General features: G+C 35.3%; 1 protein-coding gene across 2 annotated transcripts in view; it reads left to right on the top strand.

The window, feature by feature from the left end:
* CADM2 (cell adhesion molecule 2) overlaps positions 1 to 2,324 on the top strand; it is a 1,050,900-nt gene extending 1,048,576 nt beyond the window's left edge. The window contains exon 9 of one of the 2 annotated variants that reach the window (XM_029215414.1): positions 190 to 2,324. In XM_029215414.1, the coding sequence (XP_029071247.1) occupies positions 190 to 308 (119 nt within the window). In that variant the 3' untranslated portion in view covers positions 309 to 2,324. The remainder of the gene's footprint in view (positions 1 to 189) is intronic. The other variant, XM_029215413.1, reaches the window with a different exon arrangement.
* Positions 2,325 to 144,179: the final 141,855 nt, after the last annotated feature.

The following is a 144,179-nucleotide window of genomic DNA, read 5'->3' on the forward strand; positions in this document are numbered from 1 at the left end:
ACATATACTAGAATACCGAAAGAAAGTGTGCAACTTTAGAAGGGTGAGTTGTGTGGTTTCTTACGACTCAGAATATGTTTCAACATATAAGAAATCTGGCATAAGTTTCTTCCTAAATGAATGTAGCTTTAATACTGGCTATTTTACCAGTCTGACAGAACTAACGTATTTTTCTCCCAATACCCACAGGAACATATTTAACAAATGAAGCTAAAGGAGCTGAAGATGCACCAGATGCTGACACAGCCATTATCAATGCTGAGGGCAGCCAAGTCAATGCTGAAGAGAAAAAAGAATATTTCATTTAAGATGCAGGCCAAGATTCTGAATTTTACTTACCACACTGGCTGCTGGAGAAAACTGGCTATCATCTTTCAGAATTCATTTCTATCATCTTCTGCTACCTTTATTAACTTCCATGCCGTACTGCTATCAGTAGCCAGTGTATACCAACAATCAGCTGTTGAAAGCATCATTCTTTAATTACTGTACCATCCATAATGCAGGACATTTCTTACTGCCTAAATTCCACACCATTGCTCTTTTAACATACAGTGCTTGAATATACAGCCTTAACAATGTTAATCATCTCCTTGGATCATGATATTGAATTGTTTTTATACATTGAAAAAAATGTATGCAGAGGTTTTTTTCCCCTCATTTTTTGTCCCCTTTAAATCAAAGACCTTGTCAGTTTACCATTGGACAGCTTTCACATGTAACAAGATTAGGTAAAGACCTAACGTGCTTAAGTTCAATCAGATGTTAGAGGTTTACGATGTTTTCTACATGTCTATATTCAAAGACATGTTTTGGAACCATATGCCCTAAAAGACAAAAACTGAAAAAGACTACTGTAGTATAGATTCTGGAATGTTTGAGATTATACTGATAAAGCTGTATCAATTCACATTTAAAAATTTAGTATTTGATACAGGAGCCATGTATATGGATTGCAATCAGGACATGCTATCTTATATAATTATATAGATCTTACCATTAGGTTATTTTAGCTTCATATACCAATAAATTGTTACAAACATTTTACTGTTTTGGGAATCACAAAAATTTCATTCATTTCTCTAATTTGATTCTGTAATTTATTTGTTCCACAAAGACTCACCTGCCTAAACAAAATTGAAATATCCATAGGGCACAATTTTGAGACATTTTAGTATCTGTATATAGTGCATATAATAAATCCAATTAAACATTATTTGATACATATTTAACTTTTTTGGCTGTAGGTAATTCAGTCATGAGTAAGCATTTTCTAATGTCCATTATATCTCTTTAGATATTACTTAAACCAATATTATAAGTAGGTAACATGTATTAGTATTTTTGTCTGTATGTCCTAGCACTGTTCAACAACAAATTTTTCTAGTTCTTGTTAATTTTTATTTGTTATACAATGGAAGCACAATGTTATAAGGAAAGGTAATTTTAAGCTAACAACCAGTGCACAGCCTCAGGTTTTAAATTACAACCACAGTTGAATAATAATCTAAAAATAAACTCTTAGTTTGCTAAAAATTTTCAAATTTTAATTTGGCAGTTCCAGAGCTGCTTACCTATGTTGGTTTGACAAAAAGAAGTGTTTAAGATATGTTTTCTGTATAAATGAACTAATTCTTTATATTAAATTCCTGTCTATGCATTTTGTGAGGTACAAACTTACGAAACAGTGAGTGATAGAGAATTTCTGCCATGCTTTTAACTCCAAGGTGAAAGTCTCTTTCTCTGGATTATTTCTGAAATTTTGGTGTATTTAACCATTAAGAAATGCTGTATTCTTAAATATGACACAGAGTCAATCTAAAGTCATATTATTTCTCCTAGTAAAATACGATACTACTAGATTAGTGCTCATTAGATTTACTATATGCTAAAGATTAAAAATCCAGTTAGATAAAAATTATTTTCCCATTGACAAGCACTGCACCTTTAAGAAGAACACACATATGACGATATGGTAGCTATACTTGCGACGTCTGAAAGCATGATGGCCTCTGGTTTTAAAAATATTATTTTGGAATTTATTTTTGGGAAATGAGAATGGTTGAGTATGACATCATGTATTAATATCAAATGAAAGACAAGGGTGCTGTATCTTAGATTATTTATCAGAAAAGTATAAATCTTTTAAGTACAACGTTAGAATTTTTAATTTTGTTTTGATCATTGAAGCATATATCTTGTTGATTTCTTACAAGAGAAAAAGGACGATGTCAGTCAAGCAGCACTTTTTCAGAATATACAGAACATAAATAATATGATGTGGTTGAGTGTTAACATAATAAATCATATACAGTATGACATTTTAAGGAAATAAGTCTGCATTGATGTGATTGCATGCTTGTTTTTACAGTTCATTCCATACCATCTGTGGAAAAATGCAATAATATGTTAATATAGTATGGTAGTTTGAGAGAATCAGGTAGGTGCTACTAGACACATTGAAACTAGAATAGGTTTATAAACTGTTCATACCTTTCAATGCATAATCTTTAGAAAGATTCCACAAAGCAAAATTCATCCTGTTATTACAAAAGGGAAAGGTTCTTATTACAGAAGTAAGTTGTATAAACTGCATCATCAATTACTATTTAGAGCCTAATTTCAGGATGCATTTACAAAATTGCTACTCTTCATCGATGTTGTATTTACATCCCTCTTCATTTCATCTGTATTCTACTTGGCTCCAACTGCTAAACTGTTGCCTAAATAACTCAATCATTATTTATAGCACTGCAAAATTAGAAATCCAAAATTGGTTGCACTTCAAGACTTTTGACTCTTTTAACCCTTTACAGTAGTATAAAAACTCACTGGAACTCTGTAAATGAAACTAACTGGTATATTATGATTTGTGAGCTCTAATCAAATATTTTGACAGTTAAAATAGATTTGAATTAGGTATCATTTCCGTTACTGAAAGAAAACAGCAGTGGTATTATATTTTCCTATCTTAAATTTTTTTTTTGATTTTCACCAAACGAGATAAATTGTAAAAATTCTTTTCATTTCTATAAAAATCAGAAAAAATATGAAATAAATTTCTAAAAGGACCATGCGAATTGCCATGACTGAAACATACACACTTATATGCCCAGAGAGCCATAGCCACAGAATACAATGGAAGGCGTGTGCACACACATACACCCCACTAGTAGAATATGGAACATTATTCTTTACCAAAAGTAGCTATTCTCTGCCAGTGTACTGTTTACAGTGTAAATTGTCCTCCATCAAAAAAGTGTAAACAGCATTCTTTTTTTCTTGCTTCCATTTTTGAGTGTCCTAGATAGAACGATTATAAAAATTAGGAAGAAAAAGGAAAGTTTGTGAGTGCAAGGGCAAAGATAGCATGAGCACAGTAGTGTGTGTGTGTGTGTGTGTGTGTGTGAGAGAGAGAGAGAGAGAGAGAGAGAGAGAGAGATTCCAACTTGTTTTCTTTTACCAGAGAATCCAAGAAGCAGTTTAAGGAACCTGATATTGGAGTTTAATCTAGAAACTGGATGACCTCATATTGATTCAAGATACTTAATCTTGCATTGAAACCCCACAATTAAAATAACAAATAGAGAAAGAAAACTAACTTTCCTAAATATGGCAAAAGAAGCTAACACCTCATTTATTTTTATTTCTTTGTAAAAGTATAAATATCTCAATTAAAGGGACAGGCTCACTTGTAATTATGTACTCATGATTGTAACAGCACTGAGATTCCATATAGGCCCATGTACAGCAGCTGTTTGACGGTGATGGTTCTTCCATGTAACATAGCAGTTATCGTGTAATTTAGTGCCACTTATTGCAAAGTGTTACGAAGGGGAACATTTAAAATACTTTTTCTTTGGATATAAGGATAATTGAATGAATGATAAATATGAAATTTCATGTTACATTTTTTAATTGTGGAGAAAATGCAAAACCTCATGTCTTACTGCAAATTCCCCATCACATTGCTAATTACGTAGAGCCCTCTAAAAATGCCCACTATAATCCCCCTTTGCAAATGGTAATCTGTGAAGAATATACAATACAAAACAAAAAAAAATTAAAAAAAACAACTGGCAACCACAGCAGAAATAAATGAAAAACATAATGAGAATTACTGAGTAATGCTTTTTATTAAGTGGCACAAAGTACACACTAAAAACTATGCAAAATATAGGTAACTACAGTGTACGTACATGTAAGTATCCTGTACTTGCTGTGTATGGATGTTGGAAACCCATGTAATTATAATATGCATTTTGAATATTGGGAAAGAGGAAATCTTAGTGTAGATAGTAGTACTTGTTTTGAAATATACACTGGCAATATTGAAATACACTCAGTGCAATATCTGCTATTCTATTGCTGGATACTTAATGCAAAGGGATTTTTAAAAATTCTCCAACAAGATCTAAAATGTTGCTAATCTCCACCTCCTGCATATTAAAGCATTAATTAAAAATACAAGTGACATAACACGTTAAGTTTTTCTTAATCATTAACATGACACAATAAAAGTATCTGACCTTGTTTTTAGAGTTACTGGAGAGAAAGAGACAACCTGAGTTTTCAACTTTGATGCATACCTAATTGAATTTGGGATTCTTAAACTTTCTTTGAAATGTGTGTATGTTTTAATGGATTGTGGTACTTTTATTACAAGTACAAATTTATTCAATCAAAGAACATAGGTTACCTTTAATAGTTAGAGTCACTATATCTTAATGGAAATTTTTTATATATTTTCTTTTTCTACTCATTCTTCCCTTTCTCTCTCTATTTCACCCCAAACATGCCCTTTGCACTTATACCCTTCCAAAGGCAATGGATTGAAAGTAGCAAGATTATAAAGAGAGCTAAAGGGGACAACATGTAAAAATGGGTTCTAAACTCATCAGCATTTTTATGTATTCAGATATTAATATTGAATGCAATAGTTATTGGATAGAGCTGGTAAATTTTCTGCCATGCATACTTACAATAATCCTTCTACCTCTCACTTTTAACATGGGCTATGATACTTTGAAATAAATAGAAGAAATAATTATTTACAAGGTATCCCAGGAAGCACTCTTTTGCAACTATCATAACAGTCCTCTCCCCACCCCCTGGGAAATCTCAAAAGCCAACTTTACTTTCAGTGTACTCAATGGTGTATGGATCTGCATTTGTTTTTCCTCTTCTGTCATTAACTTTTCCTATAAGCAAAATACAGTAACTTTATAAGGATAGTTCCTCACGTGACTATTTACTATTTCAATGTGATATAATTGTGTTGATTTTAAAAATAATTTAAATGGCAACACTTTGCAGTCCAAGCTGACATTTCATTTAATATTTAAAATAAACAATTTCTTATAAATTAATGCTATGCTTTTAAGTAAATATATGTGATTTATTTTTCCAAGAAGTGTTATCTATGTAAGACAAATATTTAAGCATTGAAAAATGCCTCCTCATTAACAAATAATCCCTGAATAATGAATGCAAAGTATTGCCACAAACACTCACTTTATTTTGGCTACATAGACATAATATGAATTCTTCAAATGATGTAATTTAATTATTCTAAAAGGAAATGACATTTTGAAAGCAGATTTTCCTTTAGGAAAAAAGGATACAAAAATTATCTCAAATTATGATGCTGAATCTATAAAATATGCTTAAAGTAAAATATATCTATGTTATGTGGTTATGTTACAAATAATATTTGGTGTAATCTTTACCATCTTTTCCATATATATATATAAATGTATGGTTATTTTGGAGAGAATGGGCCCAAATGTGAAAAAGATGTAAAGAAAAAACACTATTTTCCCCTATGAAATGTACTGTATATTTCAAAAGAAGAAACTTAAAAGATATTTGTAGATTGCAGGGGCAAAAGAGAAACCTACCAGGGCTCAGCACTTAAGCACTTTTCCCACATCCAGGGTCAGAAGAGCGGTGATTCCTACACGGACTTTTAAGTGCAGTATGAAATGCCACATTACACTTACACACAGTACTGTCAAACCTCAAATGTTTTCTTTCTTCAGATGATTTTCCTTTTACATGATACTAGTAGACACTTTTCTCTTTATACTTGCTGATAGTGAAAGTTATATGCAATAAAATATGTGATGGTTGAAAGCAGTGGTCACCAGTTGGTTAAAAAAAAAAAGAAACTGTGAAATGTAAACTGAATTGTTATCTCTTTATCCTTTTTGCTTTTCTTTGTGTTTCTAACGTATTGATTGAGTCTCATAAATAGAAAGGAAAATAATTTAGAAAAATTTCAAAACTAGTACTCTTTCTCCTTACAAATGTATGAAATTAATCTCTTTAAATATTTATTTAACTGTACCTGCTGTACTTATTGTAGATTCAATGATGCAGTTAAGTAGTAACCCAAGGATTTATGAGTTTGGATTACTGACCTATTTTCTTCATATTCATTTCACATCAATATTTGCAAATTGGTTGTTTAGCTTTTTATTCAGCCAAAAAATATTCCCTCAAGAAAGCTCCATTTTTATCAAAAATATTTCAACATAACCAACATCGGAACAAGTCTGCCATGTTAAAAAGAATTTAAAGACTTATCTCTGAAAATGGTACCCACAAATGCAGGTGTTCCCAGTAATGTAGCTTCAAAAATAAAATGTTCTATTCATATGACATGAAATTCATAACTTTTGGAAGGGTATATTTATGACAGCATAACAATAAATTCTGTGCTGAAAAGAAGATGCACCAAAATCACACATACTGCACAGAAGATAAACACAATTATTGAATCTACTGTTATCATTAACATTTTCAAAAACCAAAATGCATATTGTAATAGGTACATGACACTTGCATGTTGATTTGCCTATATACTTACAAAGTATTCAATGTGTACTTAGTGGCGCTTAAAATATGTCATGTACAACTCATAAACATTCTTACAGGGTTCCCATTTGCACTTCATCTTTCAGTAAAGTCTTGTCAGAAAAAAATTGTCTGATACATATGGGAAAATAAAATTTGAATTTTAGTTATCTGTTGGACATTACTGAATTGTCTATTCATTTAGTTCATTTTCTTAGGGTTGTTAACAGACATTGAAAGGTGGAATTTCTTTTATCCCACTGACAGATTATGAAAGATGTTACAAAACATATTCCTTTATGCCAAACATTATTTTGCATATCTTTTTTCAACTGCATACATTATCCATTCATTTTAGATTTCCTCAGTGATGCCCATTTTCTTTGTAAGTTTCTAAATGGAAGTTTTAAAAATTAATCAGTAATAAAATGTTATTTTATTTGTAGAACATTTAATCATTGCTCCTTGGAATATATGAACCTTGTAATACGCTGAATAAGGGTTAAAAACAAATGTTGCTGACTTAAGGAAATTTGCTTGAGATTGCCAAAATCCTGTAAAGATAATTTTACAATCACTTCTGTGTGTTTATTAATGTTGACTAGGAACAGAAGCAAAAATACCTAAACCTTTTTTTTTTTTAATTTTCACACTCTAACCAGTATTATATATTTCAACTACCTAAGATAATGCAATTAATAATATATCCATCCTAAGCTTATGCCAATAAGAATTTGAGATAAGCTTTTAAATTTATGGAGGATTTTCTTTGTGTCTTTGGAAGTTCACTTACCATAAGGTATTTTATAGTCTACTTTAAATAACAGATTTTGTTATACAGGGTAAGCCAAAGGCTGTACAAGAATTAGTGTTTGGGTCTGATATTTGTGTTAGACCATGAAATATTCCATTAAAATTTACCTGTAAATACAAGGCGAGATTTTGTATCTGTTTTATTTTATGAAATAACATTTATTTATTTTAATTCATTTTTCCTAGCAGAAGAAGCCCTGCGATACATGTTAGCAAATTTGATATTGTGTGGAAAAGCAATTTCAGCACTGAAAGAACATGACATCTGAAGTAACACATTCATAGACACGATTCTTTATTTCTTTTAAAGTTACACAAAATGCCCACTCTTACTCAGCCTACCACTATATACATATATGACACCCATGTTTCCTAGATAAATCAATTCCATGTTTTCATAACGGCAAGTGTTATTTCTGTCAAAATATTCTTTGATATTTTTTTAAATCAAGGAAGCATGCTGATAAACTTTAATTAATAATTGCATAGCAGCTTTAGCGTATGAGAGGGATCTTCATAATATGACAATCCTGGAATAATGCTAAAATTAACTGTACACTCCTTTAAAACAAGAAGTTCCAAGAAGTAGTTTGAAGTTTTTCAAACTATACTTTATTTTGTGAAATTTAAAGATAGTTTTTTTTCTGTTTTGAAACCTAGCAAATAAAAAAAAAATGTATAGAAAAGAGATGAAAGAGGAAAATGCAGTTTCCTAGTTGCATTTTAAATGCCTCTTAGTGTTATGCTACATTGCATATTATTTAATCAAAACATAACTATTGAATACCTACTATATATTAAATCCCTTACTTGATGAACTCCACCAAGAACTTGAATCTAGCATTTTATGCCTACCCCTTCAAAACCTGTTAATAATTAAATTATCCTTCCAAGTAATGACCATTTTCTGTATTTTTGGCATTGCTATGCTGGAAGAAGAAGTGGAGAAATACTAATTTTTTAAAACGTGTAATTATGAAAGGTCTTATGACTTAAACTGAAAAGAAAATAGCCTATTTTTCAACCATTGTTCATAGTCTGAAATTCAATGGATATTTCTATGAAGATTTTCTATTCTGATTTTTTAAAAATAGGTCTGTTTAATAAGTTAATACTTTATTATGCTAGAAAATTTAGGAAATTAACTCATCTTCTGAAGAGTGGCTGTAACAATGACCAGAGTCAGTACATAAAAGTCCTAAAAACATGTGTCCCACACATACTTATGGAAACTTTAATTCATTTTGTTTTTACTAAACTGCATCCTTACACAGATGGAGGGTGCATATAATATGAACACATAGCAGATTTAAGGAATACATATTCAGGTAGACTGGAGTTGGTATACAACAATAATGTAGTGTAGACCTTTTAAACTAATACAATGTTTCTGGCAAAAGCAACATAATATTCCTGGATGTGGTAATCATTTGCTCTAAGATTTGAAAACATACTTAACTAGTAAAATTGGTATATCATGAATATATGAGAGAATATCAGGAAATGAATTTTTTTCAGTGTGTTGGGAGAAAAAATAATTAGAAGAGAACTGGAAAATTCCTAACGGTAAGGTTTGTCTGTTTGGCAATTTTACCAAATGGGAACTTGTCTTAATACCCTTCTGCCAGAGATCAGAGAAGCTTTGTGAAATGGGATCACAGAGGGTCAACAGTCTCACAAACTCCTCGGCTCCACAGTAGGGGGATTTGGGGATCTAAGGACTCCTATTTTAACCACATAATCTACCAATGACATGTTCATTTGCTTCAAAAAATAACTTTAAAACTAGATTTGTTTTCATGAAAACATAAACCTATCAAAGTTGCACCTCTTGCTATAAATTATTCCCTGTGCTTCAGGCTATTTCCTGCTCTTAAGCACCAAATAACACATATATTGTCTCATGTGACACTGAAGTCCTTTCTATGGCCTGTAAGTAGCATAGAAGGCACTAGTACTTTTAATCATATTTTGCTTACAGATTTTCCTTCTAATCTTATGGAATCATGTAAAACTGAGCACACACACAATATTTTTCATAGAGACTGAGGCACATTTTAAATCTAACCATGAACTCCAGACTAAGATTCTCTGCTATAATCTTGTACCAAAAGTCATGTCCACAGCTGTAGAAACATTTCTCATTCATTTTTGTCTTTCTTGCACCCAGCCACTACCTGTGATCTTGGTGCTAAGGCATTGGAGTGTTCTCCTGTAACAGAATAAGAAATATATATTTTTGTTCCTCTGCCGATACTCCCACCCCCTACCCACACACACACCTGTTTCTGGCAAAAAAAAACGCTTGGAATCTCCAGGAGAAATGACTGGTGGTTGAGGGCTCCCCGATAGCCTCAGCATGGAAGCTGGCTACCAGGGGAACCAACCAGGGATTAGAGTGTTGGAACTTTTAGTCCCAACCCCTGAACTCCAGAGATGGGAGAGGGGCTGGAGGTTGAGTCAATCACCAATGACCAATTATCTAATCTACTATGCCTGTGTAATGAGGCCTCCATAAAATGTTCCCTGAAGTATGGAGTTCAGAGAGTTTTCAGGTTGGCAAACACATGGAGGGGCTGGGAGGGTGGAGAGCTTGGAGAAGTCATGCAAACTCCGTGCGCCTTTCCCCATACCTTCCCCTGTGCATCTCTTCCATCTGGCTGTTCCTGAAGTATATCCTTTTGTAATAAACTGGTAATCTGGTAAGTAAACTGTTTTCCTGAGTTCTGTGAGTCATTCTAGCACATGATCCGAACTGAGGAGGAGCTTGTGGGGACCTCTGATTTATAGCCAAGTCATTCAGAAGCTGTAAGGAAGCTGCCATTTGCAATTGGCGTCTGAAGTCAGGGGCAGCCTTGTGAGACTGAGCTTTTAACCTGCGGGGTCTTGCACTAACTCCAGGCAGTTAGTGGCAGAACTGAGTTAAACTGTAGGATATGCAGCTGGTGTCAGAGAATTGATTGGTGTAGGAATCGCCGCCCCCAGCCCCACCCCAGATTTGGATTACAGAAGTATTTAGTGAGAGTAGCGTTGCTTTTCCCTTCACCCACATGTGATTCTCTAAATCCAAATACCTTATGCTTCCCCAGAGACATAGAAGGAATATCATTTTCCCACGAGAAGATAATTTTGAAAAAAATCTCCAAACTAGCACCACATTTTACAAAAGAGGAGACGCAGGCATAAGAAATCACATACATACCCATTTAATGCAAAAGCCAGATTTAGAGCACAAATGTAACTACTGAACTCCATTGCCCCTCTATTAGGTAAGTTTTTTTGCCGCTGGGAATATAGATTCTCCTTCCCCCAGCATTGTTTGTAGAACATTACTAGCAGTGTTCATCTGTCAGAGGCATCATCTATATTGCAGGGATCTAAGAGGCACCATTGTTAAACTTGTAAGATTCTGAGCTTCTCTTAGTGTCCTCACAAATGAATGATTAAAATACAATGTGATGTAAATTGTATTTAATGAGGTTGCTGACAGTTAGTAGGAACCAAACCAGAGCTTTTTTTCTTTGTAAATGGTGGTGTATAGAGGAGAAAGGGACAGCCTGGGAACATGGTAATTCATGGAGCTAAGAACCCAACGACTTTCTATTAAGGGAGGCTTTGGATACTCCAGGAAGCACAAAGGTGTTGGGAAGTGCATGGTGAAGATAAGTACATCTTCCCAGTTTATTGTACTAATTGGTTTGGAGCTCTGGAGGCAAAGCTACTAAAATACCACTGGAAATGGTCATATCACAAGCAATCAAAGCCCAACATTAGAAAAGCAGCAAACTCCATTTATTGAAAAAATAGTCACAGTTCGTCAAATATATAAATATGAATCTATTTAAATACAGATTTATATACTTAGGGGTCTGCTTACATTGATAATCTCAGGCAATACCAGTTCTCATGTGGAAGGACTTGTTCGTTGAAGCTATAATCCAATGCTTACCTTCAGGGCTGGTTTCATGGGTGGGTGACCAGTGGAGTTGCCCAGGACTTCACACTCTGAATGGGGCTCCATGCTTGAGATTTAATGCCCTGCAGTGGCCACCTTGAAGTGCTTAACAATTTTATCTGAGAATTTGTGTTTTCTAAGTGAGGTCCAATGGGGTAATTAATGGAGCACATGCTGGGGCCTGGAGCTTCGACTCATGTGTGACTCTGCTTCTCACCATCTCTTTGGCTCCCCGGACAATTTCTCAGCTGCCCACTCCCCCAGTCATGCTCAGTGACCACTACAGCCCACACCAGGCAGGGGCCCAGGCACAGGCATGGGGAGATTTGGGTCAGGATGTCCTTGCCCCATGTGTGGAGTTGCAGGACTGGCTGTGAGGGTCTGCACTCGCCCTGTGAATCTCCCTGTGCCCAAGGGAGTACAATATTAAATGGCAAATAAAGACCAGTATTACAGGTTAAGAGAAAGACAGTGCAAGACAGGAAAAACTTTTTTTTTCTGATTTTTGAACAAAGCATGTCATATTTTCATTTGGCAGAGGGTCCTGCAAATTATGTACCTGCTTACCATTTCAATAATATAGAATAATACATCATTTTCAAAAGTATCTTTAGGATGACCCTTGACTATTTTCAGATGCCGTGATAATGGGCGTGTGGTAGGATATGGAATTATGATTTCTTCTCTTTCTTGGTTAAACATGCTACAAATTTTTTCATGTTTCTATTTCAGGAGAGACACACAGTTAATGTTACTGGTTCGAAATCCTATGGCAAAAGTTACTCAGGAAATTAATGTTTTCTTTTTTTCTTTATATGTTCTTAACCACTATGTGGACAATAAAACAACAACAAAAATGAAAGATGGAATACTCTTGAAAATAAATAATCCAAACCACACACATAAAATATATGGCCCAGTGCTATGGATATAACCCTGGGAAGGGACTTGGCTGATTATTTCCGATTATTTTCCAAGACATCACCTTATGTGGCAGTTGCAGTGGCAAAAAAAAAAAAAAGTCAACAAGGTAGCATAATACTAGATTAAATAATAAATAGCAAATAAAGTAATAATTTATTTCTCCTTTATGATTAAAGTTGAGAACCAGATGGAGCTTTGACTCCAAATTGTCATCCCTGTGTTCTAATGAGATTCCCAATAATGAGTAATGCAAACCATTATCATTGATCTTGTTGAAATGCAAATTGGATTTCACTTATTCCCCCTGATTGCAACACTTCAATAATTCCTACTATTTTCAGATAAAATTATGTACGCGAATCTTTCTAATTTAATCCTGCCATTAGAGCCAATTTAGACTCCTTCCATTCCCTCTAATTCTACCCCATTATTCAGTTTTCTTAAAAATCTTGCATTCCATGAATACCTCATGTCCTTCAGTTTTTCCCTCATTCATTCAAAAAGACTTTTTTTTTTTTTTTTTTTTTGCGGTACGCTGGCCTCTCACTGTTGTGTCCTCTCCGTGCTCCGGACGCGCAGGCTCAGCGGCCATGGCTCACGGCCGAGCCGCTCTGCAGCATGTGGGGGATCTTCCTGGACCAGGGCACGAACCTGTGTCCCCTAGCATCGGCAGGCGGACTCTCAACCACTGCGCCACCAGGGAAGCCCCAAAAAGAATTTTTTTTTTTTTTTTTTGCGGTACGTGGGCCTCTCACTGTTGTGGCCTCTCCCGTTCCGGAGCACAGGCTCCGGACGCGCAGGCTCAGCGCCCATGGCTCACGGGCCCAGCCGCTCCGCTGCATGTGGGATCTTCCCAGACCGGGGCACGAATCTGTGTCCCCTGCATCGGCAGGCGGACTCTCAACCACTGCGCCACCAGGGAAGCCCCGACAAAAGAATTTTTAATCACTAGAAGATATCAGGCCATTTCTCTGAGTTGGAGGTACAATGCTGAGTAAACCAGACACTCACCCTTCCTTTATAGAATATATACTCTAGGAAGGAAAACAGATATTATCCATATATTCACACAAATTAATATATAATTGCTAACGCTGATAAATGTTATATGTAAAATGCTATAGAGGATAAAAATAGAATGCTTCACCCGGTGGGGTGTCACGATCTGAGGAAGAAATGCTTGAGATGATATTTGGATGAATTGGGAGGTGTTAACCAGGTGAGCATAACATGAAGCCATAATCGAGGCAAAGAAAGAAACAAATGTTAGGAGCTGAGACAGGCTTTTTTTGGGAAAACATTTTTTAAAATGCCAGAATAGAATTACTTGACTTTTTATCTATATTTGTATCTATCGCATGACATGATTTCTCGCACAATCAGCATTACATGTTTAATCACCACCAACTATATGCAATATGCATTGTATTGTATAATGTGTGCAAAATATATAAAAAGATATGTAACAGACAGGGTCCATCCATAGACACAGAAATCACTCTATATTTTTAAAGTGTGTTAGTTACACAGGTGAGAAGGCAAACAAGGGTGGAAGAGAGCCCAGGATTAGCAGTATTAGGAAGCTGCTACCATGCTGTGGCTGGAGAGAGACTGAAAAGCCCAAAGCCAGGACCTTCCACCAGGAGCTCTACAGCCATTGTGAGGCTCTCGCACAGGATCTGGTATCTATGAGTAGGAGAGGAGCTTGTCTAGCGGGTTCTCGATTCAAGGAGGAAATGCAGGTGTCCCAGAAAAGGAGTGGGAGTAGCATATTTTCTCCCGTTCTCTGTCTTCTAGACTTTCATTTGACCCTTCCAGGTGAAATCTGCAAGCCAGAGGGCAAGGAGGCTTGGAAATTAGAATTTGGGGGGCTACATAGCAGAGGTTTTCTAAGAACAAAGAGTAAGTTTACCAACACCAAATGCTTTCTATATTTATAAATTTTGCCACCTAGTCAAGGAAGGTCATTCCTTGATAGTGATGATTGGATATACCAAAGACACAAATAATTTTTAGTCCTACAACACTTGTGTTAGTGCACAGGAGATTTGAATCAACAACCACATTATAGGGAAACATTATCTCATAAATTATAAACTGTCAGATGCTTGAGGTTCAATATTATAAATACTCGATTAATGTGGTTTTTAACTTATTTCATTCTTTTGAGTACTCCAACTATTCATATATGTTAAACCATTTTTATATATTCGAAGATTTCCCCAATCACTTTATTTAAGCAACAAATTTTACTGAGCACCTACTATGTGCTGTGGATTTTTCCATGTACTACACATATAAAGATGACAAAATCTAATCTATGTTCTTGAGAAGGAGAAGTAGTGGAAGAGGCACCCTTAAAGATATTCACAGTATACTATTATTGAACACTACAATGAAAATACTGCAGTGTAATAATAAAAAGAATCCTTATGCTTGGGTGATGTTGTAGAGGAGGAGGTAAAATACTAGCTGGCCCTTACAGAAACAGTAAAAGTTCACAAGGACGAGAGGATGGTAAAATCCTTCCCAAGCTCAGGGAGTAGTACTGGCAAACAGAGAGGCCAGTGAGACCTTGACATGTTTTAGCAACAGATCAATTTGAGTGTGGTGTTTATGGGATTTTTCTGCAGTAGTTGTAAAAAAATGAAACTTATGAGGGAGGTTTAGTTTTATTTGCCTGTGAAGGAGGGTGCATTTAATTCTGTAGGACATATTGTAAGCCTTTATTTTTGTCTTCATATTTTTAAATTGCAGAAATTTTTATTTTTCTTAGCAAAGTCAAATGTTGAAATCTAATGTGCAGAATAATGAAATTGTAACTACTTTTGTGAATGGATTTGGAGAAGTCTATCCTCCTTTTTCACTAATCTTTTCTTTGCCAACCAGAACTAACTAAACCCTTCAATCATGGGATCTTTTAAAAATTATTGCTAGATATTAGAGAGTTAACAAATGTATTTAAGTAGATAAATGACTTTTTTTTTTTTTAAACAAAGAAAACTCTTATGGCAGCAAAGAGGAAAAAAGAGAAGAGGAAGAGATCCATTCATTAACTTGTACAATAATGCTTACTGAGCCCCAGCCTTTTGCTAAGTGCTGGGGAGAGGGAACACCAAGTGACCAAGATCCAGTTTCTCCTTTCAATATATTAGTGAAGGAGACAAATGTAAACAGACAGTCACAGGTTATGGTACTAGAGTCTGTGTTTGAACTAAGTTCAGTGTGAAGTAGGAATCTTACTGCTTCTTGAGAAATCAGGGAGACCTCTGGGGAAAGTGACATCTAGATGGAGATCAAGAGGGTGAGTAGGAATTCCCCTGGTACAGAGAGAGGGGTCAAAGGAGGGATAACATTTCAGGTTGATGGAGCAGCATATCCGTGGCATTGAAAACCCACGGAGATTTGGGGGAACTGCTGTTCAGTTAGAGTATACAGATTACAAGAAGGTTGGAGAGATGAATTCAGAAAAGTAAGCAAAAGTCAGATCAAGAATTTTTGTACGTCTCATTAAAGATTATGTACTTTACTCTTGGATAAATCCTTTGTCATCAGAGTATTTCAAGTGTTCGGAGATAGCAAGAGTAGTTAGTCTACTAACAACAGGGCCTTCCACATCTGCTGAGGGATTCCAACATTTTACAAGTCATAATATTTGAGTTCCCTAAAATTTCATTTTTACACATCACCAAGTCATAGGAGACAATCTAAGCTGAAACTAGCTCTACCCAAAGTACAGATGGAGAAATGTAGTTACACACTCCCATTCTTCCTCTCTCCAATTCTATTTGCCTAACCATTCATGGAGATAGCTTTACGTTCATACTATTAGTCCATTTACTTTGATCACTTGTACTTATTTAGGCCCTCTCTTCTTTCTTTGTCAAAAACCGTCTTTAAGGGAACTTTTGTTATCTTTGCACAAAGCTGATAATATTCTTATTAATCCTTAATGCACTTCTGTGTTCTTTGTTGACGCAACTGAAAATTTCAGAAAGTGCTAAAGCATTTACATGCAATGGGGTGTGTTAAAGTCTAGGAGTGTAGCATATACTGAGGTTCCTATTGAATAGCAGAGATGCTGGATATCTAAAAATCCAGTATGTACTCAAGAAATATTTGTTGAATGAATGAATGGTCCATCCAAATTATTTTCTGTATTTCTGAAGGATGGTACCTTCATTCACTCATTTAACAAGAGTTTATTAAGTGCTTCCTGTATGCCAGACACTCTTCTAGGCACTGATCATATACTTATATATAGGGTTATATTTAAATCCGATTTTTGTTTATTTTGTGTGTGTTAATTATGTAATTTGCAAACCAATTTATAGAGAAGAATTGTGGGACCAACAAAATAATGACATTAGAGGCATGAGGGTCCGAGCTGGAGACGCTGAGACAGGGTGGCTTGACCGGGGGCCGGGAGCCCTGCCTGGAGGACAGGGCATCTGTCGGGTCTCTTTAGGGGTCCAGAGCATAGCTAGGGGCCAGATGCAGATTTGGATGTTCTCAGGTGGTGAGGAGTCATAGAGAGGCTTGGTGAGTTCAGGGAGGGTGCTCTGGAGTAGACGGGCGCGGAGGACCTGGTATAGTTGGGACCCGGTATAGTTGGGACCCGGGTGAGGAGGGGTCAGGCAAGGGATGCAATGACTTCGGGCACCACAGACCAGCACACCGACTTCCGCTCCCGCCCCCGGAACGCGGAGGGAGAGCACAGCCCCGCGGGACTCAGAGCCGCACCTCCCTCCCTCGCCCCGCCCCCTCCGCTCCAGCAACGCGCGGCTGGTCCACGCTTCACGCGCGCCTGGAGGAGTGGGTGACCCTTGGCTTCCCGGGGCGCAGGCGCCCCTTCTCCCGGGATCCCCACGGACCGAGCGTCCCAGCCCGCGCCTGCTCTCTGCGCTCCGCGTTGACCGAGATTAGTGTTTTGACTAGTGAGTACGAAGAAACGAGAAAGAGGCTAGGAAATTGACAGATACAGGCTTTAAAGTGAGTGTAATCTGGAACTATGGTATACAAATTGTACAAAGAAGAACGGGAACACGAGAGGAGGAGACGTTAAAATGTGGTGATATCTATGGGTTACAGTTGCTGGGTTAGGAAGTAGAGGGAGTGAGACAGAAAATAAAGTTGGGTGTTTGTTTGAATTTCTGAATTATGGGAGCTTGCAGCTGTTGGTAATGATAAAATCTACAGTAGGTTCCTGAGAGTGGGTGCTTGAGGTTAGGTGGAGGGTAAAATCACTAAAGATGGGGTACAGGACATGCTGGGCTTTATCATCTGGTAAATATCGAAATCACCTGGGATTGTGACACAACTGTTGTAATGAGTGGTGGTAAACTAGGAGCCGGCGTACTGAAGAATGCTTGTTTTGAGGGTTAGTATATGAGAGAAATAAGAAGAGGTGCTGTAATCTGATGAAATAAAATACAAAATAGGATTAGAGAAAATGATGTGATAATGATCTAGAAACAGCAGTGAGAAAGATGGGGATTACCTACTTCATCCCCCCCGCCCCCCCCAGGCTGGTTCTGTGAAGGCAGTGAGAGACAGCATCCATCAGTTGTGCATGGTAATTCTGAAGATGAAGACCTGGGGTTCTTTGAATTTTTGTGGTGCCAGACATAAACCGGATAAAAACAAAAGTACATTGATCCTGGTGGAGTCAATGTAGACTGACTGTTAAGAGGTAAGGAGAGTGGGCGTTTTCCCAGGAGAGGGCAAAGTTCTGGAATTCTCTTGACTTCTTCTTTTGAAAGTGGGGAGAATAGAGAAGGAACATTTATATTCCAAGAGTGCCCCAACCCCCTTTTGGCCCATGCTAATGGGGGTATACTGTATAAATTTCAAATTTTCTGTATCTTATATTTTGACATCTTCTTTCCGTGTCTTGGCTATTGTAAATAATGCTGCAATGAATATGAGGGTACATACATCTTTTCAAGTTAGTGTTTTTAGTTTCTTTGGGTAAATAGCCAGAAGTGGAATTGCTGGATCATATGGTAGTTCTCTTTTCATTTTTTGAGAAACTTTCACACTGTTTTCCACAGCGGCTGTGTTAATTTGCATTCCCACCAACAGGGCATAATGGTTACCTTTACTCCACATCCTACCCAATACTTGTCATTTCTCGTCTTTTTGATGATAGCCATTTTGGCAGGTGTTGAAGTGTTAGCTCACTGTAGTTTTGATTTGCATTTCCCTGATGATTAGTGATGTTGAACATTTTTTCATATACCTGTTGGCCATCTGTCTGCCTTCTTTGGAAAAATGTGTACTCAGCTCTTCAGCCCATTTTTTAATCATATTGTTTGCTTTTTTGTTACTAAGTTGTATGAATTCATTATATATTTTGCATATTAGTCCCTTATCATATACATGATTTGCAAATATTTTCTTCCATTTTGTAGGTTGCCTTCTTATTTTGTTGATGGTTTCTTTTGCTGTGTAGAAGCTTTATAATTTGATGTAGTTCCACTTGTTTATTTTTGCTTTTGCTGCTTTTGGTGTCAAATCCAGAAATTATCACTAAGTCCTATATCAAGGAGGTTGCCACCTGTGTTTCCTTCTAGGAGTTTTGTGGTTTAAGGTCTTATGGTCAAGACTTTAATCTCTTTTGAGTTAACTTTTGTGTATGGATAATGGTCCATTTTTGTCATTTTGGATGTGGCTGTACAGTTTCCCAGCACCACTTATTGAAGAGACTGTAACTTTCCCCATTGTATATTCATAACTCCTTTGTCATAAATTAATTGGTCATATATTTGTGGGCTCATTTCTGGGCTCTATACTATAACATTGGTTTATGTTTCTGTTTCTATGCTAATACTATACTGTTTTGATTACTACAGCTTTATAATATATTTTTAAAACAAGTTGTGATTCCTCTAGCTTTTTTTTTTTTTCTTTCTTGAGATTGTTTTGACTATTTGGGGTCTTTTGTAGTTTCGTACAATTTTTTTAATTGTTTGTTCTATTTCTTTGGAAAATGCCAGTGGGATTTTGATAGACATTGCATTGAATCTATAGATTGCTTTGGGTACTATGAACATTTTAATGATATTAACTCTTCTAATCCATAAACATAGAATATCTTTTTTTTTTTTAATTTATGTCTTTTTCAGTTTCTTTCATTAGTGTCTTATAATTTTCCATGTATAGGTTTTTCACTTCCTTGGTTAAAATATTTTTAGGTATTTTATTCTTTTTGATAAAATTGTAAATGAGATTGTTTTCTTAATTTATTTTTCAGACTTTTTTGTTATTAGTGTATAGAAATACAACATATTTCTCTGTAATGATTATATCCTACAACTTTAATGAATTTGATTATTCTAACAGTTTTTTAATGGAGTCTTTAGGGTTTATTATATATAATATCATGCCATCTGCAAATAGTGACAGTTTTACTTTTTCCTTGTTTATTTGGTTGTCTTTTATTTCTTTCTTTACCAAATTGCTCTGGCTAGGAATCCCAATACTATGTTGCATAAAAATGGTGAGAGTAGGCTTCCTTGTCGTCTTCCTGATTTTAGAGGGCTTCAGCTTTTCACTGTCGAGTATGATGTTAGCTGTGGGCTTGTCATATATGGTCTTTATTATGCTGAGGTACATTCCTTCTATACCCACTTTGTTGAGAGTTTTTATCATAAATGGACGTTGAATTTTCTCCATTGCTTTTTCTGCATCTATTGAGATGTTCATATGATTTTTGCCCTCCATTTTGTTAATGTGAGTTTCTCGAATAATCCCACTTGATCATGTTGTATCAGCCTTTTAATTTATTGTTGAATTTGGTTTGCTAATATTTTGTTGAGAAATTCTGCATCTATATTCAACAGAGATGGCCTGTAATTTTCTTTTTTGTAGTCGGTCTTGTCTGGTTTTGGTATCACAGAAATGGTGGCCTTTTTGAACAAATTTGGGAGTGTTCCATCCTCTTCAATTTTTTGGAATAGTTTGAGAAGGATAGGTATTAGCTCTTCTTTATATGTTTGGTAGAATTCCCCTGTCATGCTGTCCTGTCCTGGTCCTCATTAGTTTTGGTATGTTGTATTTTTATTTTAATTTGTCTCAAGGTATATTTTGATACCTCTTTTGATTTCTTCTTTGACCCATTGATTGTTCACTACCATGTTATTTAATCTCCACATATTTGTCAATTCTTCAGTTTTCTTGTAATTAATTTCTAGTTAAATATCATTGAGGTCAGAAAAAATAACTTGATATGATTTTGGCCTTCTTAAATTTATTAAAACTTGTTTTCTGGCCTAAAATATATGAAATGACCTGGAGAATGTTCCATGTGCACTTGAAAAGAATGTGTATTCTATTGCTTTTAGATGAATGTTCTGTGTGTCTGTTAAGTCTGTCTGACCTAATGTGTCCTGTAAGGCCAATGTTTCTTTATTGGTTTCTGTCTGGATAATTTATCCATTGATGAAAGTTGAGTATTAAAGTCCTCTTCTATTATAGTATTGCTTTCTCTTTAGTATTTCTGTCTTTAGGTCTGTTTATATTTGCTTTATATATATAGGTGCTCCTGTGTTGAAATCATAAATATTTACAAATTTTATAATCTCTTGTTGGACTGACCCATTTATCGTTACATAATGACCTTCTTTGTCTCTTATCATAGTCTTTGGGTGAAAGTCTCTTTTGTCTGATATATGTATAGCTACCCCAGCTGTTTTTTGGTTTCCATTTGCATGGAATATCTTTTTCCATTCCTTCACTTTCAGTCCGTCTGTGTCCTTACTTCTGAAGTGAGTATCTTGTAGACAGCATATAGATGGGTCTTTTTAAAAAGAATTCATTCAGCTACTTTATAACCTTTCATTGGAGAAATAGTCCATTTACATTTAAGGTAATTAGTCACAGTTATCGATATGTAGTCATTGCCATTTTGTTGTTTTCTTTCATAGTTCCTTTATTTCTTTCTTCTCTTACTCCCTTCCTTTTTGATTTGATGATTTTCTGTCATGGTATTCTTAGATTCCTTTCTCTTTATTTTTTGTGTATATACTATAGATTTTTGCTTTGTGATTACCATGAGTCTTACATGAAAAAACTTATATTTATAACAAGCTATTTTAAGTTGATAACAACTTTATTCTGAGCACATTCTATAGGTCTATATTTTCACTCTCCTCCTGTAATTTTGTAATTTTATGTTTTTGATGACAATTTACATACTTTTATCTTATATATCCATTAAAAATTATCATAGTTATAGTTATTTTTACTACATTTTTCTTTTAATCTTCATACTAACTTTATTACTGATTAACCCAGCACCTTTACAGCATTAGATTATTCTGAATTTTACTATATATTTACCTTTTCCACTGAGAATTATACCTTTATATGTTTTCTTGTTACTAATTAATACTCTTGTTTTAGTTTTAAAATATCCCCTTTAACATTTCTTCTAAGGCTGGTCTAGTGGTGATAAACTCCTTTAAGTTTTGCTTCTGTTGAAAACTCTCTCTCTCCTTCAATTCTGAATGGCAACTTTGCTGGGTAGAGTATCCTTGGTTGGCAGTTTGTTTGGTAGAGTATCCTTGGTTGGCAGTTTGTTTGTTTTTCTTTTCTGTCAGCACTTTGAATATGTTGTGCCCCTCCCTTCTGACCTGCAAAGTTTATGCTGAAAATTCTGCTAATTGTCTTATAGAGGTTCCCTTGTACAGAGTACATAACAAGCTGTTTCTTTTGCTGCTTTTAAGATTCTTTCTTTGTCTTTAACTTTTGGCACTCTAATTATAATGTGTCTTGGTGTAAGTCTCTTCTATATTTTTAAACAAAATGTTTATAATGTGATTTTTAAACAAAATGTTTATAATGTGATTTTTTGATCTATCATTTTTGATATGATCTATTGACTTCTAAAAATTTTTCTGCAAACCTTTATTTAACGTGGGACAAGTAAAGCCTGACTGCTTCAAATTTCATATTTTTACATAAAAACTGCACCAAAATTAAAACCTTTTGCTCTTTTAAAGACACTGTCAATAAAACGAAAATGAATGCTACAATATGGGAAAATGATTGCACAACTACTGACAAAGACTTTTCTTTTCCTTGCAATTAAGACAAATCACCTGATTAAAAATAGACAAAAGATGAATAGACTGTTCACTAGGAAAGATATACAAATAGTAAAGGAGCACATGAAAAGATGCTCAAAATCATCAATCATGAGAAAAATGTACAATAAAATCATAATGAGATACTACTGCATATCCACTAGAATGGCTATATTAAAAATAACGGACACTACACATGTTGGTAAGGCTACAGATAAACTGCAGCCCCATCTGTTTCTGGTGGACCACTTTAAAAAATGGTTTGATAATTTCTTATAAATTTGAGCATGCATTTATATGAATCTGGAAACCCAAGAGAAATGCATCTACTCAAACAGAAAATATATATCTATATAAACATGTGTGAATATTCATAATAGCAGCTTGATTCATTATAGTTAAACACTGAAAAAGACCCAAACATCCATCAACTGGAAAATACTTAAAAAAAAAATGATATATCCATATAGTCTATAGTACTCAATAATTAGAGGAATGAACTATTGATCTAGAACAACAACATGGATGTATGAATATCAAAAGCATTACATTTAAGTTTACGAAGCCAGACATACATGGTATATACTTTATGATTCCATTTATATGAATTTGTAAAAGGGATAAAACCATAGTGACAGAGAGCTAATCAGCTAATGCTTTCTCAGGGATGAGGTTGGGGAGGTAAATTTTTGGGTTATAGAAGTGTTCTATATTATAGCTATTGTTATAATTACATGACTGCATGCATCTGTCAATACTTTCAAATCATACACATAAAATTGGTGAACTTTATTATGTATAAGTTATAATCTCAAGCTAATTAAAAATATTAGTGACAGGATAGAATATATGATAAGTCATGATGGGATGATTTTTATCCATGTGGAAAAGTACAATTTTCCTATATCATACCATATTCAAAAATGAATTTTAGGTAAATTAAAGAGGAAGGGATAAATGCATTGGGGAAAATAATCCAGAAAACTTTTATTTCATGCCTAAAGTTTTAATGAAAGAATTGGAGAGCAAAGTGAAAGTGAGAGTGAAAGAAATGTGATGATAAACGATATGAAGAAAATATGAAGGGCTTCCCTGGTGGTGAAGTGGTTAAGAATCTGCCTGCCAATGCAGGGGACACGGGTTCGAGCCCTGGTCCAGGAAGATCCCACGTGCCGTGGAGCAACTAAGCCCGTGCGCCACAACTACTGAGCCTGCACTCTAGAGCCCGCGAGCCACAACTACTGAAGCCCGTGCGCCTAGAGCCTGTGCTCTGCAAGAGAAGCCACTACAATGAGAAGCTCGTGCACCGCAACTAGAGAAAGCCCACATATGGCAACAAAGACCCAATGCAGCTAAAAATAAATAAAATAAATAAATTTATTAAAAAAAGAAAATATGAAAAATATATCAGTCATTATTAGTGTTGATTAAATAGATGCATATTATATCTTACACATTAGTTATTTTAAAATAAATAATAAATCTACATAGTAAGAATTTTAAAAAGAAAAAGAGGCAAAAGTGCAAACAGGTAGAAATTTTGAAAACAACAGTAATAATTGTTAAGCATAGGAACATCCGCAGCCAAAAATAATTATTAGTAATTTATTCTAGAAGATTAATCCTTCTTGAATGATAATAAATATTTATGGAGTCCTATCCTACTACAAGTAACTACAGTTTTCAGCAGATATCTGAGAGCAAAATAAATTTGCTAGGACAAATTGTATTTTTTATCAGTGGCCAGAACAATATTTGCAGTAAGACATCACACTTTCTTTCATGGACAAATGGAATCTATGGTCCCTCCTTTTGAATCTGAGAAGGGGCTTGAGACTGTGCCAAACCAAAGAGTATCATGGAAATCCAACTATGTAAATTCGAAGGCAAAGTCATATCAAGGACACAGCTTTCCCTTGGCCATTCTTGGAACACATGCTTTGAAGGCTGAGTGTCCATGTGACCAGTCCAACTACCTTGAAAATACTATGTTGGAAAATCACATAGAAATAAATAGAGATTCTCAAGGACTCCTGGCCATTCTGGTGCTAGGCCAAGACTTCCTATCAGAAGCGTCCCAACCAAGGCACTGGCATACAGGCTTCAAGCTTTCCCAGCTCATACAAAGTGGACTAGAAACAAGTTGCTCCTGCTGAAGCACCAGCCCAGACACCAGATCTGTGAACAAAATAATTGTCATTTTACACCACTAAGTTTAAGGGTTTTGTATGCAGCATTAGATATGCAGAACATTTGTCTAAACTATAAGGTGGATAGAAAATGTAAAAGGAAACACAGTTATCAAGTGGGGAAAGATAGTAAGTTTGTTTTTAATATGACTTTAATGGAGTGGACATTTCATGTCTGTGTCTTCAGACAGTATCTAGAAGGCAGAATAGGAGCTTAGAAAAAAGATCTGAAGGGGTTGTAGATTTAGACGACATTAGCACAAAAGTGATGTCTCTGATGAAGGTATATATGCAGCACCTTCGTGTTTCCAAGAGTCTGATCACTCCTGATTCAGGGTATCTGGGGTAGGAAATCAAACAGAATCCTCATGGTGTTTTGTGTTTTTTATTGTTGTTGTTTTAACATCCCATCAACATATACCTACTTATTCAAGTTCATGCTATCAACGTCAATTCCTATTTTTTCTGTCAATTTTATTTAGTCTCTGTAACTTCAGGGTGATTATAAGTTAAAGGTTAAGTTGGAACTTGGAATGACTAAACTGATTCTTTTTTTTACTTGTACAGAAACGGAAGTTGTTTAATACAACTCTTTTTAAAAATTTAATTTAAAATATGTAGTCCAATGAGTAATTGCTGAAGACCTAAATTAAGCGTCACCATGAAAGTTCAAATATTCATGAAGACTAGAAAGATGCTGCCCTAAAGGATGTAAATATCTACTAGGGAAGGTAAGACATTTCAACATTGAAAAACACACATATTTAAATAAATAAAATGTGGAACAGAGTATGCTAAGTGTCACAGTAACATAGAAATTCAAAGTGATCATATCTGGTTGTAGAGTCAATGCAGGAGGCTTTTCCATGGTATTGGCTTATCAATATTGACACACTGTTGATTAACCAAGAGAACATTTTGAACAGAGTAAACCTTTTAGATAGATATAGCTTGTGTGCACTCATAAACTTGAAGAAGCACAAAGCAGAACTGGAGTTACTGCGTAGTTGAATTTGCTTTTCGTAAGTACATACATTCCAAGGTAAGACTATTGGATTTTATCTTCTGATAAAATTGCTTTTGATGGTCTGAGGATAGAATTTGCATGATAAAAACTGTATTTCAGCAACTTATACCTTTATATTAAGAATAAATCAATATGAAATCTAGAACATAAATTCAGGTGTAAGATATGTATTTTTTGTGGATGTAAATAGTATATGGTATATTTCTGGTTTAAGATGGTAAAGATTTCTTGTCATCTCCTAATTAGAACCAGTAACAATAAGAACAATAGCATAAATAACATTTTTAAAAAAAACCAAACCAAACAAAAAAACAAGTGAACAAACTCCATTTTAACCAAAATTGAGAAGTGCCAAAGCTTGCAACCTCAATACATAAATGAAAGTGCCAGATTTTGGCCAGATTCATCAGGGAACTAGATTTTTAAAACGACGATGCATAAACTGAGGAGTAAAACCAAATATTTTGAAAAAATCGATCACAGTGTAGGAGCTGGTTGTAGAAACCTCCTGAACTTTGACAATACTTAGGTTAGAGTAGAAGCTGGAAATTATGCAAGCGTTCCATCTATACAAAAGCTTGCCTTTAGTGAGACAAGTTAGATGAGAAACTATGGATTGCAACTTGCTGCTGCCAATATTTGTCAGCTGAAGTTAAACAAAATTTAATTATCTTACATACATACACACACACCCTTATCCTGGGGAGTGTTTTTACCTCTCTAGCATATATTCACTGTTCTCATCATAGTGATGCCCTGGTGTGTGTGTGTGTGTGTGTGTGTGTGTGTGTGTGTGTTTCATTTGTAGTCTCCTTGGTCCAGGTAAAGCTAATTCCATCCTTGACTTTATAGTTGAGAATGAAAGTCTAGCCTCCCCCCACCATCCCTATCTCCCAGATATTGTTATTTGTTTAGGAATGAGCCTATCAACCAACAGAATGAATTAGACTGAACTTCAAACTTCCAGAAGTGAAAGCTTTCTTTTTTAAATTTTGTGTGAGTTTCCCATGTCATTTAGGATTTTGTGATTTCTCTGTACCAGGTATTCAACTTTAGTCTCTTAAGAAAATAAAGTCTCTTTTTCTCTTATAATTTCTAGAGCATAAGACAAGGCAAGTTCAGTGCTAGCACCGTCATTAAAAACCATCATAAAATATCTGATAAATGATTAATATCAAAATATATAAAGAACTCATACAACTCAACAGCAAAAAGCCAAACAATATGATTAAACAATGGGCAGAAGATCTGAAAAGAAGTTTTTCCAGCAAAGACATACAGATGATCAACAGACACATGAAAAGATGTTCAATCTCATTAATCATAAGAGAAATTCAAATCAAAATCCCAATGAGATATCACCTCACACTTGTTAGAATGGCTATTATCAAAAAGACAAGAAATAAGTGTTGGTGAGGGTGTGGAGAAAAGGGAACACTTTTGCACTGTTGATGGGAATGCAAATTGGTACAGCCACTATGGAAAACAGTATGGAGGTTCCAGAAAAAAATGAAAACAGAACTACCATATGATCCAGCAATCCCACTTCTGGGTATTTATCTGAAGAAAACGAAAACACTAACTCAAAAAGATTTATGCACCCCCATGTTCATTGCATCATTGTTTACAGTAGCCAAGACATGGAAACATCTTAAGTATCCATTGATGGATGAGTGGATAAAGAAAATGTGTAAATATGTATGTATGGAGAAAGAGAGAGAATGGTTCAACCATAAAAAAGAATGAAATCTTGCCATTTGTGACAACATGGATGGACCTTGATGGCATTATGTCTACGTGAAATAAGTCAGACAGACAAATACTGTATGATCTCACTTATATGTGAAATCTAATACGAAAAAGCTCATAGATACAGAGAATATACTGATGGTTGCCAGAGGTAGGGAGGGATGGGGTGGAGGGGAGGGGCAGAATGGATGAAGGGGGTCAACAAATAAAAACCTCCTGTTGTAAAATAAATAAGTCATGGGGATATAAGGCACAGTACTGTGACTATATTAATACTGTAGTGCATATTTGAAAGTTGCTAAGAGAGTAAATCTTAAAAGTTCTCATTACAGGAAAAAAATGCGATTACATATGGTGATGGATTTATTGCAGTGATTATTTCACCATATATACAAATATCAAATCATTATGTTGTACACCTGAAACTAATATAATATTATAAGTCCATTATACCTCAGTTTAAAAAAACGACATCAGAGACTCGGGCTGTGTCCAGGCCCATTCTCTGTTCTCGCCATTATGTGACTCTTATGTTCACAGAATGGCTGTTCCATCTGGAGGCAGAATAAAATGGAAAGGGCAAGGAACCAAGACTTGGGTCAGCTCAATCTATTTAATTGTTTCAGGAAAATAGTATCATTCCTGGATTACATGCAATAGAGATCTTTCATTTCAAGGACAGGCTGATGGTCACCCCTCACTGTTACACAGCCTGGGAACATGGATATCATGTAACTGGACACACTGCAGTTCTAAACCAAACTATGCTTCTATTAGTAAAGGAGAAAGAGAAAATAGATATTGAATAGTTACTGCATTGTCTGCCAAATTTGGTGAGAGGAGTATTAAAGTCTAGAACTCCTGGAAATGGATGAAGCCCAGAAGAAAACAGGGTAGTCAAGAGTCTTCCAACTCCAACCAAATTTTGATGCCTCTGTTTGAAATTCTGACTCCTGTGTGCTGGCCAGCTCTACCTTGGAATTTTCAGACTCTAGATAAGAGGAATTCAGATAATCCCTTAACACAGTTTGAACTTATGTGTGCATCTGTTTCCTTGAAATTGAAAAGGTCCAAACACACCAAGCAGACCCACTGTGAGCCTTCTAGCTATCCCAGAGTTGCATCCTGCCACAGTGGAGATGCTCATGAGAAAATGACAAGAGTTAAAAGTTTAAGGTGCCTAATTCTTAATCTGTCCATCACCCTAACTCAATACTCCACTTCCTTCTTTACACTAAACATTAAACTTTTGCAAAGAACTTGTCTAGGTAGAAGGTTTTGGATTCATAAAAAGAAATATAATGGGCCTTGGCAAAGATAACTGAAAATAAAATGTGAAAATGGACTTAGTATACAAAAGGTATTTGTGAACATATAGAAACATGATAAAAAGATTATAGCCTGAAGCAGGTGAGATTTGGAGTGCACGTTTTACTGTTATATCAAGTAAATTGAAGTGAATACCAATGAAACATCTCGAAACAAGATAGCATAGTGAAAGACAAGAATTAGAGGAAAAGGGAGACAATGCAAAGAAATGAAAAGTTATGTGGCAGAATTAATATATTTATATATTTACCTGTAAAGGAGAAAAATGTCATTACAGAAATAAAAGTTACATTGGAAGCAAATAAAAATATATCCTCTTAAAATAGGGAGACAGAGGAGAGAATTAAGAAAATTAAGCCAAGTGAAATGTAAAAATGTGTAAAAATGTTTTGAAAGAAAATAATAACTGCATGATAGAAAAAAATGGTCTAATGTACACATTATTGCTGATCCTTATAAAGAAAGCCAAACAAGTGGAATACGATACACAAAAGCAGAAACTAATGGAAAAGTTTTGCAAAGAGACAATTTAAGAAAACTTGCATAAAATAACTGAAAACTTGACGCTACAAGCTAAAACCAGGTCAGTTAACACAAGTGTACTTCAAGAAAACAATAAATAATCCTAAGGCATTCAGGGGGAAAATTCAATTTGTCTATAAGCCGTAATAAATAACGCTGGTTTCAGGACCCGGTTGTAACAACATAAAAATCAGAAAAGGAAGTAGCATTGTTTCAAAATCATCAGGAAAGTGAAGTGTAATTCAAGAATTTCAGATCAAGTACAATCTTAAGCATGGAGGCAACAGAGAAATTTGTAAATTCAGGAAACACGATGCTAATAAGCCAATTTAGACATAAGCTTTAGCAAGGAGATGAGTGGGGCACTTGATAAAATTAGTGAATTTTAAAATCTTTGTAGAATCCAAGTTAGCTACACAACTCTGGAAATTAAGGTGACAATGTGGAAGGAGAAAATTGTGAAACATAGTGGTGATATGTAAATACTAATACAAACCAAAGCAATCCAGAAGTTTTAAGGATAATGGAATGAGGCCCTAGAGGCTGTGGAGGAGGTAGAGGGAACACAGAGAATATGGAGGCATCTTAACACAGTGGTTAAGCAAAGATCTGGTGTCAGACTTTTTCATGCTGGAAGCCTTGGCTCTGCTTCTTATCAGCTGTGTGACGGCGGTTTGACCCCCATGCTGCTGCTTCACATCTGCATGAAGTTGTGTCACGGGGTTTCAACCACATATGGTCATAGCAGCATTAGACTAAAATGAGTCAGTATTTGCAGAGTACTTAGATCAGTGCTTGGCACATTTTATCCCCTGGAAAAGTAGCCTTTAACTAAAAATACAGCATGATGCTTAAGAGTTCAATCTTTAAGACTGTCCGGGTTCAAATCTGAGGTCGAAGTCCAGTTCTTTAGAAAGAGGGTCTAAAGTTTCAATTTGACCTCTTACCCTCTTGGAGTCTTTGAAAGGGAAATAAAGTCCCCCACCAGTATGAATATACTATTCCTCTCCAATTTGGAATAAGGGAAGTGCCTACAGTAATTCTTTCTTAAACTACATGTATGTATAAAGGCATTCTGGTTTAATGATACAGAGATCTTTGCCCTGTGTTACCTTGAAAGCCCACCTTCCAACCCATTTACAATGTTCAGTGTATCATTCAAGGTCATATAACATTCTCCTGGATGTACTTTAATTTATTTTACCAAGACCCTGTTTTAAGACCTTCAGTCTTTATTTATTTGTCGTTTTAAAGAAAAAGAACCTTGTAATGAAATCTTAAGTCCATTCATTCTTATTTCTTTTGAATAAATTCTTAGAAGTAGAATTGTCTCAAAGGGATTATTTGACTGTTGATAATTATTTTTAAAATATTATTCATAAAAGTTATAGTAACTTTTGTTTACCTTAACACTGAGAGTTTCTGTTTATACCTCTGCCAACAACCAATATCAGCATTAGTGTTTAAGTTGAATCATTACTCAATTTTGCATATCATATATTAACTGTGAGACCATATAGAATGTGTGTTAAGGCATAGGAGTTGAGAACCGGAATCTTTTACATTCAAATCCCACACTTGCCAATTTCTGGCAATGTGCCTATATGCAAGTTAATGTTACTGAGACTCAGTTTCTCCATCAGTGAAAATAGGAAAATTACAGTGCCTTGCTGTATTTTTAGAGTCTCATTGATATATTGCATGTAAGGTTGCTTGTACATGGTATATGATTCATAATTTGTACCTAATGTAAATATATACTAATGTATATGTATTAGTGATATATATTTGTAGGTAAAGAGCATCTTCATGTTCTTTGCACTTTTTATTAAGGTGTGTGTCATAATCCTCTTCTCTCTCTCTCTCTTTTTTTTTTTTTTTTTTAGTGAAGGACTGTTAAATGCAAATTGACATCCAGGAGATTGGCCGGCTACCTGCCAGCTTTCAGTTTGCTGTGACTATTCTTGCCTGGTGCCTCCCAGAAAGGCTGCTTTGCAAAACACTGATTCTCAAATAATGGCTGTCATCTCTACATCTGTGCCTAGTCTGACCTTTTCTCCCTTTTTCACAGGCCGCAATCCCTGCTTCCTTCCTATAATTCTGCTTTCTCCATGAGGGCAACTATGAATGTGGCCTTGCTGTCTTCCTTCTATCTGGTCCCACCTGTACTGTATCTAATGGAAATTAATCCACATTCCTAGCAGGTGTATGTTATTATTTCCGAGTTTACACTTCAGATGCAGGTGTCTCTCTTCCAAGATTGGTTCATGATGAACTTATATTCATGTTCATAGCTTACCCAAAGTTAATCCAGGAAAGGTGTTCAGACAATCAATGTTTATAAATACTGGTTTTGTCAACTTACTTATGTCTTTTCCTCCCCAGGGAAACAATTAATTTGGCATAAATTCTTCAGATGTTTTTGGCTAGCTTCCAGATGTTTAAAAATAGACAAAATTTGCAAAAGCATGTTTAATTGTTTAATTTCATGTCATGTTTGAACCCAATTACATGTCCTCTGTTTAACTGAACACTATTGAATGTAAATATTTTATTACTTTTGTTTTTCTTTACTAGAACTAGGAAAGAATGTTGCCTTATTAGAGATTTAGTTCTCCATCCAGAACTACCTCCAACTGAGGCAACAGTACACTATGAAACATGCCGTGGTTTCTAACAAATTGCCAATTAAGATCTGTTACTCTGTATTTGTGTGATGAGTGGCAGGCAAATGTACTAAAACCTTATTCAAATATCACAATTATTATATAAGAAATATAAATTACATCTACTTACGTCTGTTTATATCTTCTACTGTTTTAGCAACTAGATATGCTTTATATAAAAGGGAAAACATCTTAAAATGTAAGAAAAATATAAAATCTAAGCTTTAGAGAAATAGTTATATAGAAACAAATTTCCTTTGCATCTCTAAAAGCATAAATTGGTCTCAGAGTCCTTCTTTTCAGATCAAGTGTTTGTCAAAGCTAATTCTTTATCATAATCCATCTATATCAGGATGGAACAAGCAAAACCTATGGTCTACCTGTACAAAACTGTTACCCAATATTTTTGGTTATTTTTTATTCCAACCTGGGCCTGTAAAAACACTAAAAAGGAAGGTTTACTAAAATATAGTCTGGCATTATTTTTAGTTCCTGTTAGCTTGACCTTTGTGAGCTCAAAGAATCCCACCCTCCCTCCATCCTCCAAATCCCTTGAATTATAAGCAAATGCTCCTCTTTTGGTTGGTTGTTACTAAATCAATTGAAAACCTTTACAGTATTGCTGCATATAATTTGGTCTATGGACCAATTGCAGTGGTATTACCTAGGAGTTTAAATTTTTCTAAAGATTTTTTTGATGTGGACCATTTTTAAAGTCTTTATTGAATTTGTCACAATATTGCTTCTGTTTTATGTTCTGTGTTTTTGGCCGCAAGGCATGTGGGATCTTAGCTCCCCAACCAGGGATCAAACCCACAACCCCTGCATTGGAAGGCGAAGTCTTAACCACTGGACCAACTAAACATGCAGAATTTAAGTCTACATATCAGACTTAACTGAGTCAAAATACACATGTATTTATTTATTTTTGGCCATCCTAAGAAGTGTGTGGTGGTATCTCATTGTTTTTCCTTGACTATTTTTTATTTATAAATATTTGCCGATTGAGTATTAAATTGCATTTTAGATTACATATAAACTTGAATAATTTTCCAAACGTTTAACGGCCCTTTGTATTTTCCTGCTTTATATTTTTACTTCTGTCTCGTTTTTTTAAAAACACACATTGTTACATTTATGCAATACTGCCATGGGTATCCTTTTTTTTCCTTTTAAAACCCACCACCTGCCCTGGGTGCCAGCGCAACAGCGAGGGTTAAATCCCAGCATAACCTGAATGGGGACGTGCTGGGCCTGATTATGGGAAAGACACTCCACCAGAAGAGCTACTTGCATTGGAGCATATACTGATAGGTGTCAAGAGAGTACCCCTGGTGTTGGATTATTATTATTTTTTTTTATTTCTCCCATCCCCACCCTCTGTCTCTGAAGTCTACCAATCTGTTCTCTGTATCTATGAGCTTGTTTTGTTTTTTTAGATTCCACATGTAAAAGAAATGATATGGTATTTGTCTTTATCTGACTTATTTCACTTAGTAAAATGCCCATGAGGTCCATCCATGTTGTCACAAATAGCAGGATTTGATTTTTTTATGGCTGAATAATACTACATTGTCTATATATGTATACCACAATTTCTTTATCCATTCATCTATTGATGGACACTTAGGTTGTTTCCATATCTTAGCTATTGTAAATAATGCTACAATGAACATGGGGAAGCATATATCTTTTTGAGTTAGTGTTTTTCTTTTCCTCAGATAAATACCCAGGAGTGGAATTGCTGAATCATATGGTATAATAGTTTTAATTTTAGTTGTTTGAGGAACCTCCATACTTTTTTCATAGCGGCTGCACCAATTTATATTCTCACCAACAGTGCACCAGGGTTTCCTTTTCTCCACATCCTTGCCAATACATACTTCTTGACTTTTTGATAATAGCTATTTTAACTGGTGTGAATTGATATTGTAGTTTTGATTTGCATTTCCCTGATGATTAATGATGTTGAACATCTTTTCATAACTTATTGACCATCTGTTTGTCTTCTTTGGAAAAATGTCTATTCAGATATTATGCCCATTTTTTAATTGAATTGTTTGTTTTTTTGCTATTGAGTTGTAAGAGTTCCTTTTACAGACAAACCTTGTTTATTGCATGTCGCTTTACTGTGCTTTGCAGATATTGTATTTTTTACAAATTGAAGGTTTGTGGCAACCTTGCTTTGTCAGGTGATGGTTAGAATTTTTTACCAATAAAGTATTTTTTAATTAAGATATTTGCATTGCTTTTTTATACATAATGCTATTGCACACTTAATAGACTACAGTATAGTACACACATACGTTTTATATGCATTAGGAAAGGAAACCATCGAATGAAATAGCAACCTACTGAATGGGAGAAAATATTTGCAAATCATATGTCTGATAAGGGACTAATATCCAAAATATACAGGCCTCCCTCAGAGATATTGCAGGTTCATTTCCAGGCCACCACAATAAGTAAATATTGCAATAAAGTGAGCCACATGAATCTAATTGAACACATATGCATGGGTTTATTTCTGGGCTGTGTATTCTGTCCTATTGATCTGTGTGTCTGTTTTTATGCCAGTGCCATACTGTTTTAATTACTATAGTGTTGTAATATAGTTTGAAATCAGGGCATGTGATCCTTCTAGCTTTTGTTCTTTCTCAAGATTGCTTTGACTTTTCAGGGTTTTGGTGGTTCCATACAAATTTGATGGAGATTACACTGAATCTGTAGTTTACTTTGGGTAGTATGGACATTTTAACAATGTTAATTCATCCAATCCATGAGCATGAAATATCTTTCCATTAATTTGTGTCTTCTTCAGTTTCTTTAATTAATATCTTATAGTTTTCAATATACAGGTATTTTACCTCCTGGTTAAGTTTATTACTAGGTTTTTTTTTTTTTTTGGATGTAATTTTAAATGGGATTGTTTTCTTTGTTTCTCTTTCTGATATTGTGTTATTGGTGTATAGAAACTCAATGTATTTTTGTATATTGACTTTATATTCTATAACTACAGAATTCACTTATTCTAATGTTTTGTTTTTTGTTTTTTGTTTTTTTTTTTAGTGGAGTCTTTAAGGTTCTCTCTATATAATGTCATGCCATCTGCAAATAGTGACAGTTGTACTTTTTCCTTTCCAATTTGGGTTTCTTTTATTGTTTTTTTTGTTGCCTAATTCCTTTGGATAGGATTTCTAATACTATGTTGAATAAAAATGGTACTCTAATCTGTATTTCCTCTCTTCTAATTTGCATTTTAGAGTCATGATCATATGTACATTAAAGTTCAAAAAGCATTACCAATATCTAATCATCATCAGCTATTTTCTTTTTATAACTTCTTGCTTGATTTATATCTCACCCAATATTGAGGTTGCTTTGAGGAAGGTAACCAAAAATTCCCTAATAATAAAACAGCTTTTCCACAGGTCACCTCTTTTTCCAGCCTTTTTTCAATGTGCTTCAATGTTGGCCAACATTTCTTTCTAAAGTTTTCTTTCCTGAGTCTTTTATAGTAGTTGTGGGACTTCTCTACCTTTTCTTGAAACTATGCTTCTTTGTCCGCATCTCCTCATTCTCTTCTTTCCAATGCCAATGGTAGGAACACTACAGTATTCTGGATTTGCCATCATTTTTGTTCTATTCCTTGATAAAATTACATTCATTCTTAAAACTTGAATAATTACTTTGAAGGGCCTGACTTCCAAATTTTTATTTCTGCCCTACATTTATCTCTTTTTTTAAAAAAGAAAATTATTCTTTTCTCTTTGTTTTCTTTTAAATTAATTAATTAATTTAATTTTGGCTGTGCTGGGTCTTTGTTGTTGCCCACAGGCTTTCTCTAGTTGCAGAGAGCGGGGGCTACTGTTTGTTGGTGGTGCGTGGGCTTCTCATTGCGGTGGCTTCTCTTGTTGGGGAGCATGGACTCTAGGTGCATGGGCTTCAGTAGTTTTGGGTCACAGACTCTAGAGCACAGGCTCAGTAGTTGTGGCGTGTGGGCTTAGTTGCTCCATAACATGTGGGAATCTTGCCAGAGCAGGACTCAAACCTGTGTCTCCTGCATTGGCAGGCGGATTCTTAACCACTGTGCCACCAGGGAAACCCTACATTTATCTCCTGATATCTCTTTTATCTTAAACAGTTTGATGAGCATCCCATCCTGGACACCCTCAAGGTCAATGGGTTCAAACTGAACTCAGAGCATTCCTTCCCAAACTAGGATTTTTTCTTCTCCTTTGGCTTTTAGGCAAAATGTCATGTTTTATTTCTCAGTAATTATAAATTCCTTACAGTTGTTAATCAATTTAATCTTTTTAGCACCTTACAATGTGAAGGCAGGATAGAAGACAATTACCATATAGCTTCCATGATTACCCAAATCCTAGCAGTCAAATGCCAATTTAGTTCTGTTCTACCAAAGTGGTTCTTAGGAATATCTGATGAGGTTCTGAACATTTGGCTTATGATAATAACATAGGAAAGAGTTAGCTGAACTAAAATCACTCTACAGAATGAACTACATAGGGAATGCCAAATAGCTGCCTCAAGTGCATGTGAATTACACATACCTGAATTTCTATGGCTATTTATCTGTCTCTTTCAAACTACCTATCTCTACATCTATTAAAAGCTACTGGAATATGCCAATATTATTATAATATCCTTTTTGAGGAGTTGGTGGAAGCATTTGCCAAAAATTATAGATGTAATCTCTATACACTATTTGTGGTACAGGTCCTTTAATTATTGTACTGTTGTTTCCATGTTCACTCATCTTGCTAAATGCTACCTTTACATCATCTATGTTGATATAGTTGGACTTATCATATCTTTTTTCGGGTTGACATGCAATCCATAGAGAAAGTTTGGTTTCTTTAATGGATCCAAACTAGAAGTAAATTCAGAGTCCAGTAACTGTATTTCTGTACATTTCTCTATTTTTTAAAGTATATGCTTTTAAGTGCATGTACAGTGCCTGTCTTACACATCAAAGGGCCTAAAATGCCATGGAGGCTGAGGTCAGTGGAAAAAGAGAGCATGTTTTGGACTTGACTTAAAAATCTGTGTGCTGCTAATTGTCTTTGTAGCCTAGTTAAGTACTTTAAACTTTCTGAGATTACATTTCTTTACCCATAAAATGTTGTAATTATACATACTTTGTGGGTATGTTAAAGAACAACTGATGCTATTTTACATTGGTTAGTAGCACAGGCTTTGAGGATTAGTCAGACCTCAGTAGAAAACCTGGTTCTAATAGCTACCATCTATATAATCTTGTGTAGGTTATACAACTTCTGAACACTTCAGTTTCCACAGTGTGAAATAGTGATAATAATCTTTATCTCATATGGTTATTGAAACTATTAAACAAGGTAATGTATGTTAAACACCCACAATTTTTCTCTTATGTTCTTAAATAGTATCTATAATTAACTTCTAAAGAAGGTCAGTTTATATTAATTTTTTTCTTCCATCATTTTCTAATCATTTCCTTACACGTGTTGTGCTGTACAGACTGGGTTCAGGAGCTCTGGTTTCAAGTATTATTCTGATGACTTTTGGCTGTGTGTCAGTACTATTTCTGAACTTTATTTTTTATTTGTGGAATTGGAATCATAATGCTTAGATGATATAAAGCATGTAAAAGGGCTGTGACAACTCTAAAATAATATAAATAATGTCAGTTATTATTAAAGTAAATTGAGATGATAATTGGTCATTTACTAATTCATTCAACAAATATATATTGAATGTATAAGAAATTCTAGGCTTTGTGTTGGATACTCAAGGATGATACAAACAGGCTGTGCTTTAAGGGACTCACAAAGCAGTGGATGGTATAATCATATACACAGGAGCTGCAATAGCATGCCGTATTCATGATAGAGTGGGCACAAGATAAGTAAAGGATGACCCTCCATTGAGTACAACTGGAATTCATTTGCTTGAATTCAAATGAAAATATTGCAGTTGATAGTTGATTATTCTCCTTTCAATGATCGACTCCTGTTTTGCCTATGTGGTAGTTAATTTTATGTGGCAATTTGACTGGGCTACAGGCTGCCCAGATATTTGGCAAAACATCATTCTGGATGTGTCTGTGGGGGAGTCTCTGGATGAGACTAACATTTGAATTGACTGAGTAAAACAGATTGCCACCCTGATGTAGGGGGGTTCTCAGACTATCAGTTGAATATCTGAATAAAACAAAAAGGCTAAGTAGAAGGAACTCCTCTTGCCTGACTGAATAAGCTGGGATATTGGTCTCTTCCAGCCTTTGGATTCGGACTGCAACACTGGTTCTTCTTGGGTCTTGACCCTGTTGACTTTTGGACTAGAACATACACCATCGGCTCTCCTGCTTGTCCATTTTGCCGACTGCAGATCTTGGGCCTTCCTAGGCTCCATAGCACATGAGGCAATTCTTTATAATAACTATGTGTATACACACACATATGTACACATACACACACACACACACACACACATATACACTATTGGTTCTGTTTCTCTGGAGAACCTAGCCTAATACATCCTATTTTTAACCCAATCTCCTATTGTGTCTTTCATCTAATTCCCCTACCCTTCTACCATAGGGTCAGATCTATTAAATAGCTGAATCAAAATAAAATGGTTTCATAGCTAAATCAGAACTATTTTCCTTGGCAGGTGTGGGACTGTAGAAGAATGTGAAAAAAAATGATGTGTGTACCAGTTATTATGTTTGTCCAACTTTTTTCCAACAAAATGCCCGGAGGTGCTATGCCATTCTCAGCTCTAGTGGTATCTCATAATTTTTCCTTTCATCTATACCTGTCCAGGAAATGATGACCTTTTATCTTTAACTTCAAAAGACTTATTCTTAACTTAGCTCTACACCCAAGTAAAAATTACACAGAATCTGCTGAACTACCACTGATGTGAGAAACACAGATGCAAAACCTGTTAGCTTTTTAGTCATATCCTTTTATTATTATGTTTGTCTTCATGGTTCAAAATATGCCAAATGCAAAGTTTACAGCAGTGGCTGATGGAGAAATTCTTTGCCAGCAGCAAAATAGTTCAAGTGAGGTGTAAAATCTGCATGGTCAAATTGAATTCAGAGCAAGTTTGATTTAACTCCTAGAGGCAATGATTAATTTCATTAAGGGAGAAAATCCACCAAGTTAGTCTGTCAGTCACAATGTCTAATTTCATTGAAATGCTTAAAACGTTATGAGATGTAAAGCTTAGTTCTATTTGAATTTTCAGTCAGTGGCAATAGAACACAAACTGTACTAGCAGTTAACTATATATGTGGTAGGTAAAGATATACAGTTGTATCTAAGAATATATTGTCTAGACTTAACCATTAAGCTGTATTTTCAATGAGGCCTCCGTGGGGGCTAATATCTACAGGAATGGATTTAACACACTTCTTTCCTTAAATAATGCATGATATTTTTGAGCATTAACTGTGCTTAAAGTTTAGAATCACTATCAAAAAATAAGATGAGAAAAATTATATAAAACTGAAATTGGGAGAAAAGATGTAAGAGAGAGAGAAGGTAAGCTTTGTGAAAAGGTGTACTTCATTTGTTCTTTAGTCCCACAATGTTAATCACTAATTGTGTGTGTGTGTTCATTTCACAGAGAAAAGGACACTGAGTTGAAAATGTCTGAGTGACCTATGTCACTAGAAATGAGAGCTTTGGAAAGACGATATCAATATCTCTGGTAGCTCCAGAATTTTAATTGTCTTTCAGTATGTAAGACTTAATACAGAAATGTCGGTCTTTGAATTTCCTTACTTAGACTGCTGAATTTCAAATTATTATATGGCCAACAAAGTTTATTCTTGAAAGAAAACAAGTATACTGTCTATAAAATATAGAACAATTATATGTTGACTTAATATATGTTAATAGGTCATCATTTCATTAAACACATTTTTACATGAGCTGACATAATGTTATTTGCAAATACTAAAATCCTGTTTGGTTATAAGGCATTATTACCTTTAAAAATTCAGAGGAATGTTTTAAAGATTTATAGCATTAAATAATATGTATCTCTCTTCCAGGGTCTCATATTAAATTTGGGTTGCAATTTTTAGTAATTCTGTTTAGCTAACATGGAAGAAAGAGTGAGAGATAAGTGGCCAGTTCCTTTTCCATTCGAATTTTAACATAAAATAAGTATTTCATAGAATCATTTTAATGTAATTCTAAAAACATATGTTAATGTATGCCTGGCAAATATGTATATACATTTGCATTAAAATAGAAAGTGTGATGGATTAGGGATGAAAAAGAGCAGGAATTTTGGATTTTGGAAATAAATGTGTTGTTTTTGCTTGATGATGCAAAAAATGGGAAGTGTGTGTCTTCCAAATTTATTCTTCTTTTTAAAGATTGTTTTGGTTATTTAGGTTTTCTTGCATTTTTGTAGGGTTTTTAGGATTATCTTGTTAATGTATGCAAAAAGTGTTAGCTAGTATTTTGAAAGGGAATGTACTGAATCTGTAGATCAGCTTGGGGAGTATTGCTATCTTAATAATATTGTCTTCTAACTTTGACAGGTATGAGGTGCTACCTCATTGTGGTTTTGATTTGCACTTCTCTGATAATTAACAATATTGAGCATTTTTTCATGTGACAGTAAGCCATCTGTATATCTTCTTTGGAAAAATGTCTATTCATGTCTTCTACCCAGTTTTTAATCAGGTTCTTTTTTTTTTTTTTGATATTGAATTGTATGAGCTCTCTATTTATTTCGGATATTAATCTCTTATTGGTCATATCACTTGCAAATATTTTCTCCCATTCAGTAGATTGTCTTTTCATTCTGTCAGTGGTTTCCTTTGCTCTGCAAAAGCTTTGAAATTTAAATAGATCCAATTTGTTTATTTTTGCTTTATTTCTTTTGCCTTGGGAGACTGATTCAAGAAAATATCGCTATGATTATGTCAAAGAGTTTCTGCTATGTTGTCTCCCAGGAGTTTTATGATACATGATTAGGTCTTTAATCCATTTTGAGTTTATTTTTGTACATGGTGTGAGGAAATGTTCTAATCTCATTATTTTATATGTGTCTGTCCAGTTTTCCCAGCACCACTTATTGAAGACTGTCTTTTGTTCATTGTATATTCTTGCCTCCTTTGCCATAGATTAATTGACTGTAGGTATGTGGATTTATTTCTGGGCTCTTTATGCTATTCCTTTTATCTATGTGTCTGTTTTTGTGCCAGTGCCATGCTGTTTTGATTACTGTAGCATTGTAGTAGGTTCTGAAGTCAGGGAGCATGATACATCCAGCTTCATTCTTTTATTTCAAGATTACTTTGGAAATTCGGAGTCTTCTGTGGTTACATATAAATTTTAGCATCATTTGTTCTAGTTCTGTGAAAACTGTCATAGGTATTTTGAAAGGGATTGCATTAAATCTGTAGATTGCGTTGGGTAGTATGGATATTTTAACAATATTAATTTTTCCAATCCAAAAACATGGGATAGCTTTCCATTTCTTTGTATCATTTTCAGATTCCTTCATCAATATTTTATAGATTTCAGAGTATAGGTCTTTAACTTCCATGGTTAAGTATCCTACATATTTTAATTTTTGATGAAATCATAAATGAGATTGTCTTCCTATGTTCTCTTTCTGGTAGTTCATTATTAGAATATAGAGAAGTAACAGATTTCTGTATATTAATCTTGTGTCCTGCAACTTTACTGAATTCATTTTATAGTTCTATTAGTTTTTTGGTGGAGACGTTATAGAGTTTTCTATATATAGTATCATGTCATCTACAGATAGTAACAATTATACTTCTTCCCTTCCAATTTGGATGTCTTTTTATTACTTTTTCTTATCTGATTGCTGTGGCTGGAACTTCCAATACTATGTGAGATGGAAGTGGTGAGAGTGGACATCATTGTCTTGTTTCTAATTTTAAAGGAAAAGCCTTTCAGTTTTTCACTGTGAAGTATGATGTTAGCTGTGGGTTTGTCATAAATAGCCTTTATTATGTTGAGACATGGTCCCTCTATACCAAATTTGATGAGGGCTTTTTATCACAAATGGATGTTGAATTTTATCAAATACCTTTTCTGCACCTATTGAGATAATCACGTGGTTTTTAATCTTTCCTTTTGTTAATGTGGTATATCACATTGATTGATTTGCAACTAGTGAACCACCCTTGCATCCGTGGAATAAATCCCACTTGATCATGGTGTATGATACATTTTACATATTGTTTAATTTGGTTTGCTAATATTTTGTTGAAGATTTTTATGTCTATATTCATCAGAGATATTGAGCTGTAATTTTCTTTTTCTTGTAGTGTTTTTGTGTGATGTTGGTATCAGGGTAATGGTAACCTCATAGAATGAATTTGGGAGTGTTCCATCGTCTTCAAGTTTTGGGACTATTTTGAGAAGAATAGGTATTAGCTCTTCTTTATATGTTTGATAGAATTCCCCTGTGAAGCCACCTGTTCCTGAATTTTTGTTTGCTGGGAGTCTTCTTAATTACAAACTCAATTTTACTTCTAGTGATCAGTCTGTTCAGATTGTATATTCCTTCCTGATTCAATTTTGGAAGGTTTTATTGTTTCTAGAGATTTGTCCATTTCTTCTCTGTTGTCCCATATGTTGGCACAGACTGTAGTATTCTCTTGTGATTTTTTTGTATCTCTATGGTGTTGGTTGTTATTTCTCCTCTTCAATTTCTTATTTTGTCCATTTGTGTTCTTTTTCTTTTCTTCTTGATGTACGTGGCTAAAGGTTTATCAATTTGGTTTATCTTTTCAGAAAACCAGCTGTTGGTTTTATTGATCTTTTCTATTGTGTTTTTGGTGTCTATTTTATTTATTTCCTCTCTGATCTTCATTATTCCCTTCCTTCTGCTCACTTTGGGCTTTATTTGTTCTTCTTTTCCTAATTCCTTTAGATGGAAGGTTAGGTTGTTTATTTGAGAATTTTCTTGTTTCTGAAAGTAGGCCTGTATCACTATAAACTTCCCTCTTAGAACTGCATTTGCTGCCTCATGTAGATTTTAGAAAGCTGTGTTTATATTTTCATTTATCTCAAGGTATTCTGATTTCCTCTTTGATTTCTTCATTGGCCAATTGGGTTTTTTACTAGCATGTTATTTAGTCTCCATGTGTTTGAGGGTTTTTTTTCATTTTTCTTCCAGTAATTGGTTTGCAGTTTCATACTGTTGTGGCTAGAAAAAAATTTGATGTAATTTCTGTCATCTTAAACTTGTTAAGATTTGTTTTGTGGCCTAGCATGTGATCTTTCCTGGAGAAAATTCCATGTGCACTTGAAAAGAATATATATTCTGCTGTGATTGGATGGAATATCCTATAGATTACTATTAAGTCCAAATAGTCTACTGTGTCATTTAGGACCACTCTTTCCTTATTGATTTTCTGTCCCTAGGGACAGACAATACATAGGGTATTAAAGTCCCTACTATTATTATACAATATTATTATCAATTTCTTCCTTTACGTCTGTTAATATTTGCTTTATATGTTTTAGTGCTCTTGTTTTGGGTGCATATATGTTAACTAGTATAACATTCACTTCATGTGTTGATCCCTTTATAATTATATATATAATTCCCTTCTTTGTATTTTGTTATTGATTTTGTTTTAAAGTCTATTTTGTCTGATATGAGTATTGCCACTCCCACTCTTATCTTTTCCATTTGTGTGAAATACCCTTTTCCACCCTCTCACTCAGTCTGTGTGTACCTTTAGCTCTGAAGTGAGTCTCTTGTAAGCAGCATATAGTTGGGTCTTTTTTTTTTTTTCCTATCCAGTCATCCACCCTATGTCTTTTAATTGGAGCATTTAGTCCATTGACATTTAAAATGATTATTGATAGGTATGTACTTATTGCCATTTTGTTACTTGTTTTCTGGTTGACTTTTTCTTCTTTTAGTTTTTTCCCTTGTGGTTTGATGATTTTCTTTAGTGTTATGCTTGTGCTTCTTTCTCGCTTGTTTTTGTGGATCTGTCGTTGGTCTTTGAATTGTTGTTACCATGGGGTTCATATTGTTGATCTATAACTATATCTACTTGTTTTAAACTGATACTTCTTGTTATAGCCTTTTCTTTTCCTCTTAGAGAAGACCCTATAATACTTATTTTATGGTGGCTTTAGTACTGATGCACTCTTCTAGTTTTTGCTCATCTAAGAAGTTTCTTATCTCTCCTTCAATTATAAAAGATAACCTTGCTGGGTAGAGTATCTGAGGTTGCAGGTTTTCTCTTTCAGCCCTTCTGAAAGAGAATACATCATGTCACTCTCTTCTGGCCTGCAAAAGGAAGCAAAGAGGATCCCAAACCAGATGAACCCAAACAGACCCACACCAAGACATATAATAATTAAAATGGAACAGTTAAAGACAGAGAAAATTCTAAAGGCAGCAAGAGAAGAAAGAAGTGTCATATACAAAGGAACCCTCATAAAACTATCAGTTGATTTTTCTGTCTTGCCTTTTATTGAGGCCTTCTTTACTTTTTTCATTGATATTTTTAAAAAACTTTAATGTATAAGTCTTGCACTTCTTTTGTTAATTTATTCCTAATATTTAAATCTTTCTTGGCAATCTTATTGTAAAATTTTTTTTTCTAAATTTTGTTTTTGGATTCTTCATTGCTAATGTATAAAAATACAAATGATGTTTGAACATTGATTTTTTTATCCTGAAACCTTGTTGAACTTTCTTAATCCTAATGGAATTTTTGGATTTCTGTAATTTTCTATTACAAGGTTATGTTACCTGTGAATAGAGATAGTTTTGTGTCTCTCTTTCCAATCTGAATGTTTTTATTTATTTTACTTGTTTAATAGCTCTGGCAAAATTTTTCAGTACAGTGTTGCATACAAGTGTTGGATATCTTTTTTGTTCCTTATCTTAAGGGGAAAACATTCAGACTTTCACTATTGATGAGAGTTGTGTGTTTTGATGCCCTTTATCAGAGTGAGAACATTTTGTGTTTTTACAATGAAAGGGCATTGGATTTTGCCGAGTGCTCTTTCTGTGTTTACTGAGATGATCATGTGGGTTTTGTTTTGTCATTTATTCTATTAATATGGTGTATCACAATTATTAGTTTTCTTATTTTAAGCCAAACTTGCATTCTTGAAATACATCCCATTTGGTTATAGTGTTATTATTCTTTTAAGTGCTACTGTATTTGGATTGCCAGTATTTTTGGGGGGTCTATTTCATAAGGGTTATTGACCTCTAATTGTTCCCTCCCGCCTTGGGATGTATTTTTCTATTTTTTGTATCAAAAAACTACTGGCCTCATAGGGTGAATTGAGAAGTGCTCCCTCCTCTTCTGTTGTTTAAATGTTTGTGGAGGACTGTTGCTAACCCCTCTATAAACATTTGGTATTTGGAATTGATCAGTGAAGTCATATGGATTGAATTTTTCTTTGTAGGAAGTTTGTGTAAATATTAATTCAATCCATTTATTTATTATAAGTCCACTTAGATTTTCTATTTCTTCTTGGGTCAGTGTCAGTAATTTGTGTCTTTAGAAACTTGTTTATGCCATCTAGTTATCTAATTTGTTACCATATAATTTTATCATCCTTTTCATTTTTGCAAGAGTAGTAATTATGTCCCGTCTTTAATTTTTATTTTAAACATGTGATTCTTTTTGTTTTTTCATGGTCAGTATAGCTAAAGATATGCCAGTTTTGTTGCTCTTTTCAAATAACCAACTTTTGGTTTCATTAATTTTTTCCTATTGTTTTTCTCTTTATTTCATTTTTTTCCACTCTAGTTTTTATAATTGATTTTCTTCTGCTTGAGTTAGTTTAGATTATTTTTTTAATTATATTTTAATTTTTTTGATGTCTTTTATCTTTTTAGAGCAGTTTTTGGGGTTTATGACAAAATTGAAAGGAAGGTACAGAGATTTTTCATATTCTCCCTATCCATACAACATGCATAGCCTCCCCATAATCAATATCACTTACCAAAATTATACAATTTTTTTTTTTAACCAAGGATGAGCTTACATTGACATATCAATATCACCCAAAGTCTATATTTTACCTTAGGGTTCACTCTTGGTGTTGTATAGTCTATGAGTTTGGACAAACATATAATGACATATAACCATACTTATAATATTGTACAGAGTATTTAACTGCTCTAAGAATCCTGTGTTCTGCCTGTTCATTTCTCTCCCTCTTCACCTCTGGCAGCCACTGATTTTTATTGACTCCTTATTTTGCCTTTTCCAGAATATCATATATTTGGAATCATACAGTATATACAGATTGGCTTCTTTTACTTAGTACTATGCACTTAAGGATCATCAAGGTCTTTTCATGGCTTGATGGCTCTTTTTTTTCCTTCTTTTTTTTTAGTGCTGAATAATATTCCATTGTCTAGATGTGCTTTAGTTTCTCCACTCACATTTTGGTTGCTCCCAAGTTTTGGCAATTATGAATAAAGCGGATATAAATATCTTTGTGCAAGGTTTTGTGTGGAGATAAGTTTTCAACACCTTTGGGTAAATACCGAAGAGCATGATTGCTGGATTGTATAAGAGTATGGTTAGCTTTGGAAGAAACCACCAAACTGTCTTCTAGAGTGGCTGTACCATTTTGCATTATCGCCTGCAATGTATGGGAGCTCCTATTCCTTCACATTCATACCAGTATTTGGTGTTGTCAGTGTTCTGGATTTTGGCCATTCTAATAGGTGTGTAGGGGTATCTCACTGTTGTTTTAATTTTCATTTCCCTGATGACATATGATGTGGAGCATCTTTTCATATGCTTATTTTCCATCTGTATATCTTTTTGGTGAGGTTTCTGTTAAGGTCTTTACCCATTTTTTAATCAGGCTGTTTATTTTCTTATTGTCAAGTTTTAAGTGTTCTTTGTGTATTTCGGACAACAGTCCTTTATCAAATGTATATTTTGCAAATATTTTCTTCCACTGTGTGGCTTATTTTCTAATTCTCTTGATATTATCTTTCACAGAGCAGCAATTTTTAATTTTAATGAGGTCCAGCTTATTTCTTTCATGATTGTGTGTTTGGTGTTGCATCTAAAAAGTCATCCTCATACCCAAAGTCATCCAGGTTTTCTCTTATGTTATCTTTTAAGAGTTTAATAGTTTTGTGTTTTACACTTAGGTCTATGATACCTTCTGAGTTAATTTTTGTGACAGATGTAAGGTCTGTATCTAGATTTTTTTTTTTTTTGCATGTGGATGTTTAGTTGTTCCAGCATCATTTGTTCAAGAGACTACCTTTGCTCCAATGTATGTATTGCTTTTGCTCCTTTATCATTGGTTCGTTGAGTATAGTTTTATGAGTCTATTTCTGAGCTTTTTATTCTGTTCCATTGACCTATTTGTTTATTTTTTCACCAATACCACACTGCCTTGATTACTGTAGCTTTATAGTAAGACTTGAAGTCAAATAGTATCAGTCCTCCAACTTTGTTCTTCAATATTGAGTTGGCTATTCTGGGTCTTTTGTCTCTCCATATAAACTTTAGAATAAGTTTGTTGACATCCATAAAATGACTTGCAGAGATTTTGATTGATAATGCTCTGAATCTATAGATCAAGTTGGAAAGAATTGCCATCTTGAAAATATTGAGTCTTCCTACCCATAAAAACGGAATTCTCCTCATCTATTTAGTTTTTTTATTATGTTTATCAAAATATTGTAGTTTTTCTCATATAGATATCATACATATTTTGTTAGATTTAAACCTAAATATTTTATTTTTGGAGGTGCTAATGTAAGTGATATTGTGTTTTTAATTTACAATTCCAGTTGTTCATTGTTGATTTTTAAGAAAACTGTTGACTTTTGTATGTTAACTTTGTATCCTATAACCTTGCTATAAATTTCTTATTCACTCCAGCAGTTTTTTGTTGATTCTTTTAGATTTTCTATATAGATGATCATGTAATCTGTGAACAAAGATAGTTTTATGTCTTCCTTCCCAGTCTGTATAACTATAATGTCCTTTTCTTGCTTTATTACATGAGCAAGGATTTCCAGTACAATGTTGAAAAGGAGTGATGAGAGGTGACAGCCTTGCCTTATACCTGATCATATTGAGAAAGCTTTGAGTTTCTCATCATTAAGTATGATGTTAGTTGCAGATTTTTTGTAGATAGTCTGTCAAGTTGAGAAAGTTTCCCTCTATTTTTTCTAGATTCTTAAGATGGATGTTTAGGCTATTAATTTGAAATTACTTTCTTTTATAATATAGGTATTTACAGATATAAACTTCCCTTTAAGCACTGCTTTGGCTGCACTCACTATGTTTTGGGATGTTTCATTTTCACTTCATTCATCTTAATGTATTTTATAATTTTTCTTGTTATTTCTTTTTGAAACATTCATTTTCTAAAATTGAGTTGTTTAATTTCCACATATTTCTGAATTTCCCAAGTTTTCTTCTCTATTGATTCTTAATTTTATTCCACATGGCTAGAGAAAATACCTTGTATAATTTCAATCCTTTTGAATTTATTTAAACTTGTTTTACAGTATAAAAAGTGGTCTATATTGGAGAATGTTCCATGTGTACTTGAGAAAAATGTGTTATCTGCTATTGTTGGGTAGAATGATTGATAGTTATCTGTTAGGTCTAGTTGGTTTCTAGTGTTATTAAAGTCTTCTATTTTTTTCTTAATCTATGTCTTGTTGTTTCATGCATTACTGAAAATCAGGTATTAAATTCTCCAGGTATTATTGTTGAATTGTCTATTTCTAACTTCAGTTCTATCACTTTTTGCTTTATGTATTTTGGGGTTCTGTTTTTATGTACATATATGTTTATAATTTTCACATCTTCCTAGTGGAGTGACCCTTTTTTACTTTAAAATATCCTTCTTTGTGTCTACCAAATTTTTTGTTTTGAAGTCTATATTATGTATGATATAGCCACTACAGCTCTGTTTTTGGTACTGTTTGCATTGTTTAACTTCTTACATCTTTATACTTTCAACCTATTTGTGTCTTTCATTTTAAGTTTGTCTCATATGATAGTATATGGTTAATTATTTTTAAAATTCACTCTGTTAATTTTTGCCTTTGAGTTGGTGTGTTTAGCCCATTTACATTTAATGTAATTAATAAAGTATGATTTATGTCTTCTATTTTGTTATTTTCTTTGTATATGTCTTATTTAATTTTTGTTCCTCTATTTTTTTGTTTCTGTCTTGTATTAAAAAGATACTTTCTTGTACACCAATTTAATTCTCTTGTTGCTTCTTTTGGTGTATATACCCTAGTTATTTTGTCAATGCCTCTCCTGTGGATTACAATTGACATTTTATTTTAAAAAATAACAACTTGATTTTTAAAAATAATATATTGTGGAAACTCTGAAAATCAAAATACCACCTCCCTCCAGGATATGTTGTTTTCACTGTTTGATGTTGCTTCTGTTTGTTTAGTGACTTTCCTGGACTGATTCTCTGAAGTCTTTATTCTATTTCACATGAGGCCATTGATGTCTCTGGTTATTTCAGTTGTCAGACAATTAATGATTGGACAGAGATTTCCTTAGATGTCTTGAAACATTAATTCTCCCAGCCTTTGCCAAGGAGTTCCATGTGTGTATTGAGGTATGTGTTTAATGGTCTGACGGTAGTTTACAACTCTTCTTTAGCCTTTGCTTGCATGAGCAGAGCCTTAAGGTCAGTCAGAAGAGAGAAATTATAGTCTTCTCATGTCTTCCCTGGGCATGCACAGAGCACTTCTTATATGCATGGCCTTCTAGATTCCCAGGATCAAGACTTTTTGTCAGATTCTTGTTAGTTCCACCTCAGGCAGCTTCAGTGTTAAACAATTAGCCCTGATAATTTGCCACAAATGCCTTGGGGATGGGACTGCTCCCACAGCGGATGCTTATAGGGTCAGTTTGAGACAGACTCTGATAATGGAGTTTTCAGCAAGCTGCCAAACAGGTAAAACAGTAACAGTTCTTGGGGATAATGTTTTTGTGGAGCTCCAAATCTGTTTTTCCTCTCCAATAGCTTTTAGCACACTGGCTTTCACAGCTACCATATTTGCAAGGCTATTGGTTTTCAAACCAACTGAGGAGTTGAAGAGAGAAGAGTGGGATTAGGGCAAATTAAAACGATAGAAAGTGCAGTATTTTTTTACTGAGATTCAGCTGTTTGATTTCTTTCTATTTTTAAATAAATGCCTCTGAGATAGTTAAGTCTTTAGTAATTTCCAGAGTTCTGAAAAAGTTGATTTTGATAGTTTTTGCTAGTGTTCTTCTTGCGTTTGTGGAGAAGCAGATTTTCAGAGATCTTTACTCTGTCATTTTGGACCATTCTTCTGTTTTTGTAATTTCTGTTTCAAAGTTCACTAAATTTCTTGGCTCAAGAATATAGATAAATAGCTACTAAAATATAAATTGGAAAAAAACAGAGTTGAGATTGACCCTGAGCATGGAGTAGGGGATATTGGCTGGAAACGAGGACTGAGAGAGATGCCTGAGAGTGAAGTTCATATATACCTTGACAGAGGTTTTGGTTACACACTGTAGGCTACATCAAAAAAACAAAACAAAACAAAACTGTAGGCTACATCAATGAATCGACATTTATTATCTGCATTTTATCATATGTAAGTTTTATTAAAAATAAAACCTGTAAATAAATATTGAATTCTAATAATGCTGCGAGTTCTAAAGTATCTAGAGGAAAATTTACTGATGTCTGCAGTTAATTTACTTGAAACGTGTCCAAAATAAGATGGATTCATAGATAGAGAGAGGAATTGATAAGCATGTGAAAAAGTAAGTATAGTGAAACAGGTATTCACTGTAAAAATCTCTCAAATTTGCTTTAATTTTGAAAAAAATATAGTAAAATGTTAGGGTAAACACTTAAAGTAGGAGATAGGTAATAGGTTTGAAACATACGTTGTCTAATAGTGTCCCAATATAAATGATTACTATTTTTCCAGAATTAAGAAACTTTGGAAACATTGATAGATATCTAAAAAGATAAAAGTCAATTCTTGCCAAAGGTGTATAGCTAAAATCCTCCAGGATCTGAGAAAATGTTTTTTACAAAAGTTACATCTCTCCTAAACTGTGAGGAGAGAAATTAGTATCATTTACAGCTCTATATAGGTGACACTTAAGAGGTTTTTTCTGTAATACAATAAAAACATGAAACACTACTTTCCATTTTTCAGTACGATTTCTGTAAAAAATAAGAGTAATAGATGAATCAGATATCAAACTTTTATGAGACCAGTGAACACAATGGTTTAGTTCAAAGCTCTTAAAAATAAAATTGGTTCATAGGAATCCTGTGAGGTGAAAATTGTACATGCCAGCATAAAAATGCAATCCAGTCAGTGTATACTGGGACCACTCTCATTTTCCCAGAAACTTTATTAGCCCATAGTTTAAAATTTAACATAAAGTATAATGTTTTGTCATCCAGACTAGATTATTTGCCTGTCTTTTGCAGAATTGCTAGGTTGTTATTTAATGTGATTGCATGATACAAAGCCTGGCTATACATGGTAAAAATGTAACAGCAGTCACCACCACAGCAGAATCTATTACATAATTGGAAGCACAATGTAGTGCTTTAGGAGTTGAGAAGAAGAAGTCAAACAGCTGGCTCATCATGCTGTTTAACAAAGCAGGAATCAGGACTGTAGGCAGTAACACACTGACATCACAGGTCATCCAGGCTGTGTGGATCTCTATACCTAAGAGAGTAAATGGAGCCCAGACACACAGGACTGTTTGAGTGTGTTTTAATCACCTTAGGAAATGTCTGTACTGTGTTTATCTTGCTCTTTTTTATGAATAAATAGGAGTTCTTAGCACAATAAATGTACTGACTCTCTGGCTATAGAGGTGAAAAAAGAACAAGAACTTTGTGATAACCAGAAAAGACATTTTAATGCCTGGTATCTAATATAGAACCAGGCACATAGTAGTGATCTGGGCAATGTTTGCTGATTAAATAAAGGCATGAATGAATTAATGAAGTTTTTCAGCACATCTTTATGGAATGAGTACTATTTGCAAGGATTTGTGCTGCACTGCTTTCAGAACACAAATCTTCATGGTGTTAGATCTCAAGAAACCTACAAATTGCCAGGGAAGACGAATTATTACAAATATTTATACCAAAAGACAGAAAATCATAAGAGCTATGTGAGAGATAAAATTTGAGATCTACTGAAACATAGAGAAAGCTAAAGTCATCTTGGAAGTCTTTGTGAATTCAGTTGCATTTGGAAGGATACTAAGATATTAATAGAAGATGAGGATGAGAAATTTAGGGTATTACAGGTAAATTTACTTGAAAGAATGAGGATGGAATGTACATAACATAATTTTCTTTTTTGTTAGCTTTATATAATTTACATATAATTCATAAAAGTCTATAGTTCTATGAAGTTTGATACATGTATGTAGTCTTATAACCACAACCACATTTCTATCACTTGTAGGTAAATTCTCTCATGTTCTGTATTAGTATCCTATTGCCACTGAAACAAACCACCACAGAAGTAGTGGCTTAAATCAACACAAATGCATTCTTTTACACTTCTAGATATTAGAAGTTCAAAATGAGTCTTATGGAAATAAGGTATTGACAGAGCTAGCTCCTTGTGAAGGCTCCTAGAGCAATCCATTGCCTTTCTTGCCTCTTGCAGTTTCTAGAAGCTGTTCATATTCCTTGGCTTGTGGCCACATCACCCCAATCTTTCATGGTTACATTGGTTCTCCTCTTCCTGTAACTCCTCCTGTGACCATCCTTGTGACTTCTTCTGCATCTGCTCATTGTGATTACAAAAGACCCACCTGGATAATCCAGGATAATATTCCCATCTCAAGGTCCTTAAGTTAATCACATCTGCAAAGTCCCTCTTACCACATGGGGTGAGGGGCATTATTGAGCTTTACCACATGCACTTCTTTTGATTTCATGCCTTGCCTGAACCCTTGGCCCTGGAAATTACTGATCTGCTTTTTATCACTATAGTTTTTCCTTTTTTGAAAGTCATATAAATGGGATCATACAGCATCCAGCAGTCTTTTGTTTCTGGCTTCTTTTACTTGGCATAATGTTTTTGAGATTCATCCATATAGTTGAGGTTAACAGACGTTTTTATCTTTTTATTGTGAAACAGTTATCATGGCATGAGTATATAACAGTTTGTTTATTCACTAAGCAGATGGTGGTCTTTTGGGTTTTTCCTAGGTTTTGACTATTATGAATAAAACTGCTATGGATATTTGATTATTAGTACTGTTTTGAAATGTGTTTTCTTTCTCTTGGTTAAAAACATAGGTGTTCATAGAATGTCTGTAATATGGTAAGGGTACATTTAACTTCATTAAGGAGCCGTTAAACTATTCTCCAATATACTTGTGCTATTTTGCATTTTCAACAACGTGTGCTTCAGTTGATCTCTATCTTTCCAACAGTTGTTAGTATTGTTTATTTGTTTTTAGCCATTCTAAATTGTATGCAATGGAATGTCATTTGTGCTTTTTATATTCCAGTAATGACTGACGATCTCCTTGTGTGCCTATCTGCAATTGATATATCCTTTTTTCCATTTGTTTGCCCTTTTTAATGAAATATAGTTGACTTCCAATATTATATTAGTAGCTGGTATACATAATGATTTTATATTTGCATACATTATAAAATGATCACCACAGTAAATCTAGTAAACATCTGTTCCCATACAGTTATTACAATATTATTGACCATATTCCTTATGCTGTATATTATATCCCCTGACTTATTTATCATATAACTGGAGGTTTGTACCTCTTTTTTTTTTTTTTTGCGGTACGCAGGCCTCTCACCGCTGTGGGCTCTCCCGTTGCGGAGCACAGGCTCCAGATGCGCAGGCTCAGCGGCCATGGCTCACGGGCCCAGCCACTCCGTGGCACGTGGGATCCTCCCAGACCGGGGCACGAACTCGCATCCCCTGCATCGGCAGGTGGACTCTCAACCACTGCACCACCAGGGAAGCCCCGGAGGTTTGTACCTCTTAATCTCCTACATCTATTTCACCTGCCCCCAGCCCCTTCCTCTGGCAACCATCCGTTTTTTCTCTGTATCTTTGAATCTGTTTTCATTTTGTTTTGTTTGTTTTATTTTTTAGATTCCACGTGTGAGATCATATGGTATTTGTCTTTCTCTAACTTCTCTCACTTAGCATAATATAAACTAGATCCATCCATGCTATCCTAAATGGTAAGATCTTATTCTTTTTTATGGTTGAGTAATATTCTATTTTATATATATATATACACACACCATACCTTGTTCATTCATCTATCAATGGACACTTAGGTTCCATATATTAGCGATTATAAATAATGCTGCAGTGAATATTGTGGTGAGTGCATATATTTTCTTGAATTGGTGTCTTTGTTTTCTTTGGGTAAATACCCAGAAGTGAAATTGCTGGATCATATGGCAGTTCTATTTGTAATTTTTGAGGAATCTCCATACTGTTTTCCATAGTGGCTGCACCAATTTACATTCCCTTCAACAGTTCACGAGGGTTCCTTTATCTCCACGTCTTTGCCAACACTTGTTATTTTTTGTCTTTTTGATGATATCCATTCTGACAGGTGTAAGGTGATATCTCATTGTGGTTTTGATTTGCATTTCCTTGCTAATTAATGATGTTGAGTATCCTTTCATGTGTATGTTGTCCATCTGTCTGTCTTCTTTGGAAAAATGTCTATTCAGGTTCTCTGTCCATTTTTAAGTAGGCTTTTTTTTTTTTGGATGTTGAGTTTTACAAGTGCTTTCTATATTTTGAATATTAACCCCTTATTGGATATATCATTTGCAAATATCTTCTCCCCTTCAGTAAGGTGACTTTATTTTATTGATAGTTTCCTTTGCTTTGCAAAACTTTATTAGTTTGGCGTAGTCCCATTTGCTTATTTTTGCTTTTGTTTCTCTTACCTGAGGATACAAATCCAAAAAAAAATATTGCTAAGACTGATGTCAGTCAGCATACTGTCTATGTTTTCTTCTAGGAGTTTTATGGTTTCAGGTCTTACATTTAAGGTTTTGATCCATTTTGAATTCATTTTTATATATAGTGTGAGAAAATAGTCCAATTTGATTCTTTTGCATGTAGCTGTCTAGTTTTCCCAACACTGTATATTTAAAAGGGAGTTTTTCCTGATTGTATATTCTTGCCTCTTTTGTCATAGATTACTTGGCCATGTAAGTGTGGGTTTATTTCTGGGCTCTCTATTCTGTTCCATTGATCTATGCATCTGTTTTTTTGTGGCAGTGCCATACTGTTTAGATTACTGTAGCTTTGTAGTACAGTTTGAAATCAGAAATCATGATCTCTCCAGCTTTGTTCTTCTCTCTCAAGTTTGCTTCTGCTATTTAGGATCTTTTGCATTTCCATACAAATTTTAGATTTATTTGTTCTTGTTCTATAAAAATTGCCATTGGTATTTTGATAAAGATTGCATTGAATCTACAAGTTGCCTTGGGTAGTATGGCCATTTTAACAATATTAACTCCCCTAATCTGTGAGCATGGTATATCTTTTCATTTGTTTGTGTCGTCTTCAATTTCCTTCATTAGTGTCTTAACAGTTTTCTGAGTACACGTCTGTTACCTCCTCAGCTAGATATATTCCTAGGTATTTTATCATTTTGTTGCAATCAAAAGAGGGTTGCTTTCTTAATTTCTTTATCTGATATTTCATTGTTAATGTGCATGAACAAAACATTTCTGTATATTAATTTTGCAACTTTGCTGAATTTGTTTTAATAATATTTTGGTGGTGTCTTTAGGATTTTCTATATATAGTATGTCATCTGCAAACAGTGACAATTTTACTTTTTCCTTTCTAATATGAATTCCTTTTATTTATTTAATTTTTTCTTATTTGATTGCTATGGTTACAACTTTCAATAATATGTTAAATAAATGTGGCAAGACTGGGCTTCCTTGTCTTGATCCTGATCTTAAAAGAAATGCTTTCAGCTTTTCACCATTGAATATGATGTCAGCTATAGGTTTGTTATATATGGACTTTTTTCTTTATATTTTTCTCTTTGTTAGAAACATCTAACTTCTTCCTGTGTTCATCCATTGTTCTCCTGAGTTCTCTGAGCATCTTTATGATCATTACCTTGAACTCTTTATTGGTTAAGTTTGCTTATCTCCACTTTGTTTAGTTCTTTTTCTGAGGTTTTTTCTTATTACTTTTTTGGAACATATTTCTCTGTCTCCTCATTTTGCCTAATTCTCTGTGTTTATCTCTATGTATCAGGTAGCTCAGTTACATTTTCCAGTCTTTGAGAAGTAGCTTTATGTAGTAGATGTCCTATGGGGCCCAGCAACACACTCCCTTCTGGTCACCAGAGCCATATGCTCTAGGGTGACCTCTTTGTGGGCTGCATAGGTCCTTCTCTTGGGGTGGGCTGACTACTATGGGCACACTGATAGACAGGGTTGGCCCTCAGCCTGGTTGGCTGCCTGGTCCTGCCTTGTGCAGTGGCTGCCAACTTGCTAGTGGGTGGGACTGGGCCCCAATGTGGCCAGTTGTATGGCTCAGGGGGTCTAGAGGCTGGTGCTAGCCCACTCATGGGCATGTAAGACCCTGATCTAATAGGCTAGAAGGAGAATTCCAAAATGGTTTGTGCTACTGCCAGTGTCCTCACAGTTGAAGGAGCTCTCAAAAATGGCTGCCACTAGTGTCTATGTCCCCAAGGGGAGTTCCAGAGGCCTCTTGCCTCTCCAGGAAGCTCTCCAACGTCAGCAAGTGGATCTGACTTAGGCTCCTTTCAAACAACTGCCTCTGAGCTGGGACTCAGAGCATGTGAGATTTTCACACTGCCCCTTAGAAGCAGAGTCTCTCTTTCCTACAGCCCTCTGGCTCTCCTGTATGCAAGTCCTGCTGGCCTTTAAAGCCAAATGTTCTGGGTGCTCATGTTCCTGCCATAGGACTCCTGGGCTAGGGAACTTAACATGGGACTCAGACCCCTCACTTCTTGGTTGAACCTCTGCAATTGTGATTATCCTACAATTTATGGGTCACCTCCCCTGTGGGTGTTGGTCTTGACTATACTGCATCTCTGCCCTACCTACATGTTCATTGTGGTTTCTTCTTTATATTTTTAGTTGTGAAAAATATTTTCTGCTAGTTTTCAGGTCATTCTCATAGAGGGTTGCTCTGTAAATAGCTATTTTCATGTGCCTATGGACTAGGTGAGCTCAGGGTCTTCCTACTCTGCCATCTTGGCCGCACGTCCATTTTTGGCCCATTTTTCATTGTGGTATTTGTTTTTTTTCATTGAGTTGAAAGAATCCTTTACATATTATGGATACAGGTTCTTTATTAAAATATTCTCCCAAATATGATTCTCAGTTTGGGCTTGCATTTTCATTTTATTAAGTGTCTTTTGAAACGCAAGTTTTTAATTTTGTTGAAGTGCAATTTATAAGGTTTTTCTTTTATGTTTCATGCTTATTGTTATCCTTTCTAAGAATTATTTGCCTAACCCAAGGTAAAATTGTTTTTTCTCCTGTGCTTTCTTCTGGAAGTGTAATAAATTTATATCTTACATTTGGGATTGTGATAAACTTAGAGCTAATTATTGAATATGATGCGATGTAAGAACCAAGATTCATTTTTATTTGTATGGTCAATTGCAAAGGAAGGGTAGGGGATGGATCTGAAACCATATAGGGAAATGATAGAAAAATATTATCTTAAATAAGCTTTGTATTTTGGAAAATTTTTAAATTGCAAAGATAATACATAATTCCCTATATCCCTTACCAGTTTACCATACAGAGAAATGCCTAAGCTTTTTCATCTGTGTGTCTTTAAATGTAAATGCTACTGTCTTTCTGTTCTCGAGTATTATCTTCTCTAATTCTCTTTTTGTTCTTTCTGGAATTTCAGCTTTTCAGATGATGGGGCTCTTAAATTCATTCTTTGTATATTCTCTCCCCCAAATGTGCCCATTAGTCGCACATTCTGAGATATTTCATTGACTTTATCTTCTCTCTCTTTTACTAAATTTTTAATTTCTTCCATCATAATTTTAATTTCTGAAAGTCTTCCAAAGAACGCTGATGACTCTGTCCCATATACATTTGTGGTTTAGAGTGTTAATGACTTAGGTTTCTGCATCATCTCACTCTTCAATACAGATATTTTTCTTTCATGCTGATACATTTTACAAAAGTTTGTTAGCCTTGATCATCTGTCCATATTTCAGAAAGAAATATAATGGCTGGTTTGGTACTTGGTGTAGGTGGGAGGATTGAGTCAACTTGTAGGTTTTGCTTTAGGGAGATCATGCAAAGAACTGAGTGGAGCTTTTGACCAATGTGGAGACTTTGGCAATACTGTTAAGTTAATTGACTCTAGAACCTTCTGATCCTTTGCCTGGTAGAAATATGTTATAATGCATGCAAAGTGTGGAAAATCTTCCAAGACTTGTAAATAATTCCTTGTTACCAAACCCCAGTCATGATTCTTCTGCAATCTGCCATTCCCAACATTGCTATGTCCTAACTCTGAGTTGCACTGGGCAAAAGAGCTCCTTCTTGATACCCACCTCTGGAAGTACATTATGCTGCAGCTTTTTCTGTCCATCCTATTAATTTCTTCTGTTGCACAGTCAGACTTTTATTGAAATGTCACCTTCTCCAGGTGATTTTCTAATATTTCCTTCCTTATTCTCATCATTATTATTGTATTATTTAATTTGTTTTTATCATTTTGTTTTGATCTCAAGATAGGAAATTAATAGATCTGCTATTGTTTTCTGTAAATTGATAAATACAGAGTCAATCAATGAGAACAGAAGTTGTTTTGATGAATAAAACAATCTGAAATTACAGGTTATATCTGACAAGTTAAACCCACATATCAGTATGAGTATCAAATTTTTAAAAATATTTTACAGTTTCTTGAAATTCTGACTCGCATATTTAAGTTGCTAGAAGCAGTACATTTTAAAAAATCAGTATATTTTATTTTATTTATTTTTAATTAAAATAGGTTTTTTTGGCTGCGTTGGGTCTTCGTTGCTGCATGCAGGGTTTCTCTAGTTGTGGTGAGCTGGGGTTACTCTTCGTTGCGGTGTGTGGGCTTCTTATTTGCAGTGGCTTCTCTTGTTGCAGAGCACAGGCTCTAGGTGCACAGGCTTTAGTAGTTGTGACGTGCAGGCTCAGTTGTTGTGGTGCACAGGCTTAGTTGCTCTGCGGCATGTGGGATCTTCCCAGACCAGGGATTGAACCTGTGTCCCCTGCATTGGCAGGCGGATTCTTAACTACTGCGCCACCAGGGAAGTCCCAGAAGCAGTACGGTTTTAAACATGTATATTATCCTTTTAAGAACATTTAACAAAGATTCCATTCATTGCAATTTAAATGAAAGTAGTAGAGAAACTGTTACAAAATGAATTACAAATGATACATAACAATTTCTTAAATTCTATTCCAAAAATAGAAAAACCCTATAAGGATAACACAAAGCATGCTTAAGAATTGCACATGATATCATTATGCTATCTGCTATATATTCACATATTCATGCACAATTGACTATCACACATAATGGGTAGGTAATGGTTGAGCTCTGCTTTCACCTACACATTTAGCTGCATGTGGAACATGTGCATTATGGTATGTGTCTAGTGGCCAAATTTTATGAGGATATATACAGATATATTAATAGAAAGAAATGACACATTTACAAAATTTCAAATTTAATTCCAGAGATAGTAAGAAAAAGTTTATCCTGATAAAGACCCTTCAAAGGATAAACCAGACAGGATAAGACAATGTATTAGTGGTGTACAATCTGCTAAATTGTGACATTATTCACATTTGAGTGTTTTAAAAATATTTTTATGAAAGTGAAATCATACCAAAATATATAGAATATTAAAAAAAAACTCTTTATAATATTAGATTTCTCAGACTATAGCTTATAAATTCCTTATCTAAAATGGATGGGAACTTTAAAGCCTCTTTAAATTGGAATCATTGTGGTTCTTAAAAAAATATCTATATATATATCTATATATATACTTGAAGGTAATAAATTTGCCAAACTTAATGAGGATTTGAACTCTCAATTTCCCACCAGATTACCTTAGGTAGTGGCACATATTCAAAAAATTATATAGCAAGCTTTATTTAATATTTCCTAATATTTTAAAGAGGGTCAGAGGATGAGCCATAAATTAGCATTCTAAATTTGAGAAGGAAAGTGCTACAAATATAATAAATTATAAAATGCTAAATGTATTTTGTGGGATAGAGTGCGTGAGTACTTTAAGATTCTGAGGTTTCACATACTAGAAGTCAACTTCAAAGCAGTGTAAACAAAACTGTAGACTTTATTTAGAAATGCCATCTCCATTGCCTCCCAGGTGAGTAAGTGAGAGCCTGGCTTTTGAGGGTCTAGTAGAATGAGGAACTAGATGGAATCAGGGAGTGATGCAGCTCTCAATTTCCCACTTTCCAGACTCATATGGTGTCCTGCCTCTGAGTGCCTGTTTCAGTTTGTTAGCCCAATTTCCCCTGCTTCTCCATGAATATGGCAGAAGATGTGCCCTCCCCAATCCCACCCCAACTTTCGCCCACCCTGTTCCCCTCCACACATGCACACCTCATTCCATAGCTGTCAGGTCTGGTATTTAGTCCATCCATATGCAGACAATCTGAGTAACTCCACTGCTAAGTGTCCTTTCCTGGTCCCTTCAACTCTGCAGAGTCCTAGAATATAAAAAGGCTGCTGAGACACCATAGTGTGGAGTGGTCAGTGTTGGCTGATAAGTGAGCAGAGAGTGGTTGCAGCTCTCAGGGAAAGGGCAACACTTTATCAGAGAATGTGTTTCTCCAATAGAAATAAGCAAGACTGGGAAGATGGATTCTCTATTTAATTCTTAACCAGTGAATTAATAACTTCTTACTCCCCTATAGGAATTGGGTTAGCATTGCTTGGGTAGCACTACCTCCAACATGCTTTACAAAATACAAACATCTTATTTTAAGCTTAGGTGCTCTGCAGAAATTTCTCTAATAGTGCATTGCTCTGTTATTTTGAAGAGATCATCAGAATTTGACTTTGGCTATTTTGAATTTTTGAGTTTTCATATTAAATGAGGTTGAATTCAGGTTAAAACAATAATGAATCAAGAGTGACCCACACATATGTGTTAGCATATGGTATTTGTTTTTCTTTTTCTGACTTACTTTACTCTGTATGACAGTCTCTAGGTCCATCCACCTCACTACAAATAACTCAATTTCATTTCTTTTTATGGCTGAGTAATATTCCATTGTATGTATGTGCTACAGCAGAAACTATCACACCATTGTAAAACAATTATACTCCAATACAGATGTCAAAAAAAAAAAAAAGAGTGAACCACATGCATTCCTTCTAGTCGATGGAAGTAATTACCAAAGTTGTCTTAGAGGGAGCTTTTGATAATATTAGTAACCCTCTTGTAATATAGTTAATACTCTAGCTAGGAAAAGAAGACCACAGAGATAAAATTAACATAATAAATTCTCATCAATGTGAGGCCTGAGGGTTTTAGGTGGGGCTTAAATAAAATCAGCCTGCAGGTAGTTATGAGATTGGAGAATACGATACCTAATATTGGTGAGACATTACAGAAGCAAAGAAGATTAAAACAACAGGGATGATGGGCTTTAGAAATACCATATGAGTAAATAAAAAGTGTAAGTCTGGATTTTTTTTGATTTGGATAGCCTCTAGTTTTAAGTAATATCCAAGGTTTCAGTAAATTATATACATAGAGGATATGGAAAAAAACACCTCAATAGAATTTCTAAAAATTATTTTCCAAATAAGGTAATCATACATAGATCAACTTCCATGGAGGCTTACTATCCAGAGACACATTCATATATTGTAGGTATAAACTTGGCATTTCAAAAGTTGATCAATACATAACTACTTTAATAATCTTCCTGTGCTTAAAGGGACAAGGGGTTGTGAATTTCAATGTTAAAGCTTCTATTACAGAGTCCATATTAGAGTTTTCACTAAGAGATTATTGACTATTTTTGGTGTAAAATATTAGGATACCTTATTTTTAAAAAGTAGATATATCTGAATACCAAAAGTGTCATTATTAGAGGTAGGGTTAATGTCAGAGACATTTCTCTTGTGCTCTCCTCAGTGAGGCCCTTAACTCTTTTAGAGGAACATTTCCCCCTCATTTCAGCCAACACCTTTATGTGCTTTTTAACATATTGCAATAGGAAATCCTCTTGCATATTCTACATTGGTGACTTTGTCAACTGAAATAAAAATGGCCAATGTGACAGCTGTTTCAGTTTTATTTGGGGACTTACTGAGAACTATAGCCCAGAAGACAGTCTTCCAGATAGCTCTGAGGAACAGCTCCGAAGAGGCAAGGGGGGAGATAAACATATACCTGATGTTGGAGAAGGGGTACTGGCAATCAAACACATCTTGGTAGAAGGTTACTACTAGTCAAGAGGCACAGATACCTTAGTTAATGATTTTAGTGTTTTTCTAAGTATGGGAAGACACAAGAAATTGGGTTCATAAAACTTTCTCCTGCAAATATCTGTCCAAAGTTCTATTTATCAGTTTTCTCAGAGCACAGAATGCCTCATTCCTGATCTCTGCCCTGAACTCCTTTCAGGGTGTTTGAAGATCAGCCACTGAAGAGGCTAATGGCTCAATCCTTCTAGAGCTGGATGGCAAGTGACATTTTTAGTTGGCAGTTTGATAATACATCTTCTCCCCTAAGTGCTGACTTATGTATGTTTGATACACTATACATAGCATACAGTTCCAGGAAGGGAAGTGAATCAGGCTATGCACACCAAGGTTTTCATGGTTGGATAAATGAATGAATGAATGAACACGCATTCCACCACCAGAAAGAGCAGTTCTGATGGGAAACTATCATTACTTATGACAACTAAAATACAGTCTGATATAATAGAAAAACGAGAAACATATGCATTGTGAAAAGGGCTTTTTACACTTATCCTTTTCTACATGACTGCCCTGAATAGAGCTCAATACCATGGAGCTCCCACGAGCTTCCACGATAGGAGAACCACCTCGCTGTGGTGCCAGCAGCCAACCACACACAGCAACAGATGGCATTGTCTGTGGCTCCTGCCTCAGCAGGCTCCGGAGCATCCAATAGATTTCTCCTTTCTAAAAGCTTTTTTTTTTTTTTCTTTCCAAGCTTTATTATTGTTTGCGGCTGAATGTGATGAAAAATTGCCTCTATTATATTTAAGTCATTGATCAGTTTAACTCCTTCCAGTTCATGTGCTTCTTTAACAAAATCAGCCAAATAGCAATCTCACCTTAGCACGATTAAGCAAGGGGTATGAGATTATACAGCTTGTCAGACAGTGGAGCTGGGATTAGAACTCTCGTCTGGTTTTTAGAGTCTGTGATCTCAATTGTTCTGCAATGCAGGTATCAGCTATAGCAACTCCCCTAAGTGAAAGCGACTTTAAAGGGGAGAGAGGCCATGGCAGGGAAGAGGGAGAGGGGACACCACTCCCCCTTCCACTGAAACCCATTCAAGTCTCCTTCACTTAATCAGGAAATGTTTGTTTTCTATGGCCTGTGGGTTGGAAGAAGTCAGATGAGAAACTCATGATAGTGTGGTCCATGGATTTTGGAAGCTGGTAACTAACTAATAGAGCAAGTGCTAGGAGATGGGCTGCTTCAAATGGAAGTAGGTGATGGTTTCATAGATAGTTAGCAGGAAAACATTTAGTGGAGTTTTAGGGACTGCAGTTAAACCAGTCAATCTGGAAATTATGAGTTTTTCAGGTTTCACGTTTACAGAAATTCTCAGTCCACATGCTTAATGTTGTTTTGTTTGTTTGTTTTAATTAACCTTCTTAATAAAACAGAGAACATAGCTCATTTACTTCAGAGAGTTGTAAGGTTTCTTGGAGAGAGGAATATAACATGTGTATAACTCCAGCCGAACTAGTTAATGGGAAAACCCATGGAAGTTTGCAGGCAATATTGCACTATGTAGTCAAAACAACTGTTTTGCATTCACTGTGAACTTGGTGAAATATTCTGTGCTGGGGGCTATAAAAAGATGACACAGGGCTTCCCTGGTGGCGCAGTGGTTGAGAGTCCGCCTGCCGATGCAGGGGACATGGATTCGTGCCCCAGTCCGGGAAGATCCCATATGCCGCGGAGTGGCTGGGCCCTTGAGCCATGGCTGCTGAGCCCGTGCGTCCGGAGCCTGTGCTCTGCAACGGGAGAGGCCACAACAGTGAGAGGCCCGCGTACCGCAAAAAAAAAAAAAAAAGAATGATTTACATTTACTAGGGAGGCTAAGATATGGGTAAAAATAACTGTGATGGAAAACATTTAAATTGGTAAATTAAATTACCATTATAGCCAGAATAAATATTTTTAGTAATAGGGGAAAAAATTAATGAAATGAAAACTCAGTTGTTAAAGGTTAGGGAAGCAAAACTGATTATTAAGGCATTTCAGCAACATGATGATTAGGATGATCCAGTTTTGCACCAAGACCAATTTGACCTTACAGAAGTTAAAATCTCAGTCTCCTAACAAGACAGAAAATGTCAGATGAGTAAAGAGCAATTATCAGTCGATGCCCAGTCTCTGACAACTCTGTTTACATAAAAAGCACATCCTCTAATGCAGTGCAGCGGTATTTTGTCAGACAGTGATGCTTGGAGGCATTACAAAGCATCTGCTACTTTAAAAAGTTGCACCTTGGCAGGCAGGTATCAGACTGAAAATTGTGGAGACAAATTTCCGTTGTTTGAAAACATGCTCATTAGTATAGGGTAAAAACAAAGGCTATTTGTGACATACAGTCTTTGTTGTATAATCAGTTACTCTCTCTAATGTGTTTCCTTTACTTAGTTTAATATCACATAGATTGTGCTCAGGAATGTTTGTGTGTGTGTGTGTGTGTGTGTGTGTGTGTTTGTATTGTTAAAGAATAATTAAAGAAGACAATTTAGGTTATACAAATTTTAACACTTCAGGAAGTAGATAGTCTTCATTCCGAGAACTGCAGAATGGGGCAAAAGACAGGAAGCTTTTATAGGACAAAGAATAAAGAAAAAGAAAGAGAAAAAAGAACAACCCTGATTGGCTAGGGTCAAACAGTCAACCTTGTTTGAGGTGAGAAGGAACAAGGAAATTAGTATAGAGCCCAGAGTTGACTTAGTGTTAGGGGATTAGCTGAGTGGATAGACTGCGTTTCTGGTCAAGCAGATCATTTACAGGGGAAGATAACTTACTTATCTTTCCTTTAGTTGCATATGTAGTTGCGTATGTAGTAGTTTAGTGGATGCTGTTTAAAGAAAATTTGTCTAAAAATGAAATCGAGTTCTGTAAGCACCAAAAGTCATTTCTTTATTTTCCCGCCTCTAAGAATACATGGTTTGAACATACTTGTAATCGACAGAATGACTGAATATGCAATTTTGGTTTCTGCCATTGCAATTAGTATCTTATTGCTGTAAAAATAGATTACCACAAAATCAGTGGCTTAAAACAACACAAATTCATTATTTCACCTTTTGGGTGTGAGACTTTGGGTTTCACAGGGCTGAAATCAAGGTTTTGGCAGTGTTGTGTCTCTTTTGGAGGCCATGGGGGTGAATCTAAGCTCATTCAGTTTTTTGGCAGAACTCAGTTGCATGCAGTTTTAGGACTGAGGCCTCAGTTTCCTTATTGGCTGTCAGGGGTCGTTCTTATCTTCTAGAGGCTTCACACCTTCCTTGGTTCATGGCCCCCCTTCCTCCATCTTCAAGCCAGTAAAGGAGAGTTGAGTCTTTCTCGCCTTCTGACTCCCCTCCCCTCTGCCTGTCTGTTCTGCCACATCTCTCTGCTTCCAGCTGAGAAGTTTTTCTGCTTTTAAGGTTCAAGTGATTATATTGGGCCCACGTGGACAGGCCAGGCTGCTCTCCCTATTTTAAAGTCAGTTGATTAGTAACCTCTTTCCATCAGCAAAGTGCCTTCGCGGTAGTACAGTAGCAAGATTAGTGTTTGCTGAAATAACCAGGGAATCTTATAGAAACCTTTTTGTAATTTTCCCTGCCACAGTCATTTATCATTTATGTGGTGATTTTTAGAACTAAATTTAAGATATAATTTAAATAGCACCACTTAATTCATCATGATGATACACTTAAAAAACAAACAACTTCAACATAAACTGATTATGAATGTCTTTTTTCCATGAAGAACTAATCATTCCTGAAACTTACCTTGTCAATATTTGAAAATCATGGCCTTTATAAACAGTGAAATCCCACTTGAGCCCAGGTGTTTGTAAGAAAATAATATATTTTCCTGATTCTACCTCCTGAAAATAGTATTTATGCAAGCAGGTATAAAGTCCCTTTTTTGGTTCACTTCACTAACTTGACAAACACATACATCAACTTTGAACTTTGTCCAGTTTGAGAAGGTCAAAGAAATTCCTTATGTAACTTTCACTGTACTTACTGATTATTTCACCTGAATTCATGCTAAACCTCAAAATGTTAAATGATTTGTTCAAGGTCAAATGATTTCTATTTAGAAGCCAATTCTTATATTTATTTATATACCAAAATATTTCTTGTTGTAGATCACATGTCACTAACATAGAAAATGTAATTTTTTATTTAATATTCACCTGCTCACAGAATTATTGGGTTAGTCTTATCTTTGGAGAGTTTTTTAAGATTTCTAATATTATTATATTATTTGCTTATAGTTACCTCTTTCCCTGGCTTGGATACTGTTCAAACTTCGTGAATGTAAATACATTTTTTCAGTCATCAAGGTTAATAAAACGTTCAGCACTGAATGAGACTAAATCTGACAAAGATCAATTAAAACCTCTACAAGTGACCTTGTGACTAGCTATGTAACCTGCTAAAGTGATATCTTTGTTTTACTTCAGCTACCCATGATTTTAACAAAAAGACCCCCAAAAAAAGTCTTATTAATGCAAAGTTTATCAAATGTTTCTTTTTCTTGAAATTCCAAGATTGTTTTATTTTTTTACTAGAAAGTGGTGTATGAGCTTTTCTATGTAGCTATGTTTATTTTATCTGCATCTTTTTTTAAAAAAATTAATTGTGATCATGATCTTTCCAGTATTTTTAGACACTTTTAGCTCTTATATAACACCTAACTTATTTTAGATATTACAAACTTATATATTCAAATGGTCTGCAATTTTTATTTTTTCTTTAAAAGTGAAAATCACATTACTTCACATCCTTTTCTAGTTTATTCATCCATTTATCTGGTAGATATTGGGCAACTATGTTGTGTTGGGGCTACAAAATGAAAAAGATGAAATTCCTGCCTTCATAGTATGTACATTCTAATGAGGAGAGAAATAACAAACAGATAAAAAATTATTTCGGTTTCAGAGAGTTTAATTGCTATGGACAAAATAAAGCAGAGTAAACAGTGAGAGAACCAAGGGGGACTGGTGTGCTGTTTTACAGAGGAGGCTGGGAAGGGGGTGGAGGAGATCTGAATGCTGCGGACACCTGAGTCAGGAGAAAAGAGTGGGGGAGAGCTTCATGGGCAGAAGGTCAGCAGGTGACAGTCCTGAGGTGGGAGTGAGCTTGGAGGCATAAGGTAACAAGCAGCCCGAGTAGCCGGGCAGGGAAGGTGATAGACGCCTAAGAGAAGAACAGGCCCAGCCCAACACTCTTTAGGACTGGAGCTAGAGTGCAAATGAGGGTTCCAAATCATATGTCTAAATATGTCTGAATATTTAAAAGTTATACTCCAAGCTATACTCGTGGCCTGGCCAACATCCCCACCTGGAGGTCAAAGGTGACTTTTCCTGCCTCTTTGGCCAGGCCTGGCGTCCACAAACCTCATTGAGAGCGCTAATGGTTTGAGCCTGGGCAGGGGAGAAGCAGGGGCTGCACGCAGGGTTCCTCGATGGTGATTAGACTCACCTGAACCCAAGCAGGAGCTGACCTGGTGCAACTCCCCAGAAAGCCAAAATGGGGCAGGTTTTCCTCATCATGCTTAATTTTTCTGACGTGGCATTTCTAGGCTGCTTTAAAAGCCTTCCCAAAGTGCCTCACTTCAGAGCAGGTATTAAGTTATCTGAAGTCCTTGCCGTCTTGGATGACTTGGGAGACCCTCAGCTTTAAACAGAGGTAAGCATTTTTTCCCTCTTTCCTAACTTGTCATTTGGCACACCCTCTCCTCTAAGTCCTGTTTGACAGTTAACTGAACTTTCAAAAAATGTTCTAAGGGGATAAAAAGAAAAAGAAAAAACCTTGTGGTTTGATGTTTGTGAAGTACATCACTTGCAGGGGGGTCCAAGGGCAATACTGAAGACAAGGATTGAGAGGTTGTCAGGCTATGCATTTTAAGTCTGTGTTGGAAATTCAAATATTAATTTTCATGCAATAGGATGTGTTTGGAGGGTTGAATCTAGACTTAGGTTGAAAGTTTGTTTTGTAGGGTTCCTTGAATCAAAATGTTTCCTCATTGTGTGTTGGCAAATTGCATGTTTCCTTTCTAGCAATCCTGACTTCATTTACGGTGAGTCGTTGCATTGTATCTTTGGTGACTATAGGCTGTGAATTCCTTATTGGTGGGACTTAAATCTGTGGATATTTTTTAAAAAATTTTAAGTGGTATCAAACTTAGAAAAATGTTGGAACTATGGCACAAATAAAACTCTTCATTTTCCCCATCTGAGGGTAGGGTGTCAAAATCAAGCTCCATCAATTACAAATACTTTATATTTCCTACAAGCAAGAATATTGCCTTATGTAATCACGAAATAAGCATCATATTCAGGAAATTAACATTTATACAGTACAGCTATTGATACTCATAAGGATACATGAAATTGAGATTATGGAGAGGTTACAGTTATTAGATCATTGGTTCAACATTGGAGTTAGCAGCTGAAGTAAAGAAGACAAGAGTATGGAAGGAGAGTAATCAGTAGAACTGATAGACCAGAGAACGAAAGGTTTGTCTATACTTGTCTTGAAATCACTTATGATAGAGCATTATAATAGAGCTAAACTCATGAAGAAATCAGAAGAGATAATCTAGGGGTTAGATAAAAGAAAAATTTGTGGAGTAGTTGGTAACATAATATGATAACATGAGATTCAAAGATGAATGTGTTGTCCTTAGAGACAAGAAAGAAAGTTCTAAAAGTCTTTAAAGGGGTATCATGGGCAGCTACAGAGGAACAGGGCTATGCGGAGAAGACACAGCCACTGCTTGACAGGCTCGCAGGGAAAGCAAAGCCTTCAGGAGCGAGTCAGGAGTATCTTGAACAAAAAGACAAAAAGAATGATTTTCTTCCTTGAATTACCTTAAATAACTGCGATCCCAATTGTGCTGTAATACTATATTTTACTCAGTACTTCTTGTATTTTGTATTGAGAGATTTGTAGGACATCTAGATAGCCTTAGTTTCAGAAGTTTTCTGAAGTAGAGAGGGAGAAAAGGGTAGAGATGGGGGCGGGGGAAGGAGGGAGGGAGGGACAGGGTGATGGAGTTTCTTTATGGAAATAGTACCAAAGAATAGAACTAACTGCATTTTATTCACAGCTCTTAAAATCACTATATATTTGGGACATGAAGTCCCCCTTTATTTTTTTCTCACTTTAACTCCAGACCATCAATCAAGTCCTGTATTTTCTATCTCAAAAATATATTCAGTGAGCTTCTCTCCAGCTCTCACCTGCCACCACTCTAGTCTAACCAGCATCGTCAACTGCATCCTTACTGCTCTTCCTGACTCCAATTTTAACAACTTCAATATATTCTCCACATATTAGGCAGCTTAATAGAAACGCATCAAATTCTGTCATGTCTTAGACTTAAACCCTTCTACTGCTTCCCACTCTCCTCAGGATAAATTTAAACTCTACCAAGGACAGTAAAATATTACATGAAATGTCTGCCCACTTCTCCAGTGTCATTTTCTTGCCATTTCTCCGTAGCCTCCAACAATTCAGTCGCATGGACTCCCTGTCAGCTTTTAATGTATTCCACACTCTCCACAGTACAGAAATCGTCACACATTTTACTTTTCCTCTCTGTTCCTTCCTCTCTTCAACACACATACACATGCCGGTCCTCATTCTATTCATGTGTAATTCCTTTGCATACTTTTGAGTCCTTTTTTTATATGTAGCATTATTTGAGAGGTCTTTGCTTGCTATTCCTTCAGTCAGTTACTGGGTTATTCTCTACCTCTGCTTTCAGTGTGTTTTCTTCATAATTCTCTCTCTCTCTCTCTCACGCGCGCACACGCACATTTGTTATGTGATAAGTTTATTGTCTATTTCCCGTAGAGGAGTAAGCTGGCAAAAGGCAGAATCCATGTATGTTTCATTAATTAACAAATGCCTCGTGTCACAGACCTGGTACTTAATAAATGGTTACTGAATGAGTGAATTCAGTCGTCTGGGTAGGCGGTGATTTAGGGAGTGAAAGAGTTTTCAAAATGAGGCAGTACTACATGTAATGGAAGCAAAAAAGAACAAAATTATGAAGGACTATTTGATAAGACTTTTTACTACTATAAATGGAGTAGAAATAGAAATATGTTTATTCATGTACTTATTTACTAAATTTGTTAGAATATTTATTAAACCCTCCCTGACAGTGTGTAAAGCATGTTAATGAATACATTTTGAGCCTCTGTCTCTTAGAACATAATTTTCGTGAGATACCGAGCCCAAGAAATATTAAAAATACTCATCAGAAATAAGTTTAGATATCTTGTCCTGGATTTATAGTTTTGAGATTTGAAAGCTGAAGTCCAGAAATGGATAAAATCACTGATATTAATCTGCATACAGAGAAGTGATAAAATCTTATGACAACAAATATTCATTAGCCAGGAGAGTCCATCAAACAAAATGAGTTATGACATTACATACGTACATAGTTGCATGTGTACCTAGTAACAAGGTATTATCAGTCATGGTTATTGATTAAAACAATGAAGGTGAGCTCTGTAACTTCAGAAGAAACTAAGTGATTGCAAGGTTATTGAATGGCTATCCAAAATGATTAGAAATCCGGAGAACCTGGCTTAGGAAACTGAAGACTCAAATAAACCTAAAACCTTGAGAATTAGCCAGGGTCACAAGTAGGATAGCAGGCTGTCCACACTGGTGGGCTGACTTCTGCACACTCAACCTGCTGCCTCTCCCTGGGCTTAGCTTCCGCCTCCAGTCCCCTAGGAATACCTCTGCTTGGTTTTGTCCACTTTTGCTAAATTTGCTCTCAAGCTGGTTCTTTGCAAGACTTACTTGCTTCCCTTTTAACTGTTTAGGTAAAGGAAAGGCGTTCTTGACTCTCATCAAGGCCACAACACAACGCGTGCTTACCCTGCAAATAGAAAGAATGCAGACACTGGCAATCTTCAAATGAGAACAGTTCACTGCATATATTATAATATTTCTGCATCTTTGATCAGTAAAATTGTAATGCCTAACTTATTTGCATTGGCACGGATTAGTTTCATGAGAGCATGGAAAATTGTAGCCAGTATTTACTGGGCTTGGACCCTCACCATTAAGTTTCCCAAACTGCAGCTATCAAGATACCAAATCCTCAGGCTTGTACTGACTTTTCCTCCCCATGGGAACCCACAGTGAAAGATCTTCTAATCTTATACTTTGCTCAATAAATATTCAGAGTAGCTACCACATGCCTAATTTAAAAAACTCCCTAATTGATGAAGGTCACTGGTCGATGTTCCAGTCTTGTAAATTACTAATTGTTCATAGTATAAGAGAGCAAAGGCTCTGTGGAAATAGTAGCCTAAGTCGGACACATGGCTCTAGCTTTTATGACGGTCAAATGGATAGGAAAAATTATAATGGCACCTAAGCATCTGCTGAAACTAACTGTATCAATGATCTGTGAACCAAGCCATGCTTTTGTGATGGACTGTTACCACTTCAGTGACATAATTATGGACTATAAGGTCAAACATTTACTTTCTTTAAAGAGCACCTAAGTATAAAATTATGCATTGCCTTAGAGCATTTTAGGATGTTATTGAGTAGAACCATATCTCCTTCAAATGTAAAAAATAAGTGGAACAGATATGACTCAAAAGGCATTTACTGTGTGGTACTTTTCCATAGCATGAGAAAAGTTACCCATTTCACAGGATTTGCAGTTTGCAAATATTGCTTCTTAATAAAGCATAACACTTATTTGTTTCAGGTCTAAAGGAACCACATAATAGGCATAAATCAGATAAATGCTCTTTTACCCTGGGGCCCTCTTCAGGGGATATCTATCGATGGAGGTCTGTGACAATGGACACACTCCAGGAGCTCATGAGTCTTATCTGCTAAATATAGTAGGCAATGGAGTCAAAGATCAATAAAAAGATTAATGGTTTTAATTACCCCTATGTAACCAGTTGTGGGTAAAATTTTACTCGCTGCTTGCACTGAGGATAACACACCATAGTCAACTTTCCAGTAAAGCTAATTTGACTTTCTGCTTGGTAAATTGCCCATTGACAATCCTGTAATGAGCCTGCTCTGTGTGTGACTGAATACTGAGCGTGCTTCCACTTTCTAAAATCTGGGGGAAAAGGCCATAAAACTGATGAATGACACATAAACAATTTCCTTGTGAAAAATACTAGGAAATAAGACAATTTCCAGGCAAATGTTTCCCGGCTTGAGCCATGTGGAACAGCAAAAGAGTACCAAATGAGTGTTGTATTTATGGAGCTGCGTGAGCAATTCTAATGAATACTGACAAATGTCTTCCAAAGATATATGGAGTAACTGACAAATTTTCTTTTTGACAAAAGGACAAAGACAACAACTTCAGTCTATGTGATTTGATTATGATTATTGATGTTTAGAGAGAAAACTACTTCATAGCCAATGTATGTAATTGTAAATCCACATTCCAAGAGTAAGTGGGTCTCTGAAAGGTCTCTATCAGTTCTTTTTAAATTATGCCCTGAGTGTGTCATCAGCTTATCGTAATAATTCCTGGATTAGCAGCTTCTGTATAAGGAATCAAGGCACTACATCATAATATCAAAATTCCATCAAGGAGAATGAATAGAATCATAGGTATAACTTTGTTAGTTTTTATTTTAGTTTTAGTTTTGGTGGTGCAGAGGATAGATAGGGCTATGGTGTTTTTTTTTTTTTCCTGAAGCCATCTTAAAACTATTCATTTTATCGCATTTGTCTGCTCAATTTTTATTAGCTATACTCTTCTCAATTAATATAATTAGAATATTTTCAATATAGCACTAAATTAGGTGGTGAAAAGCAAATGTTAATCTATTGAATACAAATGCTTAGGAGTGTCTGTGCTGGGGGTATAAGTTCAGAGGGCCAGTCAAACCACAAGTAATGAGAGACCAGGGAATTATATTGCACAAATACATAAGTGTGATTTTGTTTTTCTTTTTAAATACCATGTTAAAGGAAAATAAAGATTCTGTAGAGCAATTCAATTATTTCCAAACTGGACTCTCTTATTTGCTCAATGAAGCTACCAACAGCATGTGACACAAGTATAAAACTGGCTACTTTGAAACTGTTCTTTATTTCTGAAGACATGAAATGAGTATCTGGTGTGTTACCATCTCTGAAAGCAAATGTTTACAAGGAGTTTGGGGTGCAAGATATTTATGAGGGTTCAATTCTCATGAAAGGAAGGGAGAAGAAGAAGGATTAACCAGGGGAAGATGTCAAACTTTTGTATACAGGCACAATAAAACTCAATCAAACTGGTGGGGAGATTAGGAATAAGTATTTTCTGTCAGAGTTACCCCTCTTTCTTACCCTGGTTTTGCTCAGTCACAAAATGTGTGCTGCCTGGGGAAGTTCATGACCTTGGGCTAGGTCTGTAGCTGAGGCAGACCTCTGAAGACCTAATGGGTCACAGTGGTTTCCTGGCTACGCTTCTTACAGGTGGGCTGCAGGTCCTTACTTGGAGGAGGATCTGGGCAGCACATCTCCATCTATCACAGCCCACTCCATGTACTGCCCAGATGTGCTACTCCCCACAAATTCAGGGGACAGTTCCATCAGGATTCCAGTGGATCTTTCATTCTGAAAGGAAACTTAAAAGAGGGAGGTCATTAAGACAATATAGTTCTCACTATGCAGTTGAATTTGGTAGCGAGATGGATTTTCTTTGTGTCCCTTCCCCATTGTGCATTCTAGATTCCCCCTTACCCACAGCTACCTCCTCTGTCTGCTTTACTGGCTTCCTTGATAATTCTCATCCCTGAGCCGACTGAGCCCCTGGTCACCCTGACTTTCTCAAGATAGGTTGCTCTACCTGTTCATTCAGAGTCGTTTTAGGCAAGAGTACCCAAGGTGCTCACACGTGTTTCTTGCTGCTTCCATTGTGTAGGAGCATCCCTGTCTCCTGCTGAAGATCAAGGTCAATTACTCTGCAAAGATGGTGATTCTCTTTTTACTTCCTGGTCTCTGAAAAGAAGAAATGTAAACTACCTATATAGCACTAGTAGTTTTATTTCAAATAAATCACTCTGTCCCCTGGAAAACTTGTGCCTCTGGGGGACCAGGACCTCTAACACCTGAGCCCAGAGTTGTGGGGACATGAAACATGTAACCTCATAGGGAGACACTGGGAATGATAAGTGAGGCAATTCCTGCTTCACTGCTTGATTCCAGACTGGAGTAGCCCTCCTGTTGGGAACCTAGTGCCATTTAAAGGATTTTGAATCAATCGGTACACAGCATCTGGGAGAAGAGTACCCCATCCTCATAGAGTACTGCCTTCATGCTGACTCTTTAGCTGTGCTGTCAGCTGGTCATTTTATTGTTCTATCAGACCAGCAGCTTCTGGGTGGTAGGGTATGTGGCAAAACAGTGGAGTCTGTGTTCATGAGCCATCTCTAGGACCTCCTTTGCTATAACGTGGATTGCTGGTGTCTTTGATGTTATATGGAATCCCATACCATGGGAACAAGCACCCTTTAATCCCTTGGAAATGTTGACAGATGCCTTCCAGGCAGTAGGCAAACCCTACCTGAATTGCATGTCTATTCAGGTCACAATAGTATCAGGGCCTTCCAGGAGGGAAGAGTCAATTTACCACAATTTGGCCTTTTGGTCTTCTCAAGAAATGGTGTCTAAACAATACTAATAATTTGTGTTATTTAAGAAAAAAAAAGACCCCTAAAATAAAAGTCAAAAGTAACATGTGTTTCCATCCTTGTAGTATCAAGAAAAGGAGGAATGATAATTAACTTTATACTTTGTTATGAATGCATGTTAATACTTATTGAAACCACTTAAAATGTAAGGTTTTCAAACTGATTTAAAAAATGAAATGAGAAGAGAAAATAATTAAAAAAACACAAGAAAGGAGGAAAGGCAACAAGAACATGAGTAAAATAGAAAGCATAAGATGTTAGAAAAACACAAATATAGCAATAATCACAATCCATGTAAATTGAATATCTTCAGTTAAAATATGACAATGACTAGACTAGATGAAAATGCACACATACACACAGTGAAACTATATGCTGTTTACAAAAAAAGTAAAACTAGAGGCACAGAAATATTGAAAGGGCAAGAAAAGCAAACAGTATTTCATGAAAAGAAATATTGAAAGATTTTTATGTAACTACTGTTATATAAATATACTATATAGTTTAAGGAAAAAATGGGTAAAAAATAATGTATTTATTTCCTGAGAAATATGTACACTATTAAACATGTATGTATCTGAAATAGTAACAAAATACATAAATTACATATTGGCAGAACTAAATAAATAGATATTCGTAGTGGGAGAAATCAGCAACACAACATAAAGTAGAATTAGATGTTTTCAAAATAAGATAGTCCTGGCGAACATATAAAGTAAACTATTAGAGAATACATATTATGAACAAATGTGGAAGTAAAGATTTTGGCCTTGTATTTTTTTTTTCTTTAAGTTTTCAAGGGGAAATTTTGAAATGTTTAAATAATCCAAATATTTAGAACTTTAAAAATCATACTAATACAACCACTTAGAAAATATGGAATTTAAAAAATTCACTAATTCTCCAAAAAAATTCTCCAAACTATGGAATTAAAAAAAATCCAAATAACTACAGAATTAATAATGAAATTATCACATATAATTTTATGCTGATGTTAGCAAAACTTAGATGAGAAAAAGTCTGACAATTAGTAAGCTAAGCACTGAATTATATAGGTACAAAAGGAGTCATAGAGTAACCTTCAATACTAAGAAATGTAAGCATGAATGAATACTGAAAGTTAATGAGATATGAAAGTAATATAAAGCAAAGAAAAATCACAAATCTAAAGGTTGGTTCTGAAACACATGCAATTAAAAACCTTGAAAATCTTATAAAAAATAGAGTTCAACTGGGCATATACCCTGAGAAAACCATAATTCAAAAAGAGTCATGTACCACAATGTTCATTGCAGCTCTATTTACAATAGCCAAGACATGGAATCAACCTAAGCATCCATTGACAGATGAATGGATAAAGAAGATGTGGCACGTATATACAATGGAATATTACTCAGCCAGAAAAAGAAATGAAATTGAGTTATTTGTAGTGAGGTGTATGGACCTAGAGACAGTCATACAAAGTGAAGTAAGTCAGAAAGAGAATAACAAATACCGTATACTAACACATATATATGGAATCTAAAAAAAAAGGTTCTGAAGAAACTAGGGGCAGGACAGGAATAAAGACGCAGATGTAGAGAATGGACATGAGGACACAGGGAGGGGGAAGGGTAAGCTGGGACAAAGTGAGAGAGTGGCATGGACATATATACACTACCAAATGTAAAATAGATAGCTGGTGGGAAGCAGCTGCATAGCACAGGGAGATCAGCTGGTGCTTTGTGTCCACCTGGAGGGGTGGGATAGCGAGGGTGGAAGGGAGATGCAAGAGGGAGGAGATATGGGGATATAGGTATACTTATAGCTGATTCACTTTGTTATACAGCAGAATCTAACACGCCATTGTAAAGCAATTATACTCCAATAAAGATGTTGAAAAAAATAGAGAGTTCAGAAATAAACAATATTAGAAGTTGACATAAATATGTATATATGTATATGTATTCAACAGAGATTATGCAGTTAGTAGTTTATTAAAAATTACATTTTAAATTTGAATCTTAGATGAAATAGAATTATTAAAAAGTCAACTTTGCTCAAAAAGAAATAGGAAATCTCTATAAAAATACAACCATTAGAACTATTGAATTGTAGGTAAAATACATTTTTACTGCAAAATATTTTAAAAGAATACCAGGCCTAGATGCTTTTATAGATTTCTACCAAAAACCAGTAAATATAATTTCAAACTTAATCAATTAAAAAAAATGGATAAAAGGAACTCTTTCAAATTTTATGTAGTCAATATAACTTTAATATCAAAACTGACAAAGATAATAGAAGGCAGGAATATTACAGACTACTCTCATTGAATACAGATGCAAAAACATTTATAATAATACAAAGTAAAATACAGCATGTATTAAAATAAAACATAGCATGACCAAGTTGGATTTCTCTGCTAGTGCCAGATTGGTTTAAATTTAAGAAAATCGATACTGTAATTAGCCACATTAATACATAAAATGAGCAAAAAGTGATGATAATTTCAATGGTTATACTAAAATCATTAAATAAAATTCAGCATCCATCCTTAATAAGTTCATAGCTTATTCAGAATAGAAGACTTCATTTTTTAATTTTTGAATTTATTTTTTTATACAGCAGGTTCTTATTAGTTATCCATTTTATACATACATGCACTAATATGTCAATCCCAATCTCCCAATTCATCATACCACCACCACCACCCTCAACACTTCCCCTACTTGGTGCCCCTAGGTTCTGTACATCTGTGTTTCTATTTCTGCCCTACAAACCAGTTCATCTGTACCATTTTTCTAAGTTCCACATATATGTGTTAATATATGATATTTGTTTTTCTCTTTCTGACTTCACTCTGTATGACAGTCTCTAGGTCCATCCACATCTCTACAAATGACAATTTTGTTTCCTTTTATGGCTGAGTAATATTCCATTGTATATATGTACCACATCTTCTTTACCCATTCACCTCTTGATGGGCATTTAGGTTGCTTCCATGACCTGGCTATTGTAAATAGTGCTGCAATGAACATTGGGGGGTACATGTGTCTTTTTGAATTATGGTTTTCTCTGGGTATATGCCCAGTAGTGGGATTTCTGGGTCATATGGTAATTCTATTTTTAGTTTTTTAAGGAATCTCCATACTGTTCTCCATAGTGGCTGTACCAATTTACATTCCCACCAACAGTGTAAGAGGGTTCCTTTTTCTCCGCACCATCTCCAGCATTTGTTGTTTGTAGATTTTCTGATGATGCCCATTCAAACTGGTATGAGGTGATACCTCATTATAGTTTGGATTTGCGTTTCTCTAATAATTAGTGATGTTGACTAGCTTTTTATGTGCTTCTTGACCATCTGTATGTCTTCTTTGGGGAAATGTCTATTTAGGTCTTCTGCCCATTTTTTGATTGGGTTTTTTTTTTCCTATTATTGAACTGCATGAGCTGTTTATATATTTTGGAGATTAATCCTTTGTCCGTTGATTCATTTGCAAATATTTTCTCCCATTCTGAGGGTTGTCTTTTGGTCTGGTTTGTAGTTTCCTTTGCTTTGCAAAAGATTTTTAGTTTCATTAGGTCCCATTTGTTTATTTTTATTTCCATTACTCTAGGAGGTGGATCAAAAAAGATCTTGCTGTGATTTTTGTCACAGTGTTCTTCCTATGTTTTACTCTAAGTGTTTTATAGTGTCCAGTCTTACATTTAGGTCTCTAACCCATTTTGAGTTTATTTTTGTGTATGTTGTTAGGGGGTGTTCTAATTTCGTTCTTTTACATGTAGCTGTCCAGTTTTCCAGGCACCACTTATTGAAGAGACTGTCTTTTCTCCATTGTATATCCTTTCCTCCTTTGTCATAGAGTAGTTGTTCATAGGTGCATGGGTTGATCACTGGGCTTTCTGTCCTGTTCCATTGATCTATATTCCTGTTGTTGTGCCACTACCATATTGTCTTGATTACTGTAGCTTTGTAGTATAGTCTGAAGTCAGGGAGTCTGATTACCCCAGGTCCGTTTTATTTCCTCAAGACTGCTTTGGCTATTTGGGGTCTTTTGTGTCTCCATACGAATTTTAAGATTTTTTTGTTCTAGTTCCATAAAAAATGCCATGGGTAATTTGATAGGGATTGCATTGAATCTGTAGATTGCTTTGGATAGTATAGTCATTTTCACGGTATTGATTCTTCCAATCCAAGAACATGGTATATCTCTCCATTTTTTGTATCATCTTTAATTTCTTTCATCAGTGTCTTATTGTTTTCTGTCTACAGGTCTTTTGTCTCCCTAGGTAGGTGTATTCCTAGGTATTTTATTCTTTTTATTGCAGTGGTAAATGGGAATGTTTCCTAAATTTCTCTTTCAGATTTTTCATCATTAGTGTAAAGGAATGCAGGAGATTTCTGTGCATTAATTTTGTGTCCTTCAACTTTACCAAATTCATTGATTAGCTCTAGTAGTTTTCTGGTGGCATTTTTAGGATTCTCTATGTATAGTATCATATCATCTGCAAACAATGACAGTTTTACTTCTTTTCCTATTTGTATTCCTTTTCTTTTTATTCTCTGATTCCTGTGGCTAGGACTTCTAAACTATGTTGAATAATAGTGGCGAGAGTGGACATCCTTGTCTTATTCATGATCTTAGAGGAAATGCTTTCAGTTTTTCACCATTGAGACTGATGTTTGCTGTGGGTTTGTCCTATATGACCTTTAATATGTTGAGGTATGTTCCCTCTGTGCCCACTTTCTGGAGAGTTTTTATCATAAATTGGTGGTGAATTTTGTCAAAAGCTTTTTTTGCATCTATTGAGATGATCATATGGTTTTTAATCTTCAAGTTGTTAATATGATATATCACATTGATTGATTTGCGTATATGAAGAATCCTTGCAGCCCTGGGGTAAATCCCACTTGATCTTGGTGTTTGATCCTTTTAATGTGTCGTTGGATTCTGTTTGCTAGTATTTTGTTGATGATTTTTGCATCTATATTCATCAGTGATATTGGTCTGCAATTTTCTTTTTTGTAGTATCTTTTTCTGGTTTTGGTATCAGGGTGATGGTGGCCTCATAGAATGAGTTTGGGAGTGTTCCTTCCTCTGCAATTTTTTGGAAGAGTTTGAGAAGGATGGGTGTTAGCTGTTCTCTACATATTTGATAGAATTCACCTGTGAAGCCATCTGGTCCTGGACTTTTGTTTGTTGGAAGATTTTTATTCAGTTTCAATTTCATTACTTGTGATTGGTTTGTTCATATTTTCTATTTCTTTCTGGTTCAGTCTTGGAAGGTTATACCTTTTTAAGAACTTGTCCATTTCTTCCAGGTTGTCCATTTTATTGGCATAGAGTTGCTTGTAGTAGTCTCTTAGGATGCTTTGCATTTCTATGGTGTTTGATGTAACTTCTCCTTTTTCATAGAAGGAGACTTCTAATTGTTAAATTCCACAATGTAGAACAAGCATCATACTTAAATAATGAAGGTTAAAAGACTTAGCAGGTATTTTTTAGCTAATCTGAAACTATCACTAAATAAGAGAGATAAATTAGAAAGTATGAAATAGAGCTCTCATTAGTTGTTAATTACATGACTAGGTTTATATCAAAAGCGTGAAGTGCAGATTTATTTTCAAAATTAATGAAAAGAGCTTAGAGTTCTGTATAAAAGCTCATTATAGACAAGTCAGTTGTATTCATTTTTATGTATCCTCAGGAAAATGTTAAAAATGTAAATTTTTAAAATGCCATTTAAAATAACTACTCAAAGTAAGACTAAATCCAACAAAAGCTGTATTAAAATAGAATTATTATTAAGTCTTCACTGAAAGACATAAATCCTGTGGTAACCAGCCTCTGAAAATTACCTCAATGAGCCCCTCCTCTTGATAAACATATGTATTGTAATCCCATCCCTCATTTCCCAGTGAAGGTCTATGTGACCAGTGCATATGGTAGACATGCTAGTATATTTCCTCCAAGTTTAGATTATAAAAGACCTTGGCTTCTGTCTTGGGTGACCTCTTGCTTTCCCTCTTGGATCACTTATTCTGGATGAAGCCAGCTGAGGCATTTGTGAGTAGCCCTATGGATACATAAGGAAATAAAATGTCTAACAGCCAGCTAAGAACTGAGGCCTACCATCAACCACGTAAGTGATCCCGGAAGCAAATTTTCTAGCTACAGTCAAGTTTTGAGATAGCTTCTGTTCTGATAGCTCAACTGCAACCTAGTAAGAGGCTCTGAGTCAGAAACACCAGCTAAGCCACTCTTGATTCCTGATCTTCAGAAACCATATGAGATAATAATTATATTTGTTGCTTTAAGAAGCTAAATTTTGAGATGTGTTAGCTGGGCTTGATCATGGATTTGTGGGCAACTGGTAGTTGAGTTTCTCATTTCCATTTCTTAAAGTAGACTTGCTATTGACATGAATGATGGAATTAACTGTGCCTCTTATCATTTAGCTGCTAGCCTTGGTTTGTTCATATGGTAGTGGTCACAAGTTTCCAAGGAGTAGTACCTGCACGAAGAGAGATCAAGACTTATCATGAAAACATTTTGCAAGCTTCTGTTTGCTTCATGATTTTAAAAGAGCAATGTATTGGGGTTCTCCAAGAAATAGCACCAATGGGGTGTGTGTGTGTATTAATAGATTGATTGATTGAAATTTGTTCATACAGTTATGGAGGCTGGCAAGTGCAAATCTGCAGAGTGGGCCAGCAGGCTGGTGACCCAGGGGAAAACTCATGTAGAAGTTCAGGTTTGATGTCTCCCTGCTGCAGAGTTCTCTCCTGTTCAGGGGAGGTCAATCTTTCATTCTCTTCAGACTTTCAACTGATTGGATGAGGTCCACTTACGTTACGGAGGACAATCTGTTTACTCAAAAACCACGTATTTAAATGTCACTCTCATCCGAAACCACTCTCATAGAAACATCCAGAATAATGTTTGGCCACATATCTGGGCACCATGTCTTAGCCAAGATGACACAGAAAGTTCACTCTCACAGTCAAATTGGCCAGAAAACCTGATATAGTGAAGGGCAGATTCTTCCTTTTCATGAGAAGAATTAAAAGTCACATTGCAAAAGAGTACACCATATAGGAATGGGAAAATGTGTGGCTATTTTGGAGGTAATATACCACAGAATGGTAAATGATTCAGTATTATGGTTATGTCAGTGAGGGAGAACAGGGGGGTGAGCAGAGAGGATGCCTACATGTACTGGTAATGTTTTACCATAAATCTGGGTGGTAAATATATGAGTGCTTGTTGTATTTTGTACCTTAAGTGTTTGTAACTATGAATATTTATGGGTGAATATTCATGTACGTGCATATTTTGATATTATAACTTATAATAAGAAATGTCTATCTGGCACAGAACTCATAAAACCATTGGAATTTCCTAAATGATAAATAAAGGTATCTTTTGTTAATGAGGTGATGTTTGGAAAGTGCCTAGGTAACCTAAGGCTGTGGGTTGGTTGCCAGGGGAACCAACCACATAATTAGAGGGTTAAAACTTACAGTCCCCTCTTCCCCACCTTCAGGGTGGGGAGAGGGCCTGTAGGTTAAATCAGTTGACAGTGGTGAATGATTTAGTCAGTTATGCTTATGTAATGAAGCCTCCATGAAAACATAAAAGAACAGGATTTGGAGAACTTCTAGGTTGGCGATCATGTGGAGATTTGGGGAGAGTGGTTCACTGGGAGAGGGCATGGCAGCTCTGTGCTCTTTCCCCCTACCTTTCTCTATGCACCTCTTCCATCTGGCTGTTCTGAGTTATATCCTTTTATAATAAACTGGTAATCTAATAAGTAAAATGTTTCTCTGAGTTCTAGCAAACTAAACAAACCCAAGAAGGGTGTCTTTGGAACCTCCCTTCTCTAGGTGGTTGGTCAAAAGCACAGGTGACAACCTAGACTTGCACTTGGCACCTGAAGTGATGGAGGGGCAGTCTTACAGGTCTGAACCCTTAACTTGTGGGATCTGATGCTATCTCCAGGTGGAGAGTATCAGAATTGAGTTGATTTGCAGGACACCCAGCTAGTATCCAAGAATTTCTTGGTAGTGTGGAGAAAAACCCCCACTCATGAAAATTACTGATCAGAATTGTATATATATACATATGTATACAATTCAAAATCAAAATGTCATGGTCTATATTACCCTTTCATTATACTGTAGGGAAGTTTTGATTTTAGATTAAGCTATTTCAGATATTATAGCTTGTTCAGAATTTGTCACTATGAAGTTAAGTCCTGCATTTGCAGGACACATATTTTTTATATACTATTATAGTAGAGTTTACATCATATGCAGAGATCTTTGTTTTCAAGTCACATAATGCTAACTTCAGTAAAGACAAAACATACACATGTGCACATGGTATTGTGCTAGCCTTTACTTTTTTAAGTTTTGTTTATGAAATATTGAAGATGTCTTCACAAAGGCACCACCTTTCCTAATTAGATGGCTGGTTCAAAACAGGCACATTTTAAAGTAAGAAATAGAGACTTATTACTCAGAAATTCTTGTTTGAACCAGGTGCAAGTATATAAAACCTAAATTAAGCATGTAGGTAGATTGTGTGACATTGATATGGGATACTTAAGACATAAATCATTGGGTTCTTTATTTTGAGGTAATTAATGTGAACAGAAATGTGATTGAAATACCAGAGACCATGCCTATTTTAGTAACTAGAGACTACATGCCATTATGAATGAGACTAACTGGTAGTGAGATGCTCAGTTTCAACCACTGAGTTACAGAAAGGCTTAAGCAAATCACTCAGCTTTCAGGGCCATGATTCCCCCATTTTGTAAATCAAATTCCTGATCTGATCTTTCTCTCAAAGAGTCTATGGATTATGATTTTTCATTCGTATGAAAAGATTGACTTTCCGACTCTGTGATAGGCTGTCATATCACTCACTTCTAATCAGGAGAAGATTTTCACTGTAAATAGCAAGATATCTTACTTCTAATTTTCTAGCATTTAAAACTCAAATGGTACTTAGGGAAACTTCTGTAGATAAGTTACCACTCCTTAGAATCTGTCATTGATTTATTTTTCACACACACTATCTCTTCTAAAGCAGTGAGAATTTTTCAAATTCTGTGATTCTTTTCAAGTTATTTGAAGGTGGATGTAAATGAAACCAAGGTGTGTATCTATTTGTGTTTTTCATGTAATAGTCATAATTTCATGGTATACATTTTTGTTGGTAGATGAAAATTGCATACTATTCTTCCGTCTAGTTTATTTACTGGGCAACCAGTCAAAATTCTATTTTGTACCATAATGTTGTATTTACAATCTATGTATTCTGTCCTAGCTAGAGAAGTTTATTTATTTTTTTCTGGGAAGGAAATGCATCCTTGTAAAAAAAAAAAAAAAAAAAAACTTGTAAAAAAGTTTAAAACTTTTTAAAGTGGGAAAGCAAAGTGAATATTGAGCTGCTGTTGCCCAAGGGCAATTGCAACATGTTTTGGGATAAAGAGAAGAATATAAACAATTAAAGATTATGAAACTCAACCAGGGTTCTGAGCTCATAACCTTCCAAAGTGTTTGGAATGAGAGGTAGTAGTATATTGTTGGTAAGAACCTGAACACCATAGCCAGAGTGCCATGGTAGGGCTTAAAATAGTGTCTTACGTTATAACTAACAACCATGCATGATATTGCCAAATTGATGTCCAAATGGACTCAAAAGCAAAAATGTTGAAAGACAGGCAAATACATGTTTATCAGACTATATAAAACATTTATTTTTATATACTTCATTTAGATATATACAGTCAAAATACTCTAAGAAATAGCTGCAGAATAAACAGAAATATACCGTATGGGGGTAATGCAACATAACCACCCTAGTTATGACAGCTGGCACAGTCTGGAACAAGGCTCGCCTTACCCAATAATGACTGACTTGTACTCAAAGGGGAAGTTTTTATGTTGCTTTTTCATTATTTTATACTTGCTAGAAAAATATATAACTTAATAGACTTGTCTGTTTAAATAAAGCATTTTGATCACAGACCTAGTGACAAAGATTAACATCTGCTTGAGACACATTTCCAGAGTAATCTCAGGGATCAGTGATCAAGGCCAAACAGAGAAGACAGTATGTTATCTCTGCACTCTGCCATTTGCATGATTTTGAACAATGGAATTATCCATCGAGGAACTAAGCCTTTTAATATTTATTGAACATGTGTTAAGTGCTGTGTAGCATTCCAGTATTCTTGAGGGGGATGTTGCCTGCCAATGTGTGTTTAAATGAAGGCTGCACAGGGGAGAAAAAGGATAGATCTTTGTGGGGTACAATCGTCAGCCCCACGTACGTTGTTAATTTCAGGTCACATGGTATCTGGATTATATAACCCTAAAATTTTGTGGGGTATAATCATAATGAGTATGATTATAATTATTGATGATTATGTTCTTTCAGTGATATTAATAAAAAGTATAATATAATAATTTAATGATAAATTACCTCAATGAGTAGGATTTAAGGTGAGGGCAGTATCTATGAGCTTGTATCTATGTTGAGCCACAAGTGGAGAATGTCAATATATCTGTGTTCTGAGGAATCCGTCCTAGAAAGTTAATAAAAGTAAAGGATGTATCAATAGTAATTTAACCCACTGCTTATCCAAAGGCACTTCTAATAGAAAGACTAGAACTTTCCTACTGTAGTAATAGTTCCATTGAAAGAGTAAAAAATACATTTATAAGGTGCCTTGTGTACCCAAAGGGTAATGACTGGTAAAAGAACAAGAATTTCCATCAAGAACTAATATTCTGGACTAGTCAAATATCAGTTTGGACTAGGATTTTTTTAAAGTTCCTTTAGAATTAAACTAATTTTTAAAATTAGTTTTGATAGTTGAATTAAGAGTATGCATATATTTTTCTTCAAAAAATTTTCCTGTATTTTCAAATTTTTCTACCACAACTGTATTACTTTACAAATAAAAGGAACACAGTTTATAAATTACGTATAAAGTATCTGTTAATACAACATAGAATTTTTCTTGTGCAATGAACACATACGCAGTATCCCTAGATTTTATATCATAGACCCATGAAAAAAACTTTTTCAGGAGTCTGTCAGCAAAGTATGACACAAGCTTTGGGCTGCTACTACTCCTTGTACCTCAGCTAGTTCTTCTGTTATCAGCTTAATAAACTGTGTAAGTATAACCTGAAGGTTTGACTAAATATATAGCTGTGTAAGCGTACGTGGGGTTGGGGGATAGAAATGTGTAAAGGATAAAGTAGAAAATAAGGGAGGCAAAGGACTATCTTAGCTTGAGTTCCCTGGAGGCAGAGGCGGAGACAAAGATGTGGGTGAGGGAGGTTTATCCAGGGAGGAAGTACTCTCGGGAGAGATGGAGTGGTGGAAGCAAGAGAGGGCAGAGAAATAATAGCATGGCAAAGATGTGTTCTTACCTGGAGACTAGCTTCTGCTTCATCCTATAGGAGACTTTGAAGAATGAATTACAACAGAGTTCGTCTTAACTTTAAGCATTCATGTGATAGCCTGTGTCAGTCAGTCCTAAGCCTCAGGCTGTCCCATTTCTGCAAGAGATTTCTTCAGATCAGGGGACAGCTGGACCCTTTGGCAGCCAATACTCAACAGTTGGAGGCTTAGTGTACCTGCTCAATTAAGGAGACATTGGTGGGCCACCAACACTACTCACTATAAGACATATTTAAACAACCTAACCTTTTGTTTTATTAAACAACAGGAAAACAGAATTTCATAGAGGAAAGGACATGGGCTTTTTACCCACACCTGAATGATGAATTCCAAAACCATCACTTTGGAATTCAAACTAAACTTTGCTGAATCTGTTTCCTCAATTATAAGATGTCAATAGCAATTAGATGTATTTCTAAAATATCTTGGAAAGTGCTTGGAACATCCTTAGGCGCTCAGTAAGTGGTAATTACTTGCCCTGTGACACTAATCATTTGTGTTAACCTTGTTTATTCCTTAAAATTATATTTTTAGAGTGCTTGAGAGTTTAAGTTATTCTATACACATTATCGTAATTGAACTTTATAAAGATTTTCTGAGGTCAGTAGGTCATGCATTATTATCTTTTACAGATCAGGAAATGCAGATTCAGAGAAGGAATATGAGACATAAACTGTATTAGTTAGCTACTGCTGGATAACAAACTACTCCTAAGCATAGCAGCTTAAAACACGTCAGGTTTATTATCTCATAACTTCTTTGAATCAAGGATCAGAGCCTCGTTTTATGGGTTCTCTGATTCATGGTCTTTCGCAAGACTGAAATCAAGATATTGGCCCAGCTCTCTTATAAGAGTACAGTTACAGTACTTGTAGGGGCCGTAGACATCTCAAGCTCCAAATGGGGCATGGTTCACTTCCAAGTTCACTCACTGGCTGTTGACAGGATTTTGTCCCTCATAGTCTGGTGGACTGAAGGCCTCAGTTCCTTGTTACATGGGTCTCTCCAACGTTACATTTTTTCTCATCAAAGGGAGCAAGTGAGGAGACAAAGTGCCAGAGTGCCAGTAAAAAAGTACTGGCAAGAGAGAAATCATGGTCTTTTCTAACCTACTCAATGAAATAACATCTGTCATCTTTACTGTATTCTGTTTTTAAAAAGCAAGTCACTGGGTTCAGCCCACTCTCAATGGGAGGGGTTAATACAAGGGTATAAATACCAGGAGACTGGGATCATCACGAGGCATGTCAGAGCTGCCTAGGACGGAAAACAAAGGTTTTTTTTGTTGTTGTTTTTTTGGTGTCTACTCTGTCAGAAATTGGGCTGATAACATACAATGTAATACACAGAACAACTGTGATAGATATTTTTCTCTTTTTACCTCTGTCAAAAGGACAGTTTTGATTAAACGATTTTACATGGTCACATTGCTACTAAGTAGCAAATCTGTGCCCAGGTTGTAATGATGCAAATAGACTGTGAATGATCTGACTTCTATTAGATGTCAAAAATGGCATCTGGGGCTTCCCTGGTGGCACAGTGGTTGAGAGTCCGCCTGCCGATGCAGGGGACACGGGTTCGTGCCCCGGTCCGGGAAGATCCCACATGCCGCGGAGCGGCTGGGCCCGTGAGCCATGGCCACTGAGCCTGCGCGTCCTGAGCCTGTGCTCCGCAACGGGAGAGGCCACAACAGTGAGAGGCCTGCGTACCGCAAAAAAACAAACAAACAAAAAAAACAAAAAATGGCATCTGATCCTTTCTTGTGCCTTGCAGAGTGGCTTGTTTTACAAAGTTAGCATTCAAAAAATAGTTGTTGAATGAAGAAAGTGAACAAAATGCTAACGAGAGGGATATTATCCTTTATTTTCTTCATTAATCTTGTTGAAATTCCAAAATAAACTTTTCCAGACATGTGCCGAAAATGGATAAAATAAATATAATTCTGTTTGATGAACAGTATTTCCAATGTCCCCTCTAACTTCAGCATGTGATGGAGATTTTTTTCCCTTGCAAAAGCAAACTGAATTGAATTCTGCCCAATGTGTCAATGCTTATGATTGCTTTATTATGCAGGCTTATGCCACTCGTAGCTTATCAGATTTTAAATTACCATATAAATTTCCGTAGTTAGACAGTATAGGAGACATCAGTTTAAAAATCATCTAATCTTATTTTCAAAGTTAGATAAGAAATAATCAACACTTTGGAATGAAAGCAATACCCCTAAGCTGGAAAGTGAGAGCCTAACAATATTATCTAGACTAATCACCATTAGCTATCACAATCCTAATACTTGCAAAATAGAAAGACTGGTTAATTAACTGTAACACCTGCAGGGTGAGAAGATCCAGAATCTGCTGCTTTACGGGGAAGTGGGGGCTGGCAGATCACATCCCAGGTTTCATTGAACAAGTCTATAAATTAGCATAAAATACGTGATAAAGGGAATGCAAATTCCATTCCAGTAGTGAATTCCATTCCCACGTCTATTCTCATGGTAACATGTGAATTTTTATTTTCACCTATCCTTCTCAATAAACTTTTCCACAATTTCGAATTCAGCCTTTTTTCATCAACATACTCGTTTCACCACAGGTGGCCAGGTAGGATTATTCATTAACATCTAAGAAAGCAACATGGCAAAATAAATTAAACTACAAAGTAAATTTTATGTTCTACTTGCCATGTTATGGTTGGCTAATTTCAGATTCTGTTCCCAGGCTTGATTATATTTGACTGCACATGTGGCTTTCTACACTCCTAGACGGTCGACTACTTGAAAGTACGGAATGAATCAGTCATTTGTTTTACTCAGAGCATATGACATAAAATCTTGTAAGTCAGGATTCAATATATTAAAACCTTTGGTCATAAATAAAAAGTTGGCATTGTTAAACTTTCAGCATACCGATAATGGCGTAAGTGAATCCAATTAGTAACAAGGACATAACTAAAGGATTTGAAAATTCAGATATTACTATAAAGCATAGTCATAGTATTATACAGAATAAAACAATGCTTGAAAAGGCTGATGTACAAACATGCTTTTGCATAAAAAGCGTATGATCAGAATTCAGCTAATATTTCTGAATTTCTCTGTAGCTTGCAAAATCATCAATTATTCAGTTACAATGGCTAGTGAACATTTTAAAATATTCACCCTTACTAATAATTAAAGAAATGAGAATTAAGATCATAAAATTTGATTATCACCTATAAAATTAACATTTTTAACTGCTACAATAAAGTGCTAAAGAATGCAGAGAAATCACGCATACATGCATACATGCACACACACACACACTTTCAGCTAAAAATAACTAAAGTGCTCCATAGTACAGGAATGAATAAGAAAATTATTTCAGCAGCACTAAACATAAACTTAAAAAATGCTATATACAGTAACATTAAATCAAATAGAACCAGACTGAATGAAAGATATTCAAGGCAATGAAACAATATTGAGAGAAACTAAAGAGGACCCAAATAAATGGAGGAATGCATAATGATCATGGATTGGAACATACTGAGAGAGACAAAGGGAAGGGAGAAAACTTGGTAAAGATATTATCCTCAAGTTGATTGATAGATTCACTAAAATCCCAATGAATATCCCCACAGATTTGTGTGGGTGTGTGTGTGGAAGTTGACAGCTGATTCTAAAATTCATAGGGAAATGTAATTGCCAAGGGATTCTAAAACACAATGAGCAGGACTTACTTTATAATGGATCAAGACTTATTGTAAAGCTAGAATGGGTGGTATTACTGCACGAATTGACTAACAAATCAATGGAAAAGAATAGAGTCTAGAAATAGACCCATGAATATATGTATTTAAGCTAAGGGAAAAATACTGTATACTCTTATGTTGAATTGAAATCGTTGAAACAAAGATTATTATTTACATGAGGGAGTGCTTATCACGTTTGTCAAAAAAGCAAAATTAAAAAGTTTATCAATATGGTTTTAGCTATTTAAATTGCATAGTTATTGGGAGAAAAATATCAAAATATCAGATATCATTTCTAGATGATATGGGAATTTTTTGTCTTCCTATACCTTTATAACTATCAAATGACATGTATAACTTTTTATAATTAGAAATAACTTTAATATTAGAAAATGGAAGTACAAGGTGAGAAACTCTTTAGACAGTAAACTACATTAAACAAATTATTCATCTCAAGTTATTAAATTTAGATGTAATCTCATTTTTTCCTTTAAAATTTTAGAGAGTATGAGAAATTGGAAGTATTCAGATATTTTAGGGGTGAATTTTGAATCAATATGTCAATAATTATGACTTTAATGAAGGGTGCTTGGCAAGTACAATAGAAAGCAAATACTGAAATGCAGGTGACAGGGACCCGATGACTATGTTTCCAGTTTGAATATCATTCTCTTCAAAGGAAAAAATGTACAGAGGTAACAGTGGCAAAATTCAGCTTCTACACTACCCTTCAAGTCTTGCAAGAGTCTTTGTTAGGAGAGCATAGCTATTGCAGTTTTACAGAAGTTCCCTTAGAAAACATCTTTTAAGCTAACTTAATGATGTTAATTTTTTTTTTTTTTTGAGGTACGCAGGCCTCTCACCGTTGTGGCCTCTCCCGCAGCGGAGCACAGGCTCCGGACGCGCAGGCTCAGCGGCCATGGCTCACGGGCCCAGCCGCTCCGCGGCACGTGGGATCTTCCCAGACTGGGGCACGAACCCGTGTACCCTGCATCGGCAGGCGGACTCTCAACCACTGCACCACCAGGGAAGCCCCTCATGCTTATTTTTTAAAAATTTTTGTACAACTTGCTTTAAAGCATTTATAAGAATACAGATCATCTCTATTTCTGTTTTTTGTGTGTTTTTTAAGAAGTCAACATTTTGAAGCTGTAAGATCTATTATTTTTAAATATTTTCCAAGTTTTACAAATATTTATTTTCCTGCTCCAATGGACAACAAATGCAATATTAAAAATAATCCAATAATGAGACAATATAATGAGGACACATTTGAATATCTTTATATGTCTCAATAATTGTTTTCTCCAGATTAAAAGTCTTATTTTCATCAGAAATTATATTCTTCACATAGGAGCCAAGCCAACTGTGGCAGCATCTTTATAAAAATACTCAACAGTCCCAATATTTTATTTCTAAGGCATTTGATTCCCCCTCTTAGGCCAGTTCTTAGATCTTAAATGGAAAAGGAATGGAAAGAAATGTATTCCTTCTTCTTTGAAAACATCATCCTCTCTGATTCTTGTATCTTCCTCAAAAACTTTGTATTTCCCCTGGAACAACTGCAGGCAGCAGGGTCCCTGCTGTGGTCACTTCCAAGCTCTGGGATTGTCAGTTCCTCCTGTGGACAATACTAGTAATAACTATGAACGTCACCTGGTGCTCTCTGCGTCACCTCCAGCCATGCTCTCTGAGACACTGAAATACACTCCATCCTTTGCTCTGTCCCCTCACTCTCCTTCTTGCCCTGCTGGCCCTGACGATATGAAGCCCCTCCTCCTTCAGGTTACCCTCCTCACTTACCTGCGAAATTCTCCCTACAATTTATGAAAGCTCGTATAGGCTGCCTGATGTTTTCTCTTGCATCTCACAGACAAGAAAATTGCAGAATTGATCCCATAGTGTGACACCTTGAAGTGAAACCTGACGGAGGTCAATAGTTACTCCTCTCTGTGCCAAGACTTCCCTTCACATGAGGAGTGTGGACCTTGAGTCTCGGATCATCATGCTTCCTTCTCTCTTGAGGGAGCTGGGAGTGACCTAGAGAAAGTAGCTCAATCTTCTGTGTATGCTTGTATTTTGGCAACCCCTGCTGTTGCACCCTGTCCCCCACCCCATCCAATGTGCAGTGGATGATGCGGTGATGGACTTCCAGCCCATTCTCATGCTATCTTTTCCCCCAAACTTTTCTAATTAATTAATATATCTCTCCAAACCCTGCAAATCGCTCATTTTTTCCAGGGAGGGAGAATTCCATCTAGTTCAGGGGCTTGAAGTGGGAACGAATTAAAGAGACTCGTTTGCCATGCCCTCTTATAACCCCATCACCCTGTGGTTTGTTGTAAAACAGCCATTATATGTAAACTTTAAGGTTTCACAAGATCTGAGTTTTGTTTGCTTTCAATCTCTGATTTATAATTAGTCTATATTTATGTGAGTGAGTGTGTGTGTTCTATTAAAAACCTGCATCAAATAATTTTTGTGTTTCAAAAGCTTTACTCAAAGAAACCTACCTCCTGCCTACTATTGTTCTTCATCTTAAAGCATCTGTTCTCAAGCAAGTAAAGCATGCAGAGAGGCACTGAACACACAGCATGTTAAGCTTTCATTTGGGTACTCAGGTGAAAGCTGGACTGCATGGGGTCAAGCGTAGAGTGGCCACAGCTCTTGCCGTCCAACATTCAGGAAGTGTGAGCTGATGTGCCCCCATTGGACTCGATTATATAAGTCTGCAACATTTCACAGGATTAGAGAGGTGCTAAATATCTTTCATTCCAAGTGGAGTGAAGCTATCCCTATAAACAAAGTGGATGCTGAGCAAGGAGCAATCAGTTTGTGACCTAGATTTCAGAGTTGGGGGCCTCCTTACTAAATACAATCTATTAACAATGCCTACGGGGGGAATACAACCGAGAAACACCTGAGGTTCAAACACAGGGGATACGTTGAGACATTTACATCCCAGATTTCTTCATTTTAGAAGACCTGTTATAGAAAAGAGTTAGAGGTAAATGTACTAGACTCTGAACAGGAGAGGATCCATTAGCACCTTCAAAGGGACATCAGTCCTGATGGAAAGAAGAAAACACGGAATTAAATTTTCTCACCAGGATTTTCTAAAGTGTCACCACTCAGAATACAGCCACAGAGAGGAAATTTACATTTATGTTTTCTCACTAATTTGAGAAGAAAAGAAGAGGCAAAAAAGAAAAGAGTTGGTTCATTTTCCAGTCACAATTGACTTTGCTGCTTCTCTGAGAACAGAATGGGAAAGGCAGGAGGTTGTGTAGTAAACCTAGGCCTGCTCTGTGGGCTAGGAGACAATATTGCTATGCTAAGAGTTCTGGGGTAATAATCCCATAATTCAGTGGTTTCACTCCAATGCATGTTCCACTTCTTTTCCCACTGAGCTCGTTTATAGTCCCAGACAGTTTCTTCCTGTCACTTCCCATTTGTGTTGCCGATGTCCATGTGTTTTCCTTCCTTTAGAGATCATCCCTGTCACAACCCATCTTACTTCTGACTCGTTGTCATCTTTCCTTGAGCTGTTCCTTCCCCTTTTTTCTGCTGTCTCCCTGAGTTGCCATCACCTAAAGGTTAATGAGGCAGACCTTCTCCTGGGTGAAAATGCTCTGTGTGGACTTTCTATCTCTTGGGAATCATGACCGATCTTTTCCTGTGTTTATGGCATACTTCAATTTCAGGAGTTGTGAGCTGTTTAGGTTTTTCTTTACTGATACTGATCAAAATGATAAAGATAGACTTAGGAAATTCTAATATATTCGGAGATCTTTTGTGACTCCCTCCTCTTATTTCTTTTTGCCGCTTTACTGTAGTGGAATTGGTGGAGGGCCGTGTGTGTTGGGTAGGCAGGAGAGCTAAGAGGTTGGAAGGATGACCAGAGGCTATAGTTGCTCCATATCATAGTCATTTAACGTGTGTTAAGACATATTTTAAGAAATAGCCAGTATCATAGATTTTAGCCAACTGTTTACTTGAGTTTGAAATCCAAATGTTCCAAATTCTGACTTCTCCTCTATCTGCCATGCTTTTAATGAAACCATTAAACCTGTCCTCTCATGTCTGTGGACGTAGGATAATAGTTGTTATATACAGTCTCTAGAAGCTTGTTAAGACTTATAAAGTAATTTTATTCAAGATAATTTGCCCCAAATCCAAACTGATCAGTTATATTAATGATCAAAAATTAATGCATGAATACTCATTCAAACAACAAACACTATAGGTAAATAGAAGAAATTAAAACTCTTTTAAAAACTTTCTGTAATGGGTGTTGTTTCTGGACATAGATTTCGCCACTAAGGAAGTGTGTGAGTGTGATATATACATATACATAAGTAAATAGTATCAAAAATATAATGTGTCCTAATATTTTTTAGGATGCAGTATAGAAGTTATATGCTATTTACCATAATTATTTTCTTCTAGCATTAACATTAGCATTCCTAGAGAGGTTGTCCTGCATATCGAACATTATACTCACAACTAAATTATAAATATTTCACTTACACAGATATCCAGATGTTTTATTTTAAGGGCTTCTGTATGTACAGATTAAGGGTATGAATCTCAGAGCTCTATTTTCAGGGTTCAAATCCTCACTCATCCACTTATTAGCTGTGCTACCTTTGTCAAGTTGCCCAACTACTCTGTGCCTCAGTTTCCTTACCACTTTAAAACAATGAGGATAAAAGTCATAACTACCCCTTAGGGTTGTTATGCAATTTAAATGTGTTAAATATTTTAACATGTTAGAACACCAAGTCTAGTATTTAGCAGAGAGTAAGTGTTTAGTACATGTTAACTATTATCATGTTTACGATTACAGCTTCTCTAAGTAAGCCTAATACTATTTCTCAAAGTCTCATTTATTTCTTTTAGCTGCTGCATAAGGCTGAATATTTTCTTCTGTTTGATATTTAAAGACAAACTTGTTATTTATTATGAAATCAATGTCATGGATTTGAAAGTAATACTCAATTTCTCTCTTAGTCTTTTAAAGTAGGACATTTAAATCTTATGTAATCCTCCATATAGGTTTCTGTAAGCCCATCACAATCTTCTGATGGTAAAATTTCTCCAGATGTTATGTGACAATAATTGTAGTTTAAGTAATTAACAGTGATCATGTATTTACAGAGAATCAGGGCGGAAAGTTGGGGCACATTGAAAGGATGGCATACCCCTAAAGGTGTTTATGAGCAAATTCTGTGATATGACTTTTTTAAGTAGATGAATAATTTTGGAAGGTTGGGTTATGAAATGCCATTGGGGCTTCAGAAAAGTTCTGTAATAGAGGCCAAGAGGAAGGGAATTTCATCTTCCTATAATAGCTTTTGTTTATTCACGTCTCTACCCCTGCCTTTTCAAGTCTTTTTAAAATAAGCCTTATATAAAAAAAGGCCAAATGGAAATAAGCGCTTTAATTCTACCTTTTTATAATCCTGAAGCTACAGCTGACCCTCCTCAATATGGCCTTCCTTTTTAACATTAATTACCTTGTTATCTGAGAGATGCATCAGTTCTCCGCTGTCTGCTTAGGAAAAGTGCCAGCAGGGCAACAGTTGGAAGTGAATTACCATGATTGTTTGGGGCTTTAGAAAGCCCTCTCTGCTGTCTATTCTTCTTAGATTCCTGGTAGAGTCACTTGGGTATGTTTTCTAATTCAGTATTCCTGTGTCCACTGTCCAGTAAATGTATGTTTATACTGTTATGTATGTAGCCAATTATACTGTGACTAGGGGCAATGTCTCTTCTGGATTCTTCACATACCAATGATTAGAAAACCTGGTGTAGGACTCCTGGGCATGCCCTCAGTCAAGAGGTTGGGGGAAGGTTTATTCCATTTGCCTACAGGTTTTGCTCATTCAGATGATCGGTTATGACCACTGGGGTAAGCAGGCATCTCGCTTTGTGATTCCCCAGTATTAACATTTTCCCACTCAGCAGAGACGAGTGCTTATTAGCAAAAATATTAAGATTCAGAACCATAATAAGGATATTGAAGTGAACATACCCAGTCTATTTACATAGTTTGATTATTTTGACTGCATCCATTTGTCACTTCAGCTTAAGGCCAGCTTGGCCAATTTGATTAAATTGACTGGTTCTTTCACCGAAGTGACCAGTCAATGCTAACAAATTGGTTGTGTTGGTAGAAACTCATTAGGTTTTATTTCTTGCATTGTGCTGCAATAGGTATGGAATCAAGAATTTGACACAGGCTTTGCTTTTAGCTCTTATGGCAAGGGGTGTGGAGAAAGGATCACGTCTGGAATCTTATAGATGGGCAAAATAACCATTATTGATTTAGGCTAGAAGCTAACCCAAGGTATTAATTATTATTAAGGCAACCATGTTTGTGATTACATTGTGCTTTCTTGAAAGGTTTTTTTTTTCTAAATAAGCACTTGGTGTTATTCTCCTTACTCTGAGCACCTGGGTAGTCAATTAATGTGTGACGGGGAGGAAAAGTAGTGTCTATGGCAAGTGTCATGCCAATTCTTTCTTGGAAGAGAAGAAACTGCTTTCTTGCCAAGAGGAGCAGTGCTGACCATCCACACGACTCCAGTATTTGAGTTTCATTTATTTCTAACTTCTTATTTGCTATCCCAAGGGCTACATATCTTTGAGGCTTCTGCATGTCAGCTGCGTAATTGCTGTAATAATAATCTGGTATAAAAGTCAGTAGCTTTTTACTATCCAGGAAAATAACTTTCTGGCATTTTTGTGTTGTGTCCAAGCAACAATTTTAGCTACTAGCTACATTAATCACAAGGAATAATTTATAAGAATAAATTAGACGATGAGTCAACACCATCGTTTTATGCTATTTTCATTTTCATTTTAAGTAAAATATACTTGTCTCAGTGCTTGTTGCCAGGCACTATAAGGCATGCTCTGATCCCAGGGAATGTAGTCAGTGCCTCTGGAATAATCCATGGTGTATCTATTAGGAATCTTGGACTACCAACAAGCGAAACTGAAGCTAACTAAGCAAAGGAAAGTCTCATGTGGTGATTTATGGAGCTCACAGGGATAACTGGATGCTGAGAAAGCAGGGCAGGAACTAGGGCAGAGCCTGGATTCCAGGTCGCAAAACGTAATGGGTAGTTTCTTTAGGCCGCCATTGTGGGAATGAATCTTTGAGCAGCTTTTCCAGTCTTTTTCCAATCTTGATTGGCCATATCATCAGACTGTATCCAGTAGGGAAAACGTCGTTCCCAGTACAATATTGGAATGGTTACAGAGAGAACAGGAAGTGGGTGTTGGAAAAGAAACATAATACATGTCCTCTCTGTAGGGACATAGGGTAGTCGTTTGAAGTAAGAGTGGTAAGTTTCAGCGTCATCAGTCTGCAAATGGAGATTGAGGTCTCTGGCATTCTGTCACATAAAAACTTTTATTTTTCACAGAAACAAAACAAGATGAATTTGTTCTTAGGTGGGCCATGGTAACTTTGCTCTTTTCTGTAACAATGAGTTAAGTGTTTAAAGAATAAAAACATGTAGTTTTTCTTGAGGAGAGGGACTTTTGTTTGTTTTGCTTGTTGTCATATTCACTAAATTTAGTTCAGTGCCTGGAAAATGTAAATGATTTTTCAGTATCACCTCCAATAAACAACCCTTTTAGGAATCTTTCTTACTTATTTTTTGATAAGCCTGGCTTCTTAAAAATTTAAGAAGAAACTACCTTTGTATATTAAATAAAAAAAAAAAAAAGGAAGTTTTACTTGGATTTTACCATGGCCAACCATCTATCTTGAGAGAAATCTCAATTCTCAGGACATACTTTCCTAGAAGTTCAACCTCTACTGAGTTTGGGTGATAAGGTGAGAGCAAGACCATTCTGCCATCCATCTTCAGGAGACTAGTACTGTTCGTATGATTGAATATGTTCACGTTTAGAGAAGCATGCAGTAATATGTGATATTGTCTATGCATTGCATTTGATAGCTTCTATCTCTTAGCATCTGGGACTCATTGAGGAAAAAAAAGTAGATTCTAGCCCAAAGAAGGGACATATTATTAACTGGTAACTCTCAAACATCCTGAATAGGTTGTCCAAAAAAATGGCCAACCCCATTCTAGTGTTAACATATATTAACAGGAAGGTGGCATGAGTGTTACACTTTCATTGATCTTGGGTAAGGCTGTGGGGATATGAGTAGGAGGCTAGTGAAAGAGATAAAATTGAATCCAGGGATTGGTTTAGGCTGTCAGATTGATGATGGAGTTATTTACTGTGATAGGGACTAGATAAAGAAGGGCAGGATTAAGGAAGGAGCTGACTACCAGGCAAGATGACTGACCATTTCTTACCTTTTAATAACTAATCATTGTCAAGTGTTCTGATTTCTATGACAATTCAGATTTTATTTTAAATGTCCTTTTAAAATATCTCGTGTTTGTTTATTGCTGCTCTGTCTTAAACACCCTGTTTCTGCTGGGATTTGTCCTACTTCCTTTTCAGGGTGAGGTATTGATAGTGAAGCAGATCTTGCCAAAGCCCCTGTGCTTCCACAGCACTGTGGTTGCTTGTTCCATCACACCAGGATATCACAGTCTCCTAGTTTAGAATTCACTGATTTAATAATACTTTTTGGCAGTTCTACATCATAATTTTTTAATTCAGGTATGGAAATTACAAATAAATGCTTGGCATGCCATGGGCTGGAAAAGTCTGTTCAATATTAAAGTCATTGTAATTAGAGAAATACAAAATTTACTGATGAAAAATAGTGTTAACTAGAATCTGAAGCTTCATTTTCAGGACATGTTCTACAGTCAATCTGGTAAGAACAAGAAATTTTTTTTCAGTATAAATACATTTTTACACTTTTTTTTTTTTTTTTTCCAAATCAGTCGTTGATGACTATAGGGCATACCTGGCTTCAAAGAACATCAGAGACAAGTTTATTCATTCTTTGCTGCATTCACTAAAAAGAAAAGTTTATTCAAAATGAAGTTTCCGTGGGCTTCCCTGGCGGCGCAGTGGTTGAGAGTCCGCCTGCCGATGCAGGAGACACGGGTTCGTGTCCCGGTCTGGGAAGATCCCACATGCCGCGGAGCGGCTGGGCCCGTGAGCCATGGCCGCTGAGCCTGCGCAGCCGGAGCCTGTGCTCCGCAACGGGAGAGGCCGCAACAGTGAGAGGCCTGCGTACCGCTAAAAAAAAAAAAAAAAGTTCCAGTGACCTATTTGTGTGTGGGTGTTTGTTTCAGAGAGGTCTTCTCTAAAATCGCCACAAATATATATTCTAATATTGAATGGTCGTTCTCCTGTCTATTTGTTGAATGAAGAATTTATCTAATCTATCTGCTAGTGCTTATTGTTTCTACCTACCCAACACTGAACTAGATACAGTAGAAGAATCAACAAAGAAATCAGACTTAACTCTGGCCTTTGAATGAATCACAAGTCTCTATTTACTGGATCCTTCAACTCAGTACCCTCCACTAATAGAAAGTTTTCCCGGTGGTAGCATGGTGGCAAGGTCTGGGTTTTCCTCACCTCTATCCTGAGTCATTTTTATTACAATCAAAATTAACTATTGAAAACTAAGGGATGAGGGATGAGTCCTTTTCGATTCTTATAGGTAGAGTGACGACATAATTTCTCTCAGAAACCAGAACTCCTTGAGAGTGAAGGCAGACAATATTAAAAACTTTTAAAAACTAGTCATAAGCCAGGATTGCCCTAGGTAAACTAGGATATATGTGGACCTGACTTGTAGGCATTATGTTTTTGAGCCACCTGGCTAAGTATTTTTGACAACCTCATACAGATCACTGTGCTTAACCATCATGCTGATATTGTTCAATCTAAAATCAGTGGGTAATGGAGTAAGTGAAATGATAAATATCCAGAACTTATAAAAGCAAAGGCTTACCAAGTGGTCAGTGTAAGTCAAAAATCCTTCACGTATGCAATGTATTGTTAATCTGTTGTTAATTCACCTACTCAAACGTCCCCATCTGTTAGGATGTTATTAGGTCACGCGTATGTAAAAATACACATAGCAGGAAGGACTCTTTATTTTGCAATTTTAATAACTGTATTCTTTTTTTTTTTTTAAGAAGATGTTGGGGGTAGGAGTTTTTATTAATTAATTTATTTTTGCTGTGTTGGGTCTTCGTTTCTGTGCGAGGGCTTTCTCTAGTTGTGGCAAGTGGGGGCCACTCTTCATCGCGGTGCGTGGGCCTCTCACTGTCACGGCCTCTCGTTGCGGAGCACAGGCTCCAGACGCGCAGGCTCAGTAGTTGTGGCTCACGGGCCTAGTTGCTCCGCAGCATGTGGGATCTTCCCAGACCAGGGCTCAAACTTGTGTCCCCTGCATTTAGCAGGCAGATTCTCAACCACTGCACCACCAGGGAAGCCCGTAACTGTATTCTTTATCCAAATACCTGAGAAATCTTTGCTGTAGAGAGAAATACCCTGAAGCAAACATGACTTTCTCACTTGTGATTATATTAATCATGGCATATCAAAAGCAAGAACAGTGACCACTATTAGATATTTTTGGTAAACTATGGCTTATGCTCTGGAGATTATTCACATAATACCTGTCTTCTGCTGCCTGAATGGTCTCTGCCTCTGACATAACCACTTCAGTGCAGGCTTCCTAGCCTCTATCAATAAATTTAGTTATCTTCAGCCACAGTGATGTCACGGCCTTGCTTTCTCATGCAGAGCTGATGTTTATTTTCCAAGGTTTGATTTCCTTGGATGAGCAGAACTTTCTCCCTGAATAGTGTGAAGCCCAGCAGAATTCTAGGGCCAAATGCTGGATCTTTGGTCAGGCACTCAAAACTTTACCTTTGCAGGTTATATAATACCAACAAAAATTTAATTAAAATCAAGGTTTTTCCTATGATCTCAATCTGAAATCATAGAAGAAAATTAGGAAACTGAATTATATTAATCTCTAATATTTGAAAATTTATTCTAAATATATTTTTAAAACCATGAGTTTTTAGGAAAATATATTAACACAAATGTTTCAGTAAACCTTTTTAATCTGAAAAGCCTATGGAAGTAAATTTTACTAACTAGGAATCCAGTAATTAAAAATCTGGGCATTAGGTTCATATCTCAGATATCTTTCATGAGTTTAAAGATGCAGATTTGGATGAGACAACTTTTGATAAGTGTGCCTATTACCACCCTTAAGAGTACCTGTAAGGAAGATATTCAACTTTTATCAATATAAGGTATTTAAATTTAACCCTGGGAATACTATCAGGGTCCTTTGAACTCAAACTTTTGGGGTTTCTTTTCAAGAAGTTCTATCTACTGTGAGAATTGATGTTACATAACTTTTATTCTTTTAAAAAAATCTTCTATAAAGAGAAAATTTACATTTTTAATGGAATAAAACTCATTTTATCTTGCTCTTAAGGGTTCATTGGGGTCTTTTATAAATATAAGATTTATTATGGAAACTCGATGATCTACTTTCCCCATATATTCTATGCACAAGTTCCTTTCAGGGAGATATGGGTGACCTGGAAAGGGACAGAGGGAGAGCACAAAGATGGTGCCCACTAGTCGCCCTGGTCTCTGGAGAGGGTTGAAGTTGGCCCCTAGATTTGTGTTAAATTAGGAGCCTGAACCTCAGGCTGCAGCTTTTAAGATAGGCAAACAGGCCTCCTTTCTGGGAAGGACTTTTGGATGGGAATTTCAGTCTGCTGCCTCTGCTCTAACCCCTGAGAGGATAGCCAGGTGAGCCCTCTAGAGCAGGGGTCCCCAACTTCTGGGCCACGGACCCGGCTGCACTGCAGGAGGTGAGCAGCTGGCAAGCTAGCAAAGCTTCATCTGTATTTACAGCTGCTGCCCATAGCTCGCATTACATCCTGAGCTCCGCCCCCTGTCAGATCAGTGATGGCATTAGATTCTCATAGGAGCTCGAATCCTACTGTGAACTGCGCATGTGAGCGATCTAGGTTGCACGCTCCTTATAAGAATCTAATGCCTGATGATCTGAGGTAGGGCTGAGGCGGTGATGCTAGCGCTGGGGAGCGCGTGCAAATACAGGTTATCATTAGCAGAGTCTCTGACTGCACAGAGACCATAATAAATCAATTGCTTGTGGACTCACAACAAAACCCTACCAGTGAGTGGCAAGTGAAAACAAGCTCAGGGCTCCCACTGTTTCTACATTATGGTGAGTTGTATAATTATTTCACTATACATTACAATGTAATAATAATAGAAATAAAGTGCACAATACATGTAATGTGCTTGAATCATCCCAAAACCATCCCCCCACTCCCCATCCGTGGAAAAATTGTCTTACACGAAAATGGTCCCTGGTGCCAAAAAGGTTGGGGACCGCTGCTCTAGAGCCCCTTAAAAACTATTTCTTTGTTCCTTATAGTCCTGTGGGCACACACTCTTCGGCATTTAGGGCTAGCAGAGCTAGGTGTTTTGGGGGCCTATCTCTTAGGTGGAAATCTTACAAGTTGTTAAGTCTAAACCCTTCACTCCTCAAGGAGAAGTTGGGAGTTGAGTTCCTTGCAGTTGAGTGTTGCCACAATGAAGGTGGGGTTTATGGTGACATTGTGTCTCCGTCTCTCCTACCAATTTTGATATGACTTTTCTCCTTCACCAGACATGTAGGTGTCACTCAGCTAGTTTCTGGATTTGTTTCAGAGGGCGTTGTTCCATATGTAGCTTAGAATTAGTATGTCCATGGGAGAGGGTGAGTTCAGGAGCCTCCTATGTTGCCATCTTGGACGGGACATTGCCAAGTTATTCTAATAAAGATTATAATAAGGAAATGGAAGAATGGTGGAATCACCTGGTAGGGTGATACAATAGTGAAACAAATAATTAACTTTTAATCATTTGTCAATTTTTCTTATTACATCACTTAAAATACTGTATCATTCTTCAAAAAGGTTTAAGTGTGGTGCCACCTTCTTTATAGCCTTTTTGTTTGCTTGTTTGTTTTAAATTTTCATTAAACAATTAAGAACTAAATTAAAAAAAATTTCTTCTATAATGGCAATTAGTAAAACATTGGGAAAAAAGACTTTTCAAAATTATTAGGCAAATGAGGAAATAATGCAGAGTCAGATGGCACTGCTCAAGATTCTAATGATGATGATGAAGTTGAATAGAAATCTCAGAAATGTCTTCAGATGACCATAAATTACATGATTTTTCTCAAGAATTAGCAATATTGAACAAGTGAACCATCATTTCTAAAGACAAAAAAGGAGCTATGAGTTTCTTGTGCAGTACTTCATACAATAGAAGGCATTTCATCATGCATGTTTTATGATAAGGGCATGAGGCATGCTTTTTTCTTTAAAAAAGTGAAAGTATTTTGTATTTTTTATTATGTTTGTTTACCAAAATGTACTTGATATATTTCACAAGTGGACAAAAGCTGAAGGCTAGTATGCATGCAAAGATTATCGAAAGGATATTGATGAAATTGAAATGAAAAATAATTCATTGGCTTCTTTACTCTAATTGGTGTTCATAAATCTAAAAGTAAAATGCTTTACAGTTATGGAGCGTAGATGATGGACATCCTCTTTTTTAAAAAATGAGGACAGTCAAAATATTCAAAGGTATTATGTTTTGGTGATATAAATGCAAGAAGGAAAACAAGGACAATGATAAACTGGAACCCATAAGAAATGCATTTGAAATTTGGAATCAGTATTTAGAAGATGGGTATGTTTCAGGTCCATGCATAATAGTTACTGAGCAGTTAGATGCATTCAAAGAATGTTGTCCATTTTGGCTACGTGTTTTCAGAAAAAAATGATGAAAATTATGGTGTGTTATGTTTAAAATCTTATTAAAATTTCTAACAAAGCTGTTTTTTCACTATATCTTCTTACATCTATAAAGAATTTACAAAATGACTTAAGTGTATCTATTTTTTTAAAAAAACTAATTGGACTCAGAGTAAGCGATGAGGACAAATTTTGGGGGCATACTGGAGTTAATGTGTTTTAACCAGGTCCATAATGCTTGAGCATGTATGTTTTTGACAAAAATAAATCTCTGTAATTTTTAAACTCCTTCCTTTTTATCTCCTCTCCCAGATGATATTAAATGGAGGGACATGATTATAATGTTAAGAGACTGTGGATTGTGTTGACCTAGTACATTTTGAGAGCTTAGATGATATAACAGGGTGTTCACGTTACAGAATTCCTAGCTTGAAGTGCATGAGTACTTCCTCCTTGTTGAATTAATCAACTAATTATTGGAATATTTAAATTATTGACTGTGATTGTGGGTATGGCAGTAAATAGGCCTAAAATGTTTGGTATTATATGTTTCACATGTGTCTCATATATGAACTAAAGTATAACTTACATTATACAGTCTATAGCACCTACTCCTATTACCCTTACAACAAGAATGGCTTTTGAAAGAAGCTGTTTAGATAAGGGGCCATTAAAACATTCTGGCAGAATTTGCCATGAAATAGAGCACAAGAAACTGCATTTTTAGTTTTCACACTATCATAATGAGCCATGAGAACAAATCAACCCCTCTGAGCTGCATATTTTTTGTCATCTGTAAAAGGAAGGATGCTAAAATTATCTCTAAATACTTTCTGTCCCAGAAAGTCTAGATATCAATGTCTTAGATGCCCTACAACCATGCAGGGGTTCAGTTTGGACCCACAGTCTCTTCTAACTTAGCTCTGACCTGAAAGGTACTTTATAATTACAGAAATTGCTGGAGTTGATTGGTCTACATCTTGAGTAGTTTCTTCTCTCATTCTTGCTCTATTCCAATCCCTTTCATCTTTCTTTATGTGAAATGACAGATTAATGTATTTTCCCTTAGGCCATGTTAATATAAAATTAGAGACAACTTAGGGTGGTTCACTCATAACTCTGGTGAGTTATATGAGATAACAATTTTCAGCATACAATAGGAGCATAATAAATATTGATCAAACGAGTACATGAATTAACAAATAAGCCTAGTGAGAGAATATTACACCTTAATTTATTTTGTTTTCTTCTCTTCTACCAACAGAAGAACAAAAAAATTCCAGAAATTGAGGTAGCACAGTAAAATATCATCTTCTGGGGACTTCTGCAACTTATAAATATTATCCCTTTCCCCCTGCAAACTCAATCTATTTCTCATGCTTGCTTGCTTGCTTTCATACCCACACACAAACAATCCGATCTTCTTGATTTCCGACTCCAACAGAATCAGGTCAGCAATGAGGATAGAAGCAATAAATCTCTTTATCTCTGTTGACTTTTATGGGACTGACATCTCTTAAAATATTTTTCTTGACTTTGGTGCTTTTTTACTGACTGATTAGGCAGTAGGGCATGGCAGTCAATTGAATCTCCCGAAATCCAATATTAAAAGCGGAAGAGGAAAGACCTGTGGGGCAGCAGAATAAGTGAAGAGGACTAAAGAAGGTCCAATAATTCCTTTCCAAAAAATCAGAAATTGCATTTAAGTGTTAGCCTTTCTGTCTACCCAAGTTACTGTCTTCGTGGCTCTGACATTCTCTGTTTTCTATCATTGAGATAACATTCCACTGTTTTATGTTAGTAATAGACTCAGCTCCTAAAAATGGATTGATGATAAATATATTACAAAGTAAAATGTACATATCTAATGCCAAGTAGGAAGGAAAACATTTCTCCATTGTGATGGAATAGACAAGTTATCTAAGATAGTGGAATGTGCAAAACAAAAACACAAGCTCTGGGAAATTTTATTTGTGTTTTGGGGTAAAGTTTTTGATTTGGGCATATTGGCATTTGCAAGAATCAATAATGAGTAAAATCTAGAACACTAAACTGCAGAAGAGCATCACAGGTACTGTCTCTTTCAACTTCTAGCAAGTATGGATATGGATGATACCCAGGGCAGCAACTGAATAGTATCCAGATGCTTGAAGACATAATTAAAATTTAAAAAGCCACAGAGAGATTTTTGCTAAAGCATCATGTCACTTAGCCAACTCTTTATAATTTCCAAAGTAGCTTTATTTAAATCCCCTGGACAATATGAGAAGCAAAACCAAAAATAAACAACAATGAAAACTCCTATGTTCCTCCTATAAGGAAATAAACATCTCTCCTATCTTAGGAGATAGTCAATATCAATATCCAATGATATAAATACTGCATGGTTTAAGGAAGTATGATAACTTCATCTTGGAGGCTGATAATCTAAGGGCTTCTAATTTCTTACCCTTTTCATGTAGTTCTTAACTCTGCAGCTCATAGAGAGGGCTTAAGTTGGAGGCTGTCATGGCACTTAATAGCTTGTTTATTTGCCCTACAAGGCCAAAGAAGGCTTGGAAAAGAGCCATTTAATTTCACTCTTTGTATTTTTTTTTTTTTTTTTTTTACCATAACAGCTTTCCAAAGTCATCCAATAGGTAATATGAAGAGACGTGATCAAGAAACATGGTTGCAGGATGAAAAAAATCAGTCTTTTACATTTTTGATTTTCATTGTATAAAGGTTTTCAATATTGCAAAATTCACCTAGCTTCAAATTCAACCTGAAGAACTAGAAAAGTTAGTCTTTCAAAAGATAAACACAGTAAAAAACAAAAACAAAATATAATCACAAGTCCCTACATTTATCAGTCTACTTGTTCTTAGGAATGGGTTTAGCTGATAGAATATTTCTCCTCTGAGATCTTTTGATAGAAGAGAAAAATATTTAATATTTGATAATTCCAACACTAAAGAGAATATGATGCAAATCATGAGTTCCTTATGTATGAGCCACTTGACTCTGGACCAATTTTGTGATATTGTTCAATGGTTGGCCTAGAAATTGCTTAGAGAAAAATTCCTTCTAGAAAACTCTAAGATGGAAGTGGTCCAGCAGGACATACCTAGGTATGTTTGCCCTGCTTACTGCTCAGTGATGCTTTAGGGTGCACTTTAAATCATTTCAAACATTCCAGCATGTACTACATTCTAAGTTGCCTTGGCATAGACTCAAGTCTCTACATACAACAGTAACCTGCAGCCAAGCTTTTAATCTCATAGACCTTGAAATAAGAGATTTAGAATGGAGAACTTTCACTGTCACTTCCCAGTTCCCCAAACCATTAGATTATTTGGAAGTTGGAGCCCTAAAACAAAAGTTAAACAGAAAACTATAATTAAAAGGCTATCTGGGCAATTGCTGCCTTGTTTTTGTCCCATTTCCTTATTTTTAAGTTGTGATTAAGAAATGAGATTAGAAAGAGGCAGTATGCAAGACTTTGAACTAGTCAATGTTTGGTTGCAGGAATCCAGCAGCTGAAACACAGAAATCTATCTATACAATTATTTGAAAATTAATTATGTTAAAATCCTCTGTTTACTCAATCACTACTTTTCACTTTTTTTGTTCTTTCCTTGCAATTTTCTATTACTACCCTAATTATTAAATTACTTGCATAGAATGACTTACAATAAAATAAGTGATATTAAATATGGATAAACATCATACTATATACTCTATCACCATATACTCTGTCACCATATTTTGACATTTATTTGCATATATATTTGCTTCATAATTGCAAGCTCATATGAGAAACAATGGTAGCACTTGCTAGACTATGAACTATGATCTTGGGAGAAGAAGGTGTATACAGTTTAAACATTAAATATCAGTTTGAGTTGTAATGTCAACTTAAGTTTCTTGAACACATTGCAGAGGTTAATGTTGAGGTATGGGTAAGCAGAATTATATTTGCTTTCAAGGTAGTTTTGAGGAGTGGGTAATATAAATATCAAAGCATGTTCAAGGAACATTAATCCAGTGAAAATAGTTTTACAGTTACTTTACTTTTATTAATACTTGCTCTTAGTAGCAATAGAATTTGGTGAGGTTTCATAATGCTAAAATGATCCTTACCATCTATTGTACGGTACATATCATCAAGGTGAATATTCAGCTTCCTTCTTTTTTTTTTTTTTTTTTTTTTGCGGTATGTGGGCCTCTCACTGTTATGGCCTCTCCCGTTGCGGAGCACAGGCTCCGGATGCGCAGGCTCAGCGGCCATGGCTCACGGGCCCAGCCGCTCTGCGGCATGTGGGATCTTCCCAGACCGGGGCACGAACCCGTGTCCCCTGCATCGGCAGGCAGACTCTCAACCACTGCGCCACCAGGGAAGCCCCAGCTTCCTTTTTTGATAGATGAACTATGTTATACCAGGTTCTTCCCCTAACATTGCTCACGATTGTTAATTTTAGCCTGGTGCCAATGAATAATCCTGGTTTTCTCACCGTCTGCAGAAGAGTTATTCATTAGGTAGGACACCATGAGGCACAGATAAGTGTCTAAGGATAGATAATTGAAAGTCACTGCAATTCCCCTTAAATACTTTGCCCACCTGTCAGGCTCTTTGGCATAACAAACTTATTTTTCTGTCAAATTTCAGTTTTCCAATAGCTCAGGAAATTCTGAGAGAATATCAGCCTCTTTAATTGTTGAAAAAGAAGTCTCAGAACATTCAGAGTTTTCTGTTTCTCAAGGCAAATGATTAGTTTGCTAAATATAAATAAAAATCCAATTTGCCTGACACTGGAATATCTTAAAGTAAATATGCAAATTGGAAAATCTCCTTTGCCAAAGTTGTATTATAAATTAGGGTGAGCTTTAAAAAAAAAAGAAAAGAGAAGCAGTGAATTTAAAGTCATTGTAATAAGTTCTTTTTGCTTCTGATCCCCTCCTATCCCTATCAACCTCTTTCTTTGCTTTCTTTTCTCCCTTTCAACTTTTCTCCCTTTGAAGTACACAGCTTTGAAATGTGCTATTGTTATCCTATCTCTCATCTTTTCCTGCAGCTTCTTTTTGTTACCCTTTTGTTAGATATCTACGGGAAGCTGTGTTTGTGGGTGACCTCTGAGTGGTTTTTGGCTTCAGGTATATACTTTTGTTTTCTTAGTCTGGTGATCTGAGACGTGGACTTGAAAACCTGGTTAGTGAATATGGATCAACTTTGGGTCGGTAGTCATTTTTGTCAGAGTCACTTTAGATGTATATCCAAGTATATAGGTATATTATTCCACTACAACCTCTTGTAATGATGTCTTCATTCTTCAATTTAGAATTAAGTATAAAATCAAAGCACAGAAGCCTTAAACTTTTATTTGCAAATCACAGCCTAGTATTTTCCTCAAAAATTATACTGTGCCTATTCTCTCTTCTACCTTCCTTCACCTTATAGCCATTGGATCTTTTACTTGTTCATCTCATGCATCTGGCATGTTCTTTTCTGTACATTCACAACAGAAGAAGTCACTGGGTGTGGGCAGAGCAGTGGTGTGCAGTGATGCACCCCATCAATCTAGACCCTGTGCTTCACCAGCCATTGATCACTTTAACTTTATAGCACTGCCAGTCCATTATTAACCATGTGACCAACTGTATTTCCAGATACACCTGTCCTGTAACTTTCACAACTAATTTTTAAACTAAATGTAAGACTTGATTTTCAGTATTCCTATTAAACTTAATCTTGTTTTTTGGACTGAACATTCTAGCTTGTTGAGAAAATTTTTACATCTGATTCTTTCATTTATCATCTCTCTCAACTGTATGCCATTCAAAATTTGATAAGCATACTTCCTGTGTCCTATCCTAGTCATTAAATTTTTTGTACAGGACAAAACCAGACAGAACCTTTCATCAAACTAGAAGAAAATTCTAGTCATGTTGACATTAATCGATATGCTCTATGTACTCCTCCACCAGTTAAAATTTATTTCTAATCCTCAAGAATATTAAGAAAGTCATGTCAAATATATCAACAAAATTAAAATATACTGTGTGATAGTTTCCAAATCAATAATATCAGTAAGACTGCTAAAACCTAAGTCAATTTTTGTGTAATTCTTTCTTAATAAATCCTTTCTGATTTCCAGTTGTTTTAATTTTATTTTTAAAATGTCCATAAACTTCTTGTTTAATAATTCTTCCCATTCCAGGCATTTCATGTGACTATTAGTTTAATCACTTCCACATTAGAGATGTTTAACACAGTCTATTAAGGCCTAGTTTTACACAGAAAGAAATCTCCAATTTTATAATGGAAATTATATGGGAAAGGGAATACATATCATAATTAGTTTTCCTGAAATGCATCTATTCTGTTAAGTGAAGATGAATGAACAAAGTTATTAGAATGCAATGGGTATTTTACAAATTATGTGTTCACTTCCTCCTGCCCCATTACAGAATGATTAAATCAGTCAAATGATTACTATGTATTCAGTGTTGTTCAGTAGAGCAAGTGAAGTAAAAGTTTGGCTTTTATAAATTCAGTACCCTTAAGGGATGTGAAATCTAGACAATGAGACAAAAATAGCAAATTAGTAATAAGAATGCATATATCAGTTAATGTTTTACATTCTAGCTATTTAGTTGGACATAAATAAAAGCTATAGTAGAGAGGAGAAAATAACAGATGAGTGTAGTCATTTGAAAATCATATCTGTGTACTTTATCTAATTTGATCAGAAGGTTTTATGGGGAAGATAAGATATAATTGTGGTGTAAGGCCTAAAACTAAAAGTCTAGTGTCATGTGCTGCCTTGAGATCTGGAGGGCCTCAAATGGCCTTTCTGCAAGTTCCCCTCCCCAGGATACTCCTAACAAAACAACCCTTCTCTAACCAAATATGGTTCTCTAACCAAACAACCCTTCTCATTAAAGGGACTGGGTAAATTTCTTGCTTCTACCTGAGTAGCAGGTTTCAGTTCCCTGCTAGCCCATGGAATTATTCAAACAAGCCAATCGTATCCTTCCTTTGGTACTGGTGGCACTCACCCTCTTGATACTGCAAAACTCTTGTTGTTTACTCTGTTCCTAAGTGCAACCCCTGTGGGGCCCTGAATGGCAGGTAGGGTCCTCCTCCCCTCCGGGCTGTGAGTATTTGTGACTAATAAACTGCCCTTGATCTCATTTGTCCAGAGTTGGTTGTTGTGTGTTCAGCCATTCCCACAACCTTAGGACAAGAAAAGTCCTTCATTAATGGGGTGATAGGAGGTGTTTAAAACACTAAACAGATATTGAGGAATTAGCCTATGAATAATGAAGACATTAACCTAAACAGAAAAGGAAAATTAAGATGGCATTCTGAGTTAAAAAAAAAAAAAAAAAAAATGGAGATAGGCATGGCCATGGTGTATTTGTGGCAAAAGGTGAAGACTGTTCTGGCTAGAGTAGAAGATACTTTTGAGGGATAAATATATTTAAATAGAGATCATAGACCATGACAATTATTCAGAGGAACTGAATACAATATGGTTTAAACTAATGAGGCTTTTCAAAAGGAAGTGCCCTGATGAAAGCAGTATTTGAGGAAGATTAGAAATATGGAAGCCAGAAAATTATAAAATCTCAGGGTTAGTAGAAATTCTAGTCCTGTGTCCCTTTCAAGGCTTGGGTCTCCTCTCCCAGATTCTTGCCATGTGATTAACCAGTATAAGTTTAAGTTTGAATATGTATCCCTCCTGTGTCCCATGCCATCTTTGTGTACCTCTAACTTGTAGAAATTTTAACTTGAATTTGATGCTTGTACTTGTTAGTCATATTATAACTACTGAGATCCAAAGAAACAAGTTTAATTACCCTTCCATAGGGATAGAAAGAAACTTTTTTGCACTGCAACTAGGACCCAAACAAGCTAACTGGATTGCCTACCATAATTGGAGCAGAGAGCTGCAAAGCATAATTTGAATCCAGTTTTTCCAATTAGTAGTCTTTCCATTACACTGCTGTTGTCATTGACAAAGACAGGGAAGTGAAAACATGTATCTATGGATAATTTTACCTTTTGCAATTGCAAAAGCATGATCTAATTTTGTGATGAAAAGCTTAAAATAAAATGACTATATATATTGGCTTTTTTACATACATGGATTCAAATTTTTTCCTCATCTTTAAGGATTATTGGATTTTAACATCTTGGAAGTATATAAGAATAATAAAAGTAATTACTTAGTTTTTTAAATGTAATTAGTTAAAGAGAGTTTCTATTATTTTGTTTTTCAAAGGACTGCATATGCTAATTCTTTCAAAAGGTGTGTATTCTTCCCCAAAGGGAGTTTTCTGATAATCATGACTCTGTAAAACACCTTTGCATTAGTCAAATTCCCAAAGGGAACATGTGGATTCAGATGCTTTCAAATCCTTTAGATTCCCAAACTACAGAAGTTTATAATTTTTTTTTTTGTGATTACAACTAACATAATTATATAAAAAATGCAGGTCAAAACTCAGGAGCTGTAGCTTTCTCATGTGAGATGAGTTGATATCTTTGCATTTTGTGGTCTGTTTTCTGTTAGTGTCATTTTGTACTGGTAAATGCAAATATTGTCAAAAACTGGGTACCTCTGGCATATGAAAGGCATCTACCTTTTTTGTTTTCATTTGAAAGATTACATTATAAGTTGAAGCATCAAATATATTTTGATATGTATTCAAGTGTAATTCATCTGTTTTCTTTCTGTCTAAACTGGAATCATAAAGTTGAATATCACATTAGGGCTTGCATTAGTTATTCAGGTGATAGGACTTTTTTTTTTTTTTTTTTTACACAGAAATGCCCTGGAGCATTAAATCTTTTTGTATTCATCTTAGTAACTAGAAAAAGAACTTTGTAGTGGTTGCTTGAAAATGAAAACTGCTGGGAACTGAAGGAGAGGAGATGTACGCAGTTCTTTGTCCTGAGTCTCAGCTTATGGGTCACACAATTCTACCACGAAGAATGAGTTCTGTGGGATTTTTATACCTTTATTATAGAAAACAGAAGTTTGAACTTGGGAATATTTTCCCCTTTTTTATGATGTTCTGGACAGATAAATTCCAAACTCTAAGGAGCAATCTAAAACCTTTGAAACATAAAGACTGAAAGTAACAATAAGTTACAAACAAAAGGAGCTTTGTAAACTCTACGATAGGAAGTCACTTCATCACATTACCTTTCATATTTCTCTTCAAAGTGGGCGAACATTCCCAGTCTGAGTATATTGTTAATAAAATATAGCACCAATTCCCATGACAACTTATTGAACTACACTCACCTTCTGTTATTACCAAAAGCCTTTTTTAAGAAACCTCAAGCCCAGGTGCAGCATGCCCACGGGTTTGGGGGGTGGGAATTGCAATAAAGGGAAATATGTAGGAACTAAATGAAAGCTATGACCAAGGACATGGTTTATCTCATTCATAAGTTAATACTGCCTCCATGAGCAAATAATAAATCTAATAGGACATATTGAGGTCCAATTACTCAGTCCAACATATTGTACCATTCCTGTGATTGTTTATTTCTACTGGTACTTAAGGAAGGCTTCACTTTTCTCTTTGGAGATAAGAGGAGTAATCAGTATAGGCAGAAACAAATCTACTTCTGGAGGTAACAGACATATTATCACAGGGTTGGGAAGGAGGCCATTTTCAGAGATACTCCGGCCCTTCAACTATTGATAATGTTAGGAATGGCTAGAAAGCTTCCTTGGTAACACACCTGCTTTCAAACTACACTTACTGTCATTATGGTGACGATAAGACTGGAGTGGTTTGGTTGCTAGTGGATACCAGCAATGGGGCTCAAGTAGGAAGGGAGGGCAGAGATGACATCTCCAGGTGACAAGTCCTTGAGCTGGTTTATTAGGAATAGAAAGACCCTTTTTGGAATTCACAAATTTAACGTAATCCTACTTACATTTACAGGATCACAATAGCTTTAGACTATAGGAGTGTAAGAATAGAATCAGGAAGACCAGTCAGGAGGCTACTGCAATATCCACTTGAAAGAATGTGGTGTCATGAGTCAGAAGGGTTGCTGTGGAGATGGAGTCAAATGCATAGATTTAGGGTGAATTTAAAGGTATACTTAACTGATGGATCACAGTGTGGTATGAGGGAAAGAGAGGGGGCGAAGGTGACCCCAAATTTTTTTTTTTAATCTGAGCAATGGGTGAATGGAAGAATCGTATGTGGGATTTTAGACGATCGGAGGAGACATAGATTGAGGGAAAGAAAACAAATATTTGATTTCCGATACGTCAAGTTTGAGATGCTAATTAGATATCCAGGAGGAGATGTGAGCAGATAGAAATATGAACGTGGTATCTGGGTGATAGGTAGAGACCAGAGTGACATTTGAGTACCATCAGTAGGAAGATATTTAAAGTCATGAGCCTGTGTAACAACAGAAGTGAGCATAGATAATGAGGGCGGTTCCAGGATAAGCCTTCTGGCACAGAGAAAGTTTGTGGTAAATACTTTACCCGGTGTGTCAAAACCCTGCCATGAAAGTCTCTGCTACAACCATGAAGACTGATTTCTACATTTCCCTTGTGCCAGGCTGATGGTCCTATTCCTCCTATCCCCTAACCATCAAAGATGAGTCTTCTTTCTCTTAACTGAATAAAATTCTATTCAACAGGCTGTTCAAAGCTTTCTTTAAAAATCAGCCAGATTTTGCTCAGGTAAAGCCTTATAAGCAGAAGTCAACTGTTCATTGGTTTAAAGACTTGGGAGTCCAGCCATGTGCCTACTGAGACCCATGTTGAACAAATTCACCCACCTCCAGACAGTTGATATCTCTTCTATACAGTGAAATGGGATAGGAACTGCTTGATGTTATTTTCTTGTTACCAGCTCTTCCTGATAAGGTTGGGGAGGAATGGGGACCTGAGAAACACTGTGTCTTCCATCACATCTTGATGTATGCAGAAATAATGCATATCATATGAGTGGTGTAGGGGAAGGAAAGTAATGTTCCTTCTACCCTTCGGAGTTCATGGCTGAGACCCCTATAAAAAAAGATTAGTAAAAGAGCAATAAACAGAAGTTTAGCATGTATACCACATGTATACATGAAAGATACAAGGGAAAAATGAGTAACTCTTTGAGGTGGTTTAGAATTTAGGACTAAATGCCATATTAATAGGAAAATACTTTTTAAAGGTAGAATCAATGATTTTTAAGAAAGATGAATGGGGCTTTAGAAGAAAAGATGGAAGATATGACCGTTTGTGACAAAGTTTGTCTGGGTGTAGTATAGTTTTCTCTCCTGTGATAAGAGTATATCTTCCCTGGTCAATGAAACTCCCAGAGAGGGGATTTATGACAACTGAGTTCCTTTTGGAGGATATATCTTTTGGCAGATAAGGGGAATTTAGAGAAAGCTTCTCCCTGCATTTGTTGTTTTTCAGGTGCCTACAGCTCAAAGAAATCAATATACCAAAGCAGCATATTTTGGGGTGGCATGTCGTGCTACTCTTTAGTGGTTATCAGAGTAACCACCTTATCTGCAGCCTCTGAATGGCTTTACCTGTGTGCCCCATAGAGGAATATAGAAAGCCTTCTGTAAGCATCAAGGTTGGTGCTAACACCTACCTAGTGTGCTGTACTGTAGCTATTTGGCCTTCAGCGTCTATTCTCCCAAAGGAATGTGTTCTGAACATCTGATCATGAAACATAAGGATGCTTTGCTTCAAGACTTTTGACATGCTCCTATTGCAGGGTATATTTTGTGGTCCTGCACTATGTTGTTCTAAGGACTGGGATTCCTAGTAAATTTTTCTGGTTCTCAATTGCTATATAGCAAATATCCAGTTGTTTAATAACCATTTTATTAAATCCTGCAAATAAGTGGTTAAGGAATCTGGAAAGTCTTGGCTAGGTAATTCTTTTGCTCCACATGGCAACAATAGGTGTCACAGGGTTAACCTGGAGAGTTACAGGTAGCAGAGAAGTCCTGAACAATCATCACTAGAACTGATTTTAGTGATGAAGATTCTGGACTTTGAGCTGATGATATAATGGGATGAGATTTCCGAGGACCTTGAGAGAGTATTTTAGAGGGACATAAATCGTTGGAGGCCAGAGGATAGACTCTGGTAGGGAATCATTTAATATCACTTCCAATGATTCCTGTGTCTTAGTATTCCTGCCCTGTGTAATCTCTCTTTGAGTATGGGCTGGATCTAATAGCTTGTTTCTAAAAGATAGAATAAGGCAAAATTTATGGAATGCCACTTTCACGAACAAGTTTTCAAAGACGATGACTTCTGTCCTTCTAGTAGACTCTCTGTTGCCTTCTCAGCATGTGTGTTTTTATGAAGCAAGCTGCCTTGCTGGGGAAGCCCATGTGGCAAGGAACTGAGGGCAGCCTATGGCCAATAGTCAGTGAGTAACTGAGCCTGTCAGTTTCTTCACAACCTTCGAGGAATGGAATCCTGCCATCAGTCACATGATCTTGGAAGCAAATCTTTACCCAGTTGAGATTTGACATGATGAAAGCTCAGTGTGCATCTTGTTATAGCCTGTGAGAGACCCTGAAGTAGAGGTCCAGGATAAGTTGTGTAAGATTCGAGACCCACAGCCACTAAGAGATAACAAAATGTGTGTGCTGTTCTAAGTTTCTAATACTTCAGGTAACTTATTTATTGTCATGTATCAATAGATAAATAATGCAGAACTTTTGCTGTATTCTATTTTTGCTTCTCTCTGATTGTTAGCTTGATTTGTGTTATGATGACTTTCTCTACAAGGTGGGGACATGGCCTCTAACTACTTTTAAATTTTATGTCTCAGAGCTTTTGACATCAGAGAAGAACTGACTCTCTGTCTCTCTGACTAGTGAGAAAAAGCATTTGGGTATGTAAACCAAATCATATCATTGACCTTCTTAAACCCCTCACTCCCAGTGGCTTCCCATTACATTTAAAATTAAAAAATATATATATTTTTTACAAGGCAGGGACCTTACATGAAAGGGATATTGCTTCTCTTACCCCCCACTTCATCCTTTTTATTGTTTCCCCCACCCCACAAACTCTCCCCTGATTATTTTCTTCTGTCCACCCTTGTCCTTCTGTCCTCAAACATGCACACTCACTCAGACCTCTTCTGCCCCCCTGGCCATCAGAACTTCTACATCCTTGCCTAGATTGTTTTTCTCTTTTCTCTTTGTTCTCCTGGATCTTTCCATCCTTCTAGTCTCACCAAAAACATTGCCTCCTTAAAAAGCTGTCTTTTTATTCAAGCTAAAGTTGTACCCAACTCCAAGACAACCTGTACACATTTTCCTGTTTAATTTTCTAATATTTAATTGCTATCTGAAATCATCTTATTTACTTACATATTTATTACTTGTTTTCCTCCTATTAGGCTGTCAGTTCCATGAACTTATAGGGACCTTGTCTTCTCTATTTCATTGCTATAAGTTCAGGATTTGTTAAATGCATAATTAATAAGTGAATGAATAAATTCACTGTAAGAATATTGGCCTTGGTGATATTATACTTACAACTCAGAGCATGATTTCTTTCTTGCAGAGGAAGAGGCTGTTTGAGAGGCCACTATAAGATTGGTGGTGGCCTGTCATAAAGATATGTTAAAGGAAACTTTATAGAGAGAGGTATTGTCTGAAATATATCCTCTATGGGGCTTATAGGAATTCTCTTTGTGTTGGGTACAATTTCTTTTAAGTAATACTAAAGAAATGCCAACTTGAACATCATTTTGCAATTCATTTCTGAGGAAGATCATGAGTTTACTTTAGGGCGTATGAGATTCAAAGGGCCTTCAAGACACCTTCACATATACAACAAATAATGGTCAGCTATTGTTTCTCATACACAGAAAAGTGGTTTGAAATAATGATAAATGTTTGTGTTTTTTGTGTAGGGAATGGAACTTAAGCCGTGGAATGGGTGAGATGTCCTAAGGAGTGTTGGGAATGCAAAAATAGATTAGGGCCAAAATTTGATGCACTCTATTATTTAAAGGTCTGGAGGAGGGATAGTAGTCAACAAAGGAGACTAAAGAGAGGCCGGAAACATTAGAGGAAAATCATAAATAGAAGCTAGGGGAAATAATATTTCAAGAAGCAAGTAGCGGCAAGATACATCCAAAGTTAGGAAGTCAGGTAAAGTGAGAAGAAATTGACCATTCACTTTAAAGTCATAATCATTGTTAATGAAAGAAATTTCTGTGAAATGGGGGCTAAAGCCAGACTGAAGTGAATTGAAGAGAGAATGGAAAAGTTAGGACTAAAATTTTACATGTAAAGAAAAGCTGAGCAAAGCAGAGATTAATGTGTTGTTGGTGACAAGGTTATTGGCATGATTCCTATAAATGTTCTGCATCCCTCCTTCAGGAGAAAGTCTGGCCATTTTATTTAAGCTCCATATGGTGGAAGCAAATTCAGCCTTGGATGTATATTTTCATCTGAATTCTTTTCCTTGGTTGAATTTATTGGTCTTTGTTTCCCAACATCTGTTTCCTCTTTTTTATTTTTTAATAATAGACCGAGTAATGGAAATCATCCAGGAACTGACACTGAATTGAAATAAACCTGGAAATAAGACTCTGAACTCAGTTTTAATATGATCTAAATGTGTTCCTTTGAAGAAGTTACTTACCTGTAAAATAAGCAGGTTTTACAAACTCTCTTAACATCCTTCAATTTCCCCAATTCCATGTGAATATTTGAAGATGACATTTTACTTACAGCCACTGTGAGTAATTTGCATTTTTAGTTGTGAAATATGGGCATAGATAAACAATTATCCAACCTTCCAGCGAGCTTTTTAATTTAATTATTAGAAATCTACTCACTTATTATTTGTCTTCAACAGAAAAATAATTAACAGATATTATATTTTCCACATAGATTTTAATTTTCTGCAAATAAGTTGACATTCTGTCTAGGTAAACATCATAGGCATATCAAAATGAATTAATTCAAATAAAACCACATGAGAACATATTCTCTTTTTAAATAAATAATATATATATTTAATATTTTATTGTGTATAAGCCTCTAACTTCCTACATCTAGAATACTATAAAAAATGCCATTTTAGTTTTCACATAAAAGTTTAACTACAAAATTAACCATATATTCAATTAAAGAATTTATCCCTAATTATGACTTTCATAACAAAAATTATTTTCACCTGTGAAGAACAGAGACTTTTGTGAAAATACAGTTTGAATTGTTTTTGGCAAACTGTAATTTGAATTTTCCATCAGCATTTCAAAAATAAGTTTGTCAGTATGAGAAAAGGAAGACAGTGCAGCCGTCTACTTTTCCTGACAACTGCTGTGTTTCCCAAATGATGATTTTGGCATTTGTGCTTTGCTATAGCAAAGAAAAGAAATAAAACTAAGGTTCAGGTAAGGTCCAATTCTATGATATCTGTAACTTCTAAATGACCAACATAAGGCCGAAACATGTCTACATTAGTATATTGGCACCTAACTCATAGTTTCTCCCTTAAACTCGAAGATGCCATGTAGATGGTACATTTTAGAATCAATTATTTTTATCACATTTATGAAGACAGGGAAATTTACTCCTATGAATTATGAAGGAAATATTTAGGTACATTAAAAAACAAAAATCAAGAAATCTTGCTTTCAGAGTAAACCTAGATTATGTTATCTCTATGGCAACTTAAACAAATCACTTTTTATATACTAGTGCCATAGCAGGCTTATTATAATTCAATAATTTATTATGATAAATGTAAAATGTACCTTTTAAAACATACCCTTTAAAATGTGAATATCTAACTTCACCAATGTAGAAGTAAAAGCCTACCTAAATTTAATAATTTTCTTGGGGCCACACAGTTTTCTCGGAGCACGGCCAGGATCAATAGCAAATCTGACTCTTCACTTGGCCATATCATGTATTACATATCAAGACCAATTGCCCATCAGAAGCTCATGTCATTTTTCAAAATACAAATGTCAGGCCACCCGTATCCTGCATTCTATTTCAGTAGGTCTGGGGAATGACAAACTCATCTCTGATTGTGATGTGTAGATGGCTTGGGGAATGACTGTTTAATACTCAAAACTTGCCTTATCTGGTCACTATAGGTCACAGAGTGTTAATGTTGCTCGGTGGAATAGATGGAATAGATATTTGTTTAGAAGAGTTGTATCCAGATGAGGGTCGGTAACATCCTTAGGACATGTTATACATGGCATGGAATTCTCATATCATCACTTGGGAATCAATATGTTCCTGTTCCTGCAGCTTTTACTCAGAGCATAAGTTGCTGCTAAGGAGTCGAAACCTCAATAGAAAACCTTAGTGTGTCATAAGATATATTTTACAGGTGTGTATGTGTGTGTGTGTGTGTGTGTTTACTTTTTCTGAATACCAGTGTGTCTACTAAGAAAATCATTTAACATGTCAGTCTCATCTTTTCCTATCAGACAAAAACTGCAGATATTCAAACTAGAAGGAATAAGTTTTCTTTTTACATTCTTTTTTTCTCTATATTACTAAAGACTCAATACTAGTTCTGGTCCAGCATTTTATATTCTCCTAGATTCTGGGTAGAAAAATATCAGGCATAAAGATGCAGCATTTGTTCTACAGAATTGTTAATAGTTTTTTAACTAACAATAATAAATTCCTCTTTCCTCTCCTCTCTTCTCCTCTCTCTGTACAGCAATGGTTTTATTTAAGAGCACAACTTTAAAGTCAGAGAACTGTAGCCTTGGGTCCTGTGTCTGCTAGTTTCTTGTCTGATAACTTTACTCAAGTTACTTTGATTCTCTAAAATCTTCATTTCCCAATCTTTAAAATTATAATAACGTTTACTTCACTCATTATAGTAAGCATTAAATATGAGAAAGTATGTGAAACTATTAACATAGTGCCCAAGACATATGTCTGTTTATAACCAATATTAATTGATCAATAAGATTTCATTGTATGAATCAATAAGATAACTGAAGAAAATGAATAGTGCTATGGACTGAATATCTGTGCCCCCCCCCCCCAAATTCCTACGTTGAAATCCTAATCCCAAATATGATTGCATTTGGAGGTGGGGCTTTTTAGGAGGTAATTAGGTCATGAGGGTGGAGAACTTATGAATGGGATTAGTGCCTTATTAGAAGAGACACAAAGAGATGATCTCTCTCTCCACCATCCGAGGACACACCAAGATCTGTGAGAAATAAGTTTCTGTCATTTAAGCCACCCTGCCCATGGAATTCTGTTATAACAACCCCAATGGACTAAGATATATTGGAATAATATTGGGAATCTCACAGAAATAAAGAAAAATCTGAGAAAACGAGCTTAGGAATCATGGGATCCATGAACCTCCCTGATGTTTTCCAGGAGTTTTAAAACAGCCTCTTTTCAGTGTTTCATCTGCCTTTTGTTCATTTTTTATTCTTAGGATTCTAATTTCTGGAAGGGAGAGTGTGAGTGGTCTACCTGGGTCAGGTGCACTCTGCAAGGGATGAGGGAAGGAACATGCAGAGTGATAGATCTTTGATAGACATTTCCATGAAGAACACAGGGAATGTGAGAATTGTTCCACGAAGGAAAAGAGGGATACTGATTTTTAAAGAAAAGGGATGAGAGACAATGGCTGGAAAGTATCTACTATATTCATCCCTTGTGTGTTTAAAATATAAAGAGACAGTCACACACAGAAATACTTTTCTTCATAGATACAATTTTAAAATGCCCCCACTTTACATAATTGTACATTGTGCGTGCATGCGTGTGCATGCACACACACACACGCTTTACCCTATTTCTACAGGGTGATAGCCTGAATACCAATGACAAGTACATGGCCTTGAGTGATGCCCCCTTTCTCCTGTGAAATGTCATAATATGATGTGATAGTCTATAAACTATGAACATAAAGGTAAGTTTATCTACCTCTAACACACTTTATATGTATTAGTAGGAGAAAGATCAGTGGAAAGCTAAGACTATCAAGATATATGATTAAACATGTATTTGGGATATGAAGTGAGAGTATGATTCTTTTCTTGTATGCAAATAAAACCCAAGTTGTAGTTGATTTTCTTCATATAGTACAGATCATGGGTCAACACATCCATTAAACCACCTTCTGGTGTAAGACTCCTCCAGAAGCTGGACGAAGCAAGCAAGCAACCAACAAACTTCATTTCCCAGATAATCTTATGACCAGGTTTTTGGACCTGTTTTAATTTTCACCAATTCCTACATTTGTGTGAATTGCCAAGTGTAAGATTTGGAATTTTAGTTGAGGTGCAGAATGCCTTTCTTCTGCTTCTTCTGTATAATGGTGCCTACCCCAGTCAATGGAGATACTGTATTTTAAGGTGTCAGCCTGCAAGGCTGAGGCTTGTGTGTTCATTGATTAATTACCCATGCACATTAAGCAACAGACATGGCTAGAGGACAAACAGTTGCAGAGATAGTAGGGGTTTCTGATACTCTAAACTGAAGTGAAGACACCTATGTCCCCAAAGATGACCATCCCAAATGCTGTTTCTTGATTTCCCTGCCTTACTAATTGTGGCAGAGAAAGCAGCTCCCTGGATCAGATCTATAGTATTGTTGCTAATCTTTCACTGGTGGAGTGAACCAAACTTCCTTTCCTGAGTGATTTAAAGCCTTGACGATCTTTCCTGTTTTGTTTTGCAGTAATGTAACCATAATTTTGGACATAGTTCAGAAAAGAAAGTGTCTCAATCACCTGAACTCCAACTGTACTTTTCTGGGCTCCTATTTTACAGTGGTTTTATTATTGTCCTTTATTACTGTTTTATTACTATGAAATAGTCTATCAAATACTGAAACATTCTTTTTTCTTATGTTTAGTGGCATGAACAACCCTCAGTCACCAACTCTTAGATTCCAAACTAGTGGAACTATTGTTGGGTCCCCTAGTAGAAAGTATCCCTTGGGTGAAAAAATCGGGATGTCCATAGAACCTGACCTCTTGGTGAAAAAATTAAAAATATTGTGAAGGTATATACTTGGGTACAAACATGAAGTCACAACTCCAGCCATTGATTCTAGGAGTCATGCGTTTTACCTATAGGAGAAACTGCAATATTAATTGGCATCTGATTCTAATCACATCCTACAAATCAGTACGTCATTGCATTATTCAGTAAAACTGTCCCTGGGTGGAAAAGTAGATAGTGTTAGAGAATCCCAAAGGCATCAGCCTGTTGCCCTACTTTTGCTGTTAAATAAACTCTATGAGTGAGTCAGTGCTATGTAAGATTGTGTATGATGGATAGTATTTGATGCATGTGGCAAATCTATTTGTAGAAGTGCTGGCAGATATTTGAATGGAGGGGAGGCACATCCATCTCCACAAAAAAAAGTCTATTCAAGGGAAGAAAAACCAACTGTAACTTTTAATATAAAAGGGGCTCTGTATAATAACTTGCTTCCAGGTTGGTTTCTTGAAGGCATCATGTCAAATGGGAACGGAAAGTTTGATTTATTTGTTGTTTGTTTATTTTCATAGCCGGAAACATACAATCTAGATCAGAGTAGTCAGTCACAGTCTTTGTGAGTAGAAATCCAGTGACAGCCTCTATTTCTGCCACCTTGGGCATTTTTATGAGTCCATAAAATGTCTGAAGATCATCCATGCACTGGGCTGGATAGCAAGGGTACTGATTTTTCATTCACAGAGTAGATCATTGTACCTACTTGATTGCTAAGAGCCTCTAATATAGAGGAAATTTTCTGATGGGCTTTTACAAGGAACACGAACATCCTTATTGTCTGAGCTCATTCTGAAGGGATCCGTTTCATGTCTGCCCCATCCTCTGGTGGGCAAAATGAGGTCCAATACAGTAATAACTTATTTATACTCTGTTTTTGCTTATCTGACTATTTCAGATAAATCAAATACCTTGGTTTATACTTACTTTATAGAAATATAATTTCTGGTAGGTTAAAATTATTCTCTCAAAATAATACAATATAAATTGTAATTCTTTCAGCTTACATCTTTTTTTTTTTTTTAATCTTTCGTATACAGTTCTGGAGCTTGCCATTTTAAACTCAATATCCATATCCAAGATGTTTAGGTGATTGAGCATCTGAAATTGGTAGGTAGCTTGGATCTCTCAGAGTAGGAATCGGGCCACATATATCTTTGAGGTTTTTTCTGACCTGAAACTTAAACATGTAGGAATCATTAACTGGAATTCTAACTTGGTGAGTGAAGGTGAGATTTCACCATCTCACCCACTTATGCTTCATTCACTTCCATGGAGCGATAACTTCCTTCCTGATAACTTCTTTTGTATTATTCATAGTCGTACTAAGTTTCCTAATGAGAGATTTCCTTTGCAAACCAGACAGTAATTTTAGGGAGGAAAAATAAGATAAACTACTCTACTGAAATTTTTCTCATAGGTTTAAAAAAAAATTACAAAACTCACAAAAACACAGAACAAATGCATACTCACTGTGATATATGGTTAAAAAATTAACACAGTACAATAAGATCTATTTCAAGGCTTTATAGAATTGTAACACATTTTAGTGAAATATCAATAAAATTGATGATATGACTTTGAACGGATTTCTATTTCATTTGGAAAATGTGAAACAAATATGTAGTGTGAAATTTTTTGGATTTAATAACTCAGTTTGAACGTAGTCCACATTCTTGGTTCATACTAATTGCCAATTTGATATGGAATTTGTTTTATTTTAACTATAGTTGATTTACAATATTGTGTTAGTTTTAGGTGTACAGCTTCAGATTCTCTTCCATTATAGGTTATTACAAGATATTGAATATAGTTCCCTGTGCTATACAGTAAATCCTTGTTGTTTATCTATTTTATATATGGTAGTGTGTATCTGTAATCCCATACTCCTAATTTATCCCTCTCCCTCCCCTTTTCTATATGTATCACACTTCTTTATCCATTCATCTGTTGATGGACATTTAGGTTGCTTCCATGTCTTGGCTATGGTAAAGAATGCTGCTATTAACATTGGTGTGCATGTATCTTTTCAAATTAGAGCTTTTGTCTTTTCTGGATACATGCCCAATTTGATATGGGATTTTAAATGTAGCACTTAGAGTCTTTCTTTATCCTTAAAAGTCTGTTTATTTCCTATAGAAGAAAACTTTTCTTGCTACCTAATCAGTGAAAGAAAGAACATCTTATAAATCGATGTGTGTCTATCTCTTGAGGAAGCATTTCCACAGGCTTCATAAGATCTTTAGTGGAAGAGGATTCTATAACCATCATGTATAAATGTTTGTAGTTGAGGGTTGCATAACTTGAAGCATAACTTAAATCTTTTGAGGTCTTTGTCTGAAGCCAAACACTGTGACTTTGTTTTGCTCAGCCATTTGAAGTGCATTTTTTCAGTGGTCCATTGTGACCTTGATGGACAATAAAAGTGTTTTATATCACTCCAGTCAAGCCTCCTAGAGTTAATAGGGAAAGCGGAAGCCTAAAGATGAACACTAACTTGTCCAAACTTTGATCCTTCAGGCTTACTTTTCTCATTCTCTGCAACAATACAATCTTGGCTACTGTCTTACTTGATGGGTAGTCAGGTAATTTCCAACTAATAAAGTAGTGCTTGTCACCATAAATTAAATGGATAGAATGAGTTGTTAAAATACATCAAATAAAATACATGTAGTTCTTCTTATGAATGGTTTTAAGATTGAGGTTTAGCACACAGAAAACACTGTAGACTCTTCAACTTCTAATTGAGAGGACTTCTGTTAGGGGACTGAGTAAATTCTGGACATACTCCCACCTCTACCAAGCTTCATACTGTAAGCTTCAAATACATAACAGTAAAGATATATTATTGTCAATGAAAAGACATAGATGAAAAGAGAGAGAAAAAGAGAAATCTTCAGGTACTTAAAGGGACTTCCTAGCTGTGGCAGTAAAGTGGAAGTTGAAGGTATATGACTTACTGAGGTACTAGGGCCGGTACAGACCTGAGAGCCTGGGGTGTTAATGTACTTGAGGGATTCAGAGTTGTAATTTTAAGCCCTGGTATGGCAGAGCTGTAACTGGTTTAACTTAATAAAGCCAGTAGCTTGGAAGGCAATGCATATTCGCTGAAACTTCCAACTGCTGGTTAAATTGTACCTATGAGAAAAAATGGACCCGAGCTATGGCCATTTGATAAAGTGAGTCCCAGTTTTGCAATACCTATTCAGCTGGGCTGAGATTCTTTTGGTCAGATAGGAAGGCTTCATAACTCATCCATGTGGGAAGGAGTTTTTAGTGTTTTTTTAAGCTTTATTTCTATTTTTAGTTTTTCTTTGTTTTAAACCTAAAGAGCACTGGTACATGGTGTGAAGGGACTATCTTAGGAAAGAGTACCCCTCAGGATACAATGAGAACACTGACCCATACTTAGTAGAGTAAGATGTGCATCTGCTCAGAAACCACCTTCTCAGAGGGGATTCTCCTGCCTGCTCTATACAACAATGAGGAGCCACATCATCTCACTCTCTACCATCCACGATATGTTATTCTTTTGCTTTGTCATTTATCTCCCCCTGACAAACTACACATTTGTCAGGGGGAGATAAATCTTCCCCACACATCTCTCGTCCCTCATTAAAATACAAGCTTCATGCATCAGTGTTATGGCTGGTCTTGTATGTTGCTATCTATTCAGAATCCAGAAACTGTGCCTGGCATCCAGTATGCACTCAATAAATATTTGTTGAAATTATTGAATGAAATTTTGAGCATAATTATACAATAAATATGACAAATATTGCCCACCTATATAAACACGAGTTTTAGAATTGTTTGAATCAAAGAACAAGATAAACAAACAAACAAACAAACATGATAATACTGAAAACTTGTAGCTTTGTTTTCCTATATGTGATCTATTGTATATTATTTGGTAACCAAAAAGTGGCAAGATTTGGAGGATAAACACAAAAAGGAACTAGAAAATTACAAAAATTTGATATAAAATGAAATTGACCTTATATTGGCCATTTTCAAGTATTAGTCATCAAGTGTGTGTCCCCATATCACATTGAGAGCTGAGAATAGTCAAAGGAAGCACAGAAGATTTTCAGGGCAGTGAAAACACTTTGTATGACTTTATAATGTTAGATATGTGTCATGATACATTTGTCCAAACCATAAAAGGTACAACACAAGGAGTAAACCCTAAGGTAAACTATGGACTTTTGGTGATTATGATGTGTCAATGTAGGTTCAGCCCTGGTTAAAAATGTACCATTCTGGTGAGTGATGTTGATAATGAGAGGCTATGTATATGTGGGGCTGGGGGTATATGGGTAATCTCTGTACCGTCTTCTCATTTATTGTAAACTTAAAACTGCTTTAAAAAATAAAATGCTTTAAAAATTAAAAAATAAAAGAAGCAAGTGAGAAGCTTTTGCTATGGAAAAAAAAATGATCTAGGTGCTAATATCCAAATATCACATCACAACTTGCTAAGGACAGAGCATGTATATCTGTTGGTGATACCCAGTTTTGAAGTCAGCTCACCTGTTGATGGAATCCACATTTCAACTTAACTTATCTAGCACCTATCTGGGTAGCAGTCTACCAACCTCACCTCAGGGATGGATTAAAGCAGTATATGAAATAGCTCAAGATGGTAGAATATAGCAGGAACATTTCAAAATTTAAACAACCAAGATCGTTTCCTATTGGAATGTTATAATCTGCAGCAGGAATCAAGAACATTAGCAGAAACAATGTGGCATTAAAGCATATCAAAATACCAAGAGGAACACAGATGTATTAATTATCATTGTGGTCCGTGTCCACATTGTACTTGACTCTGTGAGAACACAAAGTTATTGATCAGGATGCCATGATGTCTTTCATCCCTGTCATAGGACTGCCACTGTGTATTGCTCTGGTCTGATCATCTAAACTGTAGCCATTAAGAATATATCATCTTGTCAAAAGACAATTTACCAGCGTCTACTTTTTCAATGAATGTATTTGCTCAGTTTAGATTTGAAAACAATACAATTAATCACAACAAATAGTTTTTATAGGCTTGCTCAAGATAAGCTCCTGGTAGGATTCAGGGTTTAAAAGAATTTTCTATTTTTTCATTATAAAATTAATTCTTAATCACAATTTGCAGAGCATTTGAGTTAATATTCATATACCTATATTCACTATTGACTCAAAAAGTTTTTTTTAGTTATACTGACTTTTTATTTCCCCTTTTTTCTTTTGCTTAATTTTAAGATCTATTTGATGTAATTGTCCCTAATGGTGATTTCTACAGCTACATTTGCATCTAATAATCCTCTTCCTCTTCCTTCTTCATCACTTAGAAGCATTTTCATTATTAAAATGTGTAACCCACTTAGTTTTGCCAGTTATCCTTTTACATAACACATATTTGGAATATCACTATTTTTATTAATTCAAATTAAGGATCACAATCAATTTATCATGAATTGTCTTCATACAAAATGTTATGAAACACTGAAACACAGTGGGGGGCAGGGGGTGAAAGTATTGTCTCTCAGAAATTTCTCTGTTTTCCATGAATTCTGAACCTAGAGTTTCATACTCTAAAATAGCTAGTCTCAGAGTGTGATCCAAGGTTATCAGCACCAGAATCATCCAGTGAATTTGCTGACAATGTCATATCTGGGGTCTCATTATTGGCCTACTGATTTGGAATCTCTGGGTATGGAACCTACAGCGATTTTAATGCACACTATAGTCTGAGAACCTATGATTCCAAGAGCTCTAAAAACTTCACACATAGAGGAATAAATGAGAAGAGAATGATCATTTGAAGTACATTTGAAATTTTTTGTTTTTAGAGATCTCTATAGAAGAAAAATTGAGTGATGAGGTATATTTCACAGCCTGGCATAGCAGGATAATAATTCAAGTCCCAACTGGGTATGCAGATACCACCCAATGCAAGCTGAAATTCAACAGGCCTTATGACAAAGGGACTCTTACTTTAAGGTAAATAGATCATAATTCGTGCAGTAAAGGAGCTGAATATTGTGTGTTCTATGAGCCTGGCATAATAGAGATGCATTAGGATATATGATACCTCTAGATATTACAAGTAGTATCACTAAGAACAGAAAGCATTGTTAAATCACAGATGGTAATTAATGATCAGTAGAGATTTGCTCAGTAAAGAAATATTTCAAAATATGAGTCTCACACAAAAAACCCGTAAATATGTATGAAGACTAATCTTTCATAGCTGAAACATAAAGTTTGTAGTAAAGTTTAGAGCTTTTAAATTTTACACATTTCATTGATTAGATATTCCCCAAACATTTTTGAAAGGTGGTGTGGTGGAATTAAAAACATCCAAAGGTGGCATTGAAGATGGAAGGACATTATTATTCACTCATGACTAAAGGAATCCCACAAACTATGATAACTGAAAGAGGCTTTGAAATATGTCTTGGGAGTTTAGCTTTCTTCTAGGGAAATTAATGCCTTATTTGTTCACATAGAGCTGTGGGGCATGGAATCTAGTCTTATTAATTGTAACATTATTTATTAAATGCATGTGTTTTCATAGACATTATGTGATAGAGCTGGTGAAATGTATAGTTTATCTTAGCTACATAAGGTTTTCAGAATGTCAAGAAGGATTATTCTGAGGATGTGGCTATGGTCATAGCCAAACCAAATACATGGAAAGTATGGGGACAAACTGTAGATGTATATATTTATTTCTTGAAAGCCCTCAAATGTTCAATTTAAAATACTTACAGCTGAAACACTGAAAGCTAAATTCCATGAATGAGGTTCAGTTTTTTTAAAAAAGAGAAAGAAATAATATGGTGCTGCCTCAAAAATCTGACTTTGTAGGAAACCCAGGAAGCAACTTTTTCTATCTCTGTGCCAAAGATCAGCACATAACATTGACTGTGCCAGAAACTAAGGAAAGCCATCATCTTCCTCCTAGCCAAATCTTCCACCTGAGTTTTCTTTTCCTTTTAATATCTATTTGCAGTTTATAAGTAGTAAGAACTATATTTAGGTAAAATTTTGAATCAGCTTCAGCATTGAGCTCAGTAAATTAATTACTATGTAAATAAATCAAAGACAAGAAAAAGGGAAATGTATAAGATTTGAAAAATTACTTCATTCTCCAACTTCATTGAGTATCTACTGTGTACCAGGTACTAAACTAAGTATCGGGGTAAAGAAATAAAAGACACAATCCCTGCAACCAATAATCACCATCTAATGATGACAAAAGACAATTACAGCTAGGGGAATATCAGGGGAAATGTTGTAGAAGAAGAGACATTTCAGGTAAAATCCAAAGGACAAATAGAAACTAAGAAATGACAGTGAGGTAGTACATTCCAGTGAGGACAACAGCATGTACATAGACAATTATGCATATAATCATGACACATTTATGAGAATTAAGTTTTGGATATACTCCCTCTGAGAATAGTTGTAGTAGCCACCAAGATGAACCAATACCATTAGGATTTTGTAAGTTCCTGGAAAAAATAAATTAATGCTAAGGAAATCTGTTTGTACAGCCCATAGAGAAACATATTTTTACTATTTATTTTTTTAATATTCAATAAATATTTACTAAAGTATTAAAATATTTAATAAATTAGAAGCCATGGTCAAGATTTTATTAACTAGATTGGTAAATTCTAAAATAGAGGAATCTGGCACCTCATACTACTACATTTATTTAGGATAAGTATCTTATTTTTCTTATTATAGGTTTACCATATTCTGGGAGCTTTTTAAGAGGAAGAAAAATGGAGAGCAAGGCATTATTTTAGCCTTTGTTTTAGTCTCTATATATATATATAGAGAGAGAGAGATCTAAATAGAATACTACTTGTGTAGTATATGAATCAAATATCTTTTTGAAACTAAATAGATACATGTCTAATGAATAGAGTATGAAATGTTTCACAGACATCTAAAATGTGTCATGCAAAGATAGGGAAAAGACTAAAGCAGCTACAAAAGAGAAAGTGAAAAATGAAAGTCTAGCCAAAGGTGGGAATCAGACCGTAGGTGAATAGAAGAAATATATATGATCCTTGGAATTTGCAACTGTTTGTAAGGACATTGGGTGTAGGGTGGCTAACTTCAGAGTTACATTATAAGAAAATGTGTGTAACCTTGCTGTTTAATAATCTTAGCCTCGCAGACCTGAAACAAATTATTTTATGATATATATTATATAAATAAAACATTTTATAGAAGATATCCATAACCATTTATATCAGATATATATATATATATATATGTGTTTATAATAAGCAACTAACAAATATACAACAAGGCTGATATTCTGCTACTCAAGACTTTAAGTTTACCCTCTCCCTTATTCTGAAGCACCTCCCATAGCAATGAATTTCACTTTTGAAGATAATATTTAAATGATGGAGCTTGATGCTGTTCACAAGAATGGATTCTTGCATGATCTGAAAATATAATTAATCAATCTCATAGCTGGGTCGCCTTTGTAGTGATGACCAGGAAGTACCTGAATATCCCCTATTTTGAGAACAAGTTTATAGGAATATGTCAAAAACACAGAAAGAAAATAAAAATAGCAACTAAAGTACTGCTCTACATAATTTCAGCATTTGTTGTGACAGTAGATTCTATTCACTGTCTTGAATAACATTTCGAATGTCCCTTGTAACACCTTCATTCTTGTCACCAGCATTTAAAAATATTAAATTTATCTAAAAAACTATTCTGGGACTTCCTGGGCAGTCCAGTGGTTAAGACTCTGGCCTTCCACTGCAGGGGGCATGGGTTCTATCCCTGGTTGGGGAACTGAGATCCCACATGCTGCACAGTGCAGCCCCCAAAAATAAATAAACAAAAAATAAAAATCTATTTGAGCCTTTTACTGTAACCTCTATACCCATATATAAAAATTAACTCAAAACAGGTCAAAGACCTAGACATAAGAACTAAACATAAAAAGAAAACACAGGGTAAAAGATTCATTAAATATGGTAGTGATTTATTGGATGTGACATTAAAAGCATTGGCAACAAAAGAAAAAAAGGGATTCAATGAACTTCATCAAAATGAAAAACTTTTGCATCAAAAGGCATCAACAGAGTGAAAAGGCAACCCACAAAATGGGAGAAAATATTTGCAAATAGTGTATCTGATGAAGGATTAATATCCAGAAAATATTTTTTAAAAAACTTCTAAAACTCAACAAAAATAATCTAACTTAAAAAAATGGGCAAAGGACTTGAACAGACATTTCTCCAAAGAAGATTTACAAATAGCCAATATGCACAAGAAAAGATGAACGTCACTAATCATTATCAGCATTATCAGAATGCTAAATCTCAACCAAAATGAGATACCACTTCATATTCATTATAATGGCTACTATTAAAACAAACCCCAGCAAACAATACTGTTTGAAAGGATGTGGAGAAATAGGAACACTTGTGCGTTGCTGGTGGGAATTTTAAAGTGATGAAGGTCCTGAGGAAAATGGTATGGTATTTCTTCAAAAAAAAAAATTAAACGGAACGACCATATGACCCAGCAATTCCACGTCTCGGTATATACCCCAAAGAGTTCAAAACAGTTGAGTGCAAGTTGTCAAAGAGATCTTTGTACACCATGTTCATAGCAGCATTTTCCACAATACTCAAAAGGTGAAAATAACCCAAATGTCCATTGAAGGTTGAATGGATAAACAAAATGTGGCATATACATACAATGGAATATAATTCAGCCTTTGTAAAGAATGAAATTCTGTTATATGCTACAGTATGGATGAACCTTCAAAACATTATGCTGACTGAAATAGGCCAGACATAAAAGAATAAATGTTGTATGATTCTACTTATATAAGGTAAATAGAATAATACACAGAGACATAGAATAGTGGTGGTAACAAGTGACAGGAGGCAGAAGAATAGGAAGTTATCATTTAATGGATACAGTTTCAGTTAGGGATGATGAAAACTTATGCAGATTTATAGTGATGATGGTTGCACAAAAATGTGAATGTACTTAATGCTACTGAATTGTACACTGAAAAATGGTTACATTGGTAAATTTTATGTTATGCATATTTACCACATTTTTTTAAGTATAGGGGAAAATATCTGTCTACACCATTGATTACTTGAAGTTATTATAAAGAAGGGAAGAAATTTCACTAATATTTTGGCAATATCATTGTTGGCCGGATACTTTCTGGGTCCTTTATGTAGATTTTTTTCATATAATTTTCATAACCTACACTACATACTTTGAATGATTTCAAAGATGTTGAAATTCTCACTTTAACTTAAAATTACATTACATGTAAGTAGCAGTTACAAGATTTAAAAGGCTGCGTCTCTCGCCACAAAATTCAGTCTGAGTATAATTCTGACAACCTAAGGGGATGTATTTTCCTACATTCAATAATAAAAGTGTTTTGTCTACTTAATTTTAATTTTGCATAATTAGTGCTATCATGACCAACTAAATTTTCACAAGAATAAAGATGATCACAGTTTGTTTATGATAGTCTTATTTCTGTTATATGTACCTAGTAATTACAGAAAATTTATTGCATGTTAAATTATAACATATACATACTTAAATGTATTTAGTTGTATATTTTAAAGATGATTGTTATTATAACAAACATAAGAATACTGCAAGATAAGTTACTATAATTTGTCCCTTTATGTTTGCTAGAAGCATATACAGTAACCCCAAACATACAAAGTTATAGAGGAAAGCATTTCTGGTAAATGCCTTGTTTTTGTAAATGTGTAGTATATTCAATTTACCAATTGAATACTTGAGAATGATTAAGCGAAGTCTGTCTTGTCACTATTAATAAATAAATATATCATAAAGTTATCCATTGAGAAATATTTAATAAATGTTGATGAACATGGATTTCTAAGTGATGTTAGAACATAATCCATATATATAAGTACCTGGGGACCAATATATTTTCATTATAAATCATGTTCCAAATAAGTTACTTCATCTTAATACCCTATTTTCTTAGAAAATCATATCAAAATAAGATATTGAAAAGAGGAAATTTCTTAAATGTAATCTTTTAGGTTACCTCTTAAGAAATATTTTTAAGGAAATAATGTTTTCTATCTTTACTAAGGCCTTTTATTTTCAAATGTGTGTGATTCAATCTTTTTCTCAAAATGGCAAGTGGAACAGAAGGGTATTTGTGGTACATTTTAAATTTTTTACCCAAAGGATTATGTAGTAATAAGGATTATAGTTCCTTTTTAAAATAAGTAAAAATAATTTCTATATTAATTTCTCGAATGTTCCATACTTTTAAGCTATATGCTTTTAAAAAATTTTTCAAATGCACTTACATAAATATAACTGAACATGTATTCTCACATAAAGCCTGCTGAAAAAGTGAGTTTTAAAACAAATTTAGGATGAATTTTAATTATATTTACCAAAACCGTCATCAACAAACCAATAAGGCAGAACTGGGCTTCACTGTCATTTTAAACTCTGATTAAAAATCAAGACAAAAAGGTCTCCCCTAGCGGTCCAGTGGTTAGGGCTCGACGCTTCCACTGCAGGGGGCATGCGTATCCCTGGTCAGGGAACTAAGATCCCGCATGCCGTGTGGTGCAGAAAATAAAATAAAAATTAAAAAATAATCATATTTGAAAAAAAATGAATCAAGACAAAATAAAAGCAGAGCATTTAAATTCCTCCTGATGAGAAGCAGCTGTGGCATCCTGCTGGAAACTAGTTCTTCATCCAAATGCTAACTTTTATTAGGGTGTTACTGGTTATTAAACATCGTTGTTTCATTTTGTTTAAAAGACTGAATTAATGGGAGGGACTAAGATATTAAAAATCAGCAAAGACAACAACGAGAAACTTAATTTAGATTAAAAACCTTAATTTAACAGACTGGATGACAAGAAATGTATTAGATAGCATAATCTTTCCTCCTTAGCAGAGAGGTCCTCCTAAAATATTGATACTGTGATGTGTTTATCTAATGTGCATAAAATAAAATCTATTTACTAGATAATGATTTTCTTCTTAAAGTGTGAGACTTAACTATTCACACATTATTCACATGTAGAATTTAAATTCCTTTATCTGGAATTTGAGAATAAAAGTAAGAAAAAAACAATGTATTTTCTAAGAAGTCAGGTAGATAAAATAGGGAAAAGAACAAAGAAAGTGGTAAAACACAGGGACACCAGAGTGATTTGGGAAACAGTGAAGGCAAAGTGGGAAGTAGAAGAGAAATGGAGAGTTTCTGTTTGACAGGTATTAAAGTTTTAATATACAAGATGAATGTGTTCTAGAGATCTGCTGTACAACATTGTGTCCATAGTTAACACACTATACTGTGCACTTAATGTGTTAAGAGAATATATATCATGTTAAGTGCTCTTAACAACAACGATAATGATAATAATAATAAAAGTAGAAGGCAATGAATGATACACATGGATGAATAAAGTAACCCATTAATGGCTAACAAAGAGATCACCAGCAAATGAAAAATAAATGAGACAGGTGGCACAATATGTAGTAGAAGGAGGGAATTAAAAGTTTGCTCATATACTGATTGTGTTATTTAACTGCCAAATTTTAAACTACTAAAGTATATGGTGTGGTATTTGAGCAAATATGATGAACAGTTTATAGTGGTAGATGTATCAAAGACATAATAGAAGGGGATTGCTCTGTTAAACAGTAAATGACCCCATTCTTGTGTATGTATTCTTTTTCTCAATTGCATCATATTTTCCCTTTTGTAAATGCTATCACTGTTGTTACCAGGGAGAGTACTACCTGCAGAAGAATAAATTATGTTCTTTTTAAACAGTATATTATTTTTAGATTACTATGTAAATGTTTTTCCATGATTAAAGCAACTCAAGGCATGCCTATTATATGCTTATATTTACATAAATTCACACAGATGGTCAGACTGATTTATTTTAATTGTTATGTTGTGAGTCCTAATCAAAGTCCTTGTGCATGCGATTAGCCTTGGGAATAGAAGGCTAAACAGAAGTACAATGTTGAACTCTCGGCAACTTCTTCCTTCATTTTAAACATTATTAGAGTTGTTTTTAGTCATTAATTTTGTAACAAAGGATATTGATATGTGTTCAAGGTGTAATAGAGAGCTTCAAGATTTAACTCTGTATGATGACATTTCTTAACTCAGTGATGTTAAAGGATCAGGATGTGTGAAATGTACATCTAGATTATGCCTAGTGATGCTGTGCATCTCTGTCATTTTTGGTCAGAGGCAAATAATAGGACATGGGGAAATTGCTGTAATCCTTCCTAAGGTTGTGGTGTGGAACATTTACAGGTCTGCATGAACAGCTGGGCACTTTCTCAGTTCATCGTTTGTGAGTTGTTTCACCAGTCCTGTCAACAGTTATTCCTCTAAGAAGCAATCATCTGCATCTTGCAGTCCTCTAGGACTACAAAGTCATCCTGCAACTAGCAGTTAGATTGACGCTGCTTACTTGATCCTCAAAATGGCATTATGTTGTGATATAACCCTCAGTTGCCACACGGAAATAGGGTCCAGTAGTCATTGGGAAGCTCCGAATGTTTGGCATAGCTGTATTCTTTAGTTTAAGCACTTGCCTTATGCTTTTCCCTGTACTTTTTGAATATTAATGGTTATCATGGGGCATAAGAGATACACATCTTAATGAGCAAAACTAAAGAGGCATTCTAATGCTCTTGAACTGACAAGCTAGAGACTGAGATGGGCTCTACACAGATGACTTTTTTTTTTTTTTTTGAATGGGAATATAATAGCCTCTGGAGATACTGGTCAGGACAGATAGATGTTTCTTCAGGTCTACTTAGACACTAGAGATTTATGATATGAATCTATTATAATATATTTCACCTGCTCCTTAAATCTGGAACAAAGAAGTGCCCTTGATTTGAAGGGAAAATTTTTTTAAAGGCACAACAATGTGAAATAGATGATTTGGACATTTTGCTGACACTTGGGAAATTTTTGTTTGGAAAGGAGCATTTTTCTTGCTTCTAACTCAATAGCCAGAACCAGTGACTTTGACCAACTGACATAGGATATTAATGTAAGGATTATAATTGGAAGCCAAAATTTAATCACAAAGCACTCTCAGCCTGTCTGGCTGTCTCTCTTTCTCTCCATGTATGTGTGCATTTTATTAATCTTAACTAATAAAATCTTTAATCCCTACAAAATAAATGAACTATCACCTATTATTGATGGCACAATATAATTTTTCTAGCCATTGTTTTCTGAATATACCTCAGTAATACAGCTCTGTGATTAAAAAAAAAAAAATAGCTGTAATTGATACCAGGTTTTTTTGGGTTTTTTTGTTTTTGCTTTTGGAAATCTTGGAACAATCATGTATTATTTGATGCATAAATATGTATGTAACAAATTTGTAAGTTATAAAGCATAATAACAACAGATATCAATGAAACCACAACCATTACTGCTACCTTATTACTCTTCCCCATTCCATTGTCATGCCTCTCATTGTAGTGAAAAATTAATCTTTTGAATTTTTTAAAATTCGGAAATTTGTTCACATGCTATATGTATGTAATTACTATATGTATGCATTCTCACACAATGCATTATTCATTTTATTTACTTTGAGCTTTTAAAAGTTTTAATACTTTAAGAATTTTTTGATATTTTTATTTATCATTCACCATTATGTTTCTAAATTTTATCCATGTTATTCCTATGAAGTTCTTTTCATTTGTTGCCATTATTTTATAATATTATGCTACATAAATACATTATGATTTATTTGTATATTTTCCTATACTTTGGGGGCAGTTTCCATTTCTTGTTAATACAATGCTGTTTTGAATATTCTTGTTTTCTAGGGCACATTTGCAGGAGTTTGCCTAGTTTAGAAGTGGAGTTGCTGGTTTTTAGTATTTGCACATATCATTTTATATAAGATAATGCCAAATTTTATAAGATAATGCCAAGTTTGTTTCCAATATAATTACATCAATTTTTTCTGCTAGCAGTATACATAGTTCCCTATGTTCTATATTCCCACCATTTTTGGTATTGTCAGACATTGCTAGTCTCATGAATATAAAAGTTTCTCATTAGAGTCTAATTTTGCATATTCCTAATTAGTAATGAGAGAGCATCTTTCATTTGCTTTTCTTGTTTGGTTAATGTTCTAAGTAAACTCTTATGTTTGAATAGTATTTCTATGCCAAGGCCCATAAGAGATTCTTTCATTTTTTCTTTTAAAGATTTTGTAGTTTTTGTTTTCCTTAAGTCTTTAATCTATTTGAAGTTGACTACCGTGGATCTCATGAACTAGTTTCATTTTCTTTTCTCTATATGAATAAATAATTCTCCCAGTAACACTAATTAAACAATCTCTTCTTTTCTCAATTATTTATTAATAACTGCCATGATTCTTCTGTCATATATTTCATGTTCTTCAATTAATGGATGTTTTAAATCTGTTTTGACTATTCCTGTTTCAAGACCACGTTCAATTAAATATTTCAGTTTTCTAATAAGTCTTTATTTCATAAAGATCTTCCAAACTTGCTCTTCTTCAGGAACCTCTTAGTTACTCCTGGGACTTGCAATTCCATACAAATTTTACAAAAATCCTGCTAAAAATGTTATAGCAATTGCATTGAATCTATAGGTCAATGTTGAGAAAAATGACTGGGTAGATTCTTACAACCTAAGAACATTGTATGTGTTCTCTATTTATGTCTCATATGAAGTTTGTAATTTTCCGCAAAAATGTCTTACTGTATTTTAGATTACTCAGAGATGACATATTTTAATCACCATGACAAATGATGTCTGATATTTTCCTTTTGAATGTGTCCTCAATATTTATTTTAGTTCTCCAAAAATGCAATTAATATTTTTACATTTATACTACATTCAGCAACTTTCTTAATACCTGTTTTAATATTTTTATGAATATTTTAGTCCCTACACAATTATATCATCCTTGAATAATGGCAATTTATTTCTTTCCTTCTAATCCTTGTAAAGTTAATTTTTGTCTTATTCCATTGGGTATGTTTTCCAATACAATGTGAAGAGACAACTGTGTTGTCATCCTTGTATTTGTTGTGATTTTAAATGGAACACTTTTAAGGTTATCTCTATTAAATTAAGGATACTTCTAGTTTGCCAATAGTTCTTTTCATGGATAAAATTTGAATTAATAACTTGATATGCCTGCATTTATTGAATTAATCATTTGGTAATCACATTTACAGATTTTTCAGTGATAGACCAACCTTGGCAATTTTAGAATAAACCAATTATAGTCATGCTTTATCACCTTTTCATGCACTGCTAGATTAAGTTAATAATATTTGTTCAGGATTTTTACATCTGTATTTATAAGGAGAAGTGGCCTATAGTTAACCTTTCCATTATGTCCTCGTCTAAAGTTGATAATGAAAATACACCACCTCATAGAATGAGTTGGAGAGTATTTCTTCGTTTTAATTCTTTTAGTTTATGTAAGATTTAAATTGTCTCTTCTTAGAATTACATTAAAATTACTCATAAAACATTTTTGTCCTGAAATTTGCCTTTTGGAACATTTTTAAAAAACTGATTCAATTAGTTTATTTATTTGTTTAAGTAATGTTTGAGCTTAATTTCTTTCTAATTCAGATCCGGCAGCATAGATTTTCTAAGAAAGTGTCCTTTTTTTCCCAAATAGCAGATGAACTGCTTTCACTTTTTCATCAAAGTCTGAGATATAACTATATCTACATATACACACACAATCATTTCTTAGCATTTCAATTTCTATAATGATTCTTATTTGTTACATTAGATAGTTAAAAGAGATTAATTTATAAGCATATGCATATATTAAGAAATGTATCACTATAGTTTATTTGCATTTTATTTATGATACAATTGATACCGACTATTTTTTTTTTTTTTTTTTTTTTTTTGTGGTACGCGGGCCTCTCACTGTTGTGGCCTGTCCCGTTGCGGAGCACAGGCTCTGGACGCACAGGCTCAGCGGCCATGGCTCACGGGCCCAGCCGCTCCGCAGCATGTGGGATCTTTCCGGACCGGGGCACAAACCCACGCCCCCTGCATCGGTAGGCGGACTCTCAACCACTGCGCCACCAGGGAAGCCAATACCGACTTTTTTTTTTTTTTTTTTTGGTGGTACGCGGGCCTCTCACTGTTTTGGCCTCTCCCGTTGCGATACCGACTTTTAAAATTTTTTTCGGTATCTTATTTATATCCTAGTATGTGACTAATTTTCTGTAGGTGCACTCTATGTTCTTAAGAATGAACATTCCTCAATTGTTGGTTTCAGGGTGATATATATGTCTTTTAATCTAGCTTGGTAAACCTTTTGTTCAAATCTTTAAATATATATTTATTTATAGAGATAAAAATACTTTTAGTGGTCTTCTCAGATTTTGAGAGAGGAATGTTGAAATCTCTCACTATAATAGTGGTTGTCAATTTTTCCCTATAGTTGGCAGAGAACTTTTGCCCTGTTTGTCCCTTTTCTAGCCTTTAGCATGGGACACAAATGTCACCTTCTTGGACCAGGAGCATGAGGACTATATCTAAGTGTGACTGAGAGATGAGGTGCAAGAAACCTGGTCCTTGAGGAATTTGAAGGCAAATTTCTAATACCAGCACTGGAAGTTTAAATGTATAAAAGGAAAAAAAAAAACTACTTCAACCATTGCTATTTTAAATTGTGTAACACATATAGCTCTAACTAATCTCAGGATACAATTTTATTAGTTGTAAACAAATATACAATTGCTATATAATCCTGGTTAATTGAACACCGATCATTGTGTAGTGACCCTCACTTTCCTATTTATATATATAGGAAACTTTTGGGCTGTTTATGTTTTGTGTATGTTTATTGTAAATAGCATATTGTGGGGTGTTATTTGATTTTCCATTTGGACTTTCTCTGCTTTTGTTTAACTGAAAAATTTAGTCCTTTTGATGATTGATATATTTTGACTTATTCATCTTACTTAGTGTTTTATGGTTGTCTCACTTTTTAAGACCCTTCTTCCTCCTTTCTTTCTTTTTTTTGGGGGAGGGGCCTCTCGCTGTTGTGACCTCTCCCGTTGCGGAGCACAGGCTCCAGACGCGCAGGCTCAGCGGCCATGGCTCACGGGCCCAGCCTCTCCGCGGCATGTGCGATCTCCCCGGACCGGGGCTCGAACCCGTGTCCCCTGCATCGGCAGGCAGACTCTCAACCACTGTGCCACCAGGGAAGCTCTCTTCCTTTCTTTTTCATAACAATTGTAAATGTTAATTTTTTTCCCTATTTTTCATTGACTTTTACCTTGTAAAATTGGGAAGTTGTGGCTTTTGGCTGTCATTTTCCATGCATCCTTTAATATTGATGTTTGGCCTCTGAATGATTCAAACACCTAAGGACTCTCACTTTTTCAACTCTAATCTGTTTTATAGATCATTCTGTTCATGACTTTACTTTCTTCTTTGTAGCCAAACATATTTGATATTACACAGGTAACTTTTTCAAAAAATATTTATTTATTTATTTGGCTTGCTGGGTCTTCATTGCAGCCCGCTGGATCTTTGTTGCGGCACGTGGGATCTTTTTAGTTGCGGCATGCGGAATCTTTAGTTGCGGCATGTGGGATTTAAATTTTAATTAAATTTTAATAAATTTATAACATTTTCGGGGCTTAAACAAAAATTTGTTGTCTCACAGTTTTGGAAGCAAGAAACCCCAAATCAAAGTGTCACTAGAGTTGGTTTCTTTTGAGAGCTATTAAGGAAAGATCTGTTCTAGGCCTCTCTCCTTGTCTTGCAGATGGTGTCTTCACGTTCACCTGGCAATTTTCTGTATTTTTACATCATCTTCCCCAAACCACTTTTTTTGTTTTTCCCACTATTCTTTCTTGCATCTTAGACCATCCTTCTTGTATATGTATTTTTTTCTTCCTGAAATATATCTTTTAGACATTTCTCTGGGGAAGAATTATTTGTGGAAAAAATTAACTTTAGTTTGTTAGAAAATATAACTATTTTACTCATTATTAATATATGGTTTACCTGTACAAGCAAATTTAGGTTCATGGCTATTTTTTCATCCAGTCTTCTGGCTTCCATTGTGGTTGATAAGTCTGCAGTTAATCTGTTGGTCTATCACATCGTTATTAGTACTTCTTTTATGTTCTTTTTATATGCTACTTTTTTATCAATAGTCTCTTGTAATTTTATTATAATTTATATTTTTTCACACATATTATGGATCCTATTTCTATGACTTTATCTCTGATTAGTTCTGGGATTCATTTGAAGGATTTTTAAAGGCAGTAAGTTTTAGTCAGTACTATTAAAACCTTAATATTACCACAAGTTTTCCAAATGGAGAGGATTTTTCCTCAAGAAGGATGAGGCCTACTGATTCTAGGTAAAAGAAAATCTGTGTGGCATTAAAAAATTCATTTATGTAAAACAATAAAAATCAGTTTGGGGAGAACAGAGATGATTTTATGTAAGAATTTTTTTTTCTCCTTCTTATTTTTCTAAACTAAAAATTGCTGAACTTTCTCCCAAGTTTAAGTAGGCGCTAAGTCATCTTATGTAGACAGCCAGGTAAAGGAAAAAAGTTACAAAATAAAAAGAGAGATGGTTCCTCTTTCCATGAGCATACAGAGGGTGCTTCACTATTTCCGGCTTATTAACTCTAACTTGATTTTTTCTTCTCTTAAAAAAAAAAAAAAAAAGATGTGGGAAAGTAAGTTATATTGATGTTATAGGAATAAATATTTTCAATATTAAAATTATTCACAAATTCACAGCTCAGATTTAACCTTGAAAATAACAACACCTCCATTTAAAATTATTATCTTAAAGCTCTAGTACCAGTTTGTTCACTCATTCACTTATTCAAATATGTATTAAGCTAATAATGCAGGTTATTAATCTACTCCTCTTTTGAATTTTTCTTGACACCTGCTGAATAAATGAACCAAAAATATAATGGAGTCTCACTTTAAATTAAGGGGGAGAAAAGGAAATGATAATTTTTTCTTAAAGTATTATTTTTAAAAAGTATAATGGGGGAAATATTTGTAAACCCGTATATAATGGTATGCTCTATTTTTAAACTCTCATATATTTAGATCTTTTCAGAAGCAAGAAGTAGGTTAAATAGAATTCAATGCCATCCTTGAAATATTGATCTTGTAGTTGTAAATTACTGCAACAAAGTTAACCCCTATCCATAGTCATTTTGGCTATTGCCTATAGGTACATGTCCCACTGTATCTGTATTGTATGGAGTTTAGAAGTAACCCAACTTCTTACTGCAAATCTTTTATAATGAGGACAATTTTAATCCTCAGTTTCTTTTTGTAAGCTGTTCTTACTGAGAATCTGTTTCATTGATAATATTTTAGTTTCTTTAAAAGTAACCATCTGTTGAGGTATCTTTGATATTTTTGAAGGATTGCACTAAGCAAAGCAATGATTTATAATCTACTTTTTCATTAAAATTTATAAACTATCATGGTTGAATATATTTACTATCCCTATGTATTAATATTTTGAAGTTAAATTTCATGACATAAAATACATTAACTAGGCAGATAGTGTAAAAAATATTTAATACATATTCGTGTTCATTGAGGATACCAGAGTTTAACTCAGAAGTTAATGTGTCTACCCTGCTAATGTTTAATGAAGGGATGTGGCTGTGAATTACAAACAATAACCACAATTAGTCTCATTGGTCATTTTTGTTTTAAAATAAGGATGTATATATAC

Source organism: Monodon monoceros, unplaced genomic scaffold (assembly GCF_005190385.1).
Source record: "Monodon monoceros isolate NGI ecotype Baffin Bay Population unplaced genomic scaffold, NGI_Narwhal_1 Super_Scaffold_11, whole genome shotgun sequence".
In the NCBI taxonomy this organism is placed as follows: Eukaryota; Metazoa; Chordata; class Mammalia; order Artiodactyla; family Monodontidae; genus Monodon; species Monodon monoceros.